Here is a 144179-nt window from a genome sequence, read left to right on the forward strand (position 1 = left end):
TGATTTTATTCCATCAATAAATAAAGATAATAAATAAAATCTTAAAAATAAATAAAGATAAATAAAAGATAAATAAATAAATAAAATCTTAAAGATAAATAAAATCTTAAAAAAAAATAAAATCTCTGAACCAATATCAGTGATAAACTACATTGTGATACAGTACAGTGAAAAAATCCCATGACAACAAAATAACAAAATATTCAGGGACCAACTTAATATGTGTTATGAACAAGATATGTTACCTTTATGAAGAAAACCAGGAAAACACATTCTTATAAGAAAATAAAGATGACTTGAAAATACAAAATCAGGGCACCTGGGCGGCTCAGTTAGTTAAGTGTCTGCCTTTGGCTCAGGTCATGATCCCGGAATCCTGAGATAGAGGCCCACCGTGGGCTCCCTGCTCAGCAGGAAGCCTGCTTCTCCCTGTCCCTCTGCCTGCTGTTCCCCCTGCTTGTGCTGTCTCTCTCTCTGTGTCAAATAAATAAGTAAAATCTTTAAAAAAAAAAAAAAAGAAAAGAAAAGAAAATGGGATATCTGTTGATAGACTGACTACATTTATTTATAAATTTCTCAAAATTAAGTTAAAATGCCAATAGCATATTTACATAATCTCATAAAATGGACTTGAAGTACTTTTGGAAAAAATAAACAAAGGTAGATAATCAAGAATATACCATAAGATTAATGGAAGAAGCTTTCCCTACCGACACTAATATTGACTATCAAATTGTAATAAGCCAAGCAGACAGAACTAGTAAAATATTAAGATAAGTTACTTAAGAATGACTAATATCTGGGTAATTTGGATTTATACTTTTACACTTTCTGTGATTTCTAGGCTGACCATGAAGTTTTGCCACAATTAGACACAACATTTCTGAGAAACAGTAGTTATGATCAACTTCGCTCCTCTCCCTCATTTGTACCTATTTCATAGGTGTAGGTGCTTGATGTACTTGACTTCACAGCATATCACTTTTCTGTTTCTCCACTGGTTTCACTCCATCACTTTATTTTTTTTCTTTTTTAAAAATATTTTATTTATTCATCTGAGAGAGAGAGAGCACACACAAGTGGGCAAAGGGGCAGAGGGAGGCAGAGGGAGAAACAGACTCCCCATTGAGCAGGGAGTGCGATGCAGGGACTTGATTCCAGGACCCTGAGATCATGAGCTGAGCCAAAGGCAGATGCTTAATTGACAGCCACCCAGGTGCCCCTCATTCCATCACTATATAAACATCTTTGTATTGTAAAAATACCCTCCCTTGGCCCTCCCCCCATGCCTGTCTCCCTGCTCCTCCTTCATAGACCCTTTCCTCTGAAAGGAGGTCTATGGTCATTGCCTCCAAGTCAATACACTTCCTTCCTACCCACCTAGGAGTCTTCCTTGCCCACCACTTGGCTACGTGGCACTTACATCACATGCAGAGAAATCACTTCTGAGCCCGTGTTACCAATCCCATGGTCACATCTCTGTTTTCATTTCACTGGACCTGCCAGTGGCATTTGTCATAGCGGGTCAGTTCACCTTCCTTGAAACATTTGCCTTCCTGGTTTCTATGACTTACTTACGCTCTATTTTATCACTCATTGTATTATATAATTCATTATATAATAATTATCTAATTTCTTAGTGTCTTCCCCATGTTGCTATGAGCTTGAGAGCAGACCATGAATTACTAATCCAGCTTTACTTTTAAATGTGAAGCTATTGGGCAACCGGGTGGCTCAGTGGTTTAGCGCCGCCTTCAGTCCAGGGCATGATCCTGGAGACCTGGGACCAAGTCCCACGTCAGGCTCTCTGTATGGAGTCTGCTTCTCCCTCTGCCTGTCTCTGCTTCTCTTTCTATGTCTCTCATGAATAAATAAATAAAATCTTTTAAAAATAAATATAAATAATTAATATTTCTGAAAAGTCTGTCACAGATTTATGGTGGCATTAGAGGACATGGAAGATTATGTAACATGACACTGGTCACCATGGTCCACATAGTAAGTGGGAGACAATATTCATATGAATGAGATGTTTGGCAAATACCCTACCATGGTGTGTAATGGAAGTTTAAGTTGAGTGGTATATTAACCAAAGATATGTTCCTTCTCTTCCTCAATTTATGATGGGATTATGTCCCAATAAACCTGTTATAAGATGAACACAGCATAAGTCAAAACTGCACATAACCTACAGAACATTTTAGCCTCGCCCAGCCTACTTTAAATGTGCTCAAAACACTTACATTAGCCTACAATAGAGCGGAATCACCTAACGCAAAACCTAAAGTGTTGATCATCTCACGCAATGTATCAAACACTGTACCAAAAGTGAAAAACAGATGGTTGTGTGGGTACAGAATGGTTGTCAGTGTCTCATGATCACATGGCTGTTAGAGCTGTGGCTCCCTGCCACTGTCCTGCATCATGAGACAGGATCATACCTCATATCACCAGCTCAGGAAAAGATCAAAATTCAAAACTCCAAGTTGGTTTTCTACTGAATGCATATCACTTTTGCACCATTATAAAAGTTGAAAAATTGTAATTCAAAGCACAGTAAGTTGAGGACTATCTATATGAGTATACACACACACATATATACACACATGTATACTGTATATACATATTTATGCACATATATATCTACATGTATGTGTATATATACATACACCATATGTATATATAAATATACATATATAAAAATGTATTTATTATAAGAATTGGTTCACTCAGCTATGGTGGCCAAAAAGTCCCTCAATCTTCCCTCTGCAAGCTGGAGAACCAAGGAAAGCCAGTGATGTTACCAATCTAAGTTCAAAGGCCTGAGAACCACAGAAGCCTACGGTGTAGTTCCCAGTCTGAAGCCGAAGGCCCGAGAATTGGACAGCCGCTGGTGTCCAAAGGCCCAAGAACCCAGAGTTCCAATGTCTGAGGGCAGGGGAAGATGGTGTCTCAGCTATAGCAGAGAGAGAAAGAATTTGCCCTTCCTCTGCCATTCTTCTGTTCAGGCCCTCAAAGGATTGGATGATACCCACCCACATGGGTGAGAGCAGGTTGTCTTTACTCATCGTGCTAAAAGCTAATCACTTCCAGGAGCACCCTCACAGACACACCCAGAAATAATGTTATACCACCTCTCTGGGCCTCCTTGAACCGCTCAAGTTGACATAAAATTAACCATCATACGTAGCAAAGGATATAATTATATATCTTATTTTTGAAATAAATACATTTTTCAAGTCATAGCGAATGTGATCAGAAGGGGCATACGTATCACCTAGTGTTACTCGATTTTATCTGCTCACTCTAACAACTCTGAGTGCAACAAGTAGAATTCATGACACATTTTGCCAACAGCACTCCTTTAATCTTTGGTCTGAATAGATGTTTTTAGTCACTCAATAATTTTCGTACTATTAGGTTCTTTCTAGATTCTATCCAAACTGTCCTTTACTATGCCAATAATTTGGCAGAAGTTACAATGAAACACATTATCTTGGTCTATATTAATTGTGGTTTAGTGTTCTGGAGATGTTGGAGATAAATCCTAAATCTTTGAAGAGCTGGGAAGAGTGCTCTACTTTCAGCAGTCAGACAAACTCCAGGAGAGTATGGGGTTGTTTGCACATAGAAACATAGACACACATTTGAGACTATCTTCTTCTGACTCTTCACTTCTAGTGAATGATTAGCAAAGAGAAGGGGAGAATCCACAGTTTTGCACCTCTGTGTGGGCATCTTGAAGATAGGAAAAACCAACCAACATTTACTTGGGGAGTAAGAATCCACATAACATTCAAATAACTAATCCAAAGTCTAGACATATATAATTGGTATCAGTAAACACAAATTTTATTAGTTCTTCCTCTTTTAATATTTATTTATAGCAGATTCTGCACTGGGCACAGACCCTGATGGAGGCTCAGTCTCACGACCCTGAGATCATGTTCTGAACTGAAACCAAGAGTCAGACACTTAACTGACTACACCATGCAGGCACCCCTTATTAGTTTTTTAATAGGGACAGCAATATCTGGGCTAATGAAAAAGAAACAAAAATCAAGTAAAAATTTGAAATCCATCCGTCTCTCAACTACATCAAGATCTAAAGAGGGTTGGGCAGCCCCAGTGGCTCAGCGGTTTAGCGCTGCCTTCAGCCCAGGGCGTGATCCTGGAGACCCAGGAACAAGTCCCACGTCAGGCTCCCTGCATGGAGCCTGCTACTCCCTCTGCCTGTGTCTCTGCCTCTCTCTTTCTGTGTCTCTCATGAGTAAATAAATAAAACCTTAAAAAAAGTTATAAAAAAATAAATAAATAAAAGTTCTGAAGAAAAATTAAGAAATAGTCTAAAAAATCTGAAGAGGGTTGAGACCATCATAAATGAATTTCAGGGCATTTTTCAGTGTTATGGATTATGATTCACAGATAGCTGGAAAGAGTCACTTGGTTTGTCATCTTATTGGAATATCTCTCACAAGCAACACTAAGAAGTCTCTACTCGATCAAAGACTACAGACCCCAGAAAACTACGTATGGCAAGGCACATCTTGACCAGGTTACCTCACTTGCATTGAGCAATTCTAGCCTCGTAGAAGATGAGCAGATATGTAATCATAGGGTTAGTAAAACAGTCCATGTGCCAGAAGCCACATGAGTCAAAGAAATAGCTCTGCTATCTGTAGTAATATTAGTGCCATTCTATTTGCTCCAGTGGAAGTCTTGGGGGATGTTTGACAAGGAAAAGCCTGTCTGTTAAACAGCACCTGCACAGTGTGGCTTTGCCTGCTGGGTGACAGCCAGTGTGGAGACACTCATTAGGGTGATAGTGTAGGCTGCGCCTGGCATGGCTGGGTAGGTCCCCCTGATGTCCTGTGGTGGATTAGTCACCCCATCCAGGTGGAGCTGTCAGCGGGAAAGCAAGACTATTACGCACAATAGTTTGTTGGCAAGTGCGTTAAACACGAATCAATGAATAAATTACCTCCATAAATCGCTCCACTGAGCAGAACTTAGAGCCTGTGCCCAGTGTTTGATAAAACAAATAAATGACAAGCACAACAGCACCATCATTTTTTTTTCTAGACCCCTTCACACATTTAATTTACAGAAGTTCTAACTCCTGGCCAGAAGAAAGTTTGCCATCTTTTAAAATTAAGTAGCTCCTGGCTCCCCTCCTCCCAGGAACACCCTGAAGGTACTGGTACACACAGGGCCATTTCCTTGAAAGAAATCAGAAACTAGCCGAAGGACCCTCATCCATCAGAAGAATGAGAAACCTGCTTGGAAACAGGTAGGAGAGGCAGACACTCTCCCCATAAACCTCACCCCTGGCGCCCAACTTCTGCCTAAGGAGCAGATGTAACAAAGATGGTTTGCTTGTTTTATTTAGCACACCCCAGTTAACTAAAAACACCAGCCTCATGGCCACAAAGGAGAAATATTCTTTTTAATTAGGAAGGCCTTTTTCAGCCTAGAGAGGGAGTTTTTCCAATAGAAGGGGTGGGAATTTATCTTCTCCAGTCCTTCCCACTGATCATGCTAATGATCATTAGATAGAGCTAAGACAAAAATCATCCTAAACTAAAAGCTAAAATTTTATCAATTAAGACAAAATGGGGACCATAACCCACAGAATCGCTCCCAAGGATTTGCTTTATTTCTTTTCCTTTTTTTCTTTTGAAGTGGTAAGAACACTTACACAAGATTTGCCTTCTTAACAAATTCTTAAGTGTACAATACAGTATTATTAACTAAAGGGGCACTGTTGTACTCTAGAACTTACTCATCTTGTACAATTGAAAATGTGGGTTTATCGTTTTTATTTAAATTTCAGTTAGTTAACATACAGTGTCATATTAGTTTTAGGTGTACAATATAGTAATTAAACAATTCCATGCAATGCCCTGTGCTCATCATGGCAGGTGCACTCCTTCATCCCCATCACCTGTTTCCCCCATACCCCCCACCCACTCCCCTCTGGTTACCACGGGTGTGTTCTTTAGAGCTCAGGGTCTGTTTCTTGGTTTGCCTCTCTCTTTATCTTTCCCTTTGCTCATTTGTTTTGTTTCTTAAAGTCCCCATATGAGTGAAATCAGTGACTTTGTTCAATTATTAGTTGTTAATTAGGACCACTGGGACATTGGATGGTGAACCATGGTTCATTAAAAGAACATAAAGAGATCAGAAAGAGAAGAAACAATTATACATGCAAAAGATGATATGGGCAATGTCTGTGAAAGATAAAGGGAAGCAGGGGCAAGGATGGAGAGCCTTCAGATCAGGATGCAGGTCTGCTCTGGTAAAGGGAGTGTTGGAGAACAGGAAGGCGTGGGCAGCAGAAGTCTCAGAGTGCAGGGAGTGCTGAAAGAGCCTTGCCCATACGATGCACAGTGTCTCTGAGAGGAATCCACCCTGGGCAGGGGTGGCCAGTTCTGGTTTGCTCACCCTGCTCAGGCATCGGCTAGAGGCAGCCCAAAGGGAGTGAGTCTGGCACGACCCACAGGCATGGCAGCTGGAGGCCGTCGTCAATCAGCCATGCTCTTGAAGCAGTTCTCTTCAGAGGAGATCTGTGTGGGGCCTCACGATGCCCCTTCCCTCTTCTCTCTCCTTGACTCAGAGCCTCTGCTGTGAGAGGTATCTCTTATTCTTGAAGCTACTATCATTAACTTTCCCACCTTGGGGTCACAGCACCTAAATTTTCCTTGGGGAAACCACAATCAAATTCTAGTCTGGGGATCCCTGGGTGGCACAGCGGTTTAGCGCCTGCCTTTGGCCCAGGGTGTGATCCTGGAGACCCGGGATCGAATCCCACGTCGGGCTCCCGGTGCATGGAGCCTGCTTCTCCCTCTGCCTGTGTCTCTGTCTCTCTCTCTCTCATTCTGTGTGACTATCATAAATAAATAAATAAATAATTAAAAAAAATTCTAGTCTGTGGTTTAGGTGAATGTGACTTTCTCCCCACCCTGCTCCCCACCCTGCACATGTGGTCACATGACCCTACACCATCAGACCATGGTCTGTCCCCACCATAGGGGACTAATGAAGAGATGGACCCAGCACCCACAGCCACTGAAATCGTCCCAGGGCTTTTGCTAGGGAAGCTGAAAGCAGAGACTGGATCTTTCTGTTGGGCTTGCTCAGGGAATAAGAATGAGCCTGGAGCCCCTGGAAATGGCCCTGACATCACAAGGTAGAGCTTGCTGGAGAAGAAAGCCAACAAAGAGAAAAGCAAAGATGAGGAATGGGGAAAATGAGATTAAGATATTATGATTTCTGTTGAGCCCCTTGGTCCAGTCATGCTTGAAGGCAGTGTTTATCCCTGGACTCTTTATAAAGTCAGTGAGACAATGGATTTCCTTTTCTATTTAAATTAGATTCTCTGTCACTGGCCACCATGAGTTTTGATTGATATATTTACTTTTCACTAATAGCTTTGGTGGACCATAGCCCATATTCTGATCCTTTTGTAGCTGATTGTGAATATGATTTCAGGCACTGTAGAAAAATTATACTAGAATAAATCTGTACTACCTATGAAGTTGATGAGAAAGGAATTTTACTTAAAGTCATTAATGATGTCATCCATATCAGCTAGGATCCAGCTAACATACCAGTTAATGTAACAGAGAATTTAACACAAAGAATCATTAATTGGGTATAAGGAACTGAGAAGTAAGTAGCTAAATGGGTCAAAACAGACCACTATGCTGCCATGTACATAGATGCTGGAGGAAGCTGCTATCACTACCAGGGCTGTAGGGAAAATTGGAATTATTAAAGGCTGGAAGCTTGAAGAGAGAGCCCTACAGAGCTGAAACTCAGACCTCAGATGAGGGTGTCTCTGAGCTCAGAGGAGACGCCTCACAGCCTGGGATCCTGGCATCCAAAGAGGGGCACCTGCTGGCTGGTGCTGGTGTCCCCGGGAAGGTGCTTTAAGATTCATTCAGCCAGTGCTGAGAGAAACCTACAAACTAGACTCCACTGTCACTGCCAGAGTAGAGGTGTGTAGATTAAAAGTCACAGGAATGCCAAAGACAGGAGGTCCTGTCTCCCTCCTCTCATCTCCAGTCATTCCCTACACCTTATGGGCAAAGGCTAGCAGCCGTCCAGCTGGCAAAGAACTACCAGGGTTTCCAGGGACACTGCACAGAAGGGCAAGCTAGGAACTGAGAATCGATGACTTAACAATTGGCATAAGGTCAAACCACCCAGGGAACCCAGCAACACTGGCCAGAGATTGGGGTACCCAGCAAAAATAGATGGCCCATAGGGTGCAGATGGCCCATAAGGTGCAGATGGCCCATAGGGTGCTTACCTCCACAGGAGTAACCTCATGACTGACTGCCCAGGAAATGCCCAGAAAGACAATTTCAAATGTTGTAGACAGGTTCTGTGAGCCTTGAGAATGAGATCATTTGCCATACCAGTTTAGTGATGAAACCCCAACATTCATGAGTCCTCAATGGACTCAATGGACATCCAAGAGTCCTCAGGACCCCAAATGCAACCCGCATTTTTTAGTTTAACTCAGAATAACTTGACCCTGGGTTCAAAAATAAATAGGTAGTCACATATTATATATATATATATATATATATATATATATATATATATATATATCTCCTACTCTTAGCTAAGCAGAACTCTGAATTTACTGTTTTTCTACTCAGTAAGGTTTTTGAAGGATAACCATATCATATTTTAAAGCCCTAAGTAGAAAGCTATTGGTTTGGTTTTGTTTTGATCTCAAAAGATGCATTTATCATTTTTCTGAGAGGCAGTCCTGATCCAGCATAGCATACTTTGTATGTAGGCCTACACATGCAGTGTTTAGGTAAGTAGAGAACAAAATTCCAAACTAATTCCAAGATTAAATTCTTACTTCTCAGGGCATGTGTGGATGGCTTAAATGGTTCAGTGTCTGCCTTTGGCTCAGGTCATGGTCTCAGGGTCCTGGAATCGAGCCCCGTGTTGGGCTCCCTGCTCAGCAGGGAGTCTGTTTCTCCCTCTGCCGCTTCCCTGAGCTCGTGCTCTCTCTCGTCTCTCTCTCAAATAAATAAATAAAATCTTCTGAAAAAATAAAAATAAATTCTTCTCTCTAGTACGTCTCCATGGTGAGGACCCCACTGGAACAGAATATTCAGAACATTTTTGTTGTCTCTCTTACCCTGAGCATCAGGGCACAATCCTGTAGGGCCACAGTGCAACGTCCGTGTGCATGGGCTGATCCTGGGAGTAAGCCCATGATTGAGAGACACGTCGTCTAAGTCTACACACAGGGTACCCCACCCCAGCCCGTCTTTCAGGCCTCCAAATGCATTCCATCAGTGAAGCTGAAAATATTGTTAGACCATCTGGGGCAGTAACTTCTTTTTGTCGGTGGCTAAATTTCATATCCAAATGTCTACAGGGACAGTGAGCCCCAAGTTGCCTTCCCTTGCTAATTCAAGGGCCCACTTTTGGCCAAGACTTTGCATGATCACATTATTTGGAGAGTTTTGTCGACTTTCATTTCAAACACAGTAGGTGTCAAAAATTGCTTTCCATGGTAGTCAGTTATTTCTGTCTCTAAACACTGCAATTTTGTTACAAAGAACTTAGAGGGTTATGAACTTTGTTCTAATCTCCTATGTGCAAAAGAGCTGATAACACACTGTTTGTTCCCTATAATGCTAAAACTGCTTGTTCGATGCCATGGGGATTTTTAAATTATTTGTCTCCAAGTGTTTCAAAGTACTTGAAGTTTTCATTCTGATTTTCTCTAAGCTCAAATGTCTGCTTCAAAATTATAAGACTCCTTGAAATTTCCTGGAGATTCAGTCATGTTGCTCATAAATATATTCTGGAACAAAGAAATAATACCTTTGGGTAGCTTTCCTAAACGTCACCAATAGCCAGCATCCATTAAGCACATATTCCAGATAGGACATCAGGACATGCTCTGAGGATCCACACTGAAGGCCTAAGTTCCCACCACTTAAAACATTCAGCAGACAACAACAACAACAAAAATAAATAAAAATAAAAATAAAAATTCAGTGTTAAAAAGAGCATAACATGCAGAACTACCAAAGAATGTCTTCTAGGGAAACACATTTTGCAGTTTCATCTGCTCTCTGCCTTTGAAAACCGCAAACCAGACCATTTCTGGAGCTTAAAATTCTTAACTTCCAATAAGATGCATTTTTTGGAGAAGATGTTATCTTGTTCTGAAGCAGAAGAAACACTTGAGCAGCACCTCCCTGAGGGTAGAAATACCAGTGGAAGAATGAGGGAGAGAGCAATAGCTCCCTCTCATGGTAGAGGGGGGTCTTTGCAGGAAGAGGGCACCTGAGTCCCCCAGGGGTCTAGAACTTACCCCTATATAGAACTTACCACAAGGTTCTCATATTTCTCCTACTCAGAGGAAAATCCCCACCTAGGCTCATGATTCTGTGACTCTTTCTGTTCATGTGGGCTTGTGGACGGAACATACACTTCACAGGATGAGTGAGGGAGAAGAAAGATAGGCAAGCACGTCGAGAGGAGCCAAATGTTACCTGCCAGTCTTCCCTGTTGGTCTTCAGATGTCCTGTCTCTTCAGCTTGTAAACTTCCTGGAAACAAGGGCATATATCAGAGATTTATTGTGGCACCATCGAGGCACCATGAATATGTGCACACATGAGGATGTACACATCATGTTGAATTCATGGTAACAGGTTATCATCTAAAAATAAGCCTTCTCAGGCACCTGGGTGGCTCCGTCTGCTGAACATCTTCCTTGGCCTCAGGTCATGATCCCGGAGTCCTGGGGTCAAGTCCCACATTGGGCTCCCTGCTCAGCGGGGAGTCTGCTCTCTCTCTCCCTCTATCCCTCTCCCTGCTTGTGCTCTTTCTCTCTCTCTCTCTCTCTCTCTGTCAAATAAATAAAATCTTAAAAAAAAAAAAAATCTTAAAAAAAAAAAAAGCCTTCTCCCAAAACTTCAGGGACCGCTCCTCTGAAAGCTCTTTCTTTGCCTGAAATCTTCTGTGAAGTGAGTTAGCCGCTCACAGGAAACTTGCAGCCAAATCAGTTTCTTTATTCAAGACAGTGGCAGCCAGGCACACTGGGAGAGCAATTTTGTAAATGGATTGGCAATAGACTTATATTTCTCCATAATGCATCTATCATAAAACTGGATGAAACAGTTTGAGAGATCATAGCTCAGTCCAATAATTCAAGTCACCACCAGATTCTGGGAATGTTACTTCTTTGCTAACCCACAGAGGAAGAACCCACTCTCCCAGGATCCCCCAGCAGCCAGGACCGGGGGAGCAGAATCCTCTTGGATCTTAGTGCACAAGGCAGGCAACATCACTGAGTCATGCTTGGTCCAGCAACTCCTCTGCTAGCAACCCAACCCAAACCAGCCTCTCCTCTAACCTCCTCAAGGCAAAGCTCTGGGACCCACAGTTAAAAATCACGTTTAGGAAAGCTGCCTATGGGAAGCAACCTTTACCCTGGCCCAAAAGCCAGAATCAAGTAGCCATTGTCTCTGGTTCTGATGGCAAGAGAAAGGTAGCTTATTGACTACAGCTGTCTTCTCAACCACCATGGGCAGTAATGCCATGAGAAACATCTGTCAGGAAGAATAGGAGAACCACATTTGGGAAATTCGAATTTCTGGGCTTTTTTTTTTTTTTTTTTTTAATCTTAGTCACTGTTGATGCATAGAATTGAGTAGTTTCCTGACTGTTATAAAAAGAAATCATTTAAATTAAAACATGAAGGCACTCACATTTTGCAAAAGTGCTCACATTCATTTCCCACATGCACTATTTCATCAGCTCCCAAGGTGACCCTATGGGAAAACCATCCCTCTTTTGGCAGAGGAAAGTGACCACAGACTAGAAATCAGAATCATCAATTGGGTTACTGGAGGGATCCAAGAAAATCAAGGCGTTGTTGGGGTGGGGTGGTTATTGTGAAAACCACCTCCATAATTCATCTGGCTGTGTCCAGTACGTGGTGACTCAGTGCACCAGGATGTCCTGAGACCTTAGAGCACAGACCACACAGCAACATTGTGCAGATGGCATTCTTGCTCTTTTCTCTAAATCTTGCTATTCGGTCATCTGGGCTGGATTAGAGTAATGATTCTGTGACAGCATGGCCTTAAAACAAAGATCTTTTGACAAGGGTCATCTTCTTTTTGAACTGCAGCAAGAGCCATGGAATTGATTAGTGGCCATGAAGTAATGTGGGTCACCAAAATGACAAGATATCTAATGTCGGTACTAAATATTGTCAGGACCTACTGCCAGAACCTGGCCCAGGCTGCAGCCTGATACTTAAAAAGAAGACAGAGGCTCAAAAAGAGCATCTGAGACCTGGACAGACCACTCTACTGATGTAGAAAAGACCTAGGGGGGTCTCATTCAGCTGGATAGGGCTGGGGGCGATGGGAGATGCTGGGGAAAGGTCCTGTCCAGTCAGCCAAGCACAATTTCCACTGCAAATGGCAACAGAGGATCAGAGTCCAAGCAAGCTGTCAGCACGGAGGGACACTGGGATATGGAGAGTGACTCGCAGAACGCATTTGGGAAGTACTTAAGAGAGACCAGCAGATACCAGCTCAGAGCAGCTGCGGTGAGTCGCCGGTCTCTGGGAACTGGGGCAGGACTACAGTCTCTAAAGGAGGCTAGCAACAGAAAGGTGGGGCTCCACTGGGAAAGAGATGCCTAGTTCTAGATAAGTTATATGAAACAGACATGGACTCAGGTTCAGCAATTATGGCCGATATCAAACCATGAGAGTGAAGAAGCTCTAGCACCTGGATATCTGAATTGGGTGCCAAACACCTACTTCGATGCAAATGTCTTTGTGGCAGAGACAGCTGGCTATCCCCCCAAACATGTGGTTTCCCTGTTCCATAGTAGTGAGTTGTTACTGAGAAATGGCTTTGCAACAAGGTCCCATATCAACCAGTCTCTTTTGTATCCCGAAGGAGCCCTGTGAGCAGCCTTTGCCAGTGGAAGTGAGGGATGCAATGGGTGCCCCTTCTGCCCAAAGCAAGAAGCAGCATAGCCTCCCCTCTTCCTCCCTTGTCCATCAGCTGGAAGTAAAGAACAACAGATGGATGGACCTTGGAACTCCAAACCAGCACAGAGAGGAAGCTGCCCTCCGAGTGGGAACAATGCATCTGACCTTGGCAGAGCAAGGAACAAACATTGTGTTAAGCTGCTTATATGTAAAGGTTTGTTTGTGGTTCATTTAAGGTCACACATCTGGCAAATGAAAGTCCTGAACTTGAGCTCTATAACTGCCTCTTAGCCCAGTGCTTTTTCCACTGTGCTCTGGTTGTCCTTGAACTTAGATTTCTAATTTACCGCGTCCCATGGTTTCGTCTGACAGCCCACATCTTCCCTCAGTTTTGAAGAAAGCTAAGGGCTTATAAGAAGATCTTTGAACTTGGAGTTGATCAATCTATCTCTGTGGCTTCAGCTTCTTCCCTCAAGAAATGAGGTGAGTCAGCCAGATGGGTTATGAAAAATATGACCTCACAGTCTGGAAGTCTAGATGGCCTGATGGCTACTCAGCTCAACAACCCTGCCTAGTGTCCTCTTCTGGCTTGACCTGACCATGGCCATGGAAGACCTGAAGCTGATGTTATCCTAAGGTTGTCCTCTAAGCCCTAACCAAAGTCATAGCTCCCCAGGCCTGAGACTGGTGTGGAATTGGTTCAGAATCCTCTCTGTGTACCTGTGGCCCCTGTCACAGGCTGGTACATTTCTCAATTCAGGTTATCTATTGCTGCATAATGAACCACCCCAAAGCTAGTAGTTTAAACAACCATTGTGGTTTGCCCACAGTTTTGCAGGTCAGGATATCAGAAATAGTCCTCATTTAGTGTTTCCCAGACAGTGCAGGAAGATACAGGTTAGACTGAGATTTTCTTATGGCTCTACCGTGCTGTCAAGATGCTCACTCCAAGACCTGTTGACCAGGAACCTCAGGCCCTCTCCACATGAGACTCTTGTGGAATTTTGTGGGCTTCCTCTAAGCATGAGGGAGTGTCCCAAGAGAGAGCATTCCAGGAGAATGAGATGGAAGCCTCACCATCTCTTATGGCCTGGCTTCAGAAGTGTCAATACATCACTTCACTGCATTCTGTTGGTCAAGCAAGTCACTAGTTCAGTTCAGATTCAGGAGAGGAAAATTTTATTTCACTCCTTAAGGGGAGAAATAACAAGGGATATGTGGCCACATCTACCCTCCAAACCATCCTTGCTGAACAGCATCCAAATACGTCATTTGCATAAATGACAACAGATTCAGGATTCTTCAAAACCTGGAAGATACCAACTTTGTCCATGTAAGTGAATTCCTACCAAGCCCAGGCAGCCCCCACTGATGCCATCTTCTTGCTGGCAAGTTGATTCCTTCTAAGACAGTGTCCCTCTCCTCCATGAGCCCCTCTGGGTTCCATAAATACTTGCCATTTCTGATATGAGACAGATTCTTACACCGAGCTTACCTTCAAGGGATGGTTTCTAAGAAGAGCTTCAGAAGAATTGCTCATCCTTCCACTTCATCCCCCAGGATGTCCATCATACCTGGTGAAAGGAATACGAGAAATTGAAGACCTATATGAAATATTAGGTACTAAACCAGATCAGAATTTATTCCAGAAATTTTGATTCCTACACTTTAAATATTGAACATTGGGTGAACTGACACCTAGTCCAGATGTGAGAAAGGGGCCATTGGAAAGACACCCTCTACTGATAAAGATGGAGGTATGAGCATTAGCTCTACCTTGTACCATCTCAACTCAAAAGTGAAGGGTGCTCATGATCGGGTATTGGTAAATACAAGAATGCTTTGACTGGGCTGGTTATTCAGATTCAGTTTATTCTGTAGGGGAACTGCAGATCTTGGTTGCTGGAATTTTTAAATCCTGGTTCTATTCACCTAAGAAAATTGTGATGGGGGCTAATATGTACCTCCCAGGGCTGTTGCAAGACCTAAGAGTTAACATATGTTAAAGCACCTAATGCCTAGTGCACATGTTGAATGAATCTGAACAGGACTTCAAGCCTATTCTTTTGGCCATTGGCCTTACTTTACCCCTAGTCCCAGTGTCTTGAGTCCAGGTGATTTCTTTCTCAAGCCGTGGCATGCAGGACCCATGCGCACCTTGATTATGGCCTTTCAGACACTGTTCTGGAATATGTCAGTGCCCACAAAGTTGCCCCATCCTGTTGCCCTTGCTATTCTTTTGAGTTACTCATATATTATATGAAAACTGCTAATGACCAAGATCACTCACTGTTGAACATTCTTTTGTGTGTACCCTATATTTTACTTTCTAAATATTTGCATAAAATTTCAATATAAAATGAGACATTGCTTACAAGTTCATGATCAATACTGATATTGTGCTTAGAAAGCCATATCTTTACAAAGTTATCTTAGAAATCAACTTTACATTAATAGAAAATGTAGCCATCAGGCATTTCTAGGGCTAGTCTGACTTATTATGGAATGTTCTAGTTTTGCTATTTATACCAACCTTTTAAACACAATCATGTAGGAGTTTGCACTTTACAAGAGACATGGTTCTTTAAAATAGATTTATCATCCTCTAGCTCCCTCTGAATTTCTCTATATAATTGTGGCCTGTTTGAGTAAAGACCAGGAATGTGCCTGGTCATCTGACTGTCCTTGTCCCAGTGCTTCTCAACCTTTTCAATCATTTTGCTTTCGTGGCGCCCATTGAAAATTATATTTGTCCATCCCATTAGCATAAATATTGGATCTGCTGAAAGCAGGAGCCAATAGGCCTGGGGCTGTTGCAGTTCCAAGGACCAATAAAATGTGGGGGTCATTCCTAGTGCAAAGGTTGGGAAGCTCTGTTCAAGTCGATTGGCATTAGTGACCGTCTATCAAAAAAGAGAGTAAGTACCAATCCAGCCTGTCCCAGGTGCTATGAAAGATGCAAATCCATCATGAAAATGAGGGTGATTCTTAAATAGCTCACAATATCACTGGGGACACTGGAGTGATTACAATCAGAAGAAATAAATGAATGAATGAAAGAGATGAAAACAATCACAGCAAAATACATAGCACAGATCACAGTAAAACCATGTGTTACAGTGCAGGTAACTTATCAGTACTGCTGTCATGATTCAGAGGTGAGTAGTAGAATAGATGGAGAAGAGTGCAGTGAGGTAGGACTTGAGCAAGCAAAACCTGATGAGTCGAATTTGGATAAACAAAGTAGAGGAGGGTTCCCAGTGAGAACAACAGCATTCGTGAAGAATGGCATGACTTGCTTGTGGGTTGAAGAAGAGACATCCTGCCAGATATCTAATGAGGTCATGTTTGTAAAATTGTCCTACTCCATTTTTTATTGTAGTGGATATTGTGGAAATTGAAGTTAACCCAAGAAGAGTTCTCATCTCATCTTTCTCATATACTGGATAATATGAATGAGTTACTTAGACCACTTGGCTCCCTTGGGCACATAGGGTTCTTCAGGGGATTAAATATCCTATCTGAAATGTACTTTCCATGATGTCTGGCCTCCGATGATCCTTAATGCTGTCCAGCACTAGTGCCCTGTTTATACCATTATTGTGTATTTTGTCTTTCACTCTAACAAGCAGGTGTTCTGAGTTTTAAAGACAGAATTGAAAAGAAGGAGTCATTTGAAATCCCTGGATTCTGTTTGCTCTCAAATGTCCTACCTGACTTTATTATCCTTCCCTTCAGGTCAACATGAAGTTAGGGTGAGTCATCTGCAATCAAAACCAACCCAGGGTGTAAGTGCATGCTACAGCTAATCTGCAGCCTAAACAATACCCCAAAACCACATTTTTGAACTTTCTGGCTGATAAGCTTTACTGGAGTTCTTGCCATATGTTCAGCTTCCCGGTCCTCCTCTGGAGATTCTGATCTAGTGGGTCTGGAATCCTGCAGATTATTTTAATGCTAGGGAGGCTTGAGAAAACCAATGCAAGGCCAGCATTATCCTCACTACCCTGAGGAAACAAAAGTTCTGTATAAATTGGAACAGTTTTTCATACAACAAACCTTTAACACGCTTTCATGAGATTTGTGGAGGAATGGTGATACTCTCTGTAAAAATTCGCTACTCTGGCATGCAGAATGTAGTGGACTACCTTGACATAGTAAAAATCTACAGAATATAAAGTCTAGCTTTTGTCACAAAGTGCATCCCTTTCCTGTAAAGTTAAATAGGATGAGATATATACAATTTCTGTCAATTGTATCTCAATAAAGATGGGCGAAACTTCTGAAAAGCTAAAATTAAAACTCAAAAAAATTTTAATCAAAATGTACTTTAAATATTTTAGAAGAAGCTCATTTAAGATCCAGAAGTAATACTGATTTTCATGTCTTATTAAACTGGTTTAATATTATTTTACTTCATAGGCTGAGTTTTCTCAAAGTATGATTCACTTGAATGTTTAAATAAATTTTTTATTATTCCTGATTGCAGTGTGAATTCCTCCCCACATCTAGTACCAAGTGAAAGCCTATGCCTTCTGATGAATTAGTAGGGCTTTTGTTATTGGATAATGAGAACAATTTGACACCTGAGTTAGACACAATTATAAAAAAATCAACTTCTAGATATAATCCATATATGTTAGCAACATTAACTGTAAACTTATCAAAACGGGCTGACATCATTTATATCATATGGAAACAATAGCTGAAATACTTATGGAAAAAATCTATGAGATCACTTCTACAAAAAGTGACTCTTTACTCCTGAATTTTGTCACACATGCATCTTTGACCAATTTTCAATGCCTTGACATAATCTAAACAGTTGTTCAATTGTTACACACATCCAAAGACACCAGAGGCCTATGGAATTAAGAGATGGGGAGAAATTTTATCTAATTTACAAGAGATTCAACGCAAGATTTACAAACAAATCCAGAATCCTAGGACTCTTATAGTTGGTTCACCATGGCCTACCCTTTAATTTTATGGAGGGCAAAGCTGGAAGGAAGAGATGTTGTGGGATTTGTCTATGGTGTGAATACAAGGAGGAGCTTGGTACCTATGGCAGAAATTCAGGAAAGGCAGGGCCCTGGGGAACCTGCTATCTAGAGGAGCTCAAGCCAATGTCTACTGGACCCCCCACTGGGGTCCCAGTAAATAGTTGTTAAGTTGGATTGAATTCAATAACTTTTGTCAAAGCCATTAAAAAGTTTGAGGGAAAAAAAATGTTTGAGGAAAATACACTGTAAAGTATGAAGCTCACTCTCTAGGAAAAAACATTGCTATAAACATTTCAAAAAGAATCCAGAGAGCAAATGGCAAACTGGTTTTTGTTCTGGAAAGGACAGGGAGGGGGAGGTAGCATCATGCCAACTCAAGCTCTGCAGATGTTGGATAATTTTGGATCTCATTTATTCACAGAGAAAACAAAATGTGGCCTCATTACAGTCAGAAGAGGGTTATTTGAGGCCAGCTGATGTAAACTTAGTAAACATACACACACAGGGGTGCTCACAGAAATATGGACATCTACACCAAAACAAAACCTGAAAACTCTTCCCCTGTCTGTGCCTCAGAGGAGAAGTAGGGGATCCTTGGGCACCCCACAAAGCACTGCCCAACATAGCAGACACAGACACACATGACAGTGGTTGTTATAGAGGCAGGACTGAAGAGCATCACTTGGAATCCTTCCTAGCCAGCATTCTAACTGAAAACATGATTGACAAAAGCAACAGCATAAGGCATATATGCACAGGGAACATTACACATGAGGACCCAAGAGGAGGCCTGGTACCATGTGCAGTCAAGTCCTTCTGGGGTGCCTATCAGAGTCCTCATGAGTGGACACAACTACCTTGTCCATGATCATAGTATCCCAGGAGAACTCCATACACCCAGGGCACTGACCTTAGGACCCTCCCAAACAAACATCTGTGCAACTCATCTGTGTGGAACATAGGCAGCAGGGACAAGTATGGATGTGAGTTCTTGCTCTGTTCCTCACTAGCTACATGACTCAAGTTCATTAATATTTTCATTTCCTGATGAAAATAAAGATGCCACCCACCCAGTAGAATTTTGGTGAGGAGTAAAGGATCAGAGGAAAATACAGTGCTGGACACACACTATGAATGGTACAGATGGTGGTCACTGTTATCATTACACAAATTCATGTCCCTCAAGAAATAAACAAGGCCCAGAAAGGGAGATGGCAGAGAAAGGAAAACCATTGCCTTCCTCATCATGCTAGGTACCCCCATTTGCAACTCCGTGCTTACTTACTGGTTTCCTCATTTATCCCCTCCCTGCCCCCTGACTTCCCTGAAACCCATGCCTTCTCCACCATTATATCCCTAACAGATAGTAGAAGTCAAATTAAATACTTGTTGGATTAATGACTTCTTTCTGTCCATACTGACCTTTCTTCCATTGTTGTCCATCCTCTCAAGATAAGTGTTAGAACAAGGGATAAAAAGAGAGAGGGAGAGTGAGCTGAAGAAGTCCAAAGAAAAAAACAAATCTGGCTCCCAGTCTCCTGGAGATAAAGCCTGCAGTTCCACCATATTTCTCCCAGGCCATATCAGTAAGTCCAACATAAAAGCAGGAAAAACAGCAAAAAGGAAGACCCTAAACTACTTATTTTTAAAGAAATGAAGAATTATTCAACATGAGTGTCCCAAATGAAGGACCTGGATGTCAACTGCCACAGTTGTGAGGCCAAACTACATGGTTGGATTGTTTTCATTTTCTGCAGAGATCTTTCACTTAGCCTGAGTGTGTAATCTACACATAATGCTATATAGCTTTATCCATTGTATAGGCAAAGAGACAGACTCAAATCGGTTGTGCCTCATCCCATCAAGCATCTGGTAAGTGAAAGAAGACTCAAGTCTAGCACTTCCAAATGTAAATTCAGGGCTCCCCACAACACCCTGGCTCCATGGGCACCCCAACCCTGTGGACACTCCAGCTCTATGGGCACCCCAATGCTGTGGACACCCTGACACCATGGACACCCTGGCCCTGTGGATAATCTAGCTCTGTGGACACCTCAGCCTCATGGGCACCCCAGCCCTATAGAAACCCCTACCCTGTGAATACCCTGACCCCATGGCCCTAATATCTACAGGTAGTTCCCATGCCTGTCACAGCTCTTAATGTTGTCAGATCCTTGTTGACCACCCTTTCCATCCCTCTGCTTCTACCTGCTGGCTACCCAGTGTGTCATTGAGGCCAAGAATGGGATAGGGTGTTAATGGGCATTCTTTGAGGTAAGTATCAGATACCAAAGGCCTTATTAAGGGAAGAATTTCAAATTTTGTGAGAAGAGTGGTAGGTGTAGTGGGCTTTCTATCCTTGTTCCTCCTCTTCGTTCATGTTGTTCTCTTATCTCTATAACTAGTTGATTCCCTTTTCCTCAAGAGCATTTTGCCAGCCAAATAACTCAGAACTCAGGGTGGGAGATGCTGATTAGTGCCATGGTGCCTCCGTTTTGATGCCTCGGATCTGCATTTGGGACCGTGCATTTGGATACTCAGCCCCTTCCTAAATTCTTTCACCAAAGGAGCCATAAACATGTGTATTGTATTTTATGAAAGAAGGGAGGGAGGCAGAAGGGAAGAAAAAAGAAAGGAAAGGAGAAGGGAAAGATAGAAAAGAAGGAGGAAGGCAGAGAAGAAAGAAAGAAAGAAAGAAAGAAAGAAAGAAAGAAAGAAAGAAAGAAAGAAAACTTTCTAGTCACCTGGGAAAGATTTGTGTTTCACTCTTCCAAAATTCCCAACACATAGTTAAGAATTTGAAAACAAACAGGCTACTATGAAGCAGAACCAGCATCCAAAGGAGAGCAGTCTCCAAGGTGCCCTTGGACACAAGGGCTGTGCGCCTCTCTTGTTTCCTGCTTGGTGTTTTGTGAGGCCTACTACGTGATAGATGCCATCAATGTCTGTTAAGTGGATAAACATCTCCATAAAACTATAGTCTTACACAAATTCTTTCATGAAAAGAGGAAGAAAAATCTCAGACGTGCTTTAAAAATTTCTTGTAGCTAGTTTGTCTTCATCTTACTCTATCTACAGAAGCCAACAAGCACAGTTGGAACAAATAGGTTAATAAAACCAAGCCAGATGGCCAGCCATTAATTTTGCTGCTTCTCTGCAGCCATTACAGATTTATCTTTTAAAGTTCTACACTAATCAGAGTGTAAATTCCCCTGAAGCCATTTGGTGCCTTGGCCAGTAAGCCAAACCATGAATTTCTAAGAATACTGAACCCTCATAAGTCCCTACAGACTTTCCCTCATCCTGTTATTGACCCTGAAAAATCAGCTGTCTTGAAAACACCATTATAAAACATTATACTTTGATGCTATATCCTTTCATTAATTTTTATTTATCTCACTTGAAATATGTGCTCATTAGAATAGATATTCAGTTTACATTTGAACTCTTGGTGAAGGGAAAACTGAGCTTCTGGCCCAAGTGGTGTGGTATATGTCAAATCTTCCTTCGTTCCACCACCATCATCATCAAACACACAAGAATAACCAAGAACATGCAACTGAGAAGGTTAGGAGAATATAACTGAGTAGAGAAGTTGGACAAACATCTTTGTCACTAGAAAAGGAAAAGAAACAGAAAAGGGGAAATTAAGGCTGACCTGCACCTGCTGTTATCCAGCTCTGAGGGTACCTAGAAGTGTCTGGGAGGGCACATGTGTTAAGTAGTTAGGGATTAAAGCTAAGCTCTCCATTTGAACTGGGTTGGATCAGACTCCTCTTCCTACAAGGGAAGGACAATAGGAACAAATGTGGTGGGCAATGCGAGCTGCTAATCTAGAAAGGCACAAGGAAGGTGACACTGGCTTACATGTAGGACCTGAGTCTCAGCAACTCAAGGCTATTTTATAACTAGGTCAGGAACACCTGAAGCAGCAGGACAACATTTGGTTCTAGATTCTGAGCTGCAGGAAAACAAGGCAGAAGCATGCACAAAATGACTAGCTAAGGCAGGTGGAAAGAGGGAAGGACTGTGAAGGGAATGGACAGGAGGGAGAGAAAGTGACTAGATGAGCCTGCAAATCTAAAGTGAGAAACACCGATGCTAAGAGTGACACACCACAGATCAACAACTTGGAAATGAAATGACCCCAGAGGAAATAAAAATCACTCTAAAACATGAAACATGGCTTTAAAATAAAGTTATGTTTGATACTCATAGGTTAAAGTAAAAAATAACAACTATTTAAAAAGTGAGAGATTCTTAAACAACATGGAGAGTAATAGCATTAAAAAGAATCTATTTAAATCCCTAGAAATTAAAGCAAAATAGTTTGTGAATTAGAAAATACCCAGTTAGGGGTGCCTGAGTGGCTCAGTTGATTAAGCACCTGCCTTCAGCTCAGGTCATGTTCCCAGGGTCCTTGGACTGAGCCCCACATAGGGCTCTCTACTCATCAGGGAGCCTACTTCTCTCTCTCCATTGCTTGCTTCTCCCCTTGCTTTGCTCTCTCTCTGTGTCAAGTAGATAAATAAAATATCTTTTTAAAAAAGAAAGAAAATAACCAGTTTAAAAAAGACACTTAGGCAACACATTTTAAAAATTAAAGAATTAAAGAATATTTTTGAAATGTATCTATTATGCAGAAGACAGATAAGACATTTGAAATATGAAAACGACACAGAAGATCTCTACACACATCATGCATGACATAAAGGTAAAATGTAAGTGGTATTAAGAGAATCATCCGGGATCCCTGGGTGGCGGTTTGGTGCCTGCCTTTGGCCCAGGGCGCGATCCTAGAGACCCAGGATCGAATCCCACGTCTGGCTCCCGGTGCATGGAGCCTGCTTCTCCCTCTGCCTGTGTCTCTGCCTCTCTCTCTCTCTCTGTGTGTGACTATCATAAATAAATAAAAATTTAAAAAAATATATTGAATTTAAAAAAATAAAATAAATAAATAAAAATAAAGTAAAAAATAAAAAATAAAAAAAGAGAATCTTCAAAAATGCCAGACTAAAAGTACTGATTACCTACAGAGAAACCAGCAATTAGTTGAAAAGTTAATATTTCATCAATGACAATGAATGACAACTGATGCCAGAAGACAATAATATCTTCAGGAACTAAGGGGAAAGTATAACATCAGATTAAAAAATTATCATTCTAAAGTAACAGGAAAGAAAAGACATTTTCAGAGAGTGAAAATAAGAGTTTATTACCACTCCTGGGTCATTTCTGCATAATAGTCCAAAACTATTAAAGTACACATGTAAAAAGCAGAGAAGTAAACCTGGTACTTGAGAAATCATGATTAGCATAGAAATTGATGAAATACAGTGATTAATTTCATCCACTATAGAGCATAGACAAAATCAGAATGATAAATTACTGACAGCAATTAACAATCAAAATGAAATGAAATAATTACAGAAGTGGTGGAGGGAATGGTAAAGCAACCCAATGTTCTTTTATTTTTGAGGAAAACAAAACAAATAAGAATACATTTAGATTTTGTTGGAAATTTTCATATCTGTGTACATGTCTTAAAAAGTTAACACAACTGTTGAAGAAATAGAAATGTAATCTGTAGATTGCAGACCAGAAGAAAGACATGAGGCAAAAACAAAACCACCAGATCAACCCAGCAAAAGACAGAAACAGCAGAAGAATATAAAAAGCTAAGTAGACAGACAACATGAAAATAAGGAGATAATATTCATAACAGAATGGTCTGAATGTGGACCCCTCCAAAGTATAGCCCACTACAAAGATGGACATGCGTAGTTGTTTGGAAGATGATTCCAGCAAGTGTATGTAAGTAAGGAAATATAAGAAAGCCATTAAAGGTATGCTGGTGAGCTGGTGGGTGTTTGGGAGCTTGGGGTTCAGTCAAAGTGGGGACCCTCTCAAACTGTGAGAACCTAGAGGCAGAATCTCCCATTGTGTAGTGGAAGCACTGAGCCACCACCCCACTGACCACAGTTGCCTCCCTGTGGCTTGACTTCCCATCATTTCAGCACTGAACTTGTCTCTGGCAGAGCAAGTGCCTACAGCACCTAAGAAGGTCTACAAGGAAAGACAAAGGAGGACACAGACATGTGAGCTGAGGACATCAGCCTCCAGGGATGTGCCTCAGCTCAGGAGCATTCAGGATGGTGGAGGTGATGTTGGAAGTGGCAGCAACAGCACCTGCCACATGTAAGAGAACTGAAATCATCCACTTGAGAGATGATCAGATTGGTTTGAAAAAATACCCACATGCTGCTTACCCCTAATAAAATTAAACAGAAAGTTTCCAAATATGGGGCATGAAACAATATACTGAAGAAAAATCTTTATACTTGTGCCTAAGAACAAGCACAAAAGTGCTTGCTGGGGCAGATGGCAACAAATAGAACACCCTTATGTTCATCAAAAGGAGAAGAGCTAAATGGATTATAGTCACATAAGAAACACTTCATGACATCTATACCTCCAGGATAAAAGTCAAATGGGAAAATCCTGTGGAAACACTGTGCCACTCTAATCTAGTTAATAACAGAAGGCCTTAGCAACACTGTACATGTATACAGATAATTTATATTTCAGTTTATTGTCTTCTCATGTAGTTCAACATTTTTTAACTCTTAATATTGCCATATATTTATGATTGAGTAGATTAATCATGAGCTTTCCCTTAAATGATTTGCCATCAAAAGTTTTTCAATAAGGAACAAAGATATGTCCTCTTTAAAAAGTCATATGCCCAAAGAGGTTCACTGGTTTCACTAACTAGTTAAAACTTAAGTGTTTGGCATAAGTAAATAGTTGCAAATTTTCGAAGGATGGAGGCATTAAAAATAAAGATATAAAAAAATAAATAAATAAAGTTATAGGGAAAAAGCTTATGAAATAGTATGCACAAATGATTCTAATGATGGTATGAGAGAAAGGGAGGGAGGGAAATAAAACAGAAAAGTAAAGTAGAGAAAGCAAATGAAAAAATTCAAGAAACAATGGTGATAACAGAAAATGATGAAGTCAGTTAACCTAAAATGAAATACTTAGTTTTAAATATAACAGAAGATATGCAAGATTTCTATGCTGAAAACAGCAAAACAGAGGGAAAATATGGGGAAAATACTGAATAAGTGGAGAGGTACATGGTACTCATTAATTAGAAGGTTCCATATTGACAATTTCCCGAAAATTGTTCTATAGATCCAATGCAATCCTACTCAAAATCTCAGAAGAAATTTTTGTTGAAATTGATTAGTTGATTATAAAACATACGAAAAGGCAAAGAAAGTAGAATAATTTTTTAAAAAATAGAATAAAAGAAGAAGAAGAACAAAGTTTAAGGACTCAGCACGACCTAAATTTAAGCCTTTTTATAAAACTCTAGTGATCAGGATAATTTAGTATTGACGAAAAAGATAGACACATAAATCAATTCAACAAAATAGGGAGCATACAAATGGATTCACATGTAAATGATCAAATTATTTCCAACAAAGTTGCAAAGGTAACTTAATAAGGGAAAGACTAGTTTTCTCAACGAATAGTGTTGGAACCATTGGATATCTGTGAATAAATAAACAAATAAATAAATAAAAATGCCCAGACTTTGCACCATTTACAAACACTAACCCATAACCTAAATCTAAAACTATCACATTTCTACTAGGAAACACAGGAAAACTACCAGTGACCTTGATTTAGGCAAAGGTTTCTTAAACACCAAAAACATGAGCCATTAATGAAAAAATAAAAATCAATTAATTGAACTTCATCAGAAATAAAAACCCTTTTTCACTGAAAGACTCCATTAATAAAATTTAAAAAGCAAGCTGCCGACCAGAAGAAAATACTTATGAAGAGTATATTTGGTAATGAATTTGTGTATAAAAGATATAAAGAGCTCTCAAAACTAAATATTAATAAATCACCTTATTAAAAATGGGAGAGGGGGAAAAATAAAAAATAAAAAAATAAAAATGGGAGGAGGATTTATACAGATACTTAAACAAGGAAATATATGTACGGAAAATAAGCACATGAAAACATGTTTCAAAAAAAAGAAAGAAAACATGTTTCATCATCATTAGTCAGTAGAAAAAAAACAAAGTAAAGCCACAGTGAGATAAAACACTACATGCTTATTAGAAGAGTTAAACTTCAAACAACACCAACAAATTGTTAATTGTTAATACCAAGCAGGGATGTAGAGTGACTGGAATACTCATACAAAGCCAGTGACAATGCAAAAGTTGCAACCACTTTGGAAAACAGTTTGGCAATTTCTTATAAAGTGAGACACACACTTACCATATGACCCAAAGATCGCACAACTAGGTATTCATGCAAGTGAAATGAAAACTGAGTTTCACAACAAATGAATGTTTACAGTGGATTCATTCACAATGATCAAAACTGGAAATGACCCAAATGGCCTTCAGCTGGTGAGTAGATAAGCAAACTGGTACAATCACAACATGGGATACCTCACAACAATTTAAAAAATTAATTACTGATACATGCAATCTTATAGGTGAGTCTCAAATGCATGAGGCTAAATGAAAGAAAGAAGATTTCCTGGCAACCATGGTGCACTGTGGTTGAAGATGCTGCCTGGGATTAGCCATGTGCTTGCTCATCCCTGTAGTAGCCACTGTGCAATAGATCCATGGGTTCACTAACAGGATCAAGGCAAAAAGACTTGTCCATTATTCACATCAGTGGAGTTTGATGGGAAGAGATAGGTGTATCTCTAGAGTTAATCATTACTATGTGTCAAAGGGTTTGGAGACTATCCATTAAGAAAACATTCTACTATTTATTAAAAATAACTGGGTTAGGCTCATCTACTCCTGCTAGAAGGTTATGCAGTGTATCATGTATGTATGCATGTATGTATGTGGTATACAGTGTGTATTAATGAGGAGCTTTACAAAAACAATGAAAAAGTTAAAAGAAAAAAAGAAAGAAGACTCAAAAGACTAATGCTTTATGAATCATTTTATATGATATATAAGGAAAAACTAGGAGAAGAAAACAGATTTGGATTGTCAGAGGTGAGGCTGGGTGGAGGATTGGCTGCAAACTGGCATCAAACAGCTTTTTGGGTTCATGGGACTAGCTGGGATCTTAATCGTGTTGGTGGCTACATGACTATAAAAGCTGACGGACAGAATCATACATTAAAGAGGGTGACTCTTACTTTTCATAAACTGTCTCAATCACTGATGTAATCAAATCAAGAAAAGTAATTGAGAGTTTTCTTTTAATCCCTGTACCCAAAAGAATATACCTTCTCACATCTGAGTGTCGATGCATAAAGAAACATGAAAAGTGCCCTTAATTCATCGCTAGGGACAGAGTTTGGAGACAGAAAATTTCAGGTGTGAAAAGGCTCATTTCCATGGAAAGGCCAAGAGAAGCAGACCCTGAAGGCACAGGTGGAGAGGCTGGAAAGAAGCACTCCTTCTGTGGTACAACAAAGGAAAGATATAAAGATTAGAAGACCTCATTAGGGTACCCTGTGTTTTGAAACCATTGCTGGAGAATCTGTAATGATAGGAACAAAGGTTCTACAGTCAACTGAGGAAAGGAAGAGAATTAAAAACATTCCAAAACATATGTGCTGGTCCTTTTAATAAGAAGCTTAAGTCAATTCAATTCAATAAATATTGTAGCCTGTGGGCTGGCCCCTGGGAGCCAGCTCTGGAGAATACCATTTCTACAGCACAGTCCTTTCAGGGGGATTGTCCAGTTAAATAAAAGCACTCAAGAGAAGGACATGCTTTGGCGGCCTGCCTCATCCTCTCTCTGCTCCCTGGGACTCCCCGGGGAAGTTGCCACCCTTACCAGATGAGTGAGTGGGAGATCCACAGGGCTCTTGGGTGCCTATGACTGGCACACACTAGCAGGAGCCAACATTCTTCCTCTGAACTTCCTTTTTTTTTTTAAAAAAAAAGATTTTGTTTATTTATTCATTAGAGGCACAGAGAGAGAGAGAGAGGCAGAGACATAGGCAGAGGGAGAAGCAGGCTCCATGCAGGGAGTAAGACATGGGACTCCAGGGGTCTCCAGGATCACATCCCGGGCTGAAGGCAGCACTAAACCGCTGATCCACCTGGGCTGCCCTGAACTTCCTATTTAAATTGGCTTGAACTACATTCATTCCTTAGAAGCTGGAAGGGAGCACATGTCAAACATTAACTATGAAGGAGATACAAGTGCGGAGGCCGAGAAAATTAAGGCCATTCCACCTTAAGTTCAGCGTTAGCACAAGTACAGCCATCCCAGGCCCCTGTGAATAAGAGCTGAAATTTACATTACTTCAGTTACAGGGGAAAAAAACAGTTTACAGCTTAACACCCTAGAAAGCTCCATATTAGAATGAGAACAGAGCTCAAGCCAGTGGCAGGAACCCCCATATTAAAATGAGAACAGAGAATTCTTGCCCTTGAAAGCCCCATATCAGAATGTAAACAGAACTTGAGAAATTCCTCGACCCCTCCTGGAGGTCCCCTAGACCAGCCCATAAAACTAAGCAGGAACCCACCTCGGGGGTCCAAATCCCTGCTCCTCTGTGCTGTGCTGTGTCGGGTATACTTGGACCCAAGCTTGAGTTTGTAAATAAACCCTCGTGTGTTTGCATCAGTGTTGGCTCCTTGGTGGTTTCTTGGATACGTAATCTTGGGCACAACAACAAGGATGCCTCAAAATGATGTTGGATTCTTGAAAATCTCAGCAAATGTGAAAGGAAGCCCAGGGAAGGTAGTTTGTGAAGACAAGCAGGTGCTGCTTTAAAGATCTCCACACACCCCCATCCCCACGCCTGCCATCAGCCTTATCCTCTGGTGATCAGAACTTCCTCACATTCATTTAGTACATGTCTTAAAATCCCACAGACACACTGAAGGCCCAAGCACAGAAATAGAATGATCTGTTAAGGTCTAGTTGAATAATCATGGATAAAAAGTAAGGAAAAAGACCCAACATTTTACACTGAACTTTTTAATAAGGCTAAAATCTCTCAGTCTATGCATAGAAACTGGCAATTCTATATATAATGGATGGTTTTTGCCACCAAAAGTCTATTAATGTTAATGAGAAAGCAAAAGCATATCTTTGCAAAATAAGTTTGAAAAGGAATCGCTTACTAAAATATTCACAAAACAGCATGGTTATATAAAACTGAAGAATATTAAAGAATTTAAAAATCTACATTACAAATGAAAATGGGAAAGGCACTTTATAACCCACACAGGTACTGAATCCTAGCAAAGTGAGAAAATGAAGCAAGAGAACAGAAATCGTAGCAGTAAATATTCATTGTAAGCTGGAAACTTGAGAAATTGTCTGTATTGCTATAGTCTAAGCCACCTTTTTCCTTTTTGTCCTTATTTCCATTTAGAAGAACAAAAAGAAACTGTGGAAGACAATCAAACTGGATCACTTTAAACACTGGATAATGAGATGAGTGTCAAGTTCATGGAGGGCTGACCTGGTTGGAAAATATAGACTAAGGGAAGCTTGCGTCAAGGTCCAGTTCAATAGCTCCTACTGATTTTTTCCACAGGGAAACTAACAAATATTCTTACAAATGTTTGTCATTGTATAAACCCTGAGATGAGAGGTTTCTGATTCATAATTACCAAAAATGAAAAGAACTCAAATATTTTGCAACTGGTGAATGGACAAGCACATTTTGGTATACTCATACAATGGGATACCACACAACAGTAAAAATGAACGAACTGATACTTGCATATAAGTGGGAATGTATCCTATTTCATATAAGTAATTCCATCGTTTACCCATCTCTGCCAAAACAAGGATTGATGTCTCCCGGTGAATAAGAAAAATAGCAATGACAAAGGAACATGGCTCATTTCAATCCAATGCTTTCTATGTGCTGAGTGTTCTTCTAAATGCCTTACATATACTCACTCACCTGTTGCAAAGTCTCCATAAAGTAGGTCATGTGATTATCTTCTTTTTTAGATGAGAAAAATCTAAGAAAAGAAAGGTCATTGACTTGCTCAAGGCCACATGGCCAATAAGGTGCACAGCCAAGATTCAAGCCCCTACTGACATCATCTAAACTCCCTGTTGACTGGAACTACCTGCTTCTTATAAGATCTTGGCTTTTATTGAAATTCCTGTTTTCCTTGATAGTACCAAAATTCCTTGCTAAATGCTAAATCATGTCTTAACAGACAGATATAATATCCTCTAGGTGGAACAGAAAAATGTATGCCAAGGATGTGAGTGCTTCTGGGTTTGCATAAATTACAATTTATTACATATTGTCATTACGGTTTTTGTTTACTTGAGAAATACTAGCTTCCCTTTATAGCATATCTGACATTTTTTCCATATGAATATTCCATTGTGCCTCAAATCACCCAATAAATAGACATTGTGATTGAAGTAAAAGGTGGAGATTGGCCTGTAACTGTGTTTCATTCTCAGTTTCAAGTAGAATTTTTAATGAAACTGAGGAAAAGAAATGGCAGGTGTCTCAAAACAGCAGATGCCATATATTGTCCCATAGAGCTAGTAGTGAGGCCAATTGGGGGACCTGTGCCCATGTACCCACGTTCCAGCTCCTTTGAGCCCAAGAGCAGGGGAGGAAGAGCCACCTTCAAACTCTCACAAAGTGCTTTATAGCTCTTTGTATAGTTGTGTCTATCTGTCCCCAAGCACAGAAGGCAAGTGTAAGAGGAATTACTTTAGTAAGAGAAAATTGCAATACAATTTGAGGATTCATTTCAAGGTATTGGGTTTTTTGTTCTTACTAAAACATACTGTTTTTACATTAAATGATAATGATACAGAAGCAACAGAGACTGGAGAATGAAAAAAGTTTACAGGCTCGAAAATCAAGAAAGAGGCTGATTTTAGTGTGTCTTTAAGATTACATTCCTAGATTCATGAAATGAAAGAACTAAAAGAGGTATTTTCATGGAACTCAACCCTTATCTTGCAGATGACAGGCTGAGTCCCAGGGAATTCACTTAGTTGCAAATTGTCACACCAAAAGTTATTTTTTGAGCAATCTCCATTTGAATACAACTCAGACACTCCAAAAATACTATCTGCAGATAAATATTTTGCAAATAAATATATAGGAGGTGAAAGGGGAGGAATGTAGTATAAAAATGGGAGTTAATTCAACTGCAGCAAAGAACTAAGTCTGGAGAGTTGGACAAGTCAAAGTACAAAGACTGAATCTGCTTGTTGCCCAGCCTACCAGGATATAAGGAGGCAGCGTGGAAGAAGAAAAAGGTGTGGTGTGGTTTAAAGCCAGCTGTGTGCATCTGGGTAAATCCCTAATCCCCCTTGAAAACCAATGGCCTCTATCAAATGAGCCTACTAGTAATGCTGTCTTCTTTGCCTGTATTGCAAGTTATTGCATGGATCCAGTGACATAATCTATGAGACTTCTCTTTTTAAAACTACCACTGGACAAATGGTAGTTCTTAGTACTGGAATTTTGTCAATTAGTGTGCAGGGAGGACAAATCAGGGAGATAGCATTCCTCCTGATTTATATTGTGAGGGTTGAGCATAGTGTGGCAGTAAGGCAAAACAAAGGCTACATATTTGAGGGAAGGAGCTTTTTTTCCTTCTGCTTCTTCTTCTCCTCTGTCTCCTTCCCCTTCTTCTTTTTCTTTTGAAGGGTGGCCCTGAGGAACAAGAATTGAGTTGTCATATGCCTGATCCTTGAACATTAGCATCAGTGGAGAGAACACTGGCTCACTTTTAGCATGAACTTTCCCCTTTTCAACCCTACCCCTGATCCCATTCCATACCTCCCCACCATGGAAACCACTGCCATTTGCTACATGTCTTTGCACTTTGCTTGCCGTGAATGAATCTCCATGCGTTCATCCATATATGGTATTCTTGGTTGTGTGAGTTTTAATTTATTTGCATGCTCATTATGCAATAAATCTCATCTACACATTGCTCTTTTCACAGCAACATTTATTTTTGCTGTCATGTATGCAAGGATATACTTTCTCCTTCTGTTTTCATTGTATTCCATCCTCTACACACAACACACCCTATTTACCCATTCCCCTACTGTTGAACTCCTGGGTTGCTTCTGATTCTTTACTACAATGCCCATATCTCTGTGGATATCTGGGCAGATTTCTTGGAGAATATAAAAAGAATAGTAGAGTTGCTGAGTTGTACGATATCTATATACTCAGTCTCATTAGACACTACCAGATTTTTTCAAAGCAATGGCTAGGATAGTGTTTACTTCTAGCAGATGAGCAGGAGAGCTCCCATTTTTGCCACACCCCATCAGCACTTCTTTGGAAATTATTTCCTTTATTCATTTTGTACATTAAAAAGATTGTTCCTTCTTTTTTTATTCTTTGATCGATTTTACCAGAGCTTTGTCTATGTTAAATCCTTTCAAAGAACCAGCTTTTGATTCTGTTGTTCAGCTCAACTATTTTTTGTTTCTTTTTGCTGTTCTTTGTCTTTTGCCTTTAATTTATTTAGTGGTGAGAGATTTATGGTACAGCTTACCTTATGATATTGATTTGCCAAGTTAAAATAGGATGTGTTAAATCTAACTATAATTGTATAGTTATCTGTTTCTCCCTATGATTGCATCTGTTTTTATATTTGCTAAGGCCATATTATTGGGTTTCAATAGATTTAGGATTTTTATCTTCTAGATTCTTTATATCAAGGGAAAACAAATATTATTTTAAATAGTTCTTTAACTCTATTGTAAAAAAAATCTCATCTTTCCTTCATGTTGGGATCCCACCTTTCCTTCTTTCCTTAAAAATCTTACCATTGTCTGATGTAATTGCTACACTGGCTTACTTTTAGTTCTAATGTATGTTTCTGCATTCATTTATTTTTAATCTTCTTATATTCTTTTTTTTTAGTCTCATGTGTCTCTATATAAAAATAAACTGAGATTGCTTATAAATATAAACTGAAATCTTTTTCAAAATTCAACCTACACACCTTTGGAACAGACTATTTAGCCCACTTATGTCTTTTGTAATTATGGTTTTGATAGGACTTATTTTCACCATCTTAATTTATGTTTTCCATTTACCATCCTTCATTTTGTTTCTTATCTTCTCTTACTTTCCTTTTGATATATAAATTTATCTTCTACTTGTTTAAAACTCATTCATTATTCTGGTGATTACTCTTAAATAATGGAAACCATACTTAGTTATTTTCCCATACAAATGTTTAAAGATCATCAAAGTTTATACCTTCTCATACAAGATAAGAACTCTGACATGCACTCATTCTCCTCCAGATGGCCTGTCTCGGCTACTTTTCACTAACACACTGGTATTAACTAAAATTTAGCTGCATATGATTAAATGTTGCCAATATTCTCCTTCACCCCTCTAAGGATAGTCATTATGCTTCCTTTAAATTTATGTTCTTGCGCAGCCCTGGTGGTGCAGTGGTTCAGCGCCGCCTGCAGCTGGGGGTATGATCCTGGAGATGCCAGATCAAGTCCTACATTGGGCTCCCTGCATGGAGCCTGCCTGTGTCTCTGCTTCTCTCTCTCTCTCTCTCTCTCTGAATAAATACATTTTAAAAATAAATAAATAAATAAATTTATGTTCTTGGGTTGCCTGGGTGACTCAGTCAGTTAATCATCTGCCTTTGGCTCAGGTTGTGGTTCTAGAGTCCTAGGATTGAGCCCCACATGAGGCTCCCTGCTCCATGGGAAACCTGCTTCTTTCTCTCCTTCTGATCAGGAGAGATCCCCCAACCACCACACACTTTGCTCTCTATCTCCCTCTCCCTCTGCACTCTGTCTCAAATAAATAAATAAAATCTTTTAAAAAATTAAAAAGTTATGTTCTTAGTGTTTAAATAGTTTTTGTTTTATCTATTAAATGTTTCAATGGTTGCCTGTTTGACATTTGTCTCATAATTTTCCCTGTGAGCTCGTCTTTATTCCTTGGGATGGTCCACTATTTCAGCTAGTGCTATCGACTTGGGGGGAAGGCCAAGCACCTTGGCCCTCTTGGTGAGCTTGAGAAATAGGAGGAGCATTCCTCAAAACAGAGAATCACTCATAAATCTGACCCCATAGAGGTATCTTCTAGACCCATTGTTCTCCACTCAAACATTTTTCTGTCCAAGAGCAGCCACTCTCTGTTGTCATTTTTCAGGATGCCTTGTAGGACAAAGTTGGAATGCAGTATACACATAAAGGCAATCTGCCACCTCCACTCACTGCTTTTTGTTCCCTATACCTCCCAGATCACCACTTGAATATTCCTCTCTCCCTCGGCTGGCATTATGTTTTCCAAACCCACCACCGCAACAGTGCACAATCTGTCTTCTGGAAAGTAGACGGAAATTCTTGGGTGAGTAGACAAGGGCTTGTTTGTCAGGGGTTTACCCACATAGCAATGGGACACCTGCTAAATTGCCAAGCTAAAAGTGACTAGACCAAGTTTTACCTACCTGGATTACAATTCCAATCTCACACTCATCTAGACTCATGTGGGAAATAGAGAAAGGGGCTCATCCCCCATATGTGAGTTCTCTGGCAATATATCCTGTTCCCACAACTATTTCTTCTTGCATGAGAGGACAGATACCTTCCACCTTCCCAGATTTCTCATAGTTATTATTATTGCTATTATTATAAGAACACTTAAAAATATCTACTCTCTTAAAAAAATTTTAAGTGCACAATGGAGTGTTGTTAACTATAGGTTCAGTGTTGTACACCAGATCTCTAGAACATATTGATCTTGCAAAATAGAAACTTTATTTATTTATTTATTTATTTATTTATTTATTTATTTATGAGCAACTCCCTATTTCCCCTCCTTGGCAACCACCATTCTACTATCTGTTTCTATGAATTTGACTATTTTAGATACCTCATTTAAATGGAATGATGCAGAATTTGTCCTGTAACTGACTTACTTCACTTAGCACAATGTCCTCAAAGTTCATCTATATTGTCGTATAAGGCAGAGCATCTTTCTTATAATATTCCAATATATGTATATATCACATTTTCTTCATCCATTCATCCAGTGGATACTTAGGTTGTTTCCATATCTTGAGTGTTGTATATGAGCATGGGAGTATAGATACATTTTCAAGATCTGACTTCAACTTTCAGGTGTATACCTAGGAGTGAGATTGATGTACCATATGGTAATTCTATTTTAAATTTTCTTAAGAGTTGCCATACCATTTTTCATAGGGCTACACCACTTTATAGTCTCACCAACAATGTACAAAGCCTTCAATTTCTCCACATCATAACCAACTTTTTTAATAATAACCATCCTAACAAGTGTGAAGTGATATCTGATTGTGGTTTGGATTTGCATTTCCCTGATTATTAGCAACATTAAGCATCTTTGATGTACCTTTTGGACATTTGTAGCAATTTGGAGAAATATACCTTCAAGTCCTTTCCCTAATTTTTAATTGAATTTATTTTTTGCTTTTGAGTTGTAATAGTTAATTATATATTTTGGATATTAATTCCTTATCAGATACATGATATCTGGTGGTTTGCAAATATTTTCTCCAGTTGTGTAGATTGCCTTTTCACTCTACTGATAGTTTCCATTGCTGTGTGAAGCTTTTTGGTTTGATGTAGTCCTATTTGTCTTTGTTTGCTTTTGTTGCTATGCTTTTGCTGTTATTTTTTTTCTTTTTTTTTTTTTTTTTTGCTTTTGCTGTTATATCCATGAAATCATTGCCAAGAACAGTATCATGAAGCTTTTCCTCTATGTTTTCTTCTGAGTGTTACAGTTCCAGTTCTTATATTTAAATATTTAAATATATAATTGTTTAAATCTTTAACTTTGAGTTAATTTTTACACATGGTATATGATAAAGGTCCAATTTATTTATTTTGCAATTGGATATCCAGTTTTCCCAAGCCCATTTAATGAGGAGATCGTGTTTCATTTTCTCACCTGTGATTTCTTTTTTTTTTTTTTCACCTGTGATTTCTGTTCTTTCAACCTATTTCTCTTCTTGTGGCTCCTAAGATGGGTGTCTGAAAGGAAGCCCACAATCTATGCCTGGTTGACTGTCTTTTTCCACAGTCAATATAAAGAATCTCCTGGAAAAGTAAGCAAATATTGATTTTCATGACCCCCCAAAAAATTAGTGCTGGTGATTTAATACCCATAGACTTAAGCCATAGAACTACTGACTTGATTTGTTTAAGCATAAATATATCCACCTACTAAATTGCCAATGATGTCTGTTTGCTCCCCAAGTGCAGCAAGCACCTGTGTGGGTATCCCAGTATGAATGACTGCCTCAGCATTTGTCCCCAGGACATCTGTATGGGCTGGGTTTCATCATGCAGAGTGAGAACATAAACATTACAGTCTGCTAGGTTTGAGAAAATGTGCTTCATCCTATTGTTAAAAAATGAAATTCAACTGAGTAAATTTTAAAGATCTTACAGCTTTACTCAACAATTCATGAATTTGGGAGTAACCAAGCCAGTAGATAGAAAGGAGTTTAAGGGGCTGTACAAAATGAAAGACTTTTATAGGAAAAAGGGGGCAGAAACAAGGAAGTTATACTAGACCAAAAAAGTCAGTTTTTACAAGAAAATCATTTTCCTTTAGGGGATAACAGAGTCTATTAGAAGGTTACCGAAATTGTGCTGATTAAGTGATTCCTGATCTACTGGCTTAAGATTTCCTTTCTGGGAGAGGAGAAATTCTAATTAGGTTAAATCTCAGTGTGATGACATGAGGCTTAGCACAAGTGACTCCATTTAGGGCTTGTTTTGTTTTAACACTATCAAGTTTTGAAATACATAACTGTCACATTCTATCATCAACAGTTTTATTTCTCTCCTCAAATCTTCTTTAAAAATGAAAGGAGGGCAGCCCTGGGCACAGCGGTTTAGTGCCACCTGCATGCAGCCCAGGGCGTGATCCTGGAGACCCTGGATCAAGTCCCACGTCAGGCTCTCTGTATGATGCCTGCTTCTCTTCCCTCTGCCTGTGTCTCTGCCTCTCTCTCTCTATGAATAAATAATTCTCTTTCTCTCTCTCTCTATGAATAAATAAAAAAATCTTAAATAAAAATGAAAGGAAAAAAATATAAAGAATCAAAGTCCTGAAACATCAAACAGTACACTAAGGGACAAGCCATGCCTGGAGGTTTCTGCCCTTCATGCCCTCTGGGAATTGTGTTTGATTTCTGGGTGGGTTTGGGGGCTTTCCTAAATCTTGGGCATGACCTTAGTCACCTCTTACTCTACAGTTGTTACAACTACTTGCAGCACAAATATTATAGTGGTGACATTAATGAGGTAACTTGTATAGCTATGAATATAGCAGAGATAGAAGTCTGTATCTTTTTCACTACTGTGTCAAAAAACAAAAAATTTTCACATGTATGACTCCTTAGACTTCATAATTACCTTTTTCATACTTATTTAATATTCTATCAAGTTAAGGTACTCTATTTCATTTTCTACTCCACGTTTTTCGTATATATTTTGTTTGTACAATTTCGATAGCATTTCAAAGATTACTTCTTAAAAAGAGATCATTTTTTTTTCTCTCTCCTTGGATTAATCCCTGAGGCAGGTTTTGGCTAAACTACACAGTTTTCTTCCATAGATTTTACCAATTTCCTGCCAGTGGCAATGTTTAGGGAATAAGGTCACTAGTATTTCATTTAAATTAGTCATTACTCATTTATAACTTTTGTCAAATTCATAAGTACAAATTGGGCTGATAATCACTTCCCAGATATGGAAATAATGACTCCAGCCTGAGTCAGAAAGAGAAAGAGATACTGAAACAGACTTTTCTCTACTGGAGCTTCTACAGATGCTTCTGTAAAAGTTGACCCAGTGGGTCATTTCATTGCATCTTGTTCCAAAAATATGGATTCAGATCAGATATCTGATTGCCTTCTTGACCTAAGCTAGAATTTGTAGAAAAGTCATTTCAAAAAAAAAGTTTTAAAATCCTCTGTAACCTAATCTTCAAAATGCCAGCGCTGAACGAATTTCCACAGTCCTTCCCGGAGACTTACCTCCAAGGAGCTCATTTCTCTTGTTTTGTTTTTTAATTAACTATTTTGTTGTTTTTTCATTTCTCTTGTTATATTAAAATCAAACGCCCTTAAAAAACCTGTTTGAACTCTCTCGAGTTATCGCGTCATTTTACAATTCCAGAAGAGGGGATGATTTAAAAACAAAATGCATTCAATTGAAATCCGATCATGAAGTTGCCACCTAGAAAGAAAAAGGGAACTACAGAGCCTAGAGATTCATACAACATCCACAAAGCAAATGTGCAGTGGAGACAGTGATGGCATTCATTATAAAGATAATGATGACTTCTTTTAATATTGTGTAACTTTTAAACAGAAAACACAATAGCACATGTGAATTTCTCCAAAACTCAACTTATCCCCTAAATGTTGGGAATACGTGGATGTAAAAGGTAGCACTATCATGCTTTGTTTATTGCATTTTTAAAAACATTAAAACCTAGATTTGAGACCCACCCGATTTCCTCCCCAAATAGTGAAATTTGTCCACTTTCCAATCATCAGTTTATCTAAACTAAAACCCTATTATGGAATTGGTTTCCATACCACCAGTCTTGGCCAGCCTTAGGAAAATGTGTTAAGTGAGAAGGTCTCCAACCATCCCTACTTGCTTTTTCTTTGACTCCTTCCCCCTCCCTTTTCAGACCTAACATCTTTAACTCTTTCTTATTTTTATACAGATATTCATAACAACTTTGAAGTTTTTAGCTTTATTGAGGTATAATTGATATATCAAAATATTGTACTCATTTAAAGTATATATCTTGAAAAGAATGGAGATATGCATCCACTCATGATACAGTCATCACAACCAAGATACTAAACACACTATTGATCACTTCCAAACATTTCCTTGTATTTGGTTTTTTTATAAGAATATTTGACATAAAATCTATCTGAACATATTTTAAAGTATGCCTTACTGTTAACTCTAAGTGCTATGTGTCCAGAACATTTCTAGAACTTATCTTACAGCAACACGTTGAAAACACATTCCACTTTTGACTTTGTTCCACTGCCGCAAGTGGTCATCTCCCCTTTAAGTATCCATTAAACTTATTCACTCAATGAACACATAACTGAGGCATGTCTGTGTGGGAATGGAGTAGGAAACCAATGGACCTGGACTCGGCACTCAGTGCAATAGTTTCTCAACTGGGTGAGCCTTTTAAAGATATTTAACTTCTGTGAATTTCTATAGAGACAAATATCTACTAGCTGCAGAGGTTTGCTGTGTGGAGCAAATAAGAAAACATGTAAAAGTAGTCTGTAAATTGAAAAGCTTCGTCATTTTCATTGTAATCGTGACCAATGCAATTGAAGAGTTACATTCCTAGGAATAGTCTGATATTTCTGAGTGTGGCTCCAGAGTAAGCTTGTCCCAGTGCTCAGTAGCTCCACCACTTTGGGAAATGAGTAACCCCTGTGAGCCTCAGTTTCCCTACCTGTATGACAGAGATAACAACAATCTCTACTTCTTGGGTTGTTGCCAAGATGAAATCAGCAGTATAGTGCCTAGTCAATCAGATCATCTGTACACACTGGATTTCATTATTATTGTTCTTCCTGCTATTGAATTTCAGACATTTCTGCAGGAGACTTTTGGATCTTGGTCTACTTTCAGATTTTCAAGTTACATCACATAAAATTTCCTACTCTGTCCCATTAACATGAAATGGCCAGCAAAAGACATATCATAGTTAATCAGGAGTTATTAAGAAAATTGTTCTTTTTAGGATGGAGGGAAATTGCCATATTAACAGTAGTAGCCAAAGATTGCCAGCCCATCCATGTAATTCATTGTCTGTCTGAAAGAGGGTATTTCAGAGAAAAGGGAAGCATTTCTGAGAAAAGGGAATGATGATTAAGAAATGTGTTGGAACAATAAGTGCAAATGAGGGCTGGGTGTGCATATGGCCACTGAGCTGTCAGCTTATTCTTCTAGATTCTCTCCCAGGATCTCTCAGGGTAAACCTTTCCCTGAAACACAATCAAACCATTCACCACCTCCTGAACATTCCACCACTGCTTTTCTTTGGAATGGCCTTAAGAACCTTCCCTCTGGCTGCAACATCTCTTCATAGTCTATCTATCAAAACCTGACCTGGTGCCCACTGTCCATCTCCAAATGACCCTTATGGAGAAAATGCCTCATATCTTCATCCAACTGATCTCCCTCCTGTGACTGACACCAGTATTCCCCTCCTCTCTCCCTCCATTCCCATGTTCTTCCTTGCATTTTGACTGTCTCTGAGTTTGTCAACTCCTTCATATCCATGTGTCTTCAACAGCAGTCTGTGTCTTACTTGACTATAATGCTTAGCATCACACGTGGCAAGTGGAAAATGCTTGATTAATACTGGGAAAATGAATAAACTAAAGTGCTTCTTGCTTGAAACAATAGTGAACATGGAGTTGGCTTTTTCCTGATGCTCTACTCCCCAACTTTAGAACTCCATCTCACGCAAACCACAAGATTCACCATACTCTTTTATCATGCTCATGTTCTTCACTTTCCAACACAAAATCTCTAAAATCACACTTCTCTGAGTTTGGGAAGTGTCTACTGTTCTGAGAGTAATGGTTATTTGGATGGAATAAAGCACTTTCTGGGAGAGAAATGATCCAGTATGATACATTCAAGGATTTTATGCAATTAACATGCTATTCAATTTCATAACAGTCCCAAGAAGAATCAGAGTGCTGGAGAGACCATGGCAAAAGTAACTATTGCAAAGATTTTATAAGGTAACGTGCTTGCTGCTGAGGTGGAAAGGGACAATTCTGGCCATTGTAACTTTGCAGACAAAATCTGAGTCTATGAGACACTGCTCATCCAACACTCTCCAAATTCTTAGACATTGCCTAGAATAATAGATAGCTACCATCTAAGATGAGCAAATATGGAAAATTTACTTTGGGGTTTATGCAATTGATCTACCAGAGAGCACCTATCTCATCCCTCATCTCAAGCACCACACCATTCCCAACATCCATCAAGCTAATGATCTAGTTCTGCAGAGAGAAGATGATTCTGGATTCACACATCACATTATGCCTTAAAGATTCTAGAAGTTCAATGAGATATTTTCAAATCTGAGTCAAAATACCTACAAAAATCAAGCACGGCAAAATGGTTACATCCAAATAGCCAACTAAAAATGTCTCATGCTGAGCTGAAAGAGGCTATCCTCCCCCATGCTCATCTTTATTTTACCGTAATCCAAAAGGAATATACATGCAATACAGGGTTAAAGCAGTATACGGCATGCTGCAGTCTTACCAGAGTAAATACGGCATGCTGCAGTCTTACCAGAGTGGGCTAAATCATACTACACAGAGATGGGTTCACTGCAGCATTTTAATAATTCTCAAGCAAACCCATGGTGCCCCATCATGGTAATCGGACAACACAAATACACACACATCACTTCTAGGGAAGTAAGGACATTTTCATTGTTGATGAGAAGCAGGTCTTTGTTACTTTGCCTCTTTGAGTAGTTAGGTAGACTTAGTTGTACAAATGTCTGGAGGAAGAATTAATTCTCCTACGGAATGGCTGTGGATAATTCAACCTTTTTCTTAGGGATTTAGCACCTCACTCTGTGGTAGGCAGAGCTATTCATCCAGGAATTGGTGAGTTACTTTGCATAAAAAACTCTAGACCTTGTTGGTAAGGAAGAATCTGGATATTCAATGTCTGCCCGCCCCCCCACCACCAAATTTGACTTAACAAGCAGAGTGAATAAGGTAAGTTCCAAGTAAGGGCCAGTACGAGGAAAAGCAGCAAGCCCTGAGATGAAACTGCCCTCAGCAAAAGTGAGCTTAGCCTGGGGCCCAAACCCAAGAACAAGGCCTGAGTGCTCCTAAGGGATGACTCTTGAATTCAGCCTCATAATGACTTTCAGGAGCATCTTGATGTTGCTGTGGTATCCCAGAATGGGGATCACAGGAGAGGAGGGCTCTCCATCTCAAGCAGGACTTGTGATCACTGTTCTTGGTAAGTGTGTGCACTTCTCCTGGGGAGAAGGTGCCTAGGCTTCACGAGATTTTCAAATGTGTCATGCTCCAAAAACACTGTAAGAATGACTGATCTAGGGGCACCTGGGTGGCTCAGTCAATTAACTGTCTGACTCTTGATCTCTGCTCAGGTCTTGATCTCAGGGGTCATGAGTTCAAGCCCCATATTGTAGCATGGAGCCTACTTAAAGAAAAAAAATGAGTGCTCTAAAGGCAATATTGATCAAGATGATGTTTTTAAATACCAAACTGATTAGGATTAGGCATACTAGCAAAGACAGCAGGATCCATCACAGAGTGAGGTTGCACTCTGAGAGATGAGCTTGGGACAAGGTCTGCAGGTCAGGGAGGCCAGAGCCATGGGAGGACCCTTCCATTTGGCAATATGGAAGCCAGAAGATGCTAACCCAGACTTCCTGATGCCAGCCACTCTAGTGCACAGAGGTTCTCTGCATTTCAGTCACTTAGGAAATACTGTAGGTAAATTCCCACAGCCAGAGAGGTGGCTGTGTATTTGCTGCATGTCCCTCCTTGACCTGGATTCTCCGTTTTCATCCAAGTTCTAATCAATGCCCATGTCTGGTTCCATGAAGGATATATTTTCTTCCTTTTTATATAAACATTTCTATAAAACCATGCATTTCAAACACATCTCTGCTTTTGAATAACTTTGATTGAAAAACATTTTTCAGGGCCTTCTAAATTGCTGTCTCCTGCTTGTCATTTTAAAAAGAGGGAAAAATAAGGATGCGTGGGCAGCTCAGTGGTTGAGCCTCTGTATTCCACTCAGAGCGCGATCCCTGGTTTGAGGATCAACTCTCACATCAGGCTCCCTGTGAGGAGACTGCTTCTCCCTCTGCTGTGTCTCTGCGTCTCTCTGTGTCTCTTATGAATGAATGAATAAAATCATAAAATAAAATAAAAATAAAAAGGAAAGAGGAAACTAACAAAACTCACAATTCTTTGGGAAGATGGTACAAGGTTACATGTGGTATATTTCTCCAAGATATCAAGGCAGAGGCACTAAGATGTGCAACCATGTAACTAGGACCAGGCTGCCAGGTGCCTAGGAGCCTCTTGGAGCAGCGGGCTTCTCTCGGTTCTGCAGGAGGGAACAGTCACAGGGCAGGAGGCACCCACAGGATTCCCAGTGCTGCTGCCTTCCTAGGTTTTGTTTAGCAGTTTGGTGAGTTGGAGAAGTACTAAAGAAATGTCCCTGGACCTAACAGAATCAGGCACTTGCTTAACTGAGCCCTAGGAACCCAAAATTGCATGCCTAGGGAAACTGTCCAGAAGAATGCAGTGGATAATTTGTAAGGTGGCATCTCCTACCCATCTTGTGGCTTTCCAGTCCAAGGGTCTTGATCAAGAAAGAATGGGCGGAGGGCAGGGCCCAGCACTTGTATTAGATGCAGTACTGCTATTGTCCTGGGAAAACCAGACAAAGGGACCTCAGCCAAGGCTCAGCAGGCAGCCCCTGGTGCTCCACCTCCCATGTACTTATGTAAGACAGCCCCCTTAAGATGCTGTTATGTGAGGGAAGCCAGCTGCCTTCATGTTCATCCTCTCTTTCTTTGCAGCCTTTCCCAAGCCCTACCAAGTGACCTGCTCTGAACTTAGTGAGTGTGAAGTCTCTTCAACAGAAATCCCTTGAAATCAGAGTTGACCTGCCATGATCCCATTACGTGGGCATTCTCCTACCTGACCTAGCAAGTGGGCTGGTGGCATCTTCCAAAGATGCCCAAGAACGAGATGGCAGCTTGGATGTCCCCGTTGCCTGAATCAGGAGAAGAGCTACATACCTTTTGATTCACAGTTACTCAATCTGATTCACAGGTATTCAAAATTGTCTTAGTTTTGGTATTTTTCAGAGCCAAAGTGGTGTAAATATAGTAAAACCTCAACTACATGAAAATCCAGGTCATGATAAGAGATCATTCAGGACATCTCCACACAGTAGAATGTGTAGGCTTCAGGTATAGTAGGAGGCGCTCCGATGCACAATCTGGTGATTTGGTTCAATTCAACACTTATTCAAGGGTACACAGCATGTATCAGGACCTGCATTACCACTGGAGATAAAGCCACACATACTACAACCCTCTCTGTGCAAACAGAGACTGTCACCGAAATGAATATTTGTTATACAGGGTGAAAATGCTGTAAATTCCTACAAGAAAGAAAACAGGCATGGAAGGGAGATGTAACTCGGGGCAGAGGGACAAGTTTTGTTTCTGAGGAGGAGATACCTAGTTTTGAAGGAACATCTCCTTCATAGACAGGATTCCTAAATCTTCTTGTGAAGGGAAATTTGTAGGGGCGCAGGGAGAGATGGACAACCTGGAAATGGTCTAGAGAAATAAAGATTCCCCAAATGAGCAAAAGTATGACAGAAATCTGAAATGAAGATCCTTTCATGTATCTACTGTAGGTTCCCCAGCATTCGAGGTGCTTTGATAATGATAAAAGAGAGATAAAGGTGAGCAGCTGGACGAGCAGAGGGCTGACTCCTGCTCTTCGAGAGCTATGAACTCAGGGAGGCTGCCTGCCTCTCCAGTCCCTATATCCTCATCTCAAAGCAAGGACACTAATAGGCACCCTCCTGTGGATGCCAGGAGGATGGACTGAAGCCAGCTTTGGGAAGGATTTAGCATGTGGGGATCCTTGGCAGATGTTGGCTATTATTACTCAGTGGTTGTTGTAGTTACTGTGTCAAGAAGAGGGTAATTTCTGGGTGATTTCCTTATGTTCCTTTACTTTCATGAGTCAGCTAGTCTAGGATACCCATGGAGCTTTGACAATTGTTCCCAAATAACTGGCAAGTTCTGGACAGTGGGAGACCCAGGGAACATGCTCTGACATGGAAACATGTGTTCAAGATAAGCCTGGTTCCAATAGGTCACAACTTATTCAACCCACTTTGCCCCAGTGTCCGGTCTGCCTGTCAACCAGATGCAAGAGGCAAGAACACAGGGCTGTGGCCCCAGGCAGTAAGGTGAGTCCTTGAACAATAGGATCCGCCCCCTCCCTCTTACTATGGCTATGGGCCTTTTATGTTGGCTTCATCTTACTATGGGATGTAGCAGCAATAGTGCCTGTGGAACAGGCTCTGATGTCCTACTGCTGCAGGTCTGTCCCTGAGCCATCCTGCTCAGCTGCCTGGACACATTCCAGAAGCACCATGGTTGCCTCTCTGTGCTTGTCAGGATGGCTGCTCCCTGTATCACACAAAGGATGGCCCTTCCTGAGACGGAGGGTAACTTCTATACAAAAACCATGCATGACAGTCTCTGCAACTGGCACACTGAGCATCTATGACTTGCCTCCTGGCTCATTCCAGAAAGGACCTAGTGTGTGTGGTCCATGAGTTCTGAAGGCTGGGACACATGGCCTGAGTGAAGGTCAGTGCTGGGTCACCTTCGAGTCAGGCAATGGGATGACCACCCCCTTCTCCCTCAGTGGACCACTAAGGGTATTGTGGTCTGACACCCACCAGGTTGTCCAGGGTGCCCCCTAAGACACCATCCTAGTCAGAAGGCAAAGTCTAGGCACAGAAATTATTAAAACAAAAAAAAAAAAAACCTGGCCTAGCATCTGTCAGAAATGAGCCCCCCAGAACTCTTTGGTGACCTGTTCCCATGAGCTTGGCCACACCCAGCTGGAGTCAGAGAAATGATCTGCTACACTCAGAAACCATCGCATGATTTAAAATCCAAAAACTATTAAACTCCCACTGAATTCTGTGTTGGAAGAAACTGAATCAATTCAATCTGTCCCTTTCGGTTATGAAATGTTAGCTTTATATTTCTTTTATGTCATTTTGTTGGACTATTTTCTTGGACAGCTGGGAAGGCTTCAGGGAAAAGTGACTATTGTTGCCTGTTCGTTTTTATCTCACTTTCTTCCTCTAAGGCTTTGGGCAAGAGTTAGCTTACTCAGTGTATCCCAAAATATGAAGGGTTCAGGTTTGTGGGAATAAATAACTCAATGCCAGTTATTAACCCCCCTAGTACACCCTCTCTCCCAGACCATGCCCTGCCCATCACCCACATGCACACCATACATAGAACTGTGCTCAAACGTTCAGAGCCCTCAAGCCTCCTCACTGCAATTTGACTTCTTTTTTTTTTTTAATTTTTTTATTATTTTTTTATGATAGAGAGAGAGAGAGAGAGAGAGAGAGAGGCAGAGACACAGGCAGAGGGAGAAGCAGGCTCCATGCACCGGGAGCCCGACGTGGGATTCGATCCTGGGTCTCCAGGATCGCGCCCTGGGCCAAAGGCAGGCGCCAAACCGCTGCGCCACCCAGGGATCCCTGCAATTTGACTTCTATAGTGAACTGTTTTCTTCTTCTGTAGCAACTTGAAGAGGTCTCTGGCCAATTTTGAAGGTGTTTGTTAGCAAATATGTTGTGTTATTATAGCCTGGCTAACAAATTCCATTTTGGCATAATGCACGCCATGGCTAAGAGAATTTAGGAACTCTAACAGGATCGATGAAGACACAAAGTCTCTTATTTGGGTGTTTTGAAAAAGTAGGTACAGATTTCTGAATGGCTTCACATGACAAACAACATTGTAAAACCAGAAAAGCCCCAGAGGATCTCAGTCTTGGGGTACACTTTCATTCCCCACTGAGGTGAGGCGCCCACGCCATGCCAGCATGGATGTGGTCAAGGGGCAATGGAAACAATCACAGAATGACCCCGACCCTAGTGGAACTTTCCCTCTAGGAAAATACGGGAGGCCCCTTGTCTCTTATTGGCTGCCCTTCTAGTCCTGCCAACACTACACAACCTCTGCTCTCTTGCACCACCAGCTGCCAGTGTTGGCACAAAGTTGGCTTGCAAAGGCCCCAGGACCCCACAGTCCGCAGCCATCGCCCTGCACTGAGCCCCGATGTGGAGCTAGTTTTCACACCATCACTGGGTGCCAAGTGACAGCATGGACGAGCCCCTCCTGCAGGCTCCCACAGCCACTGACGGGGAACAATGTGCACTCTTGGGTTGCCATCCATGGTGTGAGTGGCCATATAGCAGAGTGGCACTGCCAACATGGGGATGGGGATGGGGATCACTGCTGAAGATAGACAAGCAAAGAGAATCTCTCGGGGCCAGCTGATTGGCCATAGTGGTGGATAGAACGGTGAAACGTTTCATCAAACACACTGCCCTCTGCGAAGTGTGAAGATCAGCCTGGCACCGGCTCCTCTTTCTAATGCCAGGTTACAACCTGCAGATCCCTGGAAAAACCGACATCAGGATGGTGGTCTTTAACTCGTGGCTTAGTGTTATTTTTATTTTAACTAACACACATGATGATAAAAATAATACTAAACCATGAGCTAAAGAAAACCAACACTGATCGATTCCTTCAGTGATAAAAAAAAAAAATCTTACTTCTTTTCTTTTTAAAGATTTTATTTATTTATTCATGAGACACAGAGAGAGAGAAAGAGGCAGAGACACAGGCAGAGGGAGAAGCAGGCCCCATGAAGGAAGCCTGATGTGGGACTTGATCCCCGGCCTCCAGGATCATGCCCTGGGCTGAAGGCATCGCTAAACAAACCACTGAGACACCTGGGCTGCCCTAGTTTTTTTTTTTTTTTTTTTTTTTTTAATGCCAAATATAGTATTCTTTGGAGAAAAGTTCTGTTTCAAGTTTTGGTGTCTCTGCCCTACTATTGCCCAGGGCTTGTGTTCACCTTTGTCTTTCCTTTGTTCTCCTCACCTGAGTCAGATGATGGACAAGACAGCTCATGACCTCGAATCAGCCAGAGAAAGAGCTGAAGGGCCCAGCATGAAGTCTTTGTTCCCAAGAGGTGGTGTGGTACCTGGGGATCATTATGACAACATACACCACCTAGGGGGCCCTCTATGGATGACAGCTCCTCCTGTGAGCCACCCTTCTCCCTTCCCAGCATGGGTCTCGACACCCTGTGCCTCTTTGCTCCTGTTTTTCTCCTATTATCAGAATCTTGTCTAGATGCTTGAGCCCCAAACACACTTCTCTACAGCCCTGGCCCCTCTGCCCATCCTAGCGATGCAGGAAAGAAGGCAGAAAAGAAACAAGAGAAGCCAAAGCCATTGGCTTTCATGTATTTCTTCTTCTCTTTAGAGTTCATAAATCTGAAGTTTATCTAAAGTTTTCCAGTGTTTTCAAATTTGGCACCCCAGCAGCAACAGCCCATGAACACCAGCTCTGCAGACTCATGTACACACTTGATAAGATTCGCCCTGGAGCTATGCTGCCAGTAGTCACCGGAGCTGATGCGTGGAGCCCAGAAGATCCGTTCTCTGTAAGCAGGAAATGTCTCTCTGAGCTTTTCGTTTTTACAAAATTTAGTTTAATAAGAATGGGTTAAGCAAATAGCACCAACATATTAATAATAGATTAGTAATAATGTAGTAATAGAAACAATGTAATATAAAATTTAATATATGATGGTATATTAATGACAAATACAATATAAAATTTCTAAATTCAGACAATTTCTGAGAAGAAAAGACTCCTAGCAAGAGATAATATAGGCTCTGTTCTTATGGGTATCAAATGAACTTATCAGAGTGGAGCATCAAGTATGTCCAAATACTTACTGAAGCCTTGTTTTTATTTTTAAGTGAACTAAGTGAATTCAAAGAGTCCGGGAAAGATTAAATTATTTTTTAAATAATTTAAATTTTTAACTGATTCAGGGTTCATTTGAAATTCTGTAGGCCGGAGGGGGGGAAATGCACTTTTAATAGGTTTGTTTACTGACGAAATAAAAGGCAGATGGTCTCCTATGGTTTCTGTTAGAAACTTCTTGGAGCTCCCTGAGGAAGGGGGAAGTTATAATTTAACCACATTTGGATGAAAGGCAAACAATCGACCTTAAAGAGCAAAGCCACCTCTCTGGGCCTCCTGCCTGTCTCTCCCAGGCAAGAGTGACTGCAGTGCTCCCTGGGAGGACTTTTCTGGGCCAGGGGCTCAGAGCCAGGGAAAACCCTTCTTGGGCCCCGAAGCCACACCAGCCAGGGAAAGCTGGTGAGACGGGGCGGAGAAAGGCCCATGAGACGAGCAAAGGTTACGGTAGTCACCAAGCTGACTTGATTTTCAGAAAAATGAAGAGGAAACCCACTATTTTCCACAAGGGCCCTGCACTGCAGACAGGTGAGTATGCCTCTGGCTCAGAGCCAGGCCGAGGGCCGACATCGGAGGGAGCCCCTGCCGGGTCCTTGCTCCAGCCAGCCCTGTCACCCTCCCCCTGGGTCCCTGTCCCGCTGTCCTAGGACAAGGACCTCCTCTCTGGCTTTCCCTTGGTTGCTCTATTCTGAGAAACGTTTGGAGGGGGCCTGGTGCCCCGAATCACGGTGAACTTTGTCTCAGACAAAAACAGGCCCCAGCTAGTGTGATAAAAATGTTTCCGAAATAGATAGTTGTGATGGCTGCACACCACTGTGAATGGGACTTACACCACTGCATGGCACACTTAACAGTGGTTATGATGGCAGATCACGTATACATAAAGCCACAATGACATGATATATATAATATATATTACATAGAATATATAATTGTATATAATACATAAACAATAATATTGTATATCTTAGATATTTATATCTAATATCTATTTATTCATAATACATAAATTATATATAAATATACAGAATGTTATATATTATTATATATCATAGACAATTACAGCATATAATTATAATTATTATATATGATTATATATATAAACATAACTACAATAAAAATGTTCTTAAGGTTCACCTGGGTGGCTCAGTGGTTGAGCGTCTGCCTTCCGCTCAAGCAGTGATCCCGGGGTCCCAGGATCGAGTCCCACATTAGGCTCCCTGCAGGGAGCCTGCTTCTCCCCCCTGCTTGTGTCTCTGCCTCTCTCTCTGTGTCTCTCATGAATGAATAATTAAAATATTTTTTTAAAACGTTCTTAATTAGTAGGCCACAGCAACAAGATGGCCCATTGAGCAAAATGAGAAATTTACAAGAAGTGAAAAAATAAAAACTCAGAAATGAGTTGCTCCCTTCTGAGAAAGGTATGCACCCTTTTTGAGAATAAGCCAGTATCTTGCTTGCACATCAAAAAAAGAATAAATTAGACATCAAATAAACCACAATTTAAAAAAAAGGACCATTTTCTAACCAGGTTTTGTTCCCTTGAGAATCGTAAGAGTTGTCAGCATTCCTTAAGATGACAAATCTTTTTCCCCTTAATTAGCATCTCTGCAAACTGCCCCAAACAGATGGCTCTAAAGCCAGCTGCATAGAGTATTTTTTCTTTTATGGAAAAACAAACAAAAGGAAGAAAATCAACAACAGTAAGACGTGAGCCTATTAAATTGCACTGAATTTTATTTCCAGTTCAATTGATAATGTATTCTCTAGCTTCAAAATAATCCGAGGGCCCGCAGCATCACGTCATGTCTGCGTCCTGGCTGGTAGCTGGGGCTTACTGCACGCACTGCTGAGTTCCCAATTTCAAAAGCGGTCAAGGCAATGCTCGATATTTTATTTCCTGACTTTTTTTTTTTTTTTACCCGATTACACTAAAATGCACCCAGGATATTTCCTCCTAAACGTGCACATGTAATAATTCTCCACGATTTGCGATCCAATAGCAGACTCCATGCAGTTAGAAGGAGGCAGCCAGTGCCTATTTCAAGGTAGAGCTCAACATCCAAACGCGATAATGTGTTTCTGGCCAGAAGGTTATAAGGCAGAGATGCATTTTAAATAAGTGGATTCCTCAGAAAACCTTGTCTCTAAGCGTGTAGACAGATTCCGGAATTGGTTTAAATTTAGCTTCGGCGGCTTATATTCAGGGGAACTGACTAGGAGCCAGGCACAGTTCTCACTGGATTTTCACACCCGTCCCATTAGGTACGTGACATTATGATCCCCACTTCACCCATAACAATGATGGGGCACACTTACATCATTTGCTCAAAGTCACCAGGCCAGTGAGCGGGAGGAGGGATGATTGCTAACTTTGAAGTGCTGTCCACCACCAGGCTGTGCTGCCTGGCTGCATGGATTGTTACTTGGCAGATTATGCCTGCCTGCAAGTTCTTGAATCTTCTCTGATTTACTTTGGGTTTTTCAAATCCACTAGGGCTTTACCTCCCATAGGTATTTATGTTTTTAAATATGACATTATATAACATTATAATGATATTATAAAATAATGTCATATATTACATATTCTAGATTATATTATGTTGTTATTTATTTTATATTACATATTAATATATTTTCATTTTTCGTGGTTTCAACATGATCAAAGTAAGTCCCATTATGCATACTATTTCAGAAGGGCCTGCTGAGCTTTGTCATTGTTTATTCTGTTTTGCTTCGGTCATAAACAATTTATTAACCTCTTATGTCTTTCAAAGTATGAATGTATGACTTTGCTTAGGTCTTTATTTTATTCTAGAGCATTCCTTGTATTTGAAGGGAAAGCACTTAACTGTCCTGGCATACATGAAAATAGTCTCATCTTTATCCTTTGGGGGTCTTACCTGGAAATACCACTTTTGCCTACCCCCTTCTTCACCTTAGCAAGTATATCTAGTGGACTGACTGTCCATGAGCAGGTAGGATATATCCATTTTATTTATGTAACAATAAAACACCAGTACTTACACTTTTGAAATCCAAACCCTTGGACACCCTTCAATTGACAACTCAGAACATCTCCCCTCGGAGCTTCTAAATTAGACACTGCCCAACTCCTGACAAAGCCTCATTGTGTCTGTCACTTGCTAATGTGAGAAAGACAGAGGGGTATGCAGGGACATGCCGCCCATTCATCCCATGAGGTTCTGGAAGCTTTGCACTGACCTACAAGGTTGGGAAGCAGCACAGTCAGATGACATGAGCTCATCTCCCCAGGGGTAAGCCTCACAGACTGCAGACTACAGTTTAGTAATATACTCTCAGTTCTATTCGTTAAAAAACAGTGTCTCTCCTGGGCCAGACTTCCTCTTCCCCTGGCTGTCTACCTAAAACTAGCAAGGGAAGTTTGGCCAGTGTGAGTATCTAAGGCATCAACCAGAGAAGGTCTCATGGATAGTGTAGACCTGCCCTACTCAGGTTCAGGCATATCCTCTCCTGCTTTGCCTGACCCCCAGGCTGGACTTGTTTTCTCAACTGGAAGCTGGGACCCCAAGATTCAGGCGTGGGCTCTTGATGGACAGGCACCCTCACAGAGCCTCTTCCCTGCATGGTTCTGGGCTGAGGTACCCACATGGCCTCACTGGAGGATGCTCTCCTCTGGGCCAGACCTGGTCTCAGGATTTCCAGTTACTAGTCTAGGCTGACATATCAAGGAAGAAAAGGGACTCTTTGCCATGCTCTTTGCTCAGTGCTCATATGTCCCTTGGAATCCTTGTGGAGAGACATGGATTGTCTAGACAAGATGAGGAACCTTGTGTCCATCCATGGCACATCTATGCGGCCCCTGTCTACACCAATCTGAATATGACCTAACAATTAGAAATCCATTAAACGGTACTATCTGTAGATTTGCTTTTGCTATCAAGAAATTCTGAACCAAATCTAATGTTCAGTAGAAGCTCTCTGATCCTTTATTTGTAATATCCTCACCTTACCCCCTCCTGTGGTGGATCTTGAACTTCTGTGTTCATCTGAGTGGTTCAGCTTCATTTATCTGTTCCCTTTTCTTTTTAAAGCTTTGTTTAAGGGGAGGAGGGTGCGGTGAGGAGCAGAGAGAGAGAGAGAGAGAGACCTAAGCAGACTCCACACTGAGCCCCACATGGGACTCAACAGGGATCATTCCTATGGCCCTGAGATCAGACCTGAGCCAAAACCAGATGTCAGATGCTTAATCAAAGGAGACACCCAAGTGCCCTTCATTTATCTTTTCTTATAAAAGAACTCAGGTCTTTTGGAAAACGAACCAAAGAAAAAAATTTTAAGTAAAATCTCAAGTCACTTCCTTTTTCAAGATTTAAAGGTAAATTACAATTTTGCCCGTGTATCAGGCATGAAGGAGTTAATGAATGAGCTGCAGCAGCACAACAGAGCTGTAGGCTTTCTCAACGTGAGAGGAATAGGGATGCTTCCCCTGGTTCTGGAAAAGAGCCGCCTTCCACGTGGGTGTCCTGTGGGCGGGGTTTCTCTGGTTTATTCCATAGGATCCGACTCTTCAAAGCTCATTATTCATTAATTTGTTCATTTCTTCCGTTAACCACCTTACATAATGTATAGTCTAAACGTGAACAGAGAAGCGTGCTTCCAGAAATTGGAACAAAGTCCTGGGAAAGCAGAAGGAACTGGCTTAGACACGGATTTTGATTCTAGAATGGACGTTGGTGAGGAACAACACAGGAGGTAGGAGGTGGCATATGCCGAAGGGACAGGGACGAGAAGGCGTGGGATGTGTGTGGGCTGAGACCCCAGTGCTGGGGACCCAGCTGGCTTCCCAGGCACGTGGCCTCTGCAGTCGCCGGGCCTGAGGCACAGAAGGCCCCTGTTCCTGGTGTCACCCTCTTGACAGCCCTCATTTCTTGAAGTGGTCCCGCACCCTAATTTCGCAGCGAGCCCCATCCATGAGGTAGCCGGGGACAGGGGTGCTTGAGGAGCCGCGGACACCTGGAGGGGCGCGGTGGCCGGCCGGGCGCTGGGGGCTCGGGGACCGGGTCCGTGCACCTGCCCAGCGCCCCCCGCCCCTGCCCTCCGCGCCGGGCCAGACCCCCTTCACCCTCCGCTCCGCGGGCCCCTGGGGCTCGGGGCCACCGTCCCGGCTTCTGCACCCCAGGCCTGGGCGCAGATGTGGACCCTGGGGTCGCGGTAAGTCCCCGTCCGCGTGGCCGACAGCGCTCCATCCCGCCTCCCCCGGGCTTCCCTTCACCGCACCTGCAGCCCCCGCCCCCGCCCCCGCCCCCGCCCGCACCGCCTCCCTGCCTCCTCCTACAGGACCGTCCTTCCCTTCCCTTCCTTGGCCCCCAGCAGTCGCCGGCCACCGGCCACCTTACGGGGGAGGCGGCCGGGCTGTGGGGACGACCCCGGGGACGACCCCGCCCTCCCTACGGGTCTTCGCGGGGCTGCACCCTGTGCCGCCTCCTGCCTCCCGCGCCTGAACTCCTCCCTCTTCTGGAATCTTCTGCATCCGTTGATAAGCCAGTTCTGCTTCCTCTGATGGGAATAGATGAATGCGCACGTGCAGACGCAACCCTCTTCCCTGCCAACTTCTCCGGCCTGGTGGGCCTCTCCTTCCTTGAACTGGCCGACTGTCACTCTCCGAAACCCACCCCTGTCTACACTGGCGCTCTCCTCCCAGCTGCTTTATTCCGCAGCTCTTGGTCACAGCTCAAGAGTCGCGGGTCAGCAGCCAGTGAGCCAAGCATGACGCTGTCTGACTCCAGAGCAAGACAGGAGACACCCAACTAAGGAAGTGGTCCGCAAACATGCTCCCCGCCCACTTCCTTTTTCACCTGCTGAAGCTTTATTTTTGCTGTGGCTGATTGCATTGCTGTTCACCAAATATTCCTTCTCCTGGCCCTTCTCCGTGTTGGGCATGCACTTTCGAGTTGTTTGGGTTGCTAGAAGGTGAGCCGGCACCATGCAAGTGGCAGCTTCGTATCGTATGCCACCGCACGGCTCTGCTCAGTGCTGGCGATCCTGTCCTCCACCATGAGCAAAACCTGTCCCAGGGGCCAGTGATCCAGAATGAGGAAACACCAGGACAGAACTGACCCCAACAGTCTGGAGCCAAGCGCACTCAAGCCCCGCAAATGTCAGCCAACTCACTCTTCCTTAAGCAAGAAAAAGCATTTGCTCCCAGAAGCCATTGATACTTGGGTTTCTCTGATGCACAACATTATCTCAGCAAAGCCTGACTAATCCACCCTCCCACGTGTTGGTGTGACCAGCGAGCAGTAAAGTATATCCATAGGGCTTACAGGAAAAATTGAAAGAGAAAATGCTAAGACCTTAGAAAATTCACAGATTAAGTCAGCTTTTAGTGAGAGCTGTGCTTATAGACAAAAACTTCCAAATTTACTTTCCTAAAAACATGCACCTAACTGGCTGAGGCATAAATCCCCTCCTGAAGACAGTCCGGAAGACCTTGTTTCCTCCTCCTTGTTTCCACACAGAAGGAGCTCTGTGGGAGTACCAGTCCTGCCCCCAGACCCACCCGTCCTCATTCCACCCCAAGGGAGGTGACCCCATTTCTGGTACCAGTGAACTTGAGAGGAGAAACTGGGTAGCCTAAGAAGGACCTTTTTTTCTCCTTTGCTAACTTTCTGCCTGTCTGAATGAAGTACGTAATCGGGTCTATTCTCTCTACCCTGCTATAAAAGGTCTCCCCCAGGGAAGAAAACTTAGTGACCAGGTGAATGTATAAGTAGAATTAAGGTGTGTTACATTCAATAAAAATCATATTCTATTGTTTAAGAAAGGTTATAGGGTATCAAAAAGTAAAAATATAAAATAAAAGTAAAGTACATCACTGACCAATTCCAGAGGGGAAAAAAAAACACTTCAAAGATTCAGAAATAGCTTTTCATTGTTCCATCTCATGGAAACTTGATTTGATTTAGTCGATTTTGAAAAAAGGGACACATTGTAAATTTACACCAGTTGCAATGATATTATAATGGGGCAAAATCCTTTAAAACATTTCATCTTTAAAAAAATATAATTCATAAAAAAATCAAAAAAGGGTTTTTGGTAATAAGGTTTGGTCCCCAGTGGCTGGACCCCTACATTATTTCCCAACTGATTCCCAATTCAGGGAGGAAAAGCAAGGATATTAATTACTGGTCCTCTAAGATTTTCAACCTAAAATAATTTACTGTGACACAACTTAGAATAATATAAAAATTATGTCTGGCAGGGAGCAAACTACTGGGCTTGAGTCTAAGATCCACGAAGGGGTGAGCAAGACATGTCCTGTATTCATGCACCACCCACCATGGACCAGCATGGAGCATATGTCTCAAAGACCCTAAGGTAAAGCAGGTTTCCACGGTAGGATGTGAAACAGGCTAAGCTATAGAAAACTGCCGTAAGTCAACTCAGCATGTGGCCACTCATCCTTCTGTGTTGAAGCACAGATCAATCTTAGCATAAATAACAGTTGGGACCTTGAAGAGAACTGTCAATAGTTCTTAACAGTTAATGGTACTGAACTCCTGCCAGAGATGGGAAAAAAAAATGTCTGCCATTCAGACATACATGGTGAATTCAAAACACAGCCTCTTGCTGAGACGACTAGTAACAGTAATGAGCCATGGAAGTTTCTGGAAAAGGCCCATCAAAACAGCTGACAAAGGGGGACGGAGCTTAACGAATGAATTACTAGTTATTACTACCAATTTTCTAGGCTTTCCCCAAGGTTATCATCTCCAGCTGCACCTTCCAGCTTCCACATAATGAAATTTGGGGGAGGATGGAGACTCCATACAGTGAGAAGTTTTTCTAAGAAGGTTCTGGAACATGTCTCACTGGCTCTGTGCAGAGGGGACTTTCCTCATCAGAGCCAACCTTCTAGGAAACCACGTATCCAGCAGTCTATACAGTGATTTTTAACAAAACTCTATAAAGTAATGAAAAGTTGCTTTCTCACTTGTATCATAGATAAATATTATATAAATAATTATAGATAGTCATTGATCTATTTAGAAAAACCAGTTAGGCACATCAAATTTCTACAATTCTAGTCAGCAGTGAAGCTTCACATTGTAGTTATTTCTATGCTCCTATCTAAGCAATTGTGTTTTAGTTGTTGGAAACATCTGTTAAATAGTTCAGAGACCTCCTTTACTGTCTTCTCTGATCAGGAGTCTGTGAATCACTTATGTAAAGAGCCGTCCTGCTAAAACCCTGTCTAAGTAGAGTCAGAATGGCAAACAAGACTCCTACTACAATTAAATGCTGCCAGAACTGGGGAGAGAAACCAATTCTTATCCACTCACCTATTTGGATAAGGATTTCCTAATCTACTGGGTGGTCACCTTGGAAAATTACAGGCTGGCCAGTGAAGGAATGAACAATGGAGAGATGGGGCTTAATGAAGCGTCCATGGGGACGTCACTCTCAGAGTTGACTTGTCAGAGATTCCATAGCGAACCTTGCTGGATGGATACACAGGGGCAGGCAGAGGGATCCTAGGGACCAGAGAAAAGGATTTTAGAAGCAAAACCCCATGCCCCAAGCCTTCCTTGGGCCCCTAGAAATCTAAGCATTTAGATGAGCTCCATCTCTGATAACTCCATAATGAGTCAGTTGATGAGAAGTATTCCAACAGGTTTCCAGGGAACATCATAACCAAGTGGTTTTGTGCAGATGATGAAGAACAACTTTTTATCTCTTTGGAAGTAAGAGAAGTGAGACTAGAATACATTTTCTATTTTCATGTTATACTATTGAAAACATAAATACCGAAAGAGAGGGGGAAGAAAAAGAGGGAGTCAGGAAGGAAGGAAAGAGTTTTACGTATCTATAGATAGAGACCAGATTCTGCTGCTGGGAGTGTAAATCAGGAGACCTAAAATGTATACACCTTCTGATCCAGTAATATTATTTCTAGGAACTTCTCCTAAGGAAATAGTCATAAATATTAAGCTTAGAAATCACCTAAATAACCAATATGAAGGGGAAAGTTAGTACATATTTACTTTGCAGTTCCTGGCAATTATTATCATAAAGGATCTATAATAATATGGAGGCTTTTTATGAAATTCAGAGGGACACACAACTGTAAGCATGTTACACTTTTAACTGTGGAAATGGACAGTAAAAAACTCAAAGGAAATATATTGATAGCAATGAAATCCTGAGGGATTTTTAAATTTTCCTTTGTGTAGATTTCTGGTTTGCCAAATTTTCTTCAAAGAGGAGACCCTACTTTCTTTATTATTATTATTATTATTGTTATTATTATTATTATTTATTTATTTATTTTTATTGGTGTTCAATTTGCCAACATATAGAATAACACCCAGTGCTCATCCCATCAAGTGCCCCCCTCAGTGCCCGTCACCCAGTCACCCCCACCCCCTGCCCACCTCCCTTTCTACCACCCCTTGTTTGTTTCCCAGAGTTAGGAGTCTCTCATGTTCTGGAGGAGACCCTACTTTCATAACCTCCATGTATGGGAGAACTCTAAGATGTCCCTCCTCATCCCCGGGACTGTGAGCTATGCTGGCCACGATTGTGGAGGTTACATGGTGAAAGGGATTTTGCAGCCATAATGAAGTTTCCTAATCAGTTGAGAAGGGAGGTTATCCAGGCAGATCTCATCTAGTAGGGAAGCCCTGAAGAGCCCCGAGTTTTCTCTGGCTGGTGGCAGAAGGGGTGGTCAGAACAATCAAAGCATGAAAGGACACCACCCCTGGCTGCTGGCTGAGGGGATGGAGTGGCTGCATTAACTACATCTTTTATTGTTGGGGTGCTGATGCCTTGCCGACCCTGGAGGGACCACCGTCCCAGAATTAGACAGTTCCTAAAGACAGTAGATAATTCATCTGAAGAGCACCTTCTAAATGCAAACCAACTGATCCAGAGCCCAAAGCCCAACATCTTCTGTTGGATTCTTACACTCTAGGCCACTGCCCACCTGCCCTAATCACCCCAGGGCCAGACACAGGACAGCTCCTGACAGCCCCTATGCCCCTGAGTCCTGAAATGATTCAAACTAGCCAATCCTGAGCGTGCTTGCCCTGCGTCTCTTGTTCCTTCCATTGGAAGCCACAATAAAGGCTCTGTGCCACTCTCCGCCCCCACCCCCCCCTCCGCCTCCTGGCTGACCCTGCTGCTTCCCTGTGTGGCCTTCCCTGTGTGCTGTGGGCACACCCTTGCCTCTAGGGAACCATGAGAAACAAGCTGCTTTTCGATGGAAATCATCTGCTGCTCAGATGGCCTGATTGAACCTCAAATTTTCTATTAATACACTGTATTTTAACACAGCAAGGAACTGAATTCGACCAACACCCAGCGGAGCCTGGAAAGGCCTTCTTACCTGCCTGGCCACAGATCAGAGTCTTGTTGGGCCAATGCCTTGATTTCAGCCAGCTGGTCACTGAGCAAAGAACCTGGCCCAGAATGTGAACTGGTGCAGCCACTCTAGAAAACTGTGTGGAGGTTCCTCAAAGAGTTAAAAATAGATCTGCCCTACGACCCAGCAATTGCACTGCTGGGGATTTACCCCAAAGATTCAGATGCAATGAAATGCTGGGATACCTGCACCCCGATGTTTATAGCAGCAATGTCCACAATAGCCAAACTGTGGAAGGAGCCTCGGTGTCCAACGAAAGATGAATGGATAAAGAAGATGTGGTTTATGTATACAATGGAATATTCCTCAGCCATTAGAAACGACAAATACCCACCATTTGCTTCGACGTGGATGGAACTGGAGGGTATTATGCTGAGTGAAGTAAGTCAATCGGAGAAGGACAAACATTATATGGTCTCATTCATTTGGGGAATATAAATAATAGTGAAAGGGAATAGAAGGGAAGGGAGAAGAAGTGTGTGGGAAATATCAGAAAGCGAGACAGAACATGAAGACTCCTAACTCTGGGAAACGAACTAGGGGTGGTGGAAGGGGAGGAGGGCGGGGGGTGGGGGTGAATGGGTGACGGGCACTGAGGGGGGCACTTGACGGGATGAGCACTGGGTGTTATTCTATATGTTGGCAAATTGAATACCAATAAAAAATAAATTTATAAAAAAAATAAAGAAGACATACAGATATCCAATGGGAAAAAAAAAAAAAAAAAAGAACCTGGCCCAGGCTGCCTAGATTTCTGAGCTAGAAAACAGGGAGGTAATAATGCAGTATTGGTTTTTTTTAATTAAATTGAATTTATTTATATCAAGGAATCTCTACACCCAACATGGGGCTCAAACTCAGGACCACAAGATCAAGTGTCACACGCTCCTCCAACGGAGCCAGCCAGGTGCCCCGGGGTATTGTTTAAAGATCTGAAGTTTGTGGTAATTTATCACACGGCACACAAAACTAATGCAATATTTATAAAGATTAAAGCTGCATGGATGCAGTCATAGATTATTTGTAGGCTGCTTTAAATGCACATACAATTTACATTCGGGATAGTTCCTCCAATCCAGACAAATCTTACTATCTTGTTTACATTCTCAGGACACAAGGAGCATGTTAATTCTGGCTTTTAACAGACTTCAAAATCACAAAAAACAGTCACCGAAACCCTGAGCAGAGGTCAGCCTGTCCTATTTGCGTGTCTCCACTTGGCGTATTAAAGCTGCAGGGTTGCCAGGCTGGGATGCACATCCGGGGTTCTTCACCAAGGTACCAGTTACTCACCTGTTTCACCCCAAGACACCTAAGCCAGCTGGAGATGCCCCGTCCCCACTCCGGCCCTCGGTGACATCTCACCGCAGAGGCTGGCACACCAAGGGCCGCGGCCACCCCCGCCACCCTCACTCGTTAGCGCAGACCCAGGGAGACACCTGCGGGGTCATGGGCCAGGTGACGTGGACACAGGATGTGTCACTGACTCCATCAGTACAACAGTCCCATCTCTGGAAGCATCAAGAATTGTGCCTTCTTGAAAATTCACCCATATTGACAAATTGTTGTTTCCAATCTTGGGTTATGCTACAGATATCAAATTTTAAAAGCAAATTCTAAGATTCAATGAATGGCTGTCACACGCCCCTCGTATCTCAGGTGCTGGGATGGGCTGGTGTCAGTTAGCTTGGGTGTGGCCCCTTCTCCCTTCACACCAGTGACCTCCTCAACCTCTTCCTGGTCTGCAAGTGCTCTGTTCGGGAAGATCAGAATCCAGCACCAACCCCCCGCCCCAGGGGAAGGCAGGCCCCAGATGAGGGCCTCCAGGGTCTGGGGCTCCAGGGCTCCAGGGTCTGGGTCTCAGTGGCTGGGCAGCCCTGGCTGGATTGAAACACCTGCTGTTGTTCTAACTCCCCTCCCCCACACTAATTGTCATTACTTAACCTAAATGGGCCCGAGACCCTACAGAGCAACCACTGCCAGGCTCCCTGCGGGCCTCAGCTGCTGCCAGGCCGCGTCCTGCTCCTGCCTGCACGCTGGCCACCTGCAGGGGCGGCCGGCAGGGCCCAGGTGTTCCCTGTACCATGCTGCCCTCTGTCCTTCGTCACAGGCACTCACTGACAAGACCCAGAGCGGTCCGCTGTGCTGGGGACCCCGGGCTGCCTGGCTCCCAGACCTGCTGGAGCAAAGACGGGCTGTGATTTGATCATGTGGTTGGGGGAGACCCACAATCTTCCATTGGTTACTCCACACCATGTGTCCTGCTTTCTTCTGAATCTCTATTTGGGGTGCGGGCAAGGTAAGGGCGATCCGAGTAGAAACCCAAACACAAAGAACAGGGGTGGGGAAGGGTGTGAATCCACAGTGGGTCCACTGACCTCTGAACACCACTGTGAGATCAGTCTTGCTCTTTGTATCAACCTGTGGTGGCCTATGGTCTCTGCCTGTGGCTTGTCACTTGGAACTAGCCTTGCAGGCAACACACTCTGGTGGCAGGATGACCCCATACTCTCAAACTCTGTGTAAAGGGAAATAAATCTTCTGCAAAAACAAACAAACAAACAAAAAACAAAAACAAAAAATCGCACAATGTATTCTGTTCTGGAAGAAATGCAAACCAACCACAAAAATTCAACTGGGGGCTTAACATTTCTATCTGGCAGGAGCTCTGCTAAAGAAAGACACAGCAATAGACACAAACCAATCATCACACACACACACAGTCTCCCATCTCATCTGAAGTCCCTATATGAGCCCCAAGGCCTTATGTGACCTGACCCCATCATCTCCAGAACTCCTACTACTCACTCTTAAACCCTTTGTTCCAGCCACACTGGCCTCTTTCCTGTTCCCTGGATATGTCAATCAAGTGCAGACCCCAGGTCCTTTGCACAGCGGGTCACTCACTCTGCAATACTCTACCCACCACCCACAAGGCTCTTTCCTTCCCTTTATTGAGGCTCATGCTCAAATGTCACTTTCTCCGTAGGCCTTCCACAGACACATTGTCTAAAGTCACAGCCCCATCCCTGTAGCCTCTATCCCTCCTTCCTTGCTCAGAACAAGAAAGATTGGAGGGGAGGGGACATTGGGACCAGAGGTCCCTGGTGGCCTGGATCTGATCCTATTACAATTCCATTACCAACCACGAGGTCCATCTGTTCCAGCTAAGGGTCCTTCCTGGCCCTGTGCATTCTCTGTAACTCCAGCATCGCTTTTCCTCTGGACTCATCCCCTTCTCCTCGACCCCCCGCACATGAAAGGGAGATTTTTTTCATGTGTTTATAGAATAGACACTACAGAGGAGCAAGGACTGTGTTTTCCCCACACCCTATCCACACACTCAGAAGATTTCCTGCACCTCCAGAGCTTCTTTTGCTCATGAACAGGTGAATGGTATGACCTAGATTCCCCAGGACCCAGGACAATAAGGGGGATGTATGGACACAAAGAAGGGGAGGGCAGCTACACCAGGGGACAGGTGTCCAAGTCCCGAGGCAAGAAAGCCAGCCTGGCAGGAGCACCTTGCCCCAAGACTGGCCACACAGGATGGGGCCAGACCACACAGCTCCTTGAAGAGCCTGCAAGAGCTGTGGACACTGAGCCCATGGGAGCAAATAGAAGCCAGGTATAGCTTTAGTCAGAGAAGGTGCTGGGAAGCAGGACACTTTGTGGCAGAGATGACTGCTGTCCTAATGTCTCTTCCTCCCTTTCTCCTGAGGAATGAATCCTAACTCTATTCAGGGTGACAGTATGCTCAGCTATAAGGCTATGTTTCCCATCGGCCCTTGCAATAATGTGTGGCCATGTGACTAAATTGTGGTCAGTAAAATATAAGTGAACATATGTGGAAGATTTCTGGGAAATCTTCTTAAAGAAGATTGATACTCTCTTTTCTCCCTTCTCCCTATTCCTGTTCCTGCTGCATAGGATGCAGACATGATGGCTGGAGCTCCAGCAGCCTGTTGGACCATGAGTTATACATGGTGATAGCAGCCACATGCTGACAGAAGCCAAGTAGAATGAAACTGGTCCCTGATGACATTCAGGCACTGTCACACTTGCCTGGATTGCAGCCCCCAACTTCTCCAGAGAAAATAAGCCCTTATTGTTTAAGTCACTATTATTTGGGGTTTCCTGTTAAGTGCAGCCAATATTCTCCAGCTAAGGGCCACTGGAAGTTCAATTAGAGCTGAACAAGTGTGTTTATTACTCATCGCAGTGAGAGACAGCTCTCAGCATGGAGAACCATGGGGCATCTCAGTAAGAGGATAGGAGAAAGGACCCATAGGATTGGGCTTTTGTGCCAACAGAAAGTTAATCCTACAAAAATGGGTGTTGAGTGAACAGAGTATAAGAAAAAAACCTAAAATGTAACGGAGTTCTTTCATATTTGGCAAATACAAATTTAGATTTCTAGTTGAACAGAAATTAATAAATTGCTAATACCACTCTGACTTCTGGTTATGTTCAAAGCTCACGTATTGGTTCTAGCAATATCTTTTGTTAATTTTACATTCCTAAAGTCCTTCCTCTGGACATGAATGAATTTTGGAATTTGCTAGATTAAAGTTTATGTGATTCAGTTAGCACCAGCTGGGATCAGAATATGGAAGTGTTTACTCTTCATTTTTCAGAATAATGAAAGTATTCACATAGGTTCTGAAGTACACTAAGTCAAAATTGGATGATATTTGAATTAATTTGGAGATCACATTAAGAAATCTATTTTGAGCTCATCGTTTATAGGTGAAACATAGTTGTTCTGTGCCTGAGGCAAAAATCCAAGAATAACAAGGCTCCCATGTAATTGTCACCCAATATAGACGCTATTGAAAGAAAATAAATCATATTGATCCAAAATGTGAGGGGAAATACAATATTCTACTCTAACCTAGCTATTAAAGGAAACAAAGATGGTCATAAAAGGTAGAAGAAAATTGTTCTGTAAATGGTGTTGAGTGTGTGTGTGATTTTTATTTTTTTATTTATTTATTTTTTTTGTGTGTGATTTTTAATACATTTTAGAATATGATGATATAATGTTCTAGAATTTCATAGCATGAACTGGATAATGAAATGCTGCTTGGAGGCAGTCATCCATACCAACACCCATTCATTGATTCAACAAATATTTATTGAGTATATAGGATGGAGTGGTTCTATTCAGAGAGCTGAGGAAAAAACATCTTGAATTCAGGGAGCTTACAACTGATGGAAAAGATAGAATAAGGATAAATAAATATTCACCCCCAAAAAAGTGTTCAGACACTGGTAGAAGCAGTATGATGGGAATGCAGTGTATGAGCACCCCATCCAGGCTGGGAGGTAAGGATGCTTTCAGGGCTGGATCTAGGGAGGCAAATGGGGTGCTTCCAGGACTAGTCTCTCCATGCAGCAGGAAGGGTATGTGTAAAACACAGAGGGAGCGATGCAGACGTCGTTTCGTGAACAGGATCCAGTGCGGAGAAAGAATATGGAGGCCACACAAAGATGGATCCGGATGGGTAGCAGACCAGCAGGGATTTCTCCCACCACACACATGCAAGCCACCATGTTTTGTGACATTTTGTCAAGAAGTGTTATTGTGGCAAGAGCTAAGACATATGCTGCATCCTAGGCAAGTTAGATTTTGCCCCGAAGGAGATGGAGAGCCCAGCTGAGAGCGGTGAGTCAGGGGAGGGACCTGGCAGGTGCACACTGAGGAATCTCTCTTCTGGAATTTGCAGAACAGTGAGCCAGAGTAGAAGACAGAATCGGAGTGGGTAACAGGTGCATGGCCATCTGAGCAAACTGAAGAGCCATGACTTGCAGCAATTGGGCTGAAGAGTTCTGGTGCCATGGAGGGAATGAGGTCAGAATTTAATACAAGGAATGAAGAGAAGTGGGGGCCTGGAGGCTCACATGATCTCATGATTTGGAGACCCTCAGCGAGAAGGAGGGCGGGTCTGGCGACTGAAGACATTCTGTGGAACAGAGCAAGTGTCAGCATCTTTGTTGTTGAGAGACAGTCTGCAGGAAGTGCAGAGAAATGACTTACAGGGGACAGAGGAGGAGACCAGAGATCTGGGTTGGGCCCCGTGGAAGGTGGCAGAGTGAGACAGGGCACCTGGGCAGAGGGGGTGGCAGCAGAGCACAGGACAGACCTGCTCTTTGGGACAGGGAGGAGGAAGAAATATTGCGTGTCAGGCCCCAGGTAATCTGTGAGTGGGAGAGGAAGGACTTTTGGAGCAAGTTAAAGATGCTAGTTGACCTTTCCGTGGGCTGCATAGAAGAGATCCACTTAGAGACCTGAGTGAGGCCAAAATGTTTGGAATTAAAAGCTACCTGAAAAATAGACAAAAGACGGTTGTATATGTTATACTAAAGCCAAGGTTTGTTTCTGATTTCAGCAAGACAATTAGCAAGGCTATTTATTTACTTACCTATTTACTTGGCATTATATGAACAAAAAGCAAAAGGATGACTGGGTTGCCCTAGGGAAAATGAGGATGGCAGTGAGTAAGCCCGGGGTTCACCAGCGACAACGTGTGTGACAGATGATTGACGAGTCAGCTGAAAGGAAACAAGCAAAGCCAGAGACAGGCTGGTGTCACCAGTGATAACTCACATCTTGAGGTCACCTGCCAAGCTCAAAAAATGGGAAGGTATGAAACCAGACATCCAGAATGGGGGCAGGGGTCAAGATTAGAATGAGTCAAAGCATGGAAAGAACAGCGCAAAGGGTTGTATTGGGAAAAGGTACCTTCAGAAGCTGTGGTCTTAGATGTGAGGTCTTGAGCTGCAGCCGTGCCATGTGTGTGCGCCCATGAGATGCGCTGCTGGAGAAAAGAGTCACCTGAGTTGGCAAATTATGAACAGTTAGGTCCTATGAGAGGCAAAAGTTGGAGAGATAATCCAAAGGGGCGTGTAACTTGTGAGAAGTTATGGCAAAGGCTAAGGAAATAGCTGAATATTCACAAAACTCAGAATGAAAAGCGTGGTGATCTTCAAAGTGCATTCTTTCAATCTGGTCACAAGGAAAATATCAGACAACACCAATCTGAAGGACATTCTAGGGACACCTGGGTAGCTCAGTGGTTGAGCATCTGCCTTTGGCTCAAGTTGTGATCCTGGGGTCCTGGGATCGAGTCCCGCATCGGGCTCCCAGGAGGGAGCCTGCTTCTCTCTCTGCCTGTGTCTCTGCTTCTCTCTCTGTGTCTCTCATACGGAATAAATAAAAATCTTACAAAAAAAAATGGAGGACATTCTACAAAATTCCTGACCAGCATTCTCTGAATGTGTAAAGAGCGTAAAGACAAGGAAAGACTGAGGATCTGTCACAGATGGAATCCACCAAGGACATAGGCCAGCTGCGTGCAGCACGGGTCCTGGGTTCGACCCCGGGGCAGGTAGGACTCCAGCAGAAATACGGGTGAGGTCTGAGGGTCTACAACCTAGCTAACATTTTTATTTCTTAGTTTTTCTTAGTTTTTTTAGTTTTCATGATTGTACTGTGATTGTGCCTGAGAGGATGCTAGGTGAAAGTTACGGGGGAACTCAGTACTCTTTGCAATTTTTTGTATGTTTAAAATTATTTTAAATTTAAATACTAAATGAGAGATGGATATGAAACGAGCTGTCCATTTGTCCGAGGGAGCTGCAGATAGCCCTGGCCCTTATACCCTTAAAGCACCTCATCTGGGTCCACGATGAAGCCTTCCACACGAATTCCACTATAACACTGCAACTAGGAGAACTCTGTGTAGCTGCTCCCAGCACCGCAGTTACTGGCAACCTGAATGTCACGTAAATATTCCACTTTACAATCACATTGGAAACTCTGCATTTGCGTTGTAGCATGCCAGCCAGGACCACGGTAGCTCCTCCCAACGTCAGCCGAGCTGCCGTGATTTACAACTGCATAAACACCAAACAATCCAATCATGAAATGGGCAAAAGACATGAAGAGAAATCTCACAGAGGAAGACATAGACATGGCCAACATGCATATGAGGAAATGCTCTGCATCACTTGCCATCAGGGAAATACAAATGAAAACTACAATGAGATACCACCTCACACCAGTGAGAATGGGGCAAATTAACAAGGCAGGAAACCACAAATGTTGGAGAGGATGCGGAGAAAAGGGAACCCTCTTACACTGTTGGTGGGACTGTGAACTGGTGCAGCCACTCTGGAAAACTGTGTGGAGGTTCCTCAAAGAGTTAAAAATAGACCTGCCCTACGACCCAGCAATTGCACTGCTGGGGATTTACCCCCAAGATACAGATTCAGTGAAACGGCAGGACACATGCACCCCGATGTTTCTAGCAACAATGTCCGCTATAGCCAAAGTCTGGAAGGAGCCTCGGTGTCCATCGAAAGATGAGTGGATAAAGAAGATGTGGTTTATGTATACAATGGAATATTCCTCAGCCATTAGAAACGACCAATACCCACCATTTGCTTCAACGTGGATGGAACTGGAGGGTATTACGCAGAGTGAAGTAAGTCAATCGGAGAAGGACAAAAATTATATGGTTTCACTCCTACGGGGAATATAAGGAATAGTGAAAGGGATTATAGGGGAAAGGGGAGAAAATGAGTGGGAAATATCAGAGAAGGAGACAGAACATGAGAGACTCCTAACTCTGGGAAACGAACAAGTGGTGGTGGAAAGGGAGGGGGGCGGGGTTTGGAGTGACTGGGTGACGGGCACTGAGGGGGACACTTGATGGGATGAGCACTGGGTGTTATACTATATGTTGGCAAATCGAACTCCAGTAAAAAATATACAAATAAATAATAAATAAATAAATAAATAAATAAATAAATAAATAAATAAATAACTCCAATTAAAAAATATACAAATAATAAATACATACATACATACATACATACCACGTGTGTGGCAGGAAGAATAATGCCCCCCAACCAAACAGGTCCATGTCTCAATGCTCAAAACCTAAGAATATGGCAGGTTATGTGGAAAAGGGGGAACTTAGGTTGTAGATGGAAATAAGGCCTTGCCATCAGCTGACTTTGAGCCGAGATTATCGTGTTATCCAGGCAGAGCCAATGGAATCACAGGGACCAGAAGTAGATGAAGAAGTCAGAATGGGGAAGCAGACAGATGGCCAGGCAAGAAGGACTCAGCCCAAGGTTCCCAGCCTTGGGGATGGACGGAGGAGCCTGGGGACCATGGGAATGTGGGCAGCATCTGGAAGTTTGTCTTGTTAGATGAGGATTGTTCAGGAAGGAACACAACCCTGCCAACACCTGGGTTTCAGCCCAGTGGGACCCCCAGCAGTCTTCCAGCCTATAGAACTGTAGGATAAAAATCTTTTGGTTCAAGACACTACCTCTGCAGTCATTGTTAGGACAGCCATGGGGCACTGCACAGAAGACAGCAGTGCCCCCAGAATGGTGTGGCGATGTGGAGCCAAGAAAAACGGAGACCAAAGCTGGCAACGGCACCACAAACCATATGTTAATGTCTGGGAAAATTTCCTCTACCTACAGCAAATATGGGGATGAATTTTAAAGGCTATTCTTAGAGAACACACCACATGTTCGACCCTCCGTAGCAGAACCAGAGCTCCAGAGCACTGACTGCCTCGTTCTGGAATGTAGGCATTGGCACCAGCCAGAAGTGGGTAGCTGCCCCCGGCTTCAGGGCGGCTGAGTGACCGTCCCCAGGAAAGAGGCCTCATGCCAATCCTGACACTCTGTAGGGAGAGCTTCACCCTGCACTCACCACGCAGGTGGTAACCTCACTGGAGCCTGAAGGCCTTCTGTGAAAGACAGGCTGGTGCCACTCGACTTGACTTGAATGTTACATTTAAAATGTAAATGTGTCATTAGTGTTTTGTATTCTATTTCTCTTTTTTTTAGGATTATTTTATTTTATTTTTATTTTATTTAAATTCAGTATGCTGGGGCACCTGGGTGGCTCAGTGGTAGAGCATCTGCCTTTGGCTCAGGTCATGATCCTAGGGCCTTGGGATAGAGTCCTGAATCGGGTTCCCCACAGGGAGCCTGCTTACCGCTCTGCCTGTGTCTCTGCCTCTCTCTGTGTCACCCAAGTAAATAAATAGAATTTATTTTTTAAAATAATAAAAAATTAAATAAATTCAATTTGCTAACATATAGCATAACACCCAGGGCTCATCCTGTCAAGTGCCCCCCTCAGTGCCCATCACCCAGTCACCCCAACCCCCTGCCCATCTCCCCTTCCACTATCCTTTGTTCATTTCCCAGAGTCAGAAGTCTCTCATGGCTTGTCGCCCTCTCTGATTTTTCCCACTCAGTTCCCCTCCTTTCCCTTATAATCCCTTTTACTATTTCTTATATTCCCCATAGGAGTGAAACCATATAATGATTGTCCTTCTCTGATTGACTTATTTCACTCAGCATAATACCCTCCAGCTCCATCCATGTTGATGTAAATGGTAGGTGTGCATCATTTCTGATGGCTGAGTAATATCCCATTGTATATATAGACCACATCTTCTTTATCCATTTATCTGTTGAAGGACATCGTGGCTTCTTCCATGGTCTGGCTGTTGTGGACATTGCGGCTAATGTTCTGTTTCTAAGGGATTGGTGGTTGGCCAATGGACAACCTCTGTATTTGGCCTCACAAGAGTCATGGATACACCCAGACAACCCAGAAAAACAAGGTCCCATGACTGTCTCTAGGGCACCCGAAACAAAGGAGTTCACACCTTCACACCTGCCTAGTGCTGATGCCACTGTACCTCCTAAGGTCCTGGGGGTGGCCCCCAGCAGGAAGACCTACTTCCTACCCTGCTTGGTTGACATGCCATGGGTTATAGGCTTTTAGAGCTTCACCTCCACTCTTGATACCATCCTGGTCTTACATAGGAGAGAGCGCCCTCCCCACTAGCCAGCGTAAGCAGGAAAAGGATTTGTGAAAGTATATCCAGTGTCCAGATAGACACTCAAGCATGGACTTGGTAGCTGGGAATAATGCCTGAGACCACACCGAGGGTCAGGCCCTATGGAGATCCTAGTGCTCTCCATAGGTAGCAGACCCCAGGCTGGTGAGCACCGGTGCCTCAGACCCGGGCCCTCCACCACTGTCATCACCTGAACAAGAAAGCTTGGCCACTCCCTTCCAGAAAGTGCACTCCATAAGGTCCCCCACTGCCTCAGATTCGAAGTCACATGGGCACATTGGATCCCAGGTCCAGGTCATATGTCTGCATCCAGGCCCAAGAGCAGCTGGGAATGTGCTTTTCTGGCTTCTACCATGTGGAGGTAGAACCGAAAAATGGCAAATAATTATCGCATTTCCTTCGGAGGTGGGCCTCCTCTTTCAAAGGAGAAGAAAGAGAAGGAGAAGCAGAAGATTGAAGATAATTTAAACATGCTCATAGCAACAACCTATTTAATCAAGCAAAACCCCTACCCAACAGGACAAAAACTCCCTAAACTGCGTTAACAAACACTATCAGCATATGTGCTGCTTGCAAAAGACAGACGAAAAATAAAATAATGCAGTTAGGTTACAAATAAAAAGATGAAAGAAGATCAGGAAAACATGTGCAAAAAAGAAATTGGAGCACAATTAATATCAGACCAAGCAGAGTTTGAGACAAAATGAATTCAATGTGACAATGAGGAGCATTTATATCAATTTAAGGGATGATTCATAATAAAAGGAAAAGTGTCATGAAATCCTCAAGAGACAAAAAGCATCTCCTCAAAAATCTGTAAGGAAGAGGAGATCGAAATATAAAGAACATTTGACTAAAAACAACCGAAATGGAGCAAGACACGAAATTCAGTGTGAAACAGGCCACGCACGCTGAAGCCAGGACACAGAAAGTGTGAACATCACACGAATTTACTAATGGGCTCTATCCTGTGGACTCACAAGGAGAAGATAATCTGCTAATGTGTATCCAGAGTTACTACCAAAAACATGACCTTAACTAAAGACAGGAAGAAGTTATGTATTAACAACAGCTTCAATAAAATACTTCCTTCCAGAGATTGTAAAACATCCCCACAAATAACTTTTGTTTAAGGGTAAACACAAGTACGCTTTCTAAAAATGTCGGTCCTATTCATTAGGGCTGTAACACCCCAGCCATAGGGTATGGAGTCAAACCTGTATTGAAAAGCAAATCTTTTTCTTTGAATGCTTTCACTCGTATAAAAGGAAACACAAAATCTACACGAACTAAGCATTTACTCAAGAGTTATAAAGTTTGGAAGTTGGAAAGTTAGAGTCCCGAGGAAGCTAGAGGAATGCAGTAGTGAAGATCAACTCAGAAATTAATGAACTGAAAGGAAGAAATCGATAGAATAGCTAAATTAATCCCAAAGCTGATTTTTAAAACAGCTAGAAATAACATCTTAAAAATTATTTTAAAATACTTTATACATGGAAAGCTATCAAACTTTAAATGGGGGAAAGAGGATTTTAAAAAAAATTTAATTATCAAAAACAACTTAAGAAAAAGTACAAAATGTTTGTCGTCAAAAATTACCTCTGAAAAAGACCATAAATCTGAAAACCATATCTTGGTTTTTAGTATCTTTCTCCTTTAAAAGCAATCAAGGTTCCTTAGCGAAATGATAAATTTGAGGACAGGATGAGCTTGAAGCATCTTATAAGATCAGAAAGTAAGGAAAGGCTCAGGGAAAATTTAAAAAAAAAGACAACTCACAATGTCAAGGGACAGAGGAAACAACAAAAATCACTTCCAATGGCCCAAAACTAGAACAATTTGAGCAACAAAACAAATAAGGTACTATTGGATCATAACCCAAAATAAAAGATCAATATCTGTGAGTCTATATGGGTATAAATAGGTAGTTAAGTAACTAAATTAGAGAGGGAGAAGAGACAAATCTCCCATGCAGAATTCCAAATAAATTACATAGATACTCTGTCCCGGAGGAGATGGAGTATGGCTCTCCACCTGTCAAGTGTGGGTGGCATAGAGTGACTTCCTTCCCAAGACCAAAGAATGGAAGGAAGGGGTAGCTTTACAGCGGAGAAACTGGGCCAACAAGTCCTCAACCAGAAAATCATGATGTCCTGTCCATAGTGTGTATTCTTGATAGGATATGATGAGAAATGCACTTAACCTCTGTGGTCCTTCTCCCCAAAACCCACGATCCTTGTCAAACCATGAGAAAGCCTTTTGGAAATCCCAATGGGATACATGACCAGTACTCCCCAAAACTATCAAGATCATCAAATCAAGGGAAATCTGAGGAAGCCAAGAGGAATCTCAGGAGACATGATGACCAGATATAACACGGTATCTAGAACGGGATCTGGGACAGAGAAAGCACAGTAAAAACTGAAGAAATTGGAACAAAGAATGGAGCTTTGTTCATAGTAATGAGTAATATAGGTTCATTAATTGTATCTATGTACTATTTCCATATAAGACTTTAACAATAAAGGGAAGGTGAGGTGTGAGGTGTATGGGGACACTCTGTGTTAGCCTTTGGCTTTTTTCGTAAATCTGAAACTATTCTACAAATATATAAGTCTTCAGGTAATTTTTTTTCATTTCAAGGAAATGATCATCGATGACAATGCCATAGAGCACAGGAAAGCATACAAAGTCTTAATTCACTTTAAGTACATAAAATACTCTGATACCAAATTTAGCAGAATTTCCATACGTATAGACAGAGAAATCCTAAAACATTGTCAAGTTGAATTCAACATTATCAAGAGGACATTACAGGAGTGCCTAGGTGGCTCAGTGGGTTAAGCACCTTCCTTCTGCTCTTCATGATCCCAGGGTCCTGGAATCTGCTGCTCCCTCTTCCTCTGCCTCTCACGCCTCCCATGCTCTTGCTCTCTTGCTCTCTCACAAATAAATAAAATCCTTAAAAAAAGAGAGACAAAGAACATTACAATGAAATATGGAATTTAATATTGAACTACATTACTATAATATCAATCTGTCAGATCAAATAAGCAAACAAATATTTCAATAGACATTGTAAATGGTTTTTGATATAATTCAATATTTATTACCAATTAACATTCTTAACAAAACAAATTTAAAAAATAAGAGTTAGCATGATAAAAAAAAATGGCTATCTTAAATTCATGGGCAAAATGCTATCTGAAACTCCAGTGGCATTCCCAGTTAAGTCAGAAATAAGATCATGATGCCTCATAAGTTCACTAACTAATGTTTCATGTTTCTGCAAATTGAGCCTGAGCTATTATAAGGTGAGCTTTGGGAAGAAAAGGAACCCCAATGGAGAAAAGGCAAAAACATCATATTTTTAAAAGACATCATTGCCCTTTGAGGGGAAAAAATGAAAGGACCTATTTGGAAAAATGCATCAGAATCGATCAGGGAATTCAGCAAGTTTTTCAGGGTCAATATTGATATAAAATGCTATAACTTTTCTCCATATTGCCCATAACCTGCTAGAAAATATACTAGAAAAAAATCAACAGAAATACAAAATACTTGTCTACAAAGAAAAGATATGATACCAGATAGACTCTATGAAGATGGCCAAGGGCCCATGGAGACAAAAGAATCCAGCCAACAGCAGAAGTTAGAAACAGAACAGGGGAGGGTCTTATGGGAGAAGCCTGGCCAGGAGGGAATTGTGAACCGTCATATGTCGCAGGAGCATCACAGAGGGCGGTGAGCCAGAAGCCTACTGGATTTGGCTGTTAACCCTCCATGACTACCTGGGCTCACCGTAACCTCTGTGATCATGTGACTGCAGGTGCCTTTGAGAAAAACAGGAAACACAAAACTTTTGGGGATTTCTTCCATCCAGAGTCAGATGTAAGTCTCAGACATTCCAACAGTTTGACCACTTCAACGTGACCACTCAACACCCCCAAAGTAAGTAATCAATACCCTGGGAAATGAAAACACAGCCTGTAAGTCTGATGGATCACTTCAGACCAGGAAAGAATAGGGAGTCTGGAAGGTCTCCTGTAAGAAAAAAAAACAAAACAAAACAAAACTTTTTCGCCCTTTTTCTGATGTGTTCAATATTCCATTAGTAGCAGTCTCCCTGCTGACAGGCACCTCAGCTAATGACTTTAAGGAATCAATTTCTTTTTCTGAAATCTGACTTGCTCCAAACTCCAGCAGTCAAGACTTCACCAAAATAAAGGACTAGACAATGATCTATTCCAATACAGGTAGTGCTCGTTCAGTTCCAAATTCAAAGAACTGACACACTGGTACCAACCATTAATACACTTACTAAAAGAAAAAGGCATCTAGACCATGAACATGACTTAAGATCAAAGGGTAGTCTTTGCAATCAGTAACTGTGGGAATTATTTCTTATATTTTTGACAGTTTTGAGGTATAACTGATATACAAAGAATCATACGCATTTAATGTGTGCAAATTGATGAACACAGACAGAAACTACCTCCTTTGTTTTAGATTAGAGTCATTTATATGGTAAAAACGGTAGCTAATTTGAAAACATCATAAAGGAATAACGTTGTAAAGACATAAAGATAAGAGATTCACATTCCCTGAATGAATTGCTTAAGTACCAGATCCCTTTTTATCTCACATTATCAACATAAGAATGTGTGTGAAAATAGTTCATAATGGTAAATTACGACACGATCAGGAAATGTAAGCATCGCCAACCTGTCTACCCACTTCACAGCAAAATAATAAAGACAGGAATCTCTAGAAGAAAAGTGTTTTAAACTATTTTTAGAAGCAGAGGAAAGGCATAGATGTAAAGTACTCTGAATACGTAATGTCCAAAAGCATCCGCACAGGTAGCCAAAGTTTCCGTGAATTAAATTGTTTTCCCCACTCACATTTGTAGCATGTTATGATGTAAACTTTTACCAAAATCTAACTTTATTGCAAAAGAAGTCAACCTCTTCCAACGTTGTAGAATGCAATCATTTTCCCCCTAGAGGTAGAAACCAAGGTAATTTGGACAAATTAAAGCAGATGAAAGTTGCACCGGGTGCCTTGCACATACAAAGCATTGATACTCCCTCAGAAAGAGCAAGCAGTCTGGGAGAAGAGTGGGACGCAGCCCGGCAGGCTGGGGGTGGCCCCACAGGCCCAGGGGCTGGTCTCGGCTCCTCACCTACCTCCAGTACAAATACTACTGGGGCCCACAGGGGTTCTGAGTAACTAAAAAAATGATGTGTAGGGGGCTGCTGGGTGGCTCAGATAGTTGAGCTTCTGCCTTCAGCTCAGGTCATGATCTCAGGGTCCTGAGATCAAGTCCCACGTCCAGCTCCCTGGTCAGTGGGGCGTCTGCTTCTCTCTCCCTCTGCCTCTCTTCCTGCTTATGCACTCGCTCGCTCTCTCTCTCTCTCAAATGAAGAAATAAAATCTTTTTTAAAAATGATGTGGAAAGTTCTAGCATCACACTGAGAACTTAATGGGTTTCAACAAAAGTAAAGTAGCTGCTTGACAGGAAAGTTGGAGGTGCCAGGAGAACCTGACAGATCCGAGCTAATGGAGCCTTCCAAGGAGAAAGGAAGTCTTTGGAGCGCCAGGACTAGGCGGCTGCGAACAGAGTGGGAGCAGGCCAACAGCATGGAGACCGTTCCAGGGAACTGGGAAGAGAAACGTGTATGGCAACCTTGGGGTGGGGGAAGGAGAGATAGAACCCCGGAGGACCCCGCGATTCTGAACACAGAGAGGGTCTCAGGGCTAGGTCAACAACCACCGTTGGCCACAGTCCTGTGACCCAGGTGGAGGCCTCCGTGTGGGGTCTGCCTCCAGGTCCTCGAGTGCACCACAGTCTGCACAGGGGCCCACACGTGGTCACCAGAGGTCACCAGTCAGCTTTGCTCACCTCTTCGGGGCCTCCTACCACTCTGAGGACCTCTCAGAGGGACATCCGAGGGACAAGAGTCACTTTAGCAGGTGCATCTCGCAGCCCAGGGGTTTTGGGTCCCCTGACCTGGGTCAGCCGCAGGTCTGTGAGGAGTTTGCAGGTGGTCCATTTGCTCTAATGCAGCACTTTAAGCATCAATCCAGACTTTCCACAAAATCCTGCTTAATCTCCCACTTGAGGTATACACACTATTTTTATGTTTTTTTTTTAATGATAAATTTTTGGCCTGGTCAAAGGAAAATACTGCAAATACTCTATAATAAGCATAAAACTGATAGGAGGAAAGAAGCTAAACCTCTCCATGCAAGTCCATGTCGACATAAACGTCCAGAACACTTACTGTCTGTCACCAACAGGTGACTTGGAAAGGCACAGATGGAGCCTTCTGGTTTTCTGCACTTTTTCCTCAAAACTAATAATCAAAATATTTTTTTAAATAATATGACATAAATAAGACACAAAATAAACAGATTGGCAGGAACTGGTGATGGGCCAAGTGTCTCCTCAGCCCTGGATAAATGAATGACCCTTCAACTTGATCCAGACCACCAAACTTCAATGCCCTTCGATGACCCTCTGTAGAGCCACCACACCTCCTACCCCCATGTCCCACCACAGCTGACCCTCTGGGCCGTCCACGTCTCCTGGCAGCCTCCCTGGAACATGACAGGTTGTGTCCCAGTCAGTTCAGGGGCCACTCCTCAGCTGCCCAAGAGCAGAGTCTCTTCCCACTGCTTTGAGCTGTGGCTACACCAGCAGGATTGGGGCAGCTGTCATGACGCTATGGAAAGAAAGACAGCCACCTTCCACCCTATATCTACATCTACAAGTAGATGACCAGCAAGGCTCCTAAAATAAAACAATAGTAACACACACACCCAGGAGTCTAACTTAGGCCAGCCCTGCTGTGAGCATAGGAATCAGAAACTTAGCAAGTCTGTGTGGCCAGCCGCCCTTGAGTTGTCAACAAGAATAAGGGACAAAAAAAAAAAAAAAAAAAAGAATAAGGGACAAATGATGTTCACAGGGGAGGAAACTACCCTGCAGGCCCTACCTGGAGACCATGGTCAGAAATGGGTCAGCTCTGCTCAGGCGACAGTGCTGAGCCAGCCTCACATTCAGCAAAGAGCAGTGGCTCCAAGTGGGGCAGGCCCCTGGCGGACCCGTCTGCCTGCAGCCACGGTCAGCAGGGCTGGGCGCAGAGTCAGGGAGGGAGATGGTCTGGCACGCGGCCCCTGAGACCAGGATGCTCCGCCCACACCACCAACCATGTGGAAGCACACGCACCATCTGGTGCCAGCTTTTCCTTTTTCTGCACAACAAAATTAAGCTTCCAAAAACAAGCGCCTGTGCTGGATCCTGTGTAAGCTGGCTGAGCACTGAAGGGATGATTAACTTACCAGCACTTTCCAATTCAAGCAGAGTCAGAGTGCAGGCATGCACACATATCCCACACATGCCCAGACATATATGTGTGTGCACACACACTCACACTCAGGCATGTATACATGTGGAACACGCACATGCTCACACAAATTCTCACCTCCCCACGGGCACACCTATGCTCACACCTTCACATGTACACATACATGCTTACATACGCACACTCGTGTGCACACACACACATATGCATGCACACACACAACAGAAGACTAAAGCCAGGAAGTCTTCAGCAATTGGCTGAATGAGGATGAATCTGTGGAATCAGGATGATGGCCAGGGCTCTGGTGCAGACCGCAGAAGCATAATGGAAAAGGAAGCTTTGACCTCTTCCCTTATTTTTTTTTTTTTAGGTTATGTATTTAATTATTTGAGAAAGAAAGAGCAAAAGCAGAGGAGAGGAGCAGACAGAGAGGGAGAAGCAGACTCCCTGCTGTGCAGGGACCCCCCCCCCACCCCCCAATGTGGGGCTCAATCCCAGGACCCTGAGATCATGACCTGAGCCGAAGGCAGATGCTTCACCGACTGAGCCCCCTCTTCTACCTGTAATGCGTGTACTAAATGCCTTCTGTCCCTCTGATAGGCTCTGAGCACACACTGTCTTTGGCTTCATGTCACATACCTTCCAGCAGAGGACATGGACATCATTGAATATTCATATAAATCCAGGACATCTAGGAAACCAACCATTTTCCCAACAAAAGGGACAGACTTGGCTAGCAAATGCCTTTTGCCTTTTGCCTTTCTCCTTCCTCCTGCCTGGAATTTGACTGTGATATCATCTGAGATCAGAAAAAAAGTAGCTACATACTAAGGACAGAGGAGCAGAAACACAGAAGGAGCTGGGGACACTGACACCATAACACCTGGCACCAGCCCTGGACTGCTTCCCTCCTGGCTTCTTGGTACGTGAAAGAAAAATAAGCCCCTATTTGTGAAGCTGCTGTGCTCAGCTGTCTGCCTCATGCAGCCAAAGCAGCCCCCCATAGATACCTTGTAGGCTTACATGGTGACAGAGAAGGTGTGCACTGACTCCTCCTGCACTCATGCTAACCGAGCCAGACTGAGCAGAGAATAAATTTCAAATCCAGAATAAGTGCCATCCAGTTAGAAGAGAGGATTGCCCCATCAAGTTGGAAAGAGCCCAGGGAAATCCACCTGCTACCAAATAAATAATGCCTCCTGGAGGTATGGTACCAGCCTGGTGGCGGGAAGAACACAGAGAAGCTTACGAGAGCCAAAAAAATCTCAGAGAAACAGGCAGTCAGGCTCTAAGGGGTTCAGAAGATTTCTGGTAACAGAAACCATGCTCTAGGCTTAATCAAGGTGTCTACACTGCAAGCAGATGAATCCCCATCCCGGCATCACTATGCTCAAGAGCCGAGTTCAACACAAAGCTCAGCTCCTGCTCATACTTTGTGGCTGCATTTGTCCATCACAAATGTCTCTAGCATGGTCTCATACCCAAATCCCAGAAAATTGCTTTTCATCGAATTTATTAGAAGTCTGCTCTACACTCCAGCCAAAGGGGGGAGACGGCCCTATGAGAATATGATCCGCTGACTCAGCCCCCGGGCCTCTGATTCCCTGAACCTCTACATCCAAAATTACAAGTTTCCTCTTGAGAGAATCTCATTAGCACTGCTGTCTGGCTCTCATAAATCAGCCGTGGCTGCAGGCCAGGGTCATACATCACAGACCAAGGGTGGACATTGTGGCCGGAAGGTGGGGCGTGGCGGCGATGGACACAGAGCCCGTACCAGCAGGGGTTGGGAATGAACACCCAGAAGGTTAGAAAGTGCCACCTTACACACCGTCTTACAACTAACCATTGATATTTCTGCGGGGTTTTTCCCATTACTTCCCTGAGATGGCCCAATGTCAGCTGTGACCACAGTGACATGTTCTTGTGCTTCCCGAGAACTCGGGTGAGAAGTCTCACATTCGGAGGAGGTTACCTGGAGGAGTTACATTGACAATGCTCCTCATTCCCACCCTGGCCATGCTTCAGGGAAGCTCTGCTGTGATTGTCCCATTATTTTTTTTTAATTTTTATTTATTTATGATAGTCACAGAGAGCGACAGAGAGGCAGAGACACAGGCAGAGAGAGAAGCAGGCTCCATGCACTGGGAGCCCGACGTGGGATTCGATCCCGGGTCTCCAGGATCGCGTCCTGCGCCAAAGGCAGATGCCAAACCGCTGCGCCACCCAGGGATCCCTGATTGTCCCATTATAGAACGAACACAGTGGCAATGTTTTCTTAATTACGCAGACTTCTGCTTTTTGCTATTTGGGTCCATGAAGGAGAGAGAGTAGAATAAGCAACAGTGGAGAAGAGACCCCATTCGTGAAGCCCTTGGCCATGGGGACAGGCAAGTGCTCAGGCATCTACACTGGGACGTGCATCCAAAGCATGCAGCCGGGGTGCTGGGGAGCATGAAGAGCCACACCTAACCAAGTCTGAGGCATGACGCTCCCCAAGGCGGTAATGGCTAGCCTGTGCTTGAGAAAGCAGGTGGAGTCATCCAGCAGAAGCACGCACGAGTTGTACGTTGGGTGGTGAAGGTGTATTAACTACCAATTGCTGCATAACAAACTGCTCCAAACTCAGCAATGTAAAGCCATGAGCATTTATCGTCTGCCAGGGAGTCCAGCGTCAGGAGTCCAGGTGCAGCTTGGCTGAGTCTTGTCGGTCAGGGTCTCAAAGGCTGCAGCCAAGGGGTCGAGGGGTCAGCCCCTCACATGACTGTTGGCATGATTCCTTTCCTTGTGGGCCATTGATGAGAGGCTGCCCTCAGGCCCTCGTCCCCCAGGCCTTTGCACTGGGCAGCTCACTACACGGCAACTGGCTTTGTCAAACAAGCACCAGAGCCTGGGAGAGCAAGATGGAAGTCAGGGTCTCTCAGGAATCCAGTCTTCCCGGGAGAGGTCAGTCCCAGAGGACATAGGACTGAGTTGTGAGCCGCTGCCCTGCCAGCCCTAATGTCGAAAGAGCAAGAAGAGTCCACTCACCCTGGAGAATGACCCAGGCAGTGAATCTAGTGCCAAACACTGCAGCTATGGAGAACACGTGCCCAGGTAGGCATGTTTATTATCCATCAAACTCGAACCTGCACTATTGAGTTAGAAGACTGTGAGTCAGAGGCAGGGGGCATTTCCCAGTTTCCACGGCTCATGATCGTGTGCCTTACATGGTGCTCATGGAAATCCAGAATTTAACATATTATAAATAAAAGTTGCACTTAACTCCTACCAAATTGATTTTTTTTTAAGATTTTCTTTATTTATTCATGAGCGACAGAGAGAGAGAGAGAGAGAGAGGGGCAGAGACACAGGCAGAGGGAGAAGCAGGCTCCATGCAGGGAGCCTGACATGAGACTCGATCCCAGGTCTCCAGGATCACACCCTGGGCTGCAGGCAGCGCTAAACCACTGCGCCTCCGGGGCTGCCCCCAAATTGATTTTTTTTTTAATGCAGATCTGTTTTTACACAATTCAAAACCAGAGAGAAATAAGCAATTAACATGTAACAGCATCTGATTCTACAAAGGTAAAGGCCTGTGCAGTCTCCTAAAGCTGAATTCACAAACACTGAGCAGTGGGTGTTTTATGTCAAGATAATGAACTGCAACTCAATCAAATTATCATGGAAGCTAAAGGTTAGAATATTGAGAATCACCATATGAAGAGAGAAAAGCGATTTTGACCTGCTGAAGAACCAACCGACCACTTACAGACCACCTTCTCCGTCAGCCTGCTTCTCTGTGGCCTGCTTCATTTACCAGCCAAAATTGCTATCAGAAGTGATAGTCAAGCTAGAGGTAGGAAAGCTGGGAATCAAAATTCAATTAAGTCCACTGTAGTCCAGAATCCTTCTGTATATGTGGCTCCAGAAGACACGGTGGAGATACTGGTTTAAATTGGGTTTATAAACTTGTAAATTAAAAATCATTATTACTCCTAAATGCTGGCTCGTTTTCCAAACCTATTGGAAAAAGAAAATGCTTGTATGCAAAGAAATTGGCTTTCTATCTTGTTCATTTGTTCATTCCCATAGAAAATAAGAGAACTTCAACGCAGAAGACATAAAAGAAAGATAAATAAATTAGACTGCAGAGAGAAAAAAATTTTTAATTCTAAGGAGTAAAAAAAAAAAAAATCCAAAGTTATAAAACAAATGGATAACTAGAAAAAATGTTTGCAATTCTTTTCACAGACAAGAGTTTATCTTCTGAACATATAATGAGTTCCAATAAATCTTTAAGAAAAAGGCCAACAACGAAATAGCAAAAAACAATAGGCACAGTATATAAGAAGGGAGTTTGCAAAATGAGAGGCAGAAATGGCTCTGAAATGTCTGGAGATGTTTGAATTGGTCATTCCACTTCTCTCCTGAAACTTGAAATCTTCTTGACTCCTCTCTCTCTCCCCTCACATCTAACAAGTCAATGCATCCTGCAGCTCTGTCTTTTAGATGAGATTAGCATTTAAAGCAGTGGACTTTGAGTAAAGCAGACTATCCTCTAATAGTGGGTGGGCCTTGTCTGATCAGTTGAGGGCCTGAGAAAAAAAGACTGACGTTCTCCTAAGGAAGAAGGAATTCTGCTTCCAGACCGCCTTTAGACTCAAGCTAAAACATCAGCTCTTTCCTGTGTCTCTAGCCTGCCAGCCTGTTCTGTAGATTTCAGACCTCCTAATCTCAAAATTGTGTGAATTCCTTAAAACAAATTTGTCTCTCCCTCTCTTTCACACCATAGATAGATAGACAGATAGATGATAGATACCTATGTACCTATCTATCTACACATCCTATAGGTTCTGTTTCTCTGGAGAACCCTAATGCATCACCCAGTAGTGTGACCTTATCATCCCTCCCACAAAGTAGCATCTGTGTCCCTCCCCTGGGTGTGTCCCTACTTTCACCAACAGAGTACGATTTCTGAGATTAGGTCATAAAAAGCCTACAGGTTCCACCTGATGCTCTAGGAACGTTTGTTCTGGGAATGCTGTCCCTGAGAAACTGCCCACTAGGCTGAAAGAAGCCCAAGGGTCATACCAGGGCCACATGCAGGCACTGCGCTGGGGCATCCCAGCAGAGCCCCACTGTCAGGTCATCTCAGCCCAGGTCCTGGCATGTGAGCAAAGCCTCCAGGTGATCTTTGCACCTGACCTCAAGTCACCCCAACTATTCAAATCTTCACAATCGAGGCCCCAAACACCAAGGAGCGATAGGAGCATTCCCTGTGTGTCTGAATTCCCGACTCACACAATCCACAAGCACATAGAGTGATTGGCGCTTTCTTACACCCTGTCTGGGTTAGTTGCACAGCAGCTGGTAAGCAGCACAAATGCCAACCACATCTCTGAGCCTTTATGCATAAGGCACCATCCTGGAGGGCCCTCCTGGACACCTGCATGGCTCTCTCCCTCCCCCTAGCAGGTCTTTGCACAGGTGCCAACTACTCAGGGGCCTGCCCTCACCTCCCATTAAAAGTACAGCCTTCCCCCTGCTCGGTTTAGCTCCCTCCTTGCTTTCTGTGTCTTCATAGAACTTACCACCATCTTCGAGGCGTGTCGTTTCCTTGCTTACTTTTCCTCTGCCTGCCTCCTCTGACTACAACATCCACACCGTGCGCATAGGGGATACGGGGTTTGCTCCGTTCCCTGCTGCATCATTAGCATCTAGAATGGTGCCCACACACAGTAGGTGCTCAACTAATATTAACAAATGGATAAACGAATGAATGAACAAATCTCACCCAAAGAGGTCTGCCAATTAACTTCAGTGACAGAGGCACCTGGGTGGCTCAGCGGTTGAGCATCTGCCTCTGGCTCAGGCATGATCCCAGTGTCCTGGGATTGAATCCCACATCGGGCTCCCTGCAGGGGATGCTTCTCCCTCTGCCTGTGTCTCTGCCCTTCTGTGTGTTTCTCTCATGAATGAATAAATAAAATCTTAAAAAAAAATTTTTCAGTGACATTTGTTTTTTTTTTTTTTCTTGGTCAGATTGACAAAAATCCAACCATTTGCTCACCAGCACGTGGGGAAACAGGTACAGTCATTTGCTGGCAGGAGTATAAACTGGTACAAATTCTTCAGGGAATGATTGGCAATGAGATCTAAAATGTAAGGTGCACATCAATGTTGACCCAGCAACTCCATTCTTTGGAACATATCCTACAGAAATGTTCCTACATACGTGAGATGGTGAGTCTCTGTACAGATATTCACAGGAGCATTTCTCTGTATGAACAAAAGATTCAAAACCAGATGTCCTTCAGTAGGCCACTGTTAAATAAAGGTGAGGATATTCCTGCTAAGAGCTCCAGGCAGGGGTAAAGGATAAGGTGGCAGTTCCACACTTGGATAGAACCTAGAAAAGCCACAAGATGTAGCATCAGAGAACACAGCAGAGTCTAAATACGATGCTGTGTGCCACCACCTTAGCTGTGAGATAGAACATCTCCAGAAGGACAGAAGAGAATCCAGTAACAGTATGTTGTACTCCCTGCATTCAGGAACCACTGAAAGACAATATGCATCTATTCTTTAAAACAAAGATAATAAGCTTGAAATACTTTCCTTCAATCTCTTCTACAAAGAGCAATCACATGACCTCTTGCATCCCTTCTTCTTGTCTCAGGGCTGGACAGGTGACATCCACTGAGCACAGCATCAAGGCCTCGTGGACCCGAGAGAGGCAGAGAGATCTTTGGCTGTTTCTCCAGACACAGGCACGACGGGATGATCCATAAATGTGCACAGCCATGCCAACCAAGCCAAGGACTTAGTAACCCATGAAATAAGCAATAAATGCTTCAGTAAAATTTGTAGCAACAGATGTAGCTGACAAGATGGCAGGAAACTTTCTCAATATAAAATATTATGGATAAACTGATGCTTATGTTTCCACTTCATGATAACATGTGGGTCATGTTACATGTTACACCTGCAGATGGTTACTTTAAATAAATAGAAAACCAGGCAGGGAAAATATAGATGAAAATATATTCTGGCATATATTTTGGCTTATATTCCCTTTGGGGCTTTTCTTCATCAACATTATTAAGCTGAATGAAGAAGAAACACTTCAAATGCATTGCATTCAAGACTTTTTTTAATCGATGAAGTTGAATAACTGTTTAAGAGCAAAGATAGACTAGCTTTAAAATGGAATCATGACATGTTACTTAGTAACAAACTATAGTGTATCTTTATCTTTCTCCAAAAGCTTTAGGGTTAAGAAAGTGAGTCTCATTCATGCAACTATTTTTAACCAACATCTACACTTCACTTTTAGGGGGAAAAATCCACATAGAAGAACTTCAAAGAGAGCCATCCTCAAGCACGGAGACGCCAGTCCATTCAGCAGCTAGCCTGCAGCAGGTCCCGGGAGGGAAATCTCAGGCGGGCTAGGGAGGGAAATCCCTAGGCGCTCCCAGTGTCCCCCAGGGGAGAAGGGAACCACGCAGGGGGGGCAGGCCTTTGTGGAGGGGACAGGACGTGACCTGTGCCTTGAGGGACTCAGGGGATCAGAGGGGAAGTGGCCTTCCAGCCATGGAGCAGGATGGGGTGCAGTACAACCCACAGCTGAACCCCCAGGAACCTGCATGAGAGTCGAAAATCATTTTCTGCCTACAGAGGGCTGGACTGCAACCCCTCCGGGAAGCTGAGTCCAAGTCCTAAACCTGACAGCTTGTGAGTATGACCTGCTTTGGAAACAGGGTCTCTGCAAATGTAATTACATGAAGGATCATCTTGGGATGAGCTTCTTCTGGATTCAGTGTGAGCCCCAAATCCAATGACCTGGGTCCTGATGAGGGGAAGCAGAGGGAGAGCGAGCCCACCAAGTCCCAGGAGGAGGCCATGCCGAGAGGGAGGCAGGACACAGGGACGCAGTCCCGACAGAGAGCCCTGGGGACAGCCGGCAGCCACCCGGGGCAGGGGAGACACCGCAGCAGGCTCTCCCTCACCACCTCCAGAAGCACGGATGCTGCCCATACTTTGATTTTGAACTTCTGGCCTCCAGAAGGGTGAGAGCACACACTGAGCAGCCACTAAGCTCATGGAAGTTTGTGGGGGCAGACGCAGGCGTCAGACGCCCTCTCTGCTGACCGCCTACCCTGGGTACCACCCAAGGGCTCACTGAGAAGGTGCCCAGGAAATCCTGGCCGAGCGGATGACTGTGATGGGTCGGAGTGCACACAGCACAGGTCTGCAGATTGGGAGGGATCCTAATGATATTCTTGGGGTTTGTCCTGCAGGCCTCAGAGAGGCAGGAAGGGGGAGCTTCCACAGCAGCAGCGGCAAGTGGGAGAGTTAGGAGCTTGGGGCACGGGCCTGGGACCTCGGGCACGGGCCTGGGATGGCAGTGAGGATCCTCGAGCCAGGGCAGTGGCAGCCTCTGCAAAGAGAACCGGTGCAGGACCAGGCTGGATGGTGGAGGGAAGAGGGCGGATGTGTCCATGGGCTACCACAGAGTCTGGAAGCCTAGATGAAGTTTGGCAAAACTAGGAAAGGAGACCATGGCTGTTAGCGAGGTCTGAGGCCAGGTTTCCTGAGACACAGAACAGATCCAGCCCAGGACGCCGGCTGGGACTGTTGCTTTCTCGCATCTGCCTGTCAGAAAGGTGATCTGTTCCTCTCATCCATCTCTAGGGGTGACCACACCTCCTGTGGCCCTTTGAGCCGTAATCAGGTGGGGGGTCTTCTTTGTTTCTTGGTACAAACAGAACACAAGCCCAGAAGGACAAAATGCTGGGGCCAGGCCTCACCCGGCACCCTGGGCCACGGCCGCTGTCCTGCGAGCAGTTGCTGCTTGCCTGGGGATGCTTCACGCCACCGTCAGCAGCAGCTGCTACCAGATGGCATATTGGCAAACTAATAAAACAGACCATGCACGCGGAAAGAGCTGGCACTGCCTTCCATGATTTAGGCTGACGTAGTGCACTCGGGCCGTGCACAGACCCTGCTCAGAAAAAGAGAAAAACCGCACAAAATTAAGTATCTGTTGTTAAAGATGGAATTTGCGAGGAAAGGTGAAGGGCTTCATGGCCGATACTCCCACAGATCTGGGCAAAACGTCACACGTTTTAAGACACTTGAGGATCTTCTGGAAATGTCTTTTTCTAAACATTATCAAATCTGGGGCATTCGTTTGCTTGCTGTACAAAAAGACTTCAGGCAAAAGGCTTGAGAGCACAGACAAGGTATCAGGGGAAGGAGCCAGAGATGGTCCACCGAGCTAGAGCAAGGAGTGGGGTGGGGGCCCATGGGGTGGGGTGGGGCTCATGGGGTGGGATGGGGGGGCCTATGTGGTGGGATGGCTCAGGCCAGAGCAGGGGTGAGGGAGCAGAAAGGAGAGCCAGCATCCCCGGAAGAACCCTCGAAGAACAAGAATGCACACGATGGGGAAAATTACTATTTTGGGGCACCTGGGTGGCCTGCTTCCCCCTCTCCCTCTGCCCCTTCCCCTGCTCATGCTCTCTCTCAAATAAATAAATGAAATCTTTAAAAAAAGGGGGGGGGGAGTACTATGTTTTCAAGTTGCCCGCATATTGCCTGTGGCTTTAAGGAGGTGATGTACTGTATCTGGGAGAGATGCTGGGCATCGATTCGGGTGCAGTGGGGGCTGCTGTCCACTTTGCTGAGGTGAGGAAAGCTCTAGGGACCCTTTTGCTCATGTAAATGCTACAGGCTGTTTCTTTGTGTCTTCCCCAAATTCAGTGTTGAAGCCTAACATCGAGTGTGCTGGTGCTCAGAGGTGATTAGGTCACGAGGGTAGAGCTCCTGGGATGGGATTAGCACCCTTAGGAGAAGAGACGGGAGAGAGATGAGCACAGTCTGGGCCATGCCAGGCCCAGGAGAAGAGGAAAGGCCCCCAGACACCGGGTCCGCGGACAGACTCGGCCCCCAAGACCGAGAGACACAGTGTGTGCCATGGGGGTGCCCAGGCTGGGGTGTTCTGTTACAGCAGCCCTCCTAGGGCCGTAAAGGTCAACCTCAGATCCGACTCCGGGAGGCAGTGAGTCAGTGTGTCTAAAGAGGACACAACATCGCTGAGGACGTCGTTGGATGGCGAAGACCAGTTCTCCCTGCTTCTGCGGTCTGGGCCAGGCCGAGAGGAGGCTGTTGATGTGGTTTCGGATACAGTGAGGTTTGGTGGCGTGAGATCGAGGTCGGGATCCTGCGCCCAAGAAAGGATTCTTTTTTTTTTTTTAATTTATTTTTTATTGGTGTTCAATTTGCCAACATATAGAATAACATCCAGTGCTCATCCCGTCAAGTGCCCCCCCAGTGCCCGTCACCCAGTCACCCCTACTCCCCCCACCTCCCCTTCCACCACCCTTAGTTCGTTTCCCAGAGTTGGGATTCTCTCATGTCAAGAAAAGATTCTTGAGACTTCTTTGGTGCAGATGGCGGTTTTATAAAAGCCCAGGAATGGGACCCGAGGGCAGGGAGAACTGCTGCCCGGGGGCTGTGAGGGGTGGCTCATTAGATACCTGGGAGCTGCGGCAGGTAGGACGAGGAAGGTTTGCAAAAGGATCTTTGTAGGCTAAAGAGGACCTACAAGATGCCGGAGGCCTTGCCATGGTCAGGTTAAAGCTGTTTTTCCCTACAGTCCAGCATTAACATAAAGACCGTTGGGAGTTTCCTTCTGGAAGTCAGGTTATTGAGGAGAATGCTTTCTTCTCGTACGTCACTAGGACATTCTGTAAACTGAGGAAGACTCAGGTCTACAGGAGTATAATCTCTGCAAGTCAACTATTTGTTTTTCCTTTCCATCAGCGCTAGGGCAGCCAGGAGCCTGAGGAAGGTCACCCACGTCCCACCGGGGGTATCGTTTGAGGGATGTCAGCTTGTGCTCAGGCCTCAGTGGGCTTCTGGTCCCTCATCACCATCCCTGGGGAGAGAGCCTGTCACAGGCACCCCCATGTGCAGCGCGTTGGTGGCTACGGAATGCCAGTGGCGGAGCTGGGCCCGGACAGGTGGTTACTGTGCCTTAGTGGTGGGCTTGGACCCACAGCCCCAGGAGCAGTGAGCTTGGAAAGCCAGGACCGAACCCCATGGTGCTGGGCCTGAAGCCCCTCCGCAGGCTGTGGGTGCGCTTGTTGTTGCGTCTGTGAGACCCGGGACACGGTCTGCGTGGGCAGGTCTCTGTGGCAGAGGCTGGGCCTCTCCAGCATCCCCAGGCCGCCACACACACCACCGCAGAGTGACGGCCTCTAAACAACGGGACTCTGTTCTCTCATGGGTCTGGAGGCCGCAAGGCCAAGATTAAGGTGCCAGCAGAGCCACACTCCCTCCAAAGTCTCCAGAGTGTTCTTTCCAGCCTCTGGGGCATCCTGACATTCCCGGGCTTGTGGCCACACAGCCTCCAGCTCTGCCTCGGCCCTCGTGTGCCTCCTCCTCTGAGTCTGTGTCTTCTCTCGGCTTGTAAGCACCTCCCACAGGGTAGTGCCTGCCAGATAATCCAGGATGACCTCCTCCTCCCAATATCCTTAATCACATCTGCAAATAATCACATCTGCAAAGACCTCTTACCAAATAGTCACAGCCACAGGTGACATCTTCTGGGGAAAGGGACATTCAACCCACCACACTTATTAAGTAAGCCCAAAGGGGATTTTTATGAATTATTAAATGCTCACTGAATCACTGGGAAGAGTCAAGAATCAGATTCCAGGATGCAATTGCAGGAAAAACTCCTAGAGCCATGAGGACGCCGGTCCCCAGGAGAGTCCCACCGTGCTATGACCACAAGCCGCAGGACCGGGGAGTCACCTGCTGACTTCGGAAGTTTCCATGGCAGCTGCCTTGGGCCACGCCAGCAGCATGGAGATCCTTCCCACGTGTCCCTAGACGTGAGGGGGCCATGGTTAGCTTCCTCGCCTCAGCACCGGGCAGGGGATAGAGAGCAGGGGAGGCAAGCACCCCGGGACCGTCCCACTGCTGGGTCAGCACCTGTCTTACAGTGACCAGCAGAAGCCCAGCAGAGCTGGGTGACAGTAAGATCGTGACAAGCAGCAACCACGGAGGGTTCCTGCAGCCCGCAAACCAGCATCCCCAGACTGTGGTGACGGAGAGCCGCCTGGGTAGCTGGCTAAAATCGCAGGGCACCTGGCTTTGTGGAAATAATGACCCACTGAACGAATGAATGAATCCCTGGGAATCCACTGTAGGGGAGCAACACCACCAAAGAAGCAAAGCCCCCAGGGCTTCTGCCTATAACCTCCAGGCCTGACTGCTCCCGCATCTACTTTTGTTCCCCCAGCGCACACCCTGAGCCACTGTTCACTTGTGTGTGCGATGGGCCCCAGGGGACATGGGGTCCATCAGCAGCTCTACACAGGGGATAATCTGGGGACACCTGGGTGGTTCAGGGGCTGAGCATCTGCCTTCAGCTCAGCTCAGGATGCCAGGGTGCCGGGATCAAGTCCCACATCCAGCTCCCGCTGGGAGCCTGCTTCTCTTTCTGCCTGTGTCTCTGCCTCTCTCTGTGTCTCTTATAAGTAAATAAATAAAATCTAAAAAGAAAGGAAGAAAGAAAAAAAAGAAAAAGAAAGAAAGAAAGAAAAGAAAGAAAGAAAGAAAGAAAGAAGAAAGAAAGAAAGAAAGAAAGAAAGAAGAAAGAAAGAAAGAAAGAAAGAAAGAAGAAAGAAAGAAAGAAAGAAAGAAAGAAGAAAGAAAGAAAGAAAGAAAGAAAGAAAGAAAGAAAGAAAGAAAGAAAGAAAGAAAGAAAGAAAAAAAAAAAAGAAAGAAATTGCTTGTCTGGGGCTGGCTGCTACTGCAAAGCAACCCAGCAACGGGGAATGCATACGACCACTGCTAAGGCACGATTTTAGTGTTTGCATTTGGGTAGAGATAAAAGAGAAGTAGCCATCTCTGTCGCATCCCTGACTTTAAAATATATTTTATTTCCTAACTAAGCCCCAGCTGCTAAGAAAGAGCTTGAAGGAATAAAACAAACGGTGCTCCTGAAATTCTAAAGGCACCACAGGTATAATAGGGCACTTCTAAAATTCTAAAGGCACTTCAGGTATAATAGGGAGCTCCTTCTAGACCTCAGGCCCCAAGGCCGCCGACCCCAGCAGAGTGACCTTTGTCATCAACAGAGGCCAGGAGCAAGAACAAGGAGAGGAAGAAAAGTGTCAGTGTCTGGGAGCTCACGGGTGAAGCTGGGCAGGGCTCCCCGAAGGCTGGAAATGTCCAGGATGATACAAAAGAAAAAATCACATAAGATTTAGAGAAAGAATCATTTTTAGACCCAAAATGGACATTGTGACACTAGATGGAAATGAAAACTATTCTCTTTCTTAAGCGAACTAATTTATTCAAAGACGTGTAAATATAGGTCCCATGGCCCATTTTAAACAAGCTGTGCTATGTTTTAACAAATATTCAGAGATCTGTTTCATAACTTTTAGAATTTAATTTCTAAAATATGTGTGACTGTACAAACTAAAACTTCCTTGTGGTCGTGCTCTTCAGGAAATCCCAAAGAAGCGGGGTTAGCACTGAACTATCGATAATCTTGCTCCGCGTCGTCACTATTGGTAGAAATTCAAGTCTTCTGTATTTACCATGTTAGTTCCCACAACTGGCATTTCCAGTAAGTTCCGAGGAATAAAAATAATGGGCGTTCAGTGTGTTGTTCCTGAAATGGCTTGGCATATTCCCACCTAGAAAGGATCTTGCTTCCCGGATTTCTGTCTACATGGGTTCACCGAGCAAAGACCCACACCCTGGAGGTCACGACAGAACTTGGCCATTCCCAGACCTAGAGGCTGAAGCCCAAGCCCAAGGTGTGGGCTGGGAGGGTTCCTTCTGCTCCAGCCGCTCTGCCCTCCTTTCTGGTAGTTTGTGGGTGACTTCACTGGCTCAGGCTGCCTTAACAAATACCCCAGACTTGGGGTGGGGGTGCTTACCTAACAGACGCAATTCCTCACAGTTCTGGAGGCCTGACATTAACATCGAGGTGCCTGCAAAAGCAATTTCCAGCAAGAACCCTCTCCCTAGAGTGTGGAGCGTGGCCTTCTCACTGTGTGCTCGGGTGGCAGAGAGCTCTGGTGCCTCTTCCTCTTCTCAGGAGGACACCCGTGCTTTCAGAAGGAGCCCACCCTTATGACCTCATTGCACTTGACTGCCTCCTGCTAGGCTTCATCTCCAAATACAGTCATCTTAGGAGTTAGAGTTTCAACACAGGACTTTGGAGAAAACACCATCCAGCCCATATCGACTGGTAGTCTTGGGCCTTCCCTGTGTAGGCACACTGCGATCTCTGCCCTCAGAGTCACACGACGTGCTCCCTCTGTGTCTGTATCTGAATTTCTTCTCATATGGACACTGGCCACATTGGTTTAGGGCCCTTCCCAATGACCTCATTGTAACACGATCATCTGCAAAGGCTCTATTTCCACATAAGATCACATTGTGAAGTACTAGGGGTTAGGACTTCAACATACAAATTTATGGGGACACAAATCAACCTAGATCACCACGATCTTGAGACTAGCCCTTTGCGTGCCATCACCTCACACCTTCAGCACTGTTCCTTTCTGATTCCACTTTGCACACGTGATTCCCCATCAGAAACTTTGGATGGTTCTCAAAACATTAAGAATAAGCCAATGCCCTCAACCCTGGCACCTAAAGTTCCCTTGGTGACCTTGCTAGCTGCTCCAGGAAGACTGGATACTGCAGAAAGTCCATGGGCTTGGTCCTCATGACACCCTTGCTTCACTTCTTGGCTCTTTTCTTTGATATCTGTGTTGGGATTCAGCGTGGCCATGGAGCTCACCTCTCCAGGCACAGCTGGCTCACTGAGGGTGTTTTGAGGTTGAGAAAGCAGACAGCAAATCAGCCCTGGAATCAGGGGGCAGATGCTTATGTTCCAGCCTCACTAGCTTCTGGCTGTGATCTGGGAGTGGTGGTGTGGTCTCTCTGAGCCTCAGTTTCTCACTCTGTAATACATTCCTGCTCCCACCCAGAGGGTTATTAATGCACATGGAAGTCTTAGAATGGCACTAGGTGCCCAGCAAATTGCTCTGGCCAACTCCATACACCGTATGCATGCCTACTCATGTACCCATCACCTTTGGAGAAATCTCACGCAGCCCGACCCCATCTCACCCCATGGGTCTCCTCTCAAAGGCTATGCCTCTGACACAGCTTCTTGGATGCCCCAGTCTGGCTCTGGTTCTCCCCCTCTCCCACCACTCCTTATCCCACTATACTGGGCTATTTTCCTCATTACCATCTGAAATCATGTTCTTTATTTTTTATTTTTATTTTTTATTTAAATTCAGTTAGTCAGCATGTAGTACATCATTCATTTCAGATGTAGTTTTCAATAATTCATCAGTTGCAGGTAACACCCAGTGCTCATTGCCTCACAGTCATTGTTAATACACTCATGGTCCATCCCCCACGAACACTTCGGATTTCCTGAGACTGGCTTCTTGTCTGTGCGCCTCACCGCCATACACCCAGCATCCAGCAGAGCGCATTGCTGGCTCAGTCTGTTGCGTAGATGAACGAAGAAGCCCTGGTGCCCAGGTGCTCGGTGAGCCGGGTAGGCCTTGACTGCTCCATCCCCCAGGCCGTCTGGCTCCATGTCCTTACCCCTCCCTCCTCTGAAGCTCTTTGACCTGTAGCCCAAACTCTTGCATGTGGTTCTCTTTCCAATTAGATGGCAAGTTCAGGAGTCTGACTGGGCTTCATGGCTCTGAATCTCGATAGCTCAGTTCGATGGGCCCAGAAAAGCTAAGTAAGATAACAACGTTGCCACATTGCCCTCCCTCCCTGGGGTCTCGTGCTGTGCCCATCATGACTCTAGAAATGATTGACATCCCTGCATGCTGCTTTCAGATTCTAAGCCCGCGGGAGCAGTGCTAAACCAGAAGGCAGAGTGAAGACCTGCAGTGAGGACCCAGGCCCTCAGGGAGAAGGGACCCTGGCCCCACCCACAGTCTGTCCCCATGCTGCCCCCCACTCCCAGCGCCCACCATGTCTCCATGGAACTCACTCTACCCCAGACACTGCCCATGCCATCAGCTGCCCTTTGTTCTGGCTTTCCTTCTCCCAATCTCCCCATCCTGCCAACCACTTACATGGGCTTCCTCTCTCTGAGTCTGGCTTGATACCCACCTTCTAAAACAATCTGACACCCAGGGCCTTTCTCCCCCTGCGGCTGTTAGCCATGGCCTGACTGCCTCCTGACTGATGTCCTAGCCTCCTGTCCCCGCAGAATGGGAAACCCTGAAGGTGTGTGCACTCCGTTTAGCACAAAACATACCCAGGAAGGCCTGGTGAGCGGGCTTCGTACTTATCCTGGGTATCCTTGATCTCTGCACCACTTGCTCCACGCCTGTGTGCTGCGGAACTCGCCCCGAGTGAGTCACCCCTCGCTGGGCCTAGCGTCCCCTCCCGCACTGGGTTTGCTGCGCAGCTCGGTGATGAATATGGAAAAGCTCGGCCTCAGGTCTAATGAGCAGTAAGAGAGAGAGACTTCAAGCTGCACATTTGAGAAATAAATTAGCACTTAAAGACATATTAATCTATTCCACGTTATTCCTCTGGCCCCGCAATTACGTCAAGGGCTCTGTAACGTCTGCAGCAGCTTGCAGACCTTCTCCCAACCTTGGCGTAAATCAGAGAACTGGAAAACTCCCTTTGGAGTATAAAAGGAAATGCAATTAAAACTCTTTTGCAGAAAGCCCTGGCAAATGCAAAGCTCGGGATGAAGGCAGAATGAAGAAGTGGCCGGGCCCTCTGGGCCCAATTCATTCAGGAGCCAACCCTTTCCAAAGGGGAAACCAATGTGCTGGTCATGTTTGCAGAAAACCATTTCCGAATCAGCTTCTGAAAATAAAGGGAGTGGGCCATGCAAGCACACTCCAGTTTGTTTCACGTTAAGACCGGGCCAACAGGCCTTCCCACCTTCCCCATGCGGCGCCGGGGCCCCATCCGCTGCGCCCCACTTCACCTGCCTGCTGTCCCATCTCTCTCGCTACCTGCCGCTCAGCAGGTACAGACCAGAAACACAGTTATCAGCAGGTCATGATTCTCTTCCCTACCCTTGCTTCCAGCCAGGTCCCCGAGGGCCCAGAACGAGCACAGCCTCTCCTCAGAGGAGAACACGGGGTTCCCTGCAACACAGTCTCAAGGATGACAAGACTGTTCGTGTCCATGACTCATCATGCTCTCGGACATACGTTCCTGTTCCAATACCCAGCTCTGTCCTATTTCAGTAAAACGAAATCATGCAAGATGCTTGGCCAAACTCTTCCTCCCTGTTTTTCATACCCAGTCTCAGGACAGGTTGCATCTTAGTCCCTGGCTGGCTCCCTTCCCGGCCCACCCTGAGATCTAAAAGTCTTTTTTTACGGAGGCTTCTCTCCATGCGGGGCCTTTAAAGTTCAGGGTTAACACTGCCTTGAAGATAAATGTCTTGAGTCTCTCCGTTCCTGGCAAACTGAACTTTAAAATTCCTGAGACTGGTACTTCCCCCAAAACAGCTTCACGCTACTGTTGCCAGAGAAGGAAAGAGCCCAGACCCCCAGGTAAGGTCACCAGGCCCGGTTCCCTGCACCCCGCCCCTGGGCAGGTGGCTGCTAGCCTGGCCCCCATCACTCAGGCTCACAGGGGGAACAAAGACAGCAGAGCATCAGAGGAAGGGGATGAGACAGGAGCAAAGGGAGACAGTGATTCCAGCAGCATCTATCTCTTGGTGCAGGCAGCGCTGACTCAGAACCAGAAGGAGGGGAAGCCCTGAATCTGAAGGCAGACGCCACCTCCTCCTCCTCTGCCACCTCCTCCTCCTCTTCTTCCCCATCATTGGAGCTGGGAGCACAGGGATTCAGGCAAGGACTGCAAATCCCCCACCAGCTAAATGACAGTTGGGGTCGTTTCTGCACATCAGAATGACCTGGCACCGTGCTCGCCACCTCCCCAGTTGAGCCCCGCGTAATTGCCTTTTTTATAGAATCATGTGAAATGTGTGCCCCTCACTCCCTCTCTCCTCATCACCATCCTTCGAGAACAAAACCACCCTGCAAGGCCAAAGAAAATGCAAGTGAATTGCCCCCAGCAGCCTGGGTTGTCTATTTGCTCCAGAACGGCAAATACGGGCTATTCTCCTTGAATAAGCAGTGAATTAGCAAATGTCTTCCTCTATCATAAACATTTGCTGAAAACAGCCCCTGGGCGATTGCATGAAGGATGCAGAACAGCTATTTTTAACTAACAAATGAGAACAGCAGCATCTAATTTTGGAGTCCTGCTCTGTCTTGGTGCTGGGAGCTGGCTCTCTGAATGGAAGGGAAAATGCAAAGGGGAAGCTCAGTGTGGCTTGGCCCCCATCAACAGCTGTCACACGTTCGCAGAGACGGCCAATCCTCAGGCCTGGGCCCCTGGTCACTCATCTCCTTGTTCCAGGAGGTCACCAGTCGATGAGGATGGGGCAGTGCGATTGAAGAATGCCACCACCTCCACTACCTTTGTCCCCAGGTGATCGAGAAAAGGAAATGTGTATAGTGGAGGGACACCATGTGCCGACACTCAGGGTATCAACAGAGGGGACCCTGCACAGGGAGCAGGGGAAGGGCCAGGAAACCAAACTTCCTGGAAGAAAACTGGCAAGAAGCACAATATGATGAGAAAGTAGGCCTTCAAGATGCTTTAAAAGAATGATCTGATGCTACATCAAAAATATAAATAGATGGCATTGCTAGTGCTGAAAATAATGAAAACTATTGTCCCCCCAGAGATGAACCCCCACATTAGCAGTTGTCCACAGAGCACCTTTAATAGGCATTTTACTGCACCGGACAAAGGCCAGGCTTCCTCCTTCAGGCTGCGTGAAGGCTTTCTCCTGGGGGGAGGAAGCTTCTGGCCCCAGCCATTTAGCATCTTCACTGCAGCAAGAGAGACGGAAGCAAGAAACAGAGGGAAATAAGATCTAGGTGGGGGTGTGGGGGGGGGGGTAGGACATTTCCAGCCTGACCCTCTTGCTAAGTCTTTCTCAAGATATTTTAGACACTTGAATATCATGTGCTGTAGGATCTGCTAGCAGATCCATAAGAGAAACAAGCAATGCAATGTTAAGGAACGTTAGCTGAGCAATATATTTAGGGAATGGGGCAGGACCATCCTCCACAGGCCTTTGGCATTTCTGCAGATGCCTTCCTTCTGGGCGGTGTGCTCAAGGGGAATGAACGGCCTTGGCGATCGAGACAGGTCTCCTCCAGAGCAAGGACAGGCACTCTTCCTGCCCTCTGGAGAAAGATTGGGTCCCCGAACTCAGCACTACCCCCGCCCCCATAACACAACCCACTGTGTGGGCAGGTGTCCCAGGCCCCCTGCAGTTCTCTGTGGAACTGGGACAGGGACAGGCACACAGGCACTCATGTTCTGGCGATTGCTATCACCATAAGAAACAAACTGCTTTTTTACTGATCCAGGAGTTTCATATTTCCCACGACCATCCATGACATTGCGACAAGCCCACATTGTAGCTTGCAAGTAGGATGAAACCTTGGACCACCCACTGTTCTCGCCACTGACTTTGGATAACCGTGGCTGACAGTTTTGAGGAATATATTCTCAGGTGTGTAAATGGTACTGAGATAAATGGTACTTCAGGCAGAGGCTCCTGGCACCCTCCTTCGAATCTGCTTTCTCCTTCTTTCTATAGAAATAGAACCGGGCATGTGGCAATCCAGAATAAACATGACATTTGTCCAGCTCCTCTTGTCGATGAGTGTGCTCGCCTGACTACGCTCTGGCTGATGGGATGCAAGCACGGTAGTGAGGGCAGCTGCTCCGAGGGCTGGTGTGCACATCGTGCCCTTTCTACCTCCTCTTTCTCCATCCCTCTGCCTGGACTACGGCCGTCACAGTGGACACTACCTCCTGGCCTGTGAGCTCGAAGGTGCGCTTGGCAGCATGAAAAGGCAGGAGTCTAGGTGCCCGATGCAGAGTCAGACCCGGCCTGGACTTACTTATGAAATAGAAATCAACCTTGTTCAAGCTCTTGGCATCGTGGCTTTTCTGCTACTAGCAGCTGAATCATCCCTAACTGGTGCCAAGAGTGGGGTGCTTACAAGGAAAGCCCCAAAACATGGAGCAAATTGCAGGAGCCATTCAGGCTCGCCGTGGCCTGTGAGAGGTAGGTGACGTCTTCAGGGGCCACCTGCATCTGCACCATCTTCCTCCCTGTCCCTCCTCCCCCCCTCACCTGCCAACAGCCTCTCTGAGCTCTCCTGCTGCCCACTGCAGGGTCTGCCCCATCAGACCAGCTCCCGGCTGGCTCCACACGGAGACAGCCACATCTCCACAAGATTTATTTCCATGTCAATGTCGAGAAGAGTGGCTTTCGGTTTCCTATTGCTGCTTCCAAATGACCTGAAAATGAACCAATTTAGAAACACCTGCCATAAGTGTTTGGTATATGGCAGGACCCTGAATGGAGGCATGCAAGTCCTCCTGCGAGTCCTCCTGTGACTCTCAGAACAGGCCACTGAACAGGCAGCCCATTCCTGACACCAGCGGGGCACATAATACAATTGGCCAGCCCTGTGCCAGCACAACAATCTTCCCTGTGGGAAATAAAATCCTGGATTCACTACCCAAAGGGAAACTCCAGAATCTAAGAGTGGGTTTAGTCAAGTGACATCATAGCAGTGACATCAGAGTGGAGCCCATTTCATCCCCCACCACCCAACCACATCGCAAGCTGAACACGACACCACGTGTCATCTAAGTCTGCTTACTCACTCGTTCCCCTAACGCACTCTTGCTGAGCACCGACAGCATGCCAGACCCTGCTACACACCGGGAATGGAAAGATGGGTTGAGCAGGATCCACACTCTGAACCCTGGGTGTGGGACCTAGTGAGCTGCAGGCTCCCCCAGGGCCAAAACTCAAACCTGAATATTTGGAGGTAATTACTTACATTGAACGAAAAGAGGTGGCAGTGAGGGTGAATCCTAGTGAAGTCATGGGAGACAGTCCTAAAACTTACAGTTCTCAGTAAGTCCTGCGCCGACGATCATAGCACAGTTTCTCAAAACAAACCCACTTCTCTGCTCTGCCAGTCAGATGGAAACTCCTAGGAAATACCTCTCAAAGCACGCATTCCCGCACGTCTGTCTCCCGACAATCCAATCAGAAAATCACAGACAGTGGGCCTGTGAGTTTATATATTTACAGTTTTGTGATATTTCAGTTATGAATGTCTTAGGCTGCAAGTAAGAGGCCAATTTCATCAACTGTGCTCTTGAAACATAGAAGCTTCTGGGGAGGTCTGACTCAGGCTCTGGAGGAGCCACTGGTGGTGTGTCCGTGGCCATTCCTGGGTTTGACGCTGTACTGTGGCTATGTAAAGTGATGCAAATAATATGCGGGAACTTGCTGTACTATCTTTGCCACTTCTTGAAATTCTTAAACCTTTTCAAAATAAAAGAATTTTGGGAGCACCTGGGTGGCTCAGCAGTTGAGCTGAGTCCTGGGATCCTGGGATCAAGTCCTACCTGTGGCTCCCTGAATGGAGCCTGCTTCTCCCTCTGTGTGTGTGTGTGTGTGTGTGTGTGTGTGTGTGTCATGAATAAATAAATAAAATCTTTAAAAAAAAAAAAGTATTTTTTTTTTGTAAAAGGCCAGGAGTTTATCAGTACTCACAATTAGAAATCCAAAGGTTACCAGTTCCCAATGTGCGCCTAGAGGTCCCACAGTGCTGCCAGTGACCCAGGCGGCTCTCACCCCTCTCTGTCTCCACCCTCGGCTCATTGGCCTTGCGCCCTGCTCCCTAGGATCTCATGGACGCTTCATGGTGGCTGTGGCTTTAGGCCTCATGTCAATGCGGCAGCCAAAGAGAAGGGTGAGGAGAGGAACCACAGATGCTGTCCCTACTGAGAAAGCAAAGTTTTAAAAACATGCCCATAAGCTGACACTCCTGCCTTTAAAGTGTGGAGCCTTGTTCCACCCCTCTTGACTGTGATCAGACTTAGCACTCACTTCATATGCGTAGGGACCATATGGTGTGGCCAAGTAGCTGTGGAGACAGACTCGGAACTGCCCCGGTGATCCTGCCGCTTGCTAGTCGTGCCTGAGTATAACCCCCCCTTCCCCATCAAGTGTGGGCAGGACCTCTGAATTGCCCCTAACCAGCAGAACACAACCAAGGTGAGCAAATGTCACTTCTGTGCTTGCATCACAGAAATTACATTAAAATTTTGACTTCTATCTTGCTAGATGACTCTCTTACTGACTCTCCTTGGCTGGCTTTTATACAGTGGCCATGTTGGAGAAGCCCACCTGGCAAGGAACAGTGGGTAGCCTGCCAGGTGTGAGTACTGATCACCTTAGAAGTGGACCTGCCAGCCCCAGTCAACTCTTCAGATGACCACAGTCCTGGAGACATTTTGACTGAAATCTCAAAAGAGATCCCAATCTGGAACCACCCAAGTAAGCCACTTCCAAATTCCTCACCCAAAGAAACTCTAAGAAAATGAATATTTGTCATCCTTTAAGCCACCATGGTTGAAGTAATTTGTTACAAAAGATAGATAACTCAGACAAGTCCGTGGGCCAGAACTAGGCCCAGGGTCTCCTGGCAAAAAGGAGAAAGAGGTCAGAATGGCTGGCTTAGGCCAATTGTGATCCTTCTTCTGGGACCAGCCTTCTCCAGGATCAAGGATCTTCACACGCTATAGATTGAGATTTGATTAGCAGGGAAGAAGTGGAGGAGGTGAGGGAGGAATGGCTTTTGATGAACAAAAGCTTGGAATCTGACACACACAGATGCTTATGTAAGGGTTAAAGATACAGGTTTGGCTATAAATTTGCTCAATAAACATAAAAAGAATAAAAATAAATATATTAAAAAAACCCACAAAAAATAATAAATACATGCAACAAATTCAGGAGGAAGATAAACTTAAGCCAAACAAGCAAAAAAATCCTAGGAGCTTCTGAACTAGGATAATAAGTGGAACTGTGCTTTCTCAGCAACCTTTCTCTTCAGTGCACCCTGGAAACATACTTACTCCAAGTCAATGACATAATTTTGGGATCTCATCCAGCTTAGTAAAATGTGATCCCACCTTCATAGAATGTCTCTGTTGTTGGAAATGGATACACTGTGTTTTACTATTACTGACCTGGGAACCTCGGAAGGGAAAAGTTAAAGGAAAGTCAGTATGTGTGGAGAGGCATGTGGGGTAGTAGGTGGGTGGGTCTTCCCATTCTGCTCAAGCCATTAGGTGAAGGGCATAAAATAACACATAAAATCATTTACAATGGTTCCATGAGACATTATAGCACTTGAATTTCAGTGACATAAACACCACAGACAGGCAAAAGACGCTTTAATACAACAGTCTTAGTATCCAAAGCTATCAACTAAACGGTGTGGAAGAAGGTGGGAAGAATTTCTCTTCCTAGGAGGGAGGCAGAGGGCTAGCTTGAGGGAAGGGGGTGGGGGTGAGAGACCCAGACTCTTAGTCCAATCATGTTGGAAGGGTGGGTCTAGGGAATCATCCAGGCAAACATGTCCCTGCATCTGTGAGCAAGAGCCCAAAGTCACAGCCAATGTCAAGGAAGAGTGCACTTCCAGGCACCTTTATTAAAATTCATCTCCACCTCTACTCACTGCCTTGCCCAAGTCCCCACGGGTACGAATAAACGCTTAATTCCTCTGCCGGCCACCAGCTCCACTGATTTTTCCTGGCTTAAAGAACACACACGAAATGCAAGCCATACAAATGCTCACTTGTGGATTAAAGATACAGGCTTCGGGATCCCTGGGTGGCGCAGTGGTTTGGCGCCTGCCTTTGGCCCAGGCCACGATCCTGGAGACCCGGGATCGAATCCCACGTCGGGCTCCCAGTGCATGGAGCCTGCTTCTCCCTCTGCCTATGTCTCTGCCTCTCTCTCTCTCTCTCTCTCTCTCTCTGTGACTATCATAAAAAAAAAAAAAAAAAAAAGATACAGGCTTCGCTACAAATTCACCTAATAACCATAGCTCGGACTCATGGACAAGTTTATTAAAACGTCTCTATGAAAAAAATCTGATTTCCAAAACCACATTAGACAAGTTATCTGATAATGACGATTTAACTCTCAGAAGCTGATCACAGTATCACATTTTTGAAGGCAATTGTTTTAAAGGGGGGGGGAATAAAAAATCTGCCAATAAAGAACAGATTTGATAGGAGAAGTATCTAAGAACGTGCTCCTCAGCTGACTGCTAATTTTGACCCTTCGTAAGGTCAGATTTCCGGTAAGGTCTTTCTGCCCAGTAATTTTGCAGGAGTGTTTGGGTTCATTTTAAGAACGAAAGCAGGGGAATCCCTGGGTGGCGCAGCGGTTTGGCGCCTGCCTTTGGCCCAGGGCGTGATCCTGGAGTCCCAGGATTGAGTCCCACGTCGGGCTCCCTGCATGGAGCCTGCTTCTCCCTCTGCCTGTGTCTCTGCCTCTCTCTCTCTCTCTCTCTCTCTGTGACTATCATAAATAAATAAATAAATTAAAAAAAAAAAAAAAAAAAGAACGAAAGCAGCCGGAGACAGTCATAAAACAACACTGGCAAAGATCTTCCAGGGTGGGGAGGCTCAGCTCAGTGGGTGACCAGGACGCAGCTTTTAATAATGACCCACTGCAGCTGTGATAAAACCAATGAAGACTCCTTGTTTCAGTGCACAAATGTCAAGCTGTGAAAATCTCCAGCTCCCAGAACAAGATTAAATATTTCTTTAATGCTTTTATCGGCTCTAATTAATAGTAGTTCTTGGCTGCGATGATCTAGAGTCTTAACACATGGCTCCATTAGGCAGGAGGGTCACAACGCTCCTCTCTCACTGTACCCTCAAAGGCAGCCTCACTCTGTACGGAGCTGAACGGAGCTGACGTCAGAGAGGGACCCAGGACACTTAGGGGAGACCCCTCCCTGCAGCGCCAGGAGCACACGGCATGCTCTGGACACATGCCGAGCGCCACAACCTCTGTGGCTGAGATCATCCTATTCGTCGTCCCCATGAGCCTCAGAGGCCCTCACCCGAACAAGACTTCTCATTACCCCAGAAGGGACCAGAACCACTCCCGGACACAGCCAGAACAAGACAAGGAAAGTCACCTGGGTCTCCTGGGAGGCCAGAGGAGGCAGGAACTTTGAGATCCTCCTCTGGGTGGGAATAAATGGCATCTGATTGGTCTTAAGACATTAACCAGCTCCTGAGCCATTTTTAAAAACATAAATTTAAGTGCCGCCAATTTTCCGGGATCTCTGCTAATGCTGAGGAAGAGAGGCGCACACGCAAAATAGTAGGTGCTGAAAGGTAGTTTGTCTCTGGCCTGGAAAAGCAATTTGCATTTACCTTTGAATGAGAGCCAGCCCCACAGGCTGAGAATGTTCGAGGCTCCCGTGCAGCAGCGGCGAGGGCCCCGGGAGGACAGCCCCATGGCTCATAGTGACCTCTTCGGCCAGACAGCTGGGCCCGGAGCGACGCGAAGGTCCTGAGCACGCGCGTGGCCACTCGGGGCTGAGCCCGGAGGAGGCGAGGCCACAGCAGCCCACTGGAGGAAACGGGTTTGTTGCCACAGAAGAGGTACACGGCACACACACGCCGCGATTCGAGCGGGCCCTCGAAGCCCGACCCCCCAGGAAATCCTCTTCCTTCCCGCCTTCATTTTTGCCAAAACACCTGCTCAGAGTACCCGCTCCCGTCCACGCGTGACGTACAGACCCCACGCCCAGGCCTGCGCCCGGGGCGGGCCCTCGCACCCGGACAGCACAGGTGCTCCTGCAGACATCATTCTCGGGCCTTGGGCACGTTCCTCGTGGACCTGGGGGAGGACAGGAACTATTTCCTGGGAGCACAGAGATGTCGGTTTGCTGATGCTCTTGTCCCACCAGCGAGCGGGTGTGCTTTGAGGTGATGGGCGCCAGAATCGGAGGCCCGTGGCCCGCCCCGGCGGGAGCCCTCCGTCCCACTGTCACGCGGCCGAGTTCGGAGCGGGGCCAGGATGCTCTGCCTCTCATCCTCCCAGAGATCAGGGCGCCTCCCGGCAGACAGCAGAGGAGCCGCGCGGCTCCGAAAGGTGGTTCGCTGCTTCCTTCTTCCCTAACCTGCAGACACCGGAGCTGCCACTTGCTCCGCCCTGGCAGAGAGCCCGCCCGAGCAACCTCTCGGTGACAAACTCTCAGACCCGGCGTCACCCCCATTCCTACCCTCAGCAAATCCAGGTCAGCCAGAGACAGCCCTCCTCAGTATCTGCACTGCTGCCACCCTGGTCCCCACCCTGGTCCCCACCACCCTGGTCTGGTCCCCACCCTGGTCCCTACCCTGGTCCCCACCACCCTGTCTCCACCCTGGTCCCCACCACCCTGATCCCCACCCTGGTCCCCACCACCCTGATCCCCACCCTGGTCTCCACCACCCTGATCCTGCACTTCCCGGTCCCCACCCTGGTTCCCACCCTGGTCCCCACCCTGGTCCCCACTACCCTGGTCCCCATCCTGGTCTCCACCACCACTGTGGGCCCACTAGCCTCCTCCTTCCTCATCCCCTACTCCCACCCTCCCCGTCAACAGGTCAAAGTGAACATCCCTCTGATGGTCTTAAATCCCATCCACAACACAGGGGCACACACACATGCACATGTGCACGTGATATATACATACACTATATGCTCTTCTTTCTCCTCAGCACTCAGCACCACCCACATACGTGTGTTACACTAATGTGTCTCCTCTGGCAAGTGTGCAAGCCCCTCATGGGCCAGCCTCTGGCCTGAGCACTCGGATCATTCACTCCTGTACTAGGCCAGCTGTGCCATTGGTCAATATGTTGCCTCGTGGCCCCAAAGTCACGTCTCCATCTGTGCCTGCTTGGGACTCCTGACCTGGACCCTGTGGACACCTCATCTTGAGCACCTTTGTCAGCGCTGGAGGGCCACTGCGGGAAGGAGGGGCTCTTGCCGAATCTGGTGGGCTTTGACTGGGGGCTTCCTGATTCTGGGGGGCCCTTCTTGGCCTGATGGTGGCATGCAGGACCCATCATGACACTAACCCCACATACTGAGCCTCCCACGGTGGCTTCCTAGCCAGCTTCTTTGGTACCCAGCAGGCAGGTCCCTGCTTGCTGCCCGCACTGACACCCCAGAAACATTTCCCCATGAGCGAGCCTCCATCACAGTCCCCCCAACAAGGCCAGGATCCTGGGGCGAGGGAGCCTCTTCCAGATTTGCTCCTTCCCTGAATACACCGCCTCAGCACAGGGCGTATGCGACACACTGCGTCTGCTGCGTCTCCTCTCAGTTCTCCTTACCTGTAAATAGTCAATCCCCTGTTGCTGGTTAATATTTTCTATATTAAACTTCTCCACCTAGTCCCCCACCACCCTGATCACTGTTGTCATCCCCGGACCAGACCCGCTTGATGCTTTAGGGTTCGGCACACAGTAGTTCCCATTAAGCATTTGCTTGAGATGATGAATTACCCACATTTATTCATTTGAGGCCATCATCGTTTCAAGTTCACAGAGACCAAATCTTCCTAAGCTTCTTTTTCAGAACAGGGCAGGAGGCAGCACCCGGTGGCACAAGGTTGGACGTGCGCTCTGGTGCTCGTCTGATCCCTATCATCCCTTTTGGGCAGGGGGTTTATTTTTAATTGTGGTGAAACATGTAGAACGTGAAATTCACTGTCTTAATCATTTTTAACTTTTGAGCTCAGTGGTTTTAAGTGGATTTGCTGTGTAGCCTGTCTCCAGAACATCTTCTTCCCCATGAGACTCTGTGCCCGTGAAAGATGAACACCCCAGCCCCTCCCCACAGGCCTGGTGGCCTCCCTACTACCTCTGACTCTATGTGTGTGACTACCTCGGGACCTCATATAAACAGGCTCATACAGCATTTGTCTTTTTGTGACTGGTGCATTTCACCTGACATGCTGTTCTCAAGATTCCTCCAAGTTGTAGCAGATGCCAAAATCCCCTTCCATGTCCAGGTTGTACAGACAGACCTCCTATTTTCATCATCCATCTGCTGACGGACACTTGGCTGGCTTCTACCTTCTGGCCGTTGTGCACAATGCTGCTGTGAATGTGAGGGCACAGAGGTGGGGTTGGGGATTTTTGTTTCCATTTTACATTGAGGAAGTTTGGGCTCAGACAGCCGAACACATTCCCCAAGGTTCCATATCTCTGGATGATTCAGCTGATTTCCAACATGTTTCAATATCCCACACGGTGGTCTCACTTGGTGGCTCGGGTGTGGGATAGTCAGGGGGGACTCAAATAAAGCCAACCCTTCCCAGACCTGCAGGAATGCAGCATATGCTCGCTGTCCGTGCCCCAGGGGGAAGTTCACCCCAAAGAAAGTAACTGTCCTACAAATCTAGGTGTACCCACTAATACTGGTTAGTACTGGGGAAGGGCACTGAGGGTAGGGAGAGGGCGTCTTTATTTTTGTCAAAATACATCCATGTTTCTTTAATGGCTTGTCACGAGCAGCTGTGCCATTTCTGCCTGCAGCCATGAAACTGGACAGTTTTCTCTTATACTCCAGTGTCCGATCCCAGCTTGGGTTAGTACAGCATCCCACCCACCCACCTCCATCAGCAGCCACAGAGCTGGGGCAGGTGAAGGTCTGTGAGCATGGCTGCCTTGAGCTTCCAGGAGCAATCCCCAGCCCACCCTGGTGGCAGCCAGCTCGATGCTTACTCCTCAGGGCCCACTAACCCGATGACGGGACGAAGCCTGGTCCTGCCACCTCACAGCTCTGCAGCGGGCCACGCTGCCCCCGACCCACCTTAAACATACTCAGCCTCCCCTCCCAGAATCAGTATCTCCCTTTTCCTTAGCATCCTTTGCTCCCTGAAACTCTGCCCCGTGAGACCTCAGACAAGTGGCTTCCCTTCTCGGAGTGTCCACTTTGTCGTCTGTAAGTAAGGGAGCCAAATCTCTCTTCCAATTACAAACAAATGCAACCAGACCAAGCATTTAGAAATCTAAGGCACATGGTGTCTTAAAATTCTTCAAAAAACTTGAGTTCGATGGCACCATTTCTTAGGAGGGCTCACTCAGTAGCTCCACGTGCTTGTACTTTCTCTGCGTAACATCTTGTTTGGGTGGTTCTTTTCAGCCCATCATACAAAGATTTGCTCTTGGCCGGAAGATTCTTAGGTCTCACCTAACGGTACCTGCGTCATCATGCTCTTACGTCCAAATCCAGGAAATTGAATTTTAGCCCTAGTATCCCTATCACAAGTAAAATGTTAGCTACAGATGGGAGTGCTCAGAGAAAGCAGTGCCTCCGGGGCTTCGGCAATTTGTAAACAAGATTCTGCAATATCCTTCCGAAGAAAATTTTCTAGCACTGGAGCAGCCCAAGGGCAGGTTACTGGAAAAGCAGCAGGTGAGAAGTTCAGAGAGTTCTGGGAGCACACTCACCACTCAAAGCCACATCCTGCCGTGTCCTCATCATACGATCACGGCGAGACACCTCTGCCTATCTCGACGGGTCCTGAGATAGTCTGGACAAAAGAAAGCCTCAGAAGGAGATGTTTTGAACTAATTTGGGGGATCAGATCCAAACAGAAATATGATGTTTTAAGTGATTTATGACAGGTCCGGGGAAGCTGTATCAGTGGCACTCAGGACCTGACAGGTGCACAAGCCAAGATGTGCTGATTAAACCCCACTCCCTGCAAGATAAAGAAAATTAAGGGGTGGTGACAGACGAACCTGACTCATCTGCACTGCTGCCACCTGGTCCCCACCCTGGTCCATCGGGAGCAGCCCATCAGGAAGAAATGCAAACGATTAGTTTCCTCTTCCCAATGTTTGAAGCTGCTTTTGCTTAGAACTTCATCTTCTCCTGACCCCTGGCACCCCGTCTGGACCGCAGCCGACGATAGAAGAGCTATGAGCCAACATCCCTGCAACGCCCACATGTGTCAGGGCTCCTGGCAAGTGACAGAGGCCCACACCAACATGCCAAAGCCACAAAAGGGACACATCGCCTTACCCACCTGCAGAGACTATGGTAAATCTTCAGTGGGGCTGAATCTAAGAGACAAACACTGCAGTCAGGACATTCTCTCTCCCTCCCTCCAAGCTCTCTTGTCTTTCCTCCACTCTGTGTGTTGGTCGCAATGGCTCCCACGACAATTAAACAACATACAAGTGTTGATAAGGACACTTCCGACACCCCAGCCCACGTGCTTGCAGACAACATGACTAGAGTAAGAGCTGCCACTTCCCATCCAATTCCAGGAAAAAGTCCAGAGCGGAGCTCTAAGCAGCCTGGCTTTAGTAAAATGTCTATCAGAGTGAAAGATTTGGCTGCTGTGATTTTATTTTTCCAGGCTATCATGTACTGGACACAATACCTGTGGGGAGGGGGTATGACTGCCACTCCCACAGGACACATGAGTGAGCAGTGCATCTCTGCAACAGTGTCCTTGAATTTGTCTGTGTTCCCAAGTAAGGATGTGAGGATTAATTTTTGGAGGGTGGGGAAGGGCAGAGGGAGAGAGAGCATCTCAGGCAGGCTCCACACTCAGCATGGAGCCAGACGCGGGACTCGATCTCCCAACCCTGAGATCACAACCTGAGTCAAAATCAAGAATCAGACACTTAACTGACTGAGCCACCCATCCCCCCACCCCCAATGATGACTGATTTTATGTGTTAACTTGGTTGGGCTAAGATGCCCAGATATTTGGCCAACCATTATTCTCAATGTTTTTATGAGAATGTTTTTAGGATAAGATTAATGTTTAAATAAGTGGATTTTGGGACGCCTGGATGGCTCAGCAGTTGAGCGTCTGCCTTCAGCCCAGGGCATGATCCTGGAGTCCCAGGATCGAGTCCCACGTCAGGCTCCCTGCATGGAGCCTGCTTCTTCCTCTGCCTGTGTCTCTGCCTCTCTCTGTGCGTCTCTCATTAATAAATAAATAAAATCATAAAGTGAATGAATGAATGAATGAATCAGTGGGCTTTGAGCAAAGCAGATTGCTCTCTATAATGTGGGCGGGCCTTGCCCAATCAGTTGAAGGCACAAGCGAAACAGGGGTTTCCATCCCCACAACCCCAGCAAGAAAGGAACTCTGCCAGCAAACAGTCCAAGGACTTGGTGTCCTCAGCTGCAGCTTTTCCCTAAGTTCCAGGGAACCCAAAACCACACGATCTAATTCCTTGAAATAAGTGAACGACCTTTCTTCGCTCTCCACACACACACACACAGACACTGTTGGTTCTGCTCTCTGGAGGACCCTGACTGCTACAACGGGGATGTTGTAAAGAGGGACAAAGAGGTGCATTTGGGAAGTGTATTTGCTAAAAGCCTTTCTCAGAAAAGGAGGGAGTAGAAACATGTTTCCTCGAAATTCTTGCTGGGGCTCTGGTTAGCTGCTTTCTCCTATTTAGGGCCCTGACAACGAACACTGTTCTTTTCCACAGCCGTGTCTCCTTGGCAAGCTGAATGAGCCCATGGGCCTCCTGAGGGAATCCAGTGTGTCACCCCAGGTGGTTCTCTGCGTACCATTTTCCCATTGGGGTCATTTATTTATTTTTTACCACTCCACACAATGACTCTGACTATTGTCTTATCCTGTGGTTTTCCAGAAGAAAAAAATTTTTTAATAAAAAAAATGCCTCTCCTTTTAGCCCTCTCCCCACACACTGTTCCTCTATTCCCGTTGCCAGGAATATGAGTGGCTGACCCCAGTGAGGTCCCTCAGATGGGGACGATCCCTTTATTTACCACTAATACACTAATACACTAATACATTGCACTAATACAACACCAAGAAAGGAAAACAAGCTCCTGCTCTGATCTCCTGGCAGCGTTCACCACCAAAAACCAAACCCAAACCAACCTCAGTTTTATCTGATTAATGAAATAGCCAAGTATCCTCTCAAATCCAGAAAGTTCTAGGCTATAAGGAGAACACAGCAGTCAATGCCAACAAGGCCCAGCGTTTAGTATCTCAATCAGTCGTTCGTGACGCTGGAGCCGCCCATGCTGGACGGATACTGACACCAACCCTCAGGGTCATGTTGATCTCTAAGCTGGCCTGCCATGACTCAGTTTCCCCAACCATGACACTGAAATTAGAAGACAACACTTGCTCCCATTTCTTGCCAGGACCAGCGTAGGCACTGACAAAACATTCCATACGTGGAAAGTGTCTTCAATCACATAATACGAAATTGATGAACAAAGGTGACCTCCAAGAGAATTAGACCATCCTTCTTTCTACCTGCAGCCACTCGCTTCAAAATAGGGAGCCTGCCGTTCCTCCAAGCCTGCCGGTGGTCCCCGTCTGTTGTTACGGGGTAATGCCTTTAGACATCGTTCTGCACCACTAAAAATAAAACTCTCATGGGACTGAAGAGAATCAATGCCAAATCACTGGAACCAAACAGGGTTTTTTTTCTTTATTTAAAAGAATGCCTATAAAACCATCTATAAATAGAAAGGCTTTCCTGTTATTTTTAATTACTGTGTTTTAGTGAAAACACAGTCCGCTTGGCTAGGATTAGGAGACCGCCTCCCGGGGTTTGCAGCCCCAATGTCACGGATTAGCACAGGGCCCGCCCTTGCAAGGGAAGCCTGGCTCCAGCCAGAGGAAGCCCGGGGTGAGGGGAGGATGCCACCGCCCCTAAAGTATCTTCGGTGAGTTCTCAGTCCAGGTAAGTGATTCTGGAACTGCTTAAAGCACGTGCATATGTCTAGAAGTCGAGTGAGGGCTTGATTCACTCGTATTGAAAGTGAACAGATCGCAGAGCATCTGTCCAGGAGCCGCAGTGAGAAGCACCCCGGTGGCCTCGAGGTGCCGGCCGCAGCTGGTCTGCTGGCAGCCGGGCCGCTCTGAGAGGGGCTGAGCCGGGGCGCCCTGCTCCGTGCTGCCTCCCAGGGAGGGGGTCACCCTGGCCTTGTGCTGGCCCAGAGAGGACAGGCCTCGGGCGGTGCCCCTGCCTCCACCCAGGCCTGAGCGGGGCATTGGGGTGCAGGCTAGTCCTGCCTCGGGCCCCCTCCGCCTTTTGACACCAGGGCCCACCTCAGACAGGCAGAGGAAATCCATTCTGCTGTTTCTTTTTTTTTTTTTCCCATTCTGCTTCTTGCTGTGAAAGCTTGCCTCCTGTGTCCCAGTCGCATGCAGTTCCGTTGCCCGATGGGAGCTCTGGCCCGACAAACCAGCTGCCCTGCAGACGTGCCGAGCTCTGCCGGCCCCCTTCTTAGTCTGAGGCCCCGGGGCACTAGGTCCCACTCCCCCAGCTGCAGAAGGTCACACAGCTGCCAGTTCCCAGCTGTGTGAGCTCGGGAACTGTGCTCACCCTCTCTGGGCCTCAGGGTCCTCACCTAGACAACATGAAGGGAAAGCACACCTCCTCAGGTGAGGGGCCTAGAGGACTTCCTGGCGCAGAGTCAGCCCTGTGCAAGCACGGAGCTGCTGCGGTCAAATACACACGTCGAAATAATCGTGACTCAGGAACCCAGAGGATGCACTGATGGCACCCAAACGTCGTGGATCTGGCCTCAGCATGTCCCGTCTGAGAAGAGAGAAGAGAGAATCCATAAAATGTGGAAGGGCTCACATGCATGTTCCTGTTTGCACGGCATCGAGGAAGGAACTTGCAAGTATTGTGATTCGCTTTCTTTGTTTCCAGATGGTGATTTATATTTCTTGTCTCTATCTCAAAAGAAGCAGGTGGCAGGGCCGCTCTTCAGTCCGTGTAAAATAAAACAAACCTATGCAGGAAGATCTAGAGACCAGCCAGGTGTGCTTCCACCGTCCTCCTACACAGGGCCACCCTCTGGATGAGGATGACTCCCTCTGTTCTCTCCTGGTGGGGGCGACCCCGCTGCCACATCGGCAGGGCTGGCGGCCACCAGCACCCCAGCTCAATATGAGGAGCCCTAAAGCCCCACACCGACTTCGACATATTATGGTGCAGAATGAATGCTGGTCAAAAAGGAAAAAGAAGAAATAGAAGTAGAAGAAAGGGTCACCAATCGGTGGCACTTATGTCACACGAAGGGAACTCTGAGAGAAGAGGACCTGGCTATTCAGCGGCGAGTAGAATTTCTTAAGCACCACGGGCTGCCTGTTCCTTCGAGCTTTGTTAGTTGTCTGCTTAGGTGAGGAGCAGAACATTGCACAGTCCCATTTGGAGCATTGATCGATAATTTTATAAAACGTACAGTTCTAAAAATCAATCAGGGGTTATTCTTCAGTGAAGCAGCAGCGTGCAAGTGCTCTGCTCTGCTCTTTGTCACCTGGCTGTCCTTCCCCAGGATGATCTATTGCAGGTACGTGTCCCTCTCCTCCGGAAAGCCCTGGCTCAGCACAGTGGCCTGGATCTAGCCCCCGCCCTGAGGGGAAGCAGGTGCCACCACGCCTGGTGCAGAGTGAGCCACCCCATCTCCACGGCCGCGAGGTTAGGACCCTTCCCACGGGTATGCTGTGGTTCGTCCATCTGGACTGATGTTGGAAAACACCCAATAGCCCCCGAAGCACACTGAGTCCCACTTCATTATGGGCTGCTCGCAAGGGCTACCACCCTGTGACCCTCTAGTACGCGGTCCCTGCTCGCCGGGGATGGGGGGCAGCCCCAGCCAGGGGCCCAGGACTCACGTTCAGGTTCTCCACATCTTCCCCTGAGACACGGGTCAGCGATCGAAGATAAAAGTATTCAACAGAACAGATGAATTCACGTCCCAGTTGTGAGTATTCCCACGCCTTTGTTACAACAGCTTTGAAGGTACATCAAGTCAAGAATCTGAGAGCAGAAGTCAGCGAACAACTCCCGAGGCTCCAATCCAGCCCGGCGTCTGTTTTAATGTGACCCGTAAGCCAAGTGTAGCTTATACTGTTCAATGGCTTTAAAAAGTCAAGTGATGTTTTACTCTTTGTAACAAGTAAAAATCATATGAAATTGAAATCTTGGTACCCAGACGTCAAGTTTTATTGCAACACGGCCACACCCATTCGCTGACATCTGTCTATGGCCGCTTTCTTTCCTTTTAACTTTATTTTTTCAGCTTCATTGAGGCATAATTGACAAAATTGCGAGATGTCTGAAGTGTAGGACGTGCTGATTTGATACTGACTTGATGGTCACATACATTGGGAAAGCTCCCCCAGTCGAGATCCTCTCTCCCACAAAACAGAAAACAGTAACTTCCAGCCCCATCCAGAAACGTCTGTCGACCCCTGATTCAGTTCGTTTTCCCCTCTATCCATTTTTGCCAGCTGATAAAATTCCACAGACTGAAAAGCTGAAGGGTATACTCGAGAGACACAGGTTTGAAAGTGAGAACACTACAAAATACTAGTTTCAAAAAAAGACATTCGGGCGAACTCATGATCCTCACTCATTTAATTTCCAGGGAAAACTGATTTCCAGTGGAAAACAGGAGGGAAATACTAAACCATAAATTTTTCTGAAAAGAAAAAAACAGCATAAAAGGGCCGTCTTTCCTATGTCCTCGTCCATTGGACAAATATTTTGGGTTTTTAATCTCTTCTATCTGATGTATATATTCATGAACTCTCAGGAAGAAATATGATCAGATGTAAACTTTCTTTAAAAATCATAAAAACGGCTTTAGCTGCCATCTCGCGTCCCCGCGTGTGTGCGCCTAACCTCAGCTGGTCCGCCCGAGACCCCCCCCGCCCCCGAGCGCCAACCCTAGTCCCCCCACCGTGGTCCCATTTGCGCTCCAACAAGATGAAAGAAACTATCACGAACCAGGAGAAACTCGCCAAATTGCAAGCACAGGTGCGCATTGGTGGGAAAGGAACTGCTCGCCGAAAGAAGAAGGTGGTTCCTGGAACAGCTACAGCAGATGATAAAAAATCTTCAGTTCTCCTTAAAGAAGTTAGGGGTAAGCAATATCTCTGGTATTGAAGAAGTGAATATGTTCACAAACCAAGGAACAGTGATCCATTTTAACAACCCTAAAGTTCAGGCATCGCTGGCAGCGAACACTTTCACCGTTACAGGCCATGCTGAGACCAAGCAGCTGACAGAAATGCTACCCAGGATCTTAAACCAGCTTGGTGCAGACACTCTGACTAGTTTAAGAAGACTGGCTGAAGCTCTGCCCAAACAGTCCGTGGATGGAAAAGCACCACTTGCTACCGGAGAGGATGATGATGATGAAGTTCCAGATCTTGTGGAGAATTTTGATGAAGCTTCCAAGAATGAAGCAAACTGAATTGAGTCAACTTCTGAAGAAGATAAAACTTGAAGAAGTTACTGGGAGCTGCTATTTTATATTATGACTGCTTTTTAAAATTTTGTTCATGGATCTGATAAAATCTAGCTCTCTAATATTTTTAAGCCCAAGCCCCTTGGACACTGCAGCTCTTTTCAGTTTTTGCTTATACACAATTCATTCTTTGCAGCTAATTAAGCCGAAGAAGCCTGGGAATAAAGTTTGAAACAAGGTTAATAAAGTTCTTTGCCTAGGGAAAAAAAAAAATCATAAAAACGTTCCTCGGATTTGTTACATTTTTTTTCAAGCCCAGTGTTTAGCGGGTTGTTTTTCGTTTTTCTTTTCAATTTTATTTATAGACATTACTCATCTTTAAAAAAACAAAAAAAAAAAACCAAAAAAAACAACTTTTGCTTTTCTTTTTTCAAAACATCCCCCAGAGGAAGCACATATAATGAAAGCAAGCTCTTTATCTTCTGTTCATTTATATGTAAATACATAATGTGCACGCATGTTTTACATACTGTTTTCCATGGAGTTATGTTGTTTTCATTACTGTAAGCTTTCAGGGGTCTGGAAAGAGGGAGGGGAATCAATGCTTACCATAATCTTCCAAGAGCTGGCATGCATGTTGGTTTATCTTGCAATGAAGGACGCAGGGGCTTGCCATTCTCATGGGGCCCAAAGATAAGAACTCCTCCAGGTACACCAGGGAGAGACAACTTAGCAGCTCTAGCCTCACGTTTTCATTAAGGCCACGAACATCAGACGGAATAATCGTTTCATGAGTAGTAATGTTGTAATGTTGTTCCCTGTTAGGGACAAGACTCTCAGGTAGCCCCAGAAAGACTCTAGCCAATACAATTGTGTTTGACTATGTTTTAAGGCGTTGACATGCCGTGGAGCCAACCGTGGGCAGTCCTCTCATGAAAAGCACCTACCCGACGGAGGTCTTCTCAGAAAGCAACTCCTCCTCGGCCTCATGGCCCTTGGAAATGAAACTCAGAAGCCAGCAGGGGCCCCTCGGTTCACCCTGGAGTCCCTCCCCTTCCCGGGGTGACCTGGTGTCTTAGGGCGCTGGCCTTCCGACACTGCCCGTCCCCTCGGTTTCCGGAGAATCTAACACCAAAATCCCTCATAAGTTGGCCACTGGAAGGAGTAATCTTTGGTTATATGCAAAATTCAATTATGTGAACCCTCTCAGTGCATAAAGGAGGCTTCGCTATGTGCCCAGGGTTGATTAGCACCAATTTATGACTCTGCGTCATTCATATGAGAAAAGTAATTTAAGCTGAAGTGTTCATGGAAAAGAACGAGGTCCCCCCCACTTCCCGGGGAACATTTCCCATTGAACAAGAGCTTCAGTGTCCTGGATGATTATCAGCCCAGAGAGGACAGAGGGGACAGAGCCCCACACCTGTGGGAGGGGCCGGGGGAACAGGTGGAGGAGTGAACCCAAGGAGGAAAAGCAATGCCGAAGCATGCTGAGCATGCTGAGCCCAGGAAGCAGCCGGATCCTCTAAAAGAGACACTGTCCTGTGAGAAAAAAGGAGCCACAGGCAAAGAAGCCCCCAGACAGCCACAATGAGCCCCCTTTCCACAGGACAGGAGCAGTTCAGGTGTGGGTGGCCTGCCTGGAGGAGGAGGACCGTGGGGCAGTGAGAGGCTGCAGGTGAGAGTGCAGGACACCCCGGGGACAGGCTTGGCAGGTGCCCAGGGGCAGGGACTGCTTCCATCAGAGAGGCCAGGCCACGGCCAAGCCCCCGGTGAGGAAGGCTGGAAGAAGCTATGTGGCCTGGGGTCAGTGTCCGGCTCCTCTCACACTGCAAAACTGGATTGGGAAGCAGAGCGACTAAGAACAGGCCGTGCTTCCATCTGGAGCAATGCTGCTTGTGAGGATGCAGAATAGAGGAGGAAGAGGAAGCTTAGGACTTCAAGTCTTCCCCGGCTTCCGATTCATGCCAGAGACCCCAAGCGCCCAGAGTCCGGGAATTCTGGTACAGCCATCATAGGCTCACACCTGGTACGTGAGGTTGGAGCTGCTGATGTACTTCCCACCTGATGGATCCTGCCCCAGCACTCAAAGCTGGGGGGGTCGAGAGCATGGGGATCATTTCTGGGCATCACACTTTAAACGCAGTAAAAACCAATCTGCAGGATAGTATTGGATTAAGGTGACAGATCAAGATTCAACTCTGTCCCCTCACCCTTGCCCTAAGTTCCTAGAAATGTTTAAACACACACACACACACACACACACACACATTTAAAAACAGAACACATCCACTAGGCTTGTGACATGAAAAAGAATCCCAGCTTCCCCCATGAAGCCACTGAGATTTTCAGATTGTTACATCGGCTCACTTAATTACATTAAGACAAAGCATAGTGACTTGAAAGAATGTCCTTCATAATATTTAAAATAATGAAACCTAAAATATATAGCATTATTTTAGCAGGTGGATGGTGAGAAAATGGATATTAAAGACTGCAAAAAAAAAAAAACGTACCAATGTTATCCTGTGGCAAGACATTTCGTAAAGCCCTTGTCTTTTATTGCTTGGAAGGCAGGTCACACACCAGTGGATGTCGCGGTCACAGAGAAGATGAGCAGAGGTTAGTGGCGTGTCCTGGCTGTAGCTTCTCTCGCAAGGCAATTAGGAGAAGGAGATGAGTTCAGAATCTGAACGACCGTGCAAGCATTGAACCGCAGGGACTGGGCTCCAGGGCCGCTCAGCCTGGCACAGCTGGAATGACAAGAACTAAATCACTGCTCAGATGAGGATGATCCAACTTACATCAAATTGTTCATCAACAAGACATAAAATATCCTGGTGTTAAAACACGGGGGCTCCTTGTTATAGCAGCTAGCATGCATTACCCTGGATGGCTTTCTAGTACTAGTCTCAAACAATTAGAAAGTATAATGGGGATAAAGATCTGGATCACAATAAAAAGAGAAAAAATAACCTAGGATGCATCCAGCAAGAAATATGCAAGAATTACATAAATACCTATAAAGGTTATAGAATATTTAAAGAACCAACCAGTAAAATATCTTTTGCAGAATATTTTTAAACTGAATAAATAGATACAACACCAGAATAGACAATGAAATAATGTCAGTTCTCCCCAAAATTGCTTTACAAATTCAATGCAATTCTGATCAAAGTTGCAACAGTAGTTTTTTTAAAAACCTAATGCTAATTAGGTTAGCATTAAAAATGCTAATTCTCCTATTCATTTATCAGAGTAAATGAATGTACCAGAACAACTAATTAATAAATATAACAAACTAATGAAGTTCTAATTTAAAATATACTATTAAGGGGAATAGTCAGGCCAAATATCAAAACATACTGTTTTGTTAAAGAAATTAAAATAATATATTTGGGGAAGAATAAAAAATACCTCAATAGAACTGAACAGAAAACCTGGGAGTATCACTACTGTGGCATTTCAAATCAGTGCAGAGAAAATGCTCTCTTTGATGTGGTACTAAAATAATTGTCCATCTCTGTGGAAGAAAAATAAAATTAAATCCATATACCATGACCCAACCATACATTCTAAGTGAAAGAATGAAAAGAAAATATCAGGATAATTTTATAATCCTATGATGGGGAAGGATTTTCTGAGCTAGTCACAAAACTCAGAGGTCGTAAAGGAAACACTGACAGAATGGCCACATGAAAACTTAAAACGTACATGAAAAAACAAGCAGGAAATTAGAAAAATAAGAGAAAATGTTTGCTATATATGCAACAGGCTGGAGGTTAATATCTGGAATATCTGTTGGAAACCACCCACCACTCAAGAAGATTAAAAAGGACCCCAGAGAAAAATGGGTAAAATTATGAACCAGTAGAAAAGAAAGTTCTAGAAGTGTGTTCTGACAGTGGAAGGGTCCTGGAGATAGAGTTGGTGGGAAAAATCAGCAAAGGGTTGCAGAATAGTAGGTCAGCATAATCTTGTCTGCACGCTATCACTGTGTGTGCACAGGTTCCTGCATCTATATCTGAGAAGGCATAGGAAGGACCTAGAAGGATACAGAGAGGATTGGTAGTCCTGGCAACTTCTAGGGAGAACACTCTCTCCAGAGTCATTTAGAGAAGAAACTGGCAATGTCTGTGCTTTATTCAAAAGCCTCCGTATTATTTTTTTAGTTACACGGAGAAGTGTTAAATATATATGTATATGTTTTTAATAGACTTTGGTTTTTAGAACAGTTTTAGGTTCACAGCAAAATGAATGGGAAGTACAGTGAGTTCCTAACACCCCCATCGCCACAAATGCACAACCCCCTCACCGTCAACACCCCCTAGCAGAGGGGTACCCATGTAACAGTCGAAGAACCCGCATCCACACGTCATCATCACCCAACATCCATGGTTTCATTAGGGCTCACTCTTGTGGTGTGCATTCTGCGGGTTTGGACAAACGTTAATGACGTGTATCCATCACTGTAACATCACGCAAAGTATTTATTTTCACTTCCCTAAAATGCCCTCTGCTCTGCCCCAATCTCTTGTGACCCCTGATCTTCTTGCTATGTCCACAGTTCTTTCTTTTGCAGGGTGTAATATGGTTGGAAGCATACAGGATGTAGCATAAATGCCTGTTTTAAAATCTTCAAAAATACATATGCTGGAGCTGTGTCTGAACGTAGAAGCAGGCAATCGGAAGCAGAGGTGAAAGCTGGTGAGGCCGGAGAAGGTCAGGGGGACACCAGGAAAGACAAGACGGCACCTCCCCGAGCTGATGAGGCCCCAAGGCAAGAAGGGAAAGATTTGCCCGTGCTGGGAGGAAGTTACAACACGGACTGCACAGAACGTAATTCCACATTACGCTACATAAAATATAAAAAATACGCCCCCAAATTTTGAAGTGTAGAATTAACTGGGGAGGAGATGGAATCAGTAATAAGCTAAGCTTCATAAAATCCCTGAATGCAGGGAAAATGTCCTATAAGATGATAAAAGATTAGATTAAAAAGATAGATACAGGGGCACCTGGGTGGCTCAGTGGGTGAGCGTCTGCCTTTGGTTCAGGTCATGATCCCGGGGTCCAGGGATCGAGTCTCTCATCGGGTTCTCCTCAGGGAGCCTGCTTCTCCCTCTGCCTGTGTCTCTGCCTCTCTCTGTGTGTGTCTCTCATGAATAAATAAGTAAAATCTTTAAAAAAAAAAAAAAAGAAAGATACAGAAAATAAACAAAGGAGCAAAGGCTATCTTGTAAATGGAAACTTGGGCATGCCTGCAAAAAGAAACAGAATGAATGCAGACGAAATGCGCTTGACCAACACCAAGGTATATCCAAGCTATTCTCTTAAGCAATAGTGGTAAACTTCATTGTTTTTCATGTCCTAAAAAGACAGACTTCTAATCTTCTGCACCTAGAATTGACCTCCAGATTGTAAACCCAAGTGTAAACATTTATTAATTTTTTAAAACATAATTAGCCACCAGGGACTGTCTTGGGGACATTTGATTATGTGAAACAAAATGTTGCCAAATCATTTGTAACAAGATCGAGAACGAGTATGTCTACCAGGCTCCCTCCCAGGGACAAGACTGTCAGGATTCAATTTCCCCAGGGGATAAAAGTGATGGGGGAGGGTACGTGTGTACTTCTGGAAGGCAGAGGAATATTAATGGCACAAAATGAGGATGAAGAAAATCGAAGGGTTCGTGGGTCCTGCCAGGGGACAGCTGGCTCACTGCAGGATCCGTACGGAGGGAGTCGACAGGGGGCACCGGTTACCGGTGATGGAGGAGCTGAGAAGCCAAACGGGGATGGGCTAGATCCCAGACAACAGCAGCGACAGAAGTGGATGGAAGTGGTCCATGGTGAGGCCCGAGGGGTGGGAAACTGGAACCTCAGCAGCTCCTGCTGGAGACACCGCCTGAGCGAGGCCTCTTCTTCCAGCCTCTCCTCTGTGGGCCGTGGGTCTAACCAACCAGAAGCCAGCTGCCTGGGCGCCTTCCCCACACAGTGAGGGGCGGGGCGGGGGCAGGAAAGGAACTGCCACCTGCCCCTGAGGGGCAGCAGAGACCAGAAGGCTGCACTCCTTGACGCAAGCCCTCACCAAGGCCTCCCGGACTTTGAGAAACCCCGCCGAGATCCAGGTCTGGTTTGATTGGATTTCCCAGGGAAGGCAGTCTGGGGGTGGGGGGAGGGCAGGGGAAGAGGCTGCTGAGCAGTAGTGTCCTCAGTGGTGACCGAGAAGGCCGGGAGGCGAGGGCTGCGGATCTGCAGAGAGGCTGGAAATGATCCACCCAAGGAGCGAACCCGCCAAGTGAGCTGCGTCCACCTAAAACCACGAAGACCACCGTCTGGGCCCCAAGCCACGGACGGCTGTGTTATGTATGGGAGCCCCCAGATCGTGGTCTAAAAAGGAGCCCTCCAAAAACTAGGAGTAAGGCCATTGTCGGGCAATTACGATTGAAAAAGTGGCTGGATTTCCTAAAATCGTGCTTTCATCTTCCCTGGTAGACATCACTAGCTTATCATTTCCTGGACGCCGAGCTGGGGCAATCAGGGTAGCGTGTCCAAGCACAGTTATTTTCAGCCTTTCACTCTTCACAAGAACCCTGCATCATGCTCATCTTCTCAGCACCGTATTTTCAAATGTTAAGGTGCATTTGTCATCACCGCTCATCCCGTCCTCTTTGGCTGTGTTGCCAGCAGGGGCAGCCGTGGGACATGCATGCTGTCGGGGCTGGACCACACGCTCCCACATGGCCTTGCATGGTTAGGAAGCACAGGCTTCCTCTGTGATGCCAGACAGGCATGTGTCCAGACCCTTGCCCCTGAACATGACACGCCTGCCTGCAACACGCGGCCTCTTAGCTCGGATCCCACCTAACACACGGTGGTGACCGTCTGCACCCTGCCGTGTAGCACAGGGTGTGTGCAGCCCAGCAGCAGACCCCAGTCTCCCCTGCGTGGAGCCCCACAGGGCCTGCCATGTGGCACCTCCGCACCAGGCAGGGCTGTCCGTGTTTTACGTACTAGAGCAAGCATAAATGTGCATAAAGAAATCAGGTTCCCCATCCTGACAACAGGGTTGAGGTGGGGAGTGGGGGTCAGCACAGGGGACAGTCCCGACCTGTGTGTTTCTTCTGAAACCCTTTATGCTTGCTATTATGTGAAGCTTTCCAACACATCCTGCTTCGTGTTTTCCTCGGGCTGAGTTCTGTGCACGAAACAGTCTGAATCATAACGAGATGTCCCAAAAAGATGAAAACAAGCAGCTCTAAGTAATAATCCTGGTCCTCAAGAGACAAAGTGAATAAATGTGAACACATCATTTCCTTACTTTGCAGGTTCTTAAAATTTTTCTAAAGGATTGCTTTTACCCCAAACCACATTTTTAATGTTTCACACTGCATGAAAGAAGCAAACTTGCTTTGGATACACACACACACACACGCACGCACACGCGAACACACACACACAGATCTTATGTATGTGTGTATACGCTATGTAATCTCAAAATTTTTTCAAGAAAATTTTGAAAAAAAAATTTGTATAGAACATGATTGGCCAGCAATCATTAACTAGAAAGTTTTTAGCATCTACTATGGCTTTGTGATGAGCAAGGACACATTCCAAATTTGTGTTAACAAAATGTGCCTTTGGGAAGTCACCCGAGGCATGGTTCCTGTTATGTTATGACAGTGTATAGTCCATGGAGGCCAGAAACCTCAATACCAAATCAAATCAGATTTTTACTGTGCTCCTAAACTTGGCTTTATGAAATAAATCTACTTCTAAAATGTTGCCGTAAAGAAATTATTACAAATTCATTCAATAAAGTAAGAAGGTTAACATCTGAATAAATTCTTATGTAAATTATTTTATAAGGCCTAAGGGTCACTTTTGGTTTGTATTTTGTTTGATATGGACTTTTTCAAACACCTTGGGTGTTCTTAGGAAAAGAAATACCCAAGTATTTTTTTCTTTTCTTTTCTTTTTTAAAGATTTTATTTATTTATTCATGAGAGACACAAAGAGAGGCAGAGACACAGGCAAAGGGGGAAGCAGGCTCCTCACGGGGAGCCCGTTGTGGAACTTGATCCCAGGACCCGGGGATCATGCCCTGAGCCAAAGAGAGATGCTCAACCACTGAGCCACCCTGGCGTCCCAAAGAAATATCTAAATTTAGAGGAGAATTTAGGATGCATCCTCTAACTTTAATTTTTAAAAGTGCTACATGGAAAATTTGCTTCCAGAAGGTAAAAACAACCTATTTTTTTTATTCTCTGTGCAAACAGCAGGTCTTTGTAGCCGGTGGGGTCATGGACTCAACAACCATGCTGCGCTGGGATGGTGGCGCCCTCTAGAGGCTAGGAAGGGAACCGCCAAATTTTAAGTCCCTTCAACATCTCCAGGCTCTTGGAAGTCAGAAGTTAGGACTCGAATCAGGACGAGACAAAGCCTCTCCTTTCTCTTCTGCCCCTGCTCACACCCGTGGCTTTTCTACCTAAAGAAATCACTTGCTCACACCTCCATGAAAAATGCGTCCCTTTTTCTGTTTTACTATTCTTGTCTAAGGAGAATACATTTTCTTTTCCTTTATACTTTGTGAGCAGAATATAAGAATGGCTCTAATTATGCTTGGAGCCTGTATCAAGGTAACAAACATGGAGGCATTTGAAATTAAACCAAACAGCATCACTAATACTAGCCTCTGATTCTCCCTGAAAAGCCCCTTCCTAGAAACATCACAAACTCCATTTCCTCAGCACCAGGATTCCAACTTTCTAAAAGGCCATTAAATCATTGGTTACCTCTTTTTCATGCATTACTTCATTTATTTGTTATTGCAGATACAGTCATTGGCTAGCACGCGATCGTTTTGTGTGTGTTTGCTGCAGTCGCAACCTCCTCTGGAAATCTCAGTGGCTTTGTTAATAAAGATTCATTTGCCAGGGCTCCTGGGTGGCTCAGTCAGTTAAGCATCTGACTCTTGGTTTAGGCTCAGGTCACTATCTCAGGGTCATGAGTTGGAGCCCTGTGTCGGGCTCTGCACTCAGCAGGGAGTCTGTTGAGATTCTCTCTCTCCCTCTCCCTCTGACTCTCCTGCTTGTTCTCTCTCTCTCTCTCTCTAAAATAAAAATAAATCTTAAAAAAAAAAGAATCAATTGTCTTCCTCACAAAATCTGTGATTTCTGTCACCTTTTCTAGGGACTCTGACTTCAGTGACTCAGAGATCCCAGCTAATTGATTCTTACAGCCACCATCTGTGTCCCTTGGCCTCCAGCTCCCTGCACACGTGGCGAGGAACTGGAGGGTCATGCACCTGCTCTTAAGTGCTTTAAAAGTTCGGACGTGATCCTTATGATCTGGGACCAATGGCTAGAACTTGCCACATGTCCCCACCCAACTCCAGGAGGCCAGAAAATGTGAGTATGATATGGATAGTTCCTGAGCAGTAACAGTCTCTGCCACATGACATAGTTCAAAAATATTAAACTTTAAATATTAAATTCAATATTTTGAACTTAAAATATATTTTAGGTTTAATGTTTTGAGGGAGACATAAACCTAACCCAGAATCTCAATCCCACTTATATACTATCCAGGAGAAAATGCAGTCTCGATCCATTGTAAGCTACTGTATTTCTTTAGTAAATACAACGGGAAGGGAATAAGAAGCTTCCTTCAAAGTAGAATCCTAGAGGAGGAATGTTAGCTAGGTGCCAGGATGGGCAGATCAGCCCAGAGACTTGGAGAAGGTGTGATTGAGCAGAAAAGTAACAGACAGTAACAAGCCAGCAGGCAAGAGGTGGCAACAATTCTTCATAGACTATGAACAGTGTAACACAGTTATGAACCCAAAGGAGAAAAAATTAAATAAAGCTACGAGTCTGGCTGCTGAGCCACTTTCAGCCTCAGTGGAGAAAGAGCACCTCCCAGTGATGCTTCCTCGCACATCCTGCAGGTCCTCGTGGGCATGGGAGATCTGATCTCGGCAGGACTGCAGTGGTTAAACTCTAATGTGTTTCTGGGCATTTTAAACAGCTTCCAGAAGACCTGGTGAACCATGATCTTACATAACGGGCCACCGCAGATGATTTCTCGAGGAATGTTTGGAGCTAATCAGTGCCACTAAAAAGAGAGGCGGTAAACTGCAAAATAATCCACAGGGTCAGGATACTCTCCGGGGGAGCCAGAAAAATAGGGCAGATGTGGAAAGGGGGGTGATGAACGAATAGCAGCATTTGTGAGGGTGGGCGGTGGGGAGGAAACTGCTCATGTGTGGAGCTGACTAGCATCGAACACGACCGAACATGAGTGTGATAGGGAGACGGAAAGCACGATCTCTGGCAGTTTGCAGGAGACGTGAGATAAGTGCGACTTCCCTTCCTGCCTGTCATCCCCACGGACACGTGTGTATGTCTGCAAGCATACACATGAATGCACACACATGAGTGTCATAGATGAACAGCTGCTGTAACTAGCCATTGGATTCAAAGAGGAGATAGCCCCCTCTGACGTCAGGAAGGGGGCCTGGAGCTCACTGCCAGGCATGTTGCTCTCCCGTTAGACAGGATGTGACACAGCACCTGCCCCAGACCGACTCCTCTAAGGTGGCAACACAATGAGACAGGGCACATCCCTTTAAGGTTTTGTCTAAGCGCAGACAAAAACAAGGTCCCCGTGCCACGCCCACCCCAGATACCCAACACCCCTCCCCGGGTCACAGAGCAGGACCTCATGTCCACACCAGCTGCTTCCTTACCCTTGCTGCAGTCCAGCCTCCTTGTTGACACGATGTAGCAAGACGCCCAAACATGCACCTTCCCTGCACTCTGACGGCCTCCCCTACCAGGGCAAACGCCCACTTTTTCAGAACTCTCCCAAATCCCGTACCCAAGGCCAAATCCGATGTGAGCTCTTTCTAACACATGTTTCTGAGACACCCATTGGTCCTCATGGAGTGTGTCCCCTCTGCTTCGTGGGTGGTAAGCCCAGCCTGTTGGTCCACAGGTGCCCTCTTGGTGGCAGTGGCCCGAGAGCACCTGCACAGGAATAAGAGGAGCCAGGAGCCGGGTGAGGAACTCTACTTGGCACGCCTGCCATCCTGCAGGAAGACGACAGGTGAAAGCAGTCAGGGAAACAGGAGGAAGGACACTGGAGGGAAGAAGATAAGGAGATGGGATTTTATGCTCTCCACGACAGGTTCTCTGCACTTGTCCATTACTCCGTAAGTACACACGCATCCACAGGTGTGCACATGCACACATGAGGACACACAACTCAGGAGGATGGGAGTGGACTTGGAAATACAGAGCTGATTCCCACTTCTTGTCTGCGGTTCCTGAGCATGGGCCCTACAAACGTATCGAGCTGTGCCAGGCAGGGAGGGGACGGCGAGGAGGTCAGATTAGCTTGGCGTAGGAGGGGAGGCAAATATGAATGAATGGCACAGCGTGGAACCTGTTTTCAAGAAACCTGTTTCTCTCCACGTCCTGGGGAGAGCACATCAGAGAGCCGGGAGAAATGAGCCAGTTTCCAACCCCCACGAGGCAGCAAAATGATGTGAGAGCCCTTTCCTCAGTGGCTGCTTTCTGCTGGAAGAGCAGAAAGGCCCATGAAGCTTGCCCTGGCCGGGGAGCTGTGAGAACTGCCTGGTTTTCGAAGGAACAGGATTGGCATCTGGTGCTGCTGAAGCCAAGAAAACAACAGTGGCAGAGCCAGCGTCAGAACCCAGAACCGTGTGAACCCAGCCGGAGCCTGCTGGGACCCCTGTAGTGACCATGGGTCCTGTCTGTCTGTCCATGCCTGGTGCTCAGGCCATCCTTGGGCTCACACCCTCTCCCACCCTGGCCCAGTGGCAAAGGACACTTTCCAGCCTTGTGGCTTTAAAAGAGGGAGATGGGAGAGGAGACGTTCTGAGATGGCAGGTGGCACGGACAGAGCAGTGGGATTTAACCTACAGGGTGCCCAGAAAAGGCTCATGATCATACTAGAAATGACTAGAATATCTGCAACTCCGCAGCAACAGAAACACCCGAAAATACAACAGAGAAATGAAAATGGCACACCAGCCATGTTTGCCTCACATAAAGGAAGACGGCAAAGAAGGCTCCGAGCAGAAACCACATGACACGTACAGAAAAAAAGTATTGGACATAATTGCCACCACTTCACTGGATCAAACTCTCCAACCAAAGGGCAGAGGTTGTCAGAAAGACGAGCAAGAGCCGGCCCTCCACTGCCCCCAAGAGACACATGTTAGATTTAAAGATGCAAGTAGAATAAAGTAAAAGGATATATATATATATATATATATATATATATATATATATATATATAGTAAAAGGATATATATATTGAAAAGAGTAACCAAAAGGGAGCTGGAGAGGCCATGGGAATATCAGACAAAACAGACATTTCAAGCAAGGTATGATAAAAGAGCCAAAGAGGGGCATTTTGTAGAGATACAAAGGTCAATTCATCAGGAAGATAAAACAACCTTAAGTACCTTTTCACTTAATAACAAAGCCCAAAAATACACAAAAGAAAAACCATCAGATGGAAAGGACAAATAACGAATACAACAATAAAATTGGAGACTTCAATACTTCTCTCCCTAACTGATAATACATCTGCACAAAAATTCTGTGAATTATAGAATAGAAGAGCACCATCAACCAGATTGACCTCACTGACACATATAGAATTTTCTGGTATATCTAACACCACAACACATATTCTTAGGAAGCACACATGAATTCATTTCCAGGATGGATCATATTCTAGAGCATGAACACATTTCAGTAATTTAAAAAGGTCAAAGCTCTATAAAGCATCTTCTCTGACCACAATCAAATTAGAAATTAGAAAAAGATATAGGAAGTCCCCAGATCTTTGGAAATTAAACCACACCAGGTCTCCAAAAAGCCAAAGAAACAATCATGGGGAAATATCTTGAACTGAAGAAAATGTGCAAAAACTCCTTCAGAAAATAGTAACAAACCAAATTAGGCACTAGATGAGAAGGGCTGGATCCCACGACCAGGTGGGGTTATCCAGGAGTGCAAGGACAGTGTGCATCTGAAATCATTATTGTTGACAAACCATATTAAGAGAATGAGGAACAAAACTCACATGATCATCCCAATAGATACTGAAACGTCAGCCGTCATCCATGATGCAAACCCTCCAAAGACAAGACATGGAAGTGAACTTCCCCAGTTTGATGAGGGGAAAATACCAAAGCCTATAGCTAGCGTGACAACTGCTAATAAAAGACGGCATGCTCTTCCCTCAAGATCGAGAGCGGGCTACGGATGTCTGCTCTCAGCACTTGTAGTCAACACTGTGCTAGAGATTGGGGCCAACCTCATAAGGCAAGAAATGGAAACTAAATGCGGCCTTCTTGGAAAGGAAGGAGTAAAACTGTCTTTATTCTCAGACTAGTTCATCTTTTAGGTAGGGCAATTCCAAGGAAATTGTAACAACAACTAGAAGAGTGAGTTTAATGAGATCACAGGATACAAGACCAAACTCTAAAAATCTGTTGTGTTTCTGTATACTAGTTTCAAACAATCCAGAATGAAATTAAGAAAACAATCATTTTCACAATAGCATCAAACAGGAAAATTGTAATAAATTCAACAAAAAGAGTGGAAGACCTGGAAACTACAAAACATTGTCCAGGGAAAGTAAAGACCTAAGTAAATGTAGAGTTAGATCATATTTGTAGATTTAAAGGCTTCATAGTGGTAATATGGCAACACTCCCCCAAATACTTTCTAAATGAAAAGAAACCCCTATAAAGATCCAGCAGAATATTTTTTAGAACTAGTAGAAGACATATGAGAAAATCTTGATGACCTTAAGACCTTAAGTTGGGCAAAGTCTTCTTGGATATGACACCAAAGCATGATCTATGAAAGAATAAAAGGATAAATGGGATTTTATCAAAATTAAAAACCTTTACCCTTCAAAACCTATCAGTAAGATAATAAAAATGCAAGCCACAAACTGGCAGAAAATATTTGCAAATCACATATCTGATGCAGGACTTTTATCCAGAATATATAAAGAACTATTACAACCAAGTAATAAGAGAAGAAGTCCAATTTTTTTTAGATGGGCCAAAGACTTAAATATACATTTCACCAAAGATACTGTACGCCATAGGACTGCCTCAGGGAAGTCAACCCCACAATGAGACGTTCCTGGATTCCCATCAGAAAGACTATAATCAAAAAGATTTTTTCTTTTCTTTTTTTTTCTTTTTTTTTAGATTTCACTTATTTATTCATGAGAGACAACAGAGAGAGGCAGAGACACAGGCAGAGGGAGAAGCAGGCTCCATGCAGGGAGCCCAGAGTGGGACTCGATCCCGGAGCTCCAGGATGACGACCTGAGCTGAGGGCAGATGCTCAACAACTGAGCCACCCAGGTGTCCCAATCAGAAAGATTTAAAAGTAGCAAATGTAGGCAAGGACATGAGAACGTGGAGCCCTCACCCGTCTCCAGGGGGAATGCAAGGAAAGCAATTTGGTAGCTTCCTTAAAAGTTATACTTAAGACACAACCCAGCCATTCTACTCCTAGCTATCTACGTACCCAAGAGAGATGAAAACTCCTGTCCATGTGAAGACATGGACACACGTGTGCACAGCGGCAGCGTCTGTAACAGCCCCAAGCTAGAACCACCAAATGCCCACCTGTAGGTGATGAGCACCTGTGGAGCATCCATACAGTGCGATTCCACTCGGCTGCTAAAGAAACAAACTATTGAGAAATATAACAACAAGGAGGAAGTTCCCAGCATTATGTTAAGTGAAATAATCTGGATGCAAAGAGCTTGCATTTATATAAATGTTGCTACAAGAGACAAAAACACGGAAAGAGTAAGAAGAGCTCTAGCTGGCTGTGGCCAGGAGTGGGAGTGGGACTCCCTGCAATGCGCAGGAGGGAACTCTTGAGGGAGATGGAAATGATCTAAAACTGGACTGTGGCGAAAGTTGAACTACACACTTACAGCCAATGGATTGTGCGTTATAATTTAATAAGTTGGGGGAAAAAACCTGCAAACAATGGTTATACAGTCAAGGGTGCATTCAAAAAAGGCTTTAGGACTCCCTGGATGGTCCCCTCTTTTAAAAAATTTTTAAATTTACTCATTTTTACTACTAAGCTTGTGTCAAGGAAAGCAGAAGTGTCTATAACTATCAGTAAATTAATGGGCAAGACACGCCTACATCCCAGACGTGAGCCTCTAGAGGAGGTGTCTGTTCTGGTGCCTTTTTCCCACAGCCTGTGCGAGCACCAGCCACTCACTCATAGAGGCAGACGGGGAGCTTACATTTCCCAGCTCCTGTGATGGTCAAGGTAGCATCTAGAGCTCTCAGCAAGTCTTATTTGCCAAACCCTCTTTTCATCAGGCACTGAAACATGGTTGTTATTTTTTTGGTTGTTTTGGTTTGTTCTTTTTTTTTTTAAGATTTTATTTATTTATTCATGAGAGACAGAGAGAGAGGCAGAGACACAGGCAGAGGGAGAAGCAGGCTCCCTGCAGGGACCCCGATGCAGGACTCAGTCCCAGCACCCTGGGATCATGACCTGAGCCAAAGGCAGATGCTCAACCACTGAACCACCAGGCATCCCGGAACTAAAACATATTTACTTTGACATTGTCATTTGGGCACCATGCGACACAAAATGAAGAGTATTTGTTCCAAATGTTCCAAATGTCCAAATGGATGGGCACGATAGTGCGAGAGCTGTGAAGATAGAAAAGCCCATAACAGCAGCCTCCGGTGACCCTCAGACAGGGCATCCCATCTGTTAGAACAGTGCTCCCCACTGCATGTGCTCCTAATAACACCAACAATCACCACCACGTCCTTGAAGAGATTTCAAGGTTTCACGTGCAGATTATAGTCACCATCCTGAAATCGGGCTCTTGCAAATACTGGAAGGTAGATGCAGTGGTGTGTTGATACATGGCTAATGACCGGCTCCCCCGAGGATGAAAAGGACCTCGTTTGTAGCGTCTGCTGATGGCCATGGTATATACCTGCCACCTCAGCTGATGTTAAGCTACCGACTCAATGTCACTGAATGTAGAGTTGGGAAGAGACGTTCACAGTGTCTGGTGAACCAGGGGGGAAGGGGCTCCAGCACACCTACCCCTATGCCTGGGGGCACAGGCACACAAATTACAGTTTTTGCTCCAGATTTTTTTTTAATGTTTTTTTTTTTTTTATTGGTGTTCAATTTACTAACATACAGAATAACACCCAGTGCCCGTCACCCATTCACTCCCACCCCCCGCCCTCCTCCCCTTCTACCACCCCTAGTTCGTTTCCCAGAGTTAGGAGTCTTTAGGTTCTGTCTCCCTTTCTGATATTTCCCACACATTTCTTCTCCCTTCCCTTATTTTCCCTTTCACTATTATTTATATTCCCCAAATGAATGAGAACATATAATGTTTGTCCTTCTCCGACTGACTTACTTCACTTGCTCCAGATTTTAATCAAGACCTAGATTGTCTTGCTCCAGACTTTAATCAAGACCTAGATTAATTAAGTCTTTTTTTCTTTACTTAAGCCATTCAAATAAATTTAAAGGTATTTCACATTAAATAGCTTACTAATTATGGGTGTATGGGTGGCTCCATGGTTGAGCGTCTGCCTTTGGCTCAAGCCATGATCCCCGGGGTCCTGGGACCCAGTCCTGCCTTGGGCTCCCCGCAGGGATCTTGCTTGTCCCTCTGCCTGTGTCTCTGCCTCTCTCTGTGTGTCTCTCATGAATAAATAAAATCTTTTTTTAAAAAAAAAATTACAGGTTTATGTATACTGTTTCTCTGTATTTGGGTGTTCTAGGTACAAATATTCCATAGTCATTGACAGAGATGTGTCTTATAAACATATACCCACACACATCACATGCTTACACTCCTATGTGTGCGGACATGCATGTACATGTTGGAGTTCACAACCTGCTAGTGATTAACAAGAAAATGGCTCATTGCGGCTCTTAAACAATTGAAAATATAGCTCCCTTCAATAAAGTTAAACACCCTAAAGAACCACATTTCAGGTTTGCTTGAAATGGCTAGGAAATGCTGCCATCTGAGTGTGCTGGTTAATTATACCCTGATCTCACAGGTTCTAGCCTGAGAAACCTGCCCAAGAGTCTGAAAGGGACCAAAGTTACAGCGTGGGCCCTGGTAAAACTGAAACCAAGACAGAGGCTTAGCATGGACGCCAAAATGGATCGTCTCGTCCTGTCCCCCAGCCTCACATCCCATTCACCTCCAGGGTAGCTGGACCATCAGTAGACAGCCCTTCTTAGGAAAACAATAAAATCTAACTTTGTGTGTCATGCCTTCCACTTCAAAGGAAGACAAAGACCCTCTCATATTAGGCAGCTGGTCTAAGATGAGCTCAGGTCCCATCCGATATGGGTAACGTCAGACCAAACCAGAGCATGGATTTGGGTACTGTAGCTGATTTTGATTCAAGTTGTAGAGTAGTAGAATAGCAACGATAGCTCCTATTTATTATGTGTCTACCATGCCAGGCTTTCTGCAGGCATTGCTGTGAACCCTGACAACAACCTGTCAGGTATGTTTACCTTCTTTGATGATGTGAGTGTTCAGAGTCATCCTAATTGGAAGAACAGGATGCCAGCTCACGACTGTCTCAATCCACAGATCTTTGTGTGCAGTAAAATACTCCACACTTGGCTGGCATCCGGGCAGGTAGCTGGTAAGATTTCAGGTGTGCAGTCATCGGGCACAAAGCCTGGCCAAGAGAAGTCCAACAGAAGACATCTAGACATCACAACAATCCATTAGGCATTTATCCTATGTGAAGAGTATTCGAATACCTCGTGCACTTCATTTCAATCAATGCCCATTGGTGGAAGTAGCTCTCCATTTTACAGCTGGAAACCTGAGACCTAAGCCAGCCAGGCCAGCTAGGATTGCACAACTCTCCAATACCCTCCGCAGACTGTACCGTGAGTGGCCCAATGTTCAGATCAAAGTCGTGAGGCCTAACTGAAGATACTTCCAGTTCTGAGGTTCTTGTAATTCCAAGGCTATTGAGTTAGTCTTGCTACTAGACAGAAATTCAGTTGTTAGAAGGCCTTGCTCAGTTATGATGGATCCACCCACCAGGGAGTCAGCATTTTTCCAAGCGTGGTGCTGAGTTCCATGTCCTCAGGAGCAACCATCTGAAAATGGCTAAGGAAGACCACATCTTCTCCCTTTGAGCCAAGAACAAATGGCAAAGGCTTGACTTGCAGCCAAGGGCAAAAGAAAAGAGGTAGGGATCACATGTAACTATTGCGGATACCCAGGGTCAGTGATGCACACACTGCACACCTGCTTATTGATACCTCAAGGCTTCCAAGCTCCAAGACTTGAGGGGGGAATCAGCAAGTAAAGATAACCTCTCACACAGGGGGTGAGTTTCACGAGACGTCCACCTCCATTCTCCTGGGTCAGTGATGGTTCCCGCTTGTCTTAGAGGCCCCCAGGGAGAAATCTTGGTCTCTGCACATGAGTGGTGGTGGGTCCAGACATCAGACAGCCATGCGCTTTCCCTTTAGGCTCTGAGGATTGGTCCATGGCTAGCAATGAGAGACACATCTTTGCAGAAATGATCAACAAAAATTTCAAAGCTCATGCAGAATGAGGACACTTAAGAATCTTATTGTTCTGGCTTAGCTGAGGGAGCAGAAAAACCAGTCATATTATCTTGTAAAGATGCTTTCAAATATAAAAGACATTTGTAAAAGAGATTTTGATCGTGACCTTTCTCTAAACCATATGAAGAAATACTCCCATCTTAAAATTACCACTGCCAGAGTTCACAGCAGGGGTGGGGAGCGGTGGTAGTCAATAATTCAGCATTCATGTAACATCTGACATCTGCAAAGTGCTTTGCCATCAGCTTTTCTTATCTCTACTCATAGGGACAGCAGGTGGGGGTCAGTGGTGGTCATTCTTAGCTTCTTAGAGAAGCAAATGGGACAGTGACTGGATCCTTAGGCTAAGAGAGCGTAATAGCATATAAAGCTCGAAATACATGGCAACCCTTTCATTAGATTGCTACTTTTAAAAGTGGTCAATAGAAGTAAATTTTGTCCTCTGTGCCAATAGCAGAGTGATGGTGCTTTTCTTCTTATCATATAAGAGCCGGATAATCAAAATTCATATCTAAAAGTACCACCAACAGCAAAGGTCAAAAAGAACCATTGTTTCAATTAACACTTTGGAACATAGCCTTTGCTATTTAAAAACAGAGAAATAAAAAAAAAACAGAGAAATATGAATTTGTGTGTGCCTGTTCTCCATTTTTTGGAGAGACAGACTTTAAGACCACAATCCACGAGAAACATGAGAGATGTTTGAACCATTGCAAGATACAGAGCAAGCCAACACATTATCAGCCAACAAGCAAATTTCCCAGTCTTCTGCACCATTGGAAAATTGAAAGACTAACCAGTGGAAAGAGACTCCTCACTGCTATATTAAGTGAGCCCCTGCCTTTGGCATCACGCTTGTACATGGATGGCAAACCTGGCCTGCTCCCTCCCAAGGGAGCAGTAATTCCATTTACATCCTATTTACATATTTATGAGATCTATGATAAGTGACATGGTGGTGGGCAACAGAAGAACCGAATTTAATCTGATGGAACAAGGGAGGCATTCTGAGAGAGTGACATTGAGCTGAAATAGAAAAGCTGAGTAGGTGCTAAGAGGGAACAAAGGGAGAAGGGCGGAACAGCATCTTCAAAGGCCCTGTGGTGGTGGCTGTATGATTCACTGCAGGAATTAAAAAGTGACCAAAGGTCCAGAGCTCAGTGATAAAGGAGCAGGGACAAAGGTGAAGAAAGCTCTGACCAACCTGGAAGCCGATGACAGCCCACAGAGGCCTGGGCTCAGCAGGTTGGTCTCGGGAGGTGAGCTCAACTGCTACTTGGTAGCAGCCACCACGGACAAGTCCCTAAGGGATCTCTGTGTCCCAGTCTCCTCACCTGTAATCTGGTTCCTGCCTTACAAAGTTGTTGCAAAGATTCAGTGTTCTGTTGCATATAAAGCACTTTATAGGCAATTCGATCATTTTTATTTAAAGCTTTCACTGTCCCCCTCCTGACATCTTCTTACCATTAGGCCACTATGTCTTAGCCTCTGTTCTGTGGGGCACTGCTTTGTAACATGCTCCAAGTAAATTTAATAGAAGTAAATTTACTTCAAACAAACAAACTCTGATTAAATGCGTTTGAGAAGCACTGCGCATTGGCATACTAAAGAATCTGAAAAGTCCCACAGTTAGAAAAAAAAAATTAATTTTCTCAACCAAGTGTGTACAAAACTTGACTTCCCCATGCCACTCCCTTTTTGTTGGAGGCAGTGTTGTCATCTCATAACCAATGTCCCTAAGTCCCCAAAAGTTCCATGGAGAGAATTGAGAGGCACCAGCCAAGACTGATTTGAGACTGGTTCATACATTTGCAAGCCTGCAGCAGAGTGATTTCTAGGTTGTTGTTTAGAAAACAAATCATTTCAAAGCTCCCACTTATAACACATTCTTAAACAATCCTCATTTCTTGAAACCTTTTCCTGACCTATGCTTATAATTTTCAACTTATTCAGCAGATGCCTTTCAGGGAACCAGTTTGTGTTACTAGATTAATATGACCTTGTTAGTAGCTTCATTTCACTCTTGAGTCTCAGTTTCTCATCTGTAGACCACAGTGTTAGACGAGGTCATCTGAGAGCCCTTTATCTGATTCTATGTTAAAAATCTTTCCAGGTTAAAAAAAATCTTTCCAGGTTACATGTGTTATGTTCTTAGGTGATTCCTGAGACTAGTCCAGTATCCATATAAGTGGATAGACACACATCCAACCACAATGGACAAACCCCTAGGTCTTTGTCTCCTTACTTTCCCATTATATTGTCCATCCTTTGCTGGAGAATTTCACCAAATGCATCATCACGATCTTTTTGTGATTTTTCTATGTGTCCATTTTTCTAAAAACACATTAAATACAGAGAAATGCAAAACGCAATATAAGATAAATAAGTCATGAAAGTGTGATATAGAGCCTGGGGAATATAGTCAATAACATTGTATTAATTTTGCAAGGTGACAGAGGTAACTGGACTTGTGGTGACATTTCACAATGTGTACAATCATCAAGTTACTATGTTGTATGCCTGAAACTAACATAACGTGGCATGTCCATTATACTTCAACAAATAAAAAAACACAACACGAAGGAAAAGCACCCAAACGTTAACATCTGTTAAATCATGAATGACTATGCCTTTGTATTTCTTTCTCTGTTTTTAAATCTTCCAAAATGTAAAAATTACAATCTTCAGTGAGTGATCAATTTCTGTTCATGGTGACTTCAGAGAAATCATCTTATCTCTCTCTTCATCACGTCCTTGAGCTGTCTCAAGGCTTAAATTTACTAACAGAAATACAAACTTGTTTCTTGCCCTGCAAAGTTCAGGTTTGGGCAGTTATCTCACAGACGAAAGCATTATTTAGTTAAGGCCCAAAGTGACTGCAGCCAGAGGTTAACAGCCATTCCCAAGCTATGTGATCGAATTTCAAAATTAATTCCATAAGCTAACTGTCAGAGTCCTAGAAAGAGACCTTTTCCCACCAACTTTAGCTGAAAGGAAGGTATACTTCAGTTATTCTATCTAAACCATCTTGAGAATGGACACAAGCCAAATGCCACTTTGATTTTATTGATAATAAACATTCAAAGATACCTCATAAAACATCTCAAACTCTTTCCCAATTATTGCAAACTTTGAAGTAGGCCTGGTTCTGGGTGGAGGCCAGCTGTGTTTACCTGTTTGGGAACATGGTCTTTGTGGCCCTTCATCCTGTACAGACAAGTGAGGCTCTAATTAAAGGGTTTTTTTTTTTTTTTTACATCTTTTCTTTGTAGAAAGGAAAATTTGGAAATTTCCCACCAAATGTGAATTGGCGTGACCCCCAGGCTCCCTTGATCAAAGTTAAGTTGGAGAGCTCTGGAAATAAAACACCAAGGAATGGAGGTGGGTTAGGGCTGTTTTGAACTCCGAGGAGTGTGGATGGGGGCTGGGGCAGCCTGGGTGCTATGGGAGGATTGACACCAATGGGGATTCTAGAGAGTTCTGCTTGCATCTTCTGACCATCCTGTTGAGGCAGCACCTGTCCCCCAACCTGGGGCGACTCTGATTCCCAGTCCCAAGGCCACAGGAGGAACTTCAGGGCTAGATGCTCTATGCTTACAGGGAGTTGATCATAGGTGTGGACACTGACCAACTGCAGGTACCAGCCTCCCATCTTCCCAAGGGCCAGTGAGTTCCAATCTCCCCTCCCCTCAGGGAGGCCAGGGCAATGGAGTCAAGGCCTTCCTCATATTCTCACTCAGCTGGCCCATAGGGTAGCCAGTGCATAGGGGAAAGGAATTTCCAAAGGACAACTCTGGTGATGGGCATGCCATCCCTAAGGAAAGCTTACTGGATGACAGACTTTGCCAGAAGCAGAAATAATAGACCAAGCATTTACAATTCAATGAATAAACACTTGAAAAGAAATAGGGACTATATTAGCAATCTGAAGCAAAGAAGAAAAAAATCAGAAAACAAACATTTTGTATGAAAAATACAATCATTGAAAAAGAGAACATAATGTCTAGGTAGAATAACAGGATGGACAAGCGGAGAAATAAAATAGCAATCAGGAGACACAGTGTTGCAGGAATACAAACCCCAGAAAGAGGAAACAAAGAGTTAGAAAATGCTGGGCGGTGGGGGGGGCGGGGAGAAGAAACTGATATGGAGAAAATGAAACAATACACAGAAATCCAAACACAAGGGAACCCTGGGATGAGGGGGGGTGGTAATTAAAATGAGGCTAGTGAATATTTGAAGAAATGTTTACCAAAAATTCCCCAGAATTAAAAAATATAAGTAAGGCAATGGCTCATATTGACAGTTAACCTGGAGTGCCAAAGAAGAAAATAAAGACACATTAATAAAATATCAAAATATCAGACAAAAAGACAAATTTTAAAGCCTCCTGCGAGAAAGGACACGTTATCTACAAAGGATCAAGAATTGGATCAACGTCCGATCTTTCAATAGCAATAGTAGATGCGAGAAAAAATAACGGGGTCTTGTCTTAAAAATACTAATTAGTCTTAAAAATACTAATTAGTCTAGATCGTTACATCAGGTAAGAATTCACAAGGTTTATAAGGTTTCAGAGATGTTGCCACCCAGAGGCCCAAGTCAATGAAAGCTTTAGACCAAGCACTTCAGTAAGGGAAGAGATGACCAACAGATGCAGTCAGTGATGTATGATGATATGAGAAATAAATGCAATCACACATTTCACTAAAGTTTGCTACTACCTTTATTAAATCGTTAGCAACAAAATAAAAAGGTAAAATATGCCCCCTAATAATACAGAATTAATAATATAGATCCTCAGTGTCTAATGTAAAGCCACTCTCCCCTCACATGGCTACTTAAGTTAAATTTGGGTTAATTAAATGAAATTTTAAGATCTGTTCCTCCATCACACTAGCCCCAATTTCTATGATTAACAGCCCTATTTGGCTGTGTGCTGCTCTATCAGGCAGAAAGTTCTGGAAGCCAGCCCTGAAATACAGAACATCAATACGATGCAGTGTTTGTAGGGAATGTGAGACCAGTGAATATGAAAGAGTACAAGAGTTCTAGTCTCATTACGAAAGAAATAAAAATACCATTTTTTCAAATGTGGAAAGATTAAAAGTGCAAATGGGCTTTGCATAAGTCTCTCCCCATCAAACAAAATAATAATAATTAAATCACAATAATTAAAGTCTTGGTGTTCTTGTGTTGTTTTTATTCCTTGCTGATTTAGGCATTTTTCCAGAATAATTGCATTGGGTTCCAAAAATAGCCCTTTTTTGGGATAAAATATTAGTTAATAAATTCTTGCGTATCAAAAGGCCCTGCATCTTATAAATGTTTTATGAACATTTGCCAGTTTATTTGTTTTTCTAAAGGATTTTTTTATTATTCTTTTTTTGTTTAAAAAGTCCTGAACCAGGAATCTATCGTATCTTGGAACTATAAGATGAAGGAATGTTCTTCTCTAATCACATTGTTCTCTGCAACTTGATTTACCCCACCATGTAACTCAATTCCTTGGCCTGGGGACAGCTGTCCTGCGGCTGTCAGACATTGGGCAGAGCGATGAGGGCCCAGGGCCCTCCCACCTGACCTGGCACTCCCAGCATCCCCAGTTTCTGCCCGAGACAACCCTCAGAGGAGTGCAAGCATCACGTGATCCTTGTTTGCAGCTGCAGGTGGATCGGGGAAAGGCGGACTCTTGAGGACCTGAGATGACAATTTGTACTTTTATCCTCACCTGGGGCTTGGAACTCATTTATTCAGCAAATGTATTTTGAGCATCAGCATAGCTTCTTGTCCTCCAGAAGGTGAGTCAAGAAGCCGCAATGCTTCCATGAACAGCCTCAGAGGCCAGTGTGAGTACGGGTATCATGGCCGTGCACTGAATTTCCAATTCCCACACCATTTCCCACCATGACTGCTATCTCCCTGCCTCTCCTTCCTTCCTCTGGTTCCTCTCCTTAGGTGTAACAAGTCTTGCAAATCTTTCAGGAAACTCTAAACAGGGAGCCTGCGAGTGAGCACACATACCCTTTTTAGACTTTCAGACCTTGGCACTCATGGTTCGGGGTAAGATACATGTGTGTCTGGAAGCTTAACCATCACAGTCCCTCTGATATTTTTCCCTGGAGACCACAAGGCCCTTCCACTAAAAATGCTTAGTGACCCTCCTAAAACCCCAGTGGAAGAGCCACTGTAGTGCCTTTTACTGCAGGTAAGACACAAGGTCTACCACCAAAGCACCGTCAACTAAGAAAAATAGTTGACTTATTTAAGTAGTACATTTATTTAAAGGTTATGTATTCTAAATGCTTCTAAATGTGTATTCCTTCAATAACTAGTAAGAAAAGTAGCCTGCAGGCACTATTGAATACAGAATACATATATTCTCTGTGCTTTGTACATATTAATTAAATTAAATATAATGATGTGTTTACTACTCACAAAATTCACTGAGGTTTTTGCCAAGTCCTGGCCCATTTCACAGATGGGAAAATGGTAGATATAGCTAGTGAGAGCAGCTGCAGGGATTTGTACTCAAGAAATCTGAGTCCAGAGCTTATTCTCAGAACAATTAGGACATATCGCCCTCCTGAAGCTATGCCACCAGGTAGATGGATAAGATTTTGACTTATGAGAGTATAGTAACAATGGGTGTGATAGATAAATGCTGCCATGTGATTTTAGGAGTGCAAAAGTGGGAGCAATCACTTCCAACTGCGAAAATCAGGAGACCTGATGATGCATGGTCAGTTGTACCAAGCCCAACGTGAAAGAAGTAGAGAAATCATTTCCATGGAACTGGACAGCATGTGCAAAGAGACGGCACAGCAAGCTCACACATGGGCTTGGTATTCAACGTCCCACTCCTGCCTTCAGGCAGCACAGCATCCCACCAGCCCCAATCCCTGCCTCTCTCCCCTCCCTCAGAGGAACTGGTACACCTCTCATTTTCAAATGGAAGCCACTTCCCCTATACCTTGCTGGAGCCACCACACACCATCAAATATGGTCCCATTCCAACTGGCTCCTTCTCCTCCATGCTAAAGAACTCTTCCCCAAAGTTTCTACCCTCTTCACCAACAACATTACAGAAAAAAGTGAGTCTACCCATGCTCCTGGATTACAGAAACAATCAAATAAGGCTTTCAGTGGCTTAAGTCTGTAACTCAGGTGGTGAAAGCAGTTCTTCTTGAAGCACCATTGAAAAGATATCCAATTAATCTGACACTCAGGAGTGGTATATGCATTGGTCCAGTGACCAGCCAGCCCAAAGAAGGAAAAATGAAAGGAAAAAAAAACTCTGATTGAATCAATACAAAGAGTTTGGTCAGACTCAGATCTAACTCTATCTGTATATTCCTTAGGCTGATACTTACTCCTCCAACCTCAATAAATTACACACATGGAAACCTCCAAATCCCAGTAAAATCCCTCCTCCACCTTCATGCCTTAAAAAGGAAAACTTTAAAAGGGAACAACTCAGAGTAGCAGTCATCAAAGGGCACGACCCTCACAGAATACTCTGGCCATCTCATAGCTTATGGTGTAATTAAATAATAATGAAGCAGAGAATCTTTAAGAAATTCAGTCCCAGTGCCAGCCATATTGGTCCAAAAGTTGAAGAATTATGCCAGTCAGAGCAGTGAGGGTTTATAGGATGAGGCTAACAGTTCCTAGAAGTGAGAGTCAAATTCCACCAATCTTAGGAAATTAGAAGACAAAGACCCTCTAAGGGAAGGAGCTTGAGGAGAGAACAGGCTCAAAAGATGCAAGCCACTCTTGACCCATAGTCACCGGGACCCATAGCCACCAGGACCCATAGCCCCTGGGACCCATAGCCACCGGGACACATAGCCACTGGGACCCATAGCCACCCAGACCCGTAGCCACGCAGACCTATAGCCACCGGGACCCAAAGCCACCGGGACGCATAGCCACAGGGACCCATAGCCACCGGGACCCATAGCCACCGGGACGCATAGCTACCGAGACCCATAGCCACCGGGATGCATAGCCCAAGCTGGGAATCAGGCTTGGCCATTGGCAAACCATTGTTGGAAAGCAGAATAATCAGCCAAGATTTTGGCGTTAAGGAGGGACCAAACCAGAGACTGGAAAGCACCAAACAACCATTCCCCCCATCAGGGCATTTGCCAAATTCTGACTGATCAGATTCAACCTACGTTTGCTCCCAGGGCTTCAACTGAGAACATGGGAAGCCTTTGCTTCCTCAGTCAGAGGGTCTGGGAGTGATGCAGTCCAGCTCTCCAAACCCCCAATGTCCCCACTGTCAGCCCTGATGCTCAGTCCTTGATTGGATTTCAGTAACCATCCCCCTCTCTCAATCATCCTTCTCTCAGAAGATACAGGGAGCTTTCTTTACTGGAACATAACATGGTAGGAGTCTCTACAGACTTTTCTATACAATTCAGCTAACACACACAAAAATTACTAACCATGTGAAAAGAGAAGACAAAAATGCTAAATAATTAAAAGAAAACAACGAATTAAATTTGCAGATGACCAGATAGTAGAGGTAGCAATTACTTTAAAATAGCCATGGTCAGTATGCACAAGAGAACAGAGGACGTAAGAGACAGTATGAATGAAATGATGGCAAATTGTAATTGAGAATTGGAATTTTGGTTTTTTTTTTAAAGATTTTATTTATCCATTTCAGAGAAAGGAGAGAGAGAGTGAGCAATGAGGTGGGGAGAGGGAGAGGGAGAAGCAGACTCCCCACTGAACAGGGAGCCTAACGTGGGGCTCCATCCCACAACTCTGGGATCACAACCCAACTTAACCAACTGAGCCACCCAGGTGTCCCTGGAATTTAGGTGGGTTTTTTTAAAGATTTTATTTATCTATTTGAGAGACAGAGAGAGCACAAGCAGGGAGGCAGAAGCAGACTCCCTGCTGAGTAGGGAGCGCCATGCGGGGCTCAATCCCAGGACCCTGAGATCAGGGAGACGCATAACCAACTGAGCCACCCAGGCGTCCCTGGAATTTAGTTTTAAAAAATAATCAGTATTGCAGAATTTAAAACTACAAAATCCAAAATTAAGAATTCAGTGAATAGTTTTAACAGCAGCTGGGATATAGAAAACACCCAGAATGAATGAACTGGAAGGTAGTATGCTAGAAAGATACCTGAACTGAAAGATAGAGATTAAAAAGGAAGAAAGATTATTTTAAAAATTAAGAGACATGTGGGAGATACTCAAAAGGTCAAAATTAACAGAATTGCATTATCAGAAAGACAGGGGAGAGGATGAAGGCAGAAACAGTATCCAGAGAGATAATGACTTAGAACCATCCAGAATGACGAATGACATCAACCCACACACTCAAGAAATCCAGCAAATGTCAAATAAGCAAATATACAGAATATCATGCATAGGCACCTCATCAATATCAGACTGCCAAATTAAATCAAGGGAAAAAAGAAAATCTTAAAAGCAGCCAAAGAAATAACACTTTATCCTGAAATAAGTAAAAATAAGACTCATATCTGCCTTCTCAAGAGAAATGGTAGAAACAGAAAACAGGAAATTTATGATTTTAAATGCATGTATTAAGAGAAGAATAAATGCTGAAAAACTGATTATTTAAGTTTCCATTGTAAGAAGCTGCAGGCAGGGAGAGAAAAGATCAAATTGCACCTAAGAAGGAGAGAAGAAAAAAGATAAGAGTCATGCAACTCTTCATCTCAGGGTTGTGGGTTCCAACCCCATGTTGGGTGTAGACAATACTAAAAAAAAAAAAAGTAAAATAAAATTAAAAAAAAAAACATAAAAGCCAGATTTCAATGAAATTATTTAAATACAATAAAAAAACGCAAAAAAAGTACTTCCTCAAAATAAGTCTCAGTAAAATAGAACAAGAATAAAACACAAACTGCCAAATAAGACAAAGTAAGCTATAACTACAGATCTTAGAGACTTGAAGGTAAAAGGATATTATGAACAAGTTTACTCCGAAAGATTTGCCAGTCTGGGTGACATCAAAAAATTTCCCAAAATATATAACATACCAATTCTAACAGGAGAATACATAGAAAATGCAGTCTGATGTCTATTAAAGAACGTGAATTTATTCTTAATCATCATCTCGCAAAGAAAACCCAGACCCAGGAAGATAAGTAAATTTTTTCATTTCTTTTTTTTTAAGAGTTTATTTATTCATGAGAGACACAGAGAGAGAGAGAGAGAGAGAGAGAGAGAGGCAGAGACACAAGCGGCTCCATGCAGGAAGCCTGATGTGGGACTCCATCCCGGGTCTCCAGGGTCATGCCCTGGGCTGAAGGCGGCGCTAAACTGCTGGGCCACCCGGGCTGCCCAATTTTTTCATTTCATAGGAAGAAGTGTTGCAATACCCCCATCGAAAAAAAATGAGGAGAGGGAATACTTCCCAACATTTGTGAGTAAATCTCTCTCATGAAGATATATTCAAAAATCCTAAATAAATATGATCAACTTAAATTCAGTGATATATACAAAAGATATGATACCATGAAAAAGTGGGGTTTATTCCAGGAATAGAAGGGCAGTTATGTACTCAAAAAGCAATCAATCCAATTTACAATCTTATCATAAATTAAACTAGGGAGGGAAAAATCATATTTTTAATTCAGTGGATGCAAACAATGACAACAGCTGACACAATTCAAACTGATTTATGCTTTTTAATATCTCAAACCAGCAATAAGGACAAGATATATGAGATTCTTCTGGGAGGCTGACAAAATCCTACTTCTTAATGTGGGTGATTATTGCAAGGATTCTTAACTTCAAATAACTCACTAATCTAAAAATGTATTTTTAAAAAGTAAGAAGTTAGCAAGATAACCTGAATATCATGAATCCCATTAAGAACTTTTTCCAAACTCTGATGAGTGTTTCTTCCTGTGTTCAGAACTGGAAGTTCATCCATATGCCCTATGTTACCTTTAAATTTAAGTGAAAAAACACTCATGAAATCTTATTTGCAAAAATGACTATATAAATTATTAGTTGATTTGGGGGGAGGGAAGGAGTGTTATATCCTTCAGTTGTGTGGCTGATCGCAGAACAAATAAGACTTTAATGTAATTTGGTATTTTCCAGATGAGAAAGAAAATCTCGTCACCTCCAGGAAGATGATGGAATATAATATTCATTTTAAGTCTTGGAGAAACTGCTTGCTTGAAACTTTTATTTATCCAAGTTTTTCTCAAACTCAACTCACCTCTCTCCGTCATGAAAGTAGGACATGGATAGCAACACCTTTGGCACCTGAAAATTCTTATTTCCAGTATGCCAGGACGTCATGGTAACCAACAGCAAGGCCTCTGTAATAATATCATCCATGGAGATAAAGAACACTTTCCAGAACACTTTCACATAAGAGGAATATAAAAAATGAATACCAAACTCTGCCAAGGTTATGCTGGTTTCCAGGCAAAGAAATGACTTCTTATGCAGAGAACAGTTCTTTTTTGTTTTTTGGTTTCTTCAGAGAACCATCTTTTAAACTTCAACTCCTATTCATATGAACTAAATACTAACAGCATAAATTTACGTGTCTGATCACAGTGTAGTCCTATATTATCCTTAATGTTCCCACTTGATCTCGTAATGTGTTGATAGATCTCTGTTACGATATGTATGAGTGTGTGTGTAATATGTATGCAAGGGTGTGTGTGTGTGTGTTGCATGTGTATTGTGCAGTGTGTGTCTGTGTGGTATGTGTGTCCTGGGTATGTGTGGTGTTGCACTGCATGTCTGTGTTGCATTGTATAGTGGTGCTTGTGTGTTGTGTGGTGAGTGTGTATATGGTGTATGCATTTTTGTGGTGTGTGCTT

The 144179-nt window shown here is 44.4% G+C and overlaps 1 protein-coding gene, 1 long non-coding RNA gene and 2 pseudogenes across 6 annotated transcripts; 3 read left to right on the forward strand and 1 right to left on the reverse strand.

Moving 5' to 3' along the window:
- Positions 1–26560: 26560 nt before the first annotated feature.
- LOC144302161 (NADH dehydrogenase [ubiquinone] 1 alpha subcomplex subunit 1 pseudogene) lies at positions 26561–26804 on the forward strand (annotated as a pseudogene).
- A 21066-nt stretch (positions 26805–47870) lies between these two features.
- Positions 47871–61435, forward strand: LOC144302350 (uncharacterized). 5 transcript variants are annotated; one of them, XM_077879621.1, is made up of 6 exons: positions 47871–47991; positions 48214–48394; positions 49196–49248; positions 53335–53457; positions 55967–56082; positions 60239–60731. In XM_077879621.1, the coding sequence occupies exons 2-5, from the start codon at positions 48308–48310 to the stop codon at positions 56079–56081; spliced, it is 378 nt and encodes a 125-aa protein (XP_077735747.1). In that variant the 5' UTR covers positions 47871–47991; positions 48214–48307; the 3' UTR covers position 56082; positions 60239–60731. The 5 variants fall into 5 exon arrangements, 3 of the variants coding, with proteins under 3 accessions (XP_077735747.1, XP_077735746.1, XP_077735748.1); XR_013369207.1 differs by lacking the exon at positions 47871–47991 and adding an exon at positions 61239–61435 and having other exon boundaries at positions 48001–48394; positions 60239–60406; XR_013369208.1 differs by lacking the exon at positions 47871–47991 and adding an exon at positions 50044–50141 and having other exon boundaries at positions 48001–48394.
- An 11265-nt stretch (positions 61436–72700) lies between these two features.
- LOC144302182 (uncharacterized) lies at positions 72701–77266 on the reverse strand. Its single transcript, XR_013369027.1, has 2 exons — positions 77034–77266; positions 72701–72993 (listed from the first exon to the last, which is right to left on the reverse strand). It is a non-coding gene; the product is annotated as an uncharacterized LOC144302182 (long non-coding RNA).
- Positions 77267–113136: 35870 nt separating this feature from the next.
- Positions 113137–113825, forward strand: LOC144302183 (transcription factor BTF3 pseudogene; annotated as a pseudogene).
- The last annotated feature ends 30354 nt before the right edge of the window (positions 113826–144179 follow it).

The sequence above is a fragment of the Canis aureus genome, chromosome 31 (genome assembly GCF_053574225.1).
Source record: "Canis aureus isolate CA01 chromosome 31, VMU_Caureus_v.1.0, whole genome shotgun sequence".
NCBI classification, from domain to species: Eukaryota; Metazoa; Chordata; class Mammalia; order Carnivora; family Canidae; genus Canis; species Canis aureus.

Bases quoted from the DNA above. Each gene is read 5' to 3' on its own strand.
- LOC144302350 (XM_077879621.1), top strand. From the start codon at position 48,308: ATGTACACACTTGATAAGATTCGCCCTGGAGCTATGCTGCCAGTAGTC. The intron at 48,395-49,195 runs GTAAGCAGGAAA...CTTGATTTTCAG, and splicing joins GCCCAGAAGATCCGTTCTCT to AAAAATGAAGAGGAAACCCA. The intron at 53,458-55,966 runs GTAGGAGGTGGC...TATGTCTGGCAG, and splicing joins GGTGAGGAACAACACAGGAG to GGAGCAAACTACTGGGCTTG.